Below are 125,546 nucleotides of genomic sequence, written 5' to 3'. Positions count from 1 at the left end.
ACAGAAAGCAGTACACACAGACATGTGTGCTCCACAGTACAGAAAGCAGTGCATACAGACATGTGTCCCCGGTACAGAAAGCAGTGCACACAGACGTGTGTCCACGGTACAGAAAGCAGTGCATACAGACATGTGTGCTCCACAGTACAGAAAGCAGTGCACACAGACATGTGTCCACGGTACAGAAAGCAGTGCACACAGACATGTGTCCACGGTACAGAAAGCAGTGCACACAGACGTGTGTCCACGGTACAGAAAGCAGTGCACAGAGACGTGTGTCCACGGTACAGAAAGCAGTGCACACAGACGTGTGTCCACGGTACAGAAAGCAGTGCACACAGACGTGTGTGCTCCACAGTACAGAAAGCAGTGCACACAGACGTGTGTCCACGGTACAGAAAGCAGTGCACACAGTATAATCAGTCTGGAACACCACACTGTTAACCATGTATTTATTCTAAGTTAACCTTTACCCCAGATGCAATACACCCAGCAACTCAGGCAACTCATGAGGAACAGTAGATTGAAGGTCCTTCCCACTGGTAGACCTGGTGCACGTGACCCCTCTGCTACACAGAGAAGCAATGAGGGAGAAAATGGAATCTAAGAGTTAAGGCTGATCAGAGCGGTTGAGACAGACCTTTGGAATGATTGACAGACTGCCTTCATGAACAGCCCCTGTGCCATCTGCTTGCTGTAGAGAGAAACATCAAATGCCAGTCTTTTCTGTTAGACACTGTAAAACTCTTGTTTCTGTAGAGGAGTCAAGTCTTTATCTCCCCCTTATAAAACCTTTATGCAGATGTTGGGATGGCTCCACTTTTGTTTACACCAAGCTCCCCCCCCTTCACAGAACTTGTTGGCCTGAGGCTGCCGCCTTCCTGGTTCATCTTCTTCCTGCCAACCAAGCACCTAAGACTTTAGGCAGAGCCCAGTCCTGGGCAAGGAACAGTCACCATGACAGAATAAAAACCAAGTATGTTGGTGGAGGCCGCTTGCTCGTTCCTGGATGCCCAGACCCAAAATAATCACACAAAACTGTATTAATTAAACCACTGCTTGGCCAACAGCTTATACATATTTCTAGCTAACTCATATCCTAAAGTAACCCAACTCCATTAATCTGTGTATCGCCATGTGACTGTGGATTACCGGGCAAAGTTCTGTCCCCGCATCTGCTCCAGCAGGGCTACATGGCGTCTTGAGACGCCGCCGTCTTTCCCCCCACACTCAGTTTAGTTTTCCCCACCCACCAGCTCTACTCTGCCCTATCACAGGCCAAGGAAGCTGCTTTATTCATTAGCCAATAAAAGCAACACATAGACAGAAGGCCTTCCCACACCACAGGTACACTTCCTGGCCCGGTGTGCTTCTGCCCCTCTTTATGAGCAGCTTTCCCTCTTGATCTCTTGTAAAGTTTAGCCATGTTCAGCTTCTTTAATTGGAGCGGGGTCTTTTTCATTGTAATTCTGAACTTATTTCTAATATATTGGAGGCACATGCCTAGAAAAATTCCTAAGTCCTTTCTAGAAATCAGTAAGTACATCATGTAAAATAATGTCTCAAAATTGAAATAACACAAAAGATAAAAATAAAATAAAATAAATGGAAATAAAAAGAGTCTGCTGTTCTCTCCTTGGTCTGATATAGAAAGGGGTGTGGTGACGTTGACAGAGTAGTCTCAGTGTCCCACCAAGGAACACATACAAAGCAGAATCAGCTCAGCAAGGCAATTCTTTTTGTATAAAGGGTGGGCTAGAACTCAACTCAGGCTCGCAAGTGCTGGTGGCCAACATGGCTCCCCTCTGTATTCCTGGCATAACTGATGGCTGGTTCCCAGCCCATTGGTGGGAACACAATGTCACCATCTGATGAGACTGGCTAATTAGAACAAAGGATGAGAGCATCAGGAAATGAGTCCTCGCTGGGCTAACTTCCTTTTATTTATTATCTATAGTTTCTCGCAATTACTGCTTCTTTATTATATCTCTTTTTTCAAAATTTGCCAGCATATTTGAAGTCTCTAGAAAGAGTAAATTATTGTTATAAGTGGAACACTGGTTTAAGGTAAGCTGCCTTCCCAGAGATGGTCCCTTGACCGATTAGCCGACCTGGCCCAAGTGGTCAGAAGTTCTATTTTCTTGAACAGAGTTTTGTCTCGACGGTCCCTTGCTGATACTTTGCTGTAATCTGCTATGAAGGGTGTTTGGTCACTGGCAGGGATGAGACTGCCAAGGGCCCAAGGACATATTTTTACTTTTAGCCAAGAAGGAAACTGATTGCTTTTCTTTGGGCTTTCTATAACCTAAACTGCCTAGCCAGTTTCTACCTTCTGCTCATATTATCCTCCTCCCTCTGAAGAGGTAACCCTAACTAGCATTGTGGAATTGGGGCTATGAGCCATCGGGGTCTAGGGTGTTGGATGTGGCAGTTTTGGGTGCCCCATCCAGAGATGCTGTCAACAAGACCCCATCTGTTAGATGTAGGGAAGAAAGGAAGGCATTGACTCTATCTGGAAAGAGATGTGAGGGAGAAGGGAAGGCAAGAGTGTTGTTTCTCAAGTGCTGGGCAGGAGAAGTCAGTATACAGGGTATGTCCAAATCTCCTGGCTAAGGTTTTTAATACGAACCATCCTTTATCATGGATAGCTCCTGAAGTGAGACGAAGTCTGAAATCCTACATCTGAGCATTATTCTCTTTTCAATAAGATCAGTCAGGCTTGGTGGCACACGTCTCTAATCCCAAGCACTGGGAAGGCAGAGGCAGGCAGTTATTTGTGAGGTGCAGGTCAGTCTGGTCTACTAAGCAAGTTCCAGGTCAGCCAGGGCTATGCAGTGAAACCCTGCCACAAACTAGAAATCATTAATGAGAAATAGCTGTCTAAATAACATCCCATGTGGATTTACATCTATTATTATTACATTATTATTATTACCTATTATTATAATAATATTATATTAATAATATAATAATAATATTATCTATTATTATTACATCTGTAGAGTATGATCTCTTGAATGGTTAAAAAAAATCAATCATTGGGGCTGGAGAGATGGCTCAGAGGTTAAGAGTACTGGCTGCTCTTCCAGAGGTCCTGAGTTCAGTTCCCAGCAACCACATGGTGGCTCACATTTATCTGTAATGAGATCTGGCCGCCCTCTTCTGGCCTGCAGGTAGAGCTCCATATACATAATAAATAATTTTTTTAAAAAAAATCAATCATTTTAGGCTTGGTTATAATTTCTTGTTGGATGTTTAAGACTATGTAAGTGGCCATAATTAGTCATTTGTTTTTGCTGTAAGGGCAGTTGGAGAGCTGTCCTCAAGAATCCCTTGGGTTTGAGAGAAGCATCTCCTCTGACCTTTCTGTTTTCTTTCTTTTTATTTCAGGGGTGGAAGTTTTAACCACCACCTGGCCACGTATATCATTTTAAAGTCTCATCTTTTACACACCCAAACAAACCCAGACCCTCAAAACTTGCGTAAGTGTTCTAGTTTTCTTTGCCATTCTGGAAACATCTAGCTGCCTTAATCTTCACATGCAGATCCTTGTTTACTAAACTATTTCCATTTTTACATCCTTTTAGTGTTTGGCTTTATTCACTGGGCTTCTTTCTTAATACCATGAGGCATAATACCAACAGCAAATACATTCACTGTCTGTTGTGAGGAATTTCTCCTCTTGGGGGATAAGTGATGTCTACCTTTCCTCAGGAGATATCCATGATGGGGCTGGAGAGAAGGCTCGGCGGTTACTGGCTGTTCTTCCAGAGGTCCTGAGTTCAGTTCTCAGCCTCCACATGGTGGCTTTTAACCATCTATAGTGGGGTCTGCTGCCCTCTTCTGGTGAGCAGGCATGCATGCATATAAAGCACTCAGACATAAAATAAATAGTCTTTTTAAAAAATTCCCATGAGGAACTGGAGAGATGGTTCAGAGGTTAAGAGCACTGACTGTTCTTCCAGAGGTCCTGAGTTCAATTCCCAGCAACCACATGGTGGCTCACAGCCATCTGTAATGAGATCTGGTGCCCTCTTCTGGCCAGCAAACATACATACAGACAGAACACTGTATACATAATAAATTAGTCTTAAAAAAAATTCTCATGACAATCCGTCAAAGTCCACCCTGAGCCACTCCCATAGCTGAGCCCTTGGTTTTTTTGTTGTTGTTGTTTTTGGTTTTTCGAGACAGGGTTTCTCTGTGGCTTTGGAGCCTGTCCTGGAACTAGCTCTTGTAGACCAGGCTGGTCTCGAACTCACAGAGATCCACCTGCCTCTGCCTCCCGAGTGCTGGGATTAAAGGCATGCGCCCCCACCGCCCGGCAGCCCTTGGTTTTGGATGAGTGTGTGTGGTCCGTATATGGTAAATGGAGCCGCTCCCATAGCTGAGCCCTTGGCTTTGGATGAGTGTGTGGCAAATACAGAGAAGGAACAGATACAGAAAAGCATCATCAAGTAGATGTTTACCACATCTGGCAAAACTCAGCTAAGGAATCCAGCTGTGATGCTGGAGTTGCTACTGAGAGAGAGGTCTTTAGACAGAGTCCTCTCTAACCGCTCCATGACGAGCGTCCCATTAGCTGCTTTTCCCACAGACATCTTTATCTCGGGAGATAGACATTAGTACATACAAACAATATTGCTCCTTTCTAAAGCCTAACTATCAGCTTACACTGAACAGGAGGCCTTGCTGTTGAGTCAGTGACAACTGGTTGGACCCAAAGCCACTGTCCTGTAACTGGAATCGATCTGTTCAAATGAGACTCATCATCTGTTGGGTTTTGCATTGGGAACAGGGATTGACAAGAGACAGAAACACATATAAACACACACACAAGTGCTATACAAGACGGAACACTTAATTACGAGGATTGCCATCTGATATCTTTAAATGTCATAAGGTCACAAGTGAGTGGCAGTCAGAATCCATGACTTCTCAGCATCAAGCAGACAGAAGTATTACCTTTACCAATGTCTAACCTAAGACTCTCCGTGGCTAGACTTGGGAAGACCAACTCCTCGGAAGCCTGTACCCACAGGGTTTGGGTCTGCTGCAAATAGAGGCAATTGACCTGAAAAACTTAATAAATATTAATAGTTTCCTGCTAACGCTATTTCCCAGCTGCCCCAACCTGGCCAGGCAAGACAGCTCTGGAAGGGAGGAACTATGGGAGGTAATCTAATAGACATGCGGTCGCCATTTCCGCCCCCAGAAAGCTCGCAGTCACCTTCCTGTGGGCATTTTCTCATCAGCCCACAGGATGTGTGGCATCCACTCACCCATCCACAGGATGTGCCTTCTCGCCATGAATAGACATGGTCCTGCCTATCTGAGGTCAGACTAGCAGTTCTTTCTGCCTTCTGTCTCTTTAAGCCACCCACAGAAATCTAACAAGCACTCTATTCCCTACAAAGAGGACAAGTTGTAGGATAGAAGAGACAGGGAAACCTCAGGACCAAAACTACGATATTCCTTTAATCGCTCCTGTTAGTCTTTTTTTCTCAAATATGTAATCTGTAAATTCATATCATATCTTTCAGTCTAGACAGGAGGCAAGCACTCTAGTGCTCAGGACGGACGTCTCTTTTTCACAAGGGGCTATCAGCCAGGATTAAACCTGACCGGATTAGAAAAGCCACATTATAATTTCTCACATGCAGCCAGGAGTGGTGGCACACATCTGTAGTCCCAGCATTTGGAACTCAGAGGCAGGTGGATCTCTGAGTTCGAGGCCAGCCTGGTCTACTAAGTGAGTTCCAGGAAATCCAGGCCTACACAGAGAGACAGACAAACAAACAAAACATTTGCCACATGCAGTTTTAGGATTAAGCATCTGAGATTTAAAAACACAGAGCACAGACAGCAATAAAACCTGAAAACTTGGAAAGGGATGACATGAGCCTGTTCTCCTTACCTTGTCTACATTGTAACTAGAAAGTAAAAACAAAAGCAGACATCCAGTGCTTGGTGCAACAGAATGAAAAGGCAACCAGTATGGAGCAAAGGAGTCTGGAGAAGAGAGAGAATACCCTATGTCAGTCAGAGGAAAAGAGGCTCGGAGCCTCTGCGCAGAAAGAGTGGGTAGCAGGACTCAGCATCGCCTACATCTTCTGCCCCCTGCAGGCTGGCTGGAGGTAGCAGCTATGGTAGCTGCCCACTGGCAGCAGCTTGTCTAGCACTGGGTCCTGGTCCTGTCTGTGCCTTCCTGAGTTCGCTCTGAGCTGCATGGTCACAGGAGCTTTCCAAGTCTGGACACTTCACAGTGTGGCTGTGGTAGCCAGCCAGCAGGGGCACATAAACGGGTAAGCTCTAGAGTCCTCTCTACCAGTAAATAGATCCTGAAACGCAATGTGTCAAAATTAAAACAACACAGGCTGGAGAGAGCCCTGGAGCACTGGCTGCTCTTTCAGAGGTTCTGAGTTCAATTCCCAGCAACCACATGGTGGCTCACAACCATCTGCGATGAGATCTGGTGCCCTCTTCTGGTATGGTGAGCATGCAAGCAGAATAAATAAATAAATCTTTAAAAAAATATTAAAACATAAGGAAAAAACTTAAAAAAAAAAGCAAAACAAACAAACAAAAACCTTCACCATGCAGGACTGGCAGTACCTCCTTTTCTGATATTAAAATGGGTGTGGTGAGCTGGGTGGTGGTGGTGCACGCCTTTAATCCCAGCAGCGGGAAACAGAGGCAGGTAGATCTCTGTGAGTTCGAGGCCAGTGTGGTCAACAGAACAAGGTCCAGGAAACACTCCAAAGCTACACAAAGAAATCCTATTTCAAAAACAAAACAAAACAAAACAAACAAACAAAAAACCAAAACTCGAAAGGGGGAGTGGTGATGAGCTGAGGAGAGACTGGACCCCCCCATGCCCCCATGACTGCAACGGTTTCCTCAGTCCCAAGCCCTTTGCGTTGCTCATAGAAAGGGTCACAAGCAGGTTTTTACCCTGACAAGCCCCTGCATTCCCACAGGAGAGAGACTCCCCCTTGCTGTGGGTGTTACAGTCTCATGTGCTGTAGGTCAAACTCTGGTTTTTTTCTGCCGTCAGTCCCTTTTGGTTTGCTGCCTCAGAAATGTAACAGATGCTAAGCAATGCCATCTGGATCTTGTTTTGACCTGCCCTCAGCTCCTAATCACGAATTGTTACTGGGCGAAGCTACCCACAGTAGCATTTTAACCACTTGAGCGTGGCACAGAGGGGAGATCAGAGGGATTTGGGACCCGTATTGGTTGGGATTTAAGACCCTTAAAAACCAATTTGCTAAAATAATTAATTCTACTTTTAAAACCTCAGTAGAGCCAGGCAGTAGTGGTGCACGCCTTTAATACCAGCACTCGGGAGGCAGAGGCAGGCGGACCTCTGTGAGTTTGAGGCCAGCCTGGTCTACAAGTGCTAGGTCCAGGACAGGCTCCAAAGCTACAGAGAAACCCTGTCTCGAAAAAAAAAAAAAATCAAATAAATAAATAAATAAATAAAACCTCAGAAGATGTGTGTGGCACTTGTACCTAGTTAGAAAAGCAGCTGCCTGGAGCCATGGAGTAGTGTCACAAGGCAACGTCAGCCCTAACCACATCGAGGTCTGCCTGCCTCTGCATCCCAAGGGCTGGTATTAAAGGCATGTACCACTGCACCTGGCCCAGACACCGACTTTTGACAGGGTTCACACTACAGGCACAAATTCCCCGTGCAGAGCAGATTTAAGACATTTATAGAGCCCCTGGTTAGCCCATGACATACATGAGGTGAAATGTCTCATACCGCTATTGCATGCTAGGCACAGCAGCCTGACAGGAGTGAATGGAAAAAACAATAGTTTTCATCATTGTTTGTTTGCCTTGGAGATGGGGTTTCTCTGTGCGGCCCTGGCCATCCGGGAACTCACTGTAGCCCAGGCTGCCTCAGACTCAGAGATCTGCCTGCCTCTGTCTCCTGAGTGCTGGGATTAAAGGCGTGAACCACCATGAATGGTTCAACTCAGCTCTTATCTTTTTTTATATATTTATTTATTATGCATACAATATTCTGTCTGGGGGCTGGAGAGATGGCTCAGAGGTTAAGAGCATTGCCTGCTCTTCCAAAGGTCCTGAGTTCAATTCCCAGCAACCATATGATGGCTCACAACCATCTGTAATGGGGTCTGGTGCCCTCTTCTGGCCTGCGGGCATACAGACAGACAGAATATTGTATACATAATAAATATTTTTAAAAAAAAGAAACAAAAACCAATATTCTGTCTGTGTGTATGTCTGCAGGTCAGAAGAGGGCACCAGACCTCATTACAGATGGTTGTGAGCCACCATGTGGTTGCCGGGAATTGAACTCAGGACCTTTGAAAGAGCACGCAATGCTCTTAACCACTGAGCCATCTCTCCAGCCCCTCAGCTCTTATCTTAAATGGAATAAGATATGGTTTATTCTGGAGCCATTTTGAGTGACCATGGTCCAGGAAACACAGATTTAGGTTATTCAAAACTTCATGTTCCAACGAGGAAGTAGTTTTATAGTTTTACAGAATTGAGACAAGTTTAAAATAAATGTCTGGGTGCATCAGAGAAGTAGGATCAGCACGATGGGGAAAGCTTTTCTGCAGGCCCAAGCTGCTACCTGATGGCAGTCTTAGATTGGATTGGTAGAGCCAGTGACCTGCTATGTTAATAGATTCCAATAGGTGTTTAATCTATTGATCATATGGTGTTAGTTCTTACGTCGTGTACCAGGATTTTTCTTTTGGGTTGCCAACCAGCTCCCAAATCATCACGCAGTCTTATTATTAGTTTTGAATGCTCAGCCTTAGCTTAGCTCTTTTCTTGCTAGCTCTAATAAATTAACCTGTTTCTCTTCACTTACGTTTTGCCATGGGGCTTTTTATCTTTCTTGCTGGTTCTGTGTCTGGCTGGTGGTGGCTGCCTGGCTTCTGGCCCAGGGTGTCTCTCTTGTTCTCTCCTCTCCTCCTTCCTTCATTCCTCTTCTCTAGAACCTAGATTTTTCCTCCTATTTATTCTCTCTGCCTGCCAGCCTCACCTACCCTTCTTCTGCCTGGCTATTGGCCATTCAGCTCTTTATTAGACCAATCAGGTGCCTAGGACAGGCAAGGTGAAACAGATACAACACATCCTTACATAATTAAACAAATGCAATACACTTTTATTCAGTTAAAGTAGCATACAGTTATTGGCTGAAACAGCAGTAGATTTGTGTGCGGTCACCGTGCTGGAGATAAAACAACATTTGTGTGCCATAACTGTGGTGGTTACTTGTGCTTTGCCATCTATACCACTTTCTCTGGTTCAATTCTCATTGTTTCTGATGGTTCCACTAAAGTAGAAGGGTTCGCTTTTTCTGGTTTCTATTTTGAGACCTGGTTTTTCCTTTGGGGTTCAGGTGGCCTTAAACTCATGAGTGTCTTGTTAGCCCCTCAGTGCCAGCGTATCATACATTACAGATGTGAGTCTCCATACTCCAGAGTACCATAATTGCTTTTCAGTTTTTATTGTTGTTGCAGTTTTGGGGATTTTGTTGGTTGGTTGGATTTTGATATGGGGTCTCAAATAGTTCAGTTTGGTCTTGAACCCAATATGTAGTCAAGGATGACTGTGATGGTTTGAATAATAATGACCTTGTAGCCTCAATATTTGAAGGTTGGTCCCCAGTTAGTGGATTGTTTGGGAGGGATTAGGAGGTGTGGCCTTGCAGGAGGAGGTGTGTCAAGGGCAGGGCGGTGCTTTGAGGAAGGAAAAGTCCATGCCAGGCCAAGTCTTGCTTTCTCTCTATCTCCATCTTGTGGATCAAATATAAACCCCCAGCTATTGCTCCAGTGCCATGTCTCCCTGCCTCGCGCTCTGTGATATGATGGCCAGGGACTCACTCTCTGAAATTGTAAGCAAGCCTGCAGATTAATAGCTTCATTTTATATATTGCCTTGGTTATGGTGTCTCTTTACAGCAACAAAACAGTGACTGAGACAATAACTTTAAACTCCTGAGCGTCTTCCTTCGGCCTTCTGAATCCTAGGATGATAGGTGTGCCCCTCCATAACTGGCTTTGCCACCTACCTATTTTTGTGTTCCACTTTGCAGAATTTGGAAAACTAAACTGTGTAACCACACCATTGATACCTATTCAGGCTTTGAGTTCAGAAAAGGCTGATTCAGTAGCACAGACAATGCTCCAGTATATGTTTCTAAGAAAATGAAACAGTTTTTTGCTTATTATAATACAAAGTATATTGCAAGTATACCATACAGTCCTACAGAGCAGGCAGTTATAGAAATATCAAATCAAACTCTAAAGGATATGTTAAATAAACAGGAAGTGATAAATATCCCTGAAAATAGATTGCATAATGCTTTATTAACTTTGAATTTTCTTTCTAAATGCTAATGAGAAAGGAACAATTGCTGTGGAAAGACATTGGATAATAAAAAAAGCTATGGAATTAAATCAGTCAGTATACTTTAAAGATGTACTAACATCAGAATGGAAACCAGGACCTCAGTTATGTTGGAAAAGAGGTTTGTTTTGCTTTTGTTTCCACAAGAGAAGAAAAGCTATGGATACCATCAAAATTGTTAAAGATTTGATTTGAACAAGAGAGAATTCTTCATTAGAAGAGATAATAGTTCATCAAACAGCACGGCTGTTTAAACTAAACTAACCTGTAAAACTAACAAATGCTTTTCAGATATAACTTGCCAAAAGAGGATCTCCCCAAAATTAAGGTTGGGGAAAGGTTCTGTTTTTGTCTTTTCAGGAGAATAAAGGTATTGAACTAACGAACCTGAAAACCACTGGACAAATGAACATCTGAAGAAAAGGACAAATCATCCAGAAAAAAATGTTCCTAGAAGAAGAGTAAATTGAGCTGGGCAGTGATGGCGCACACCTTTAATCTCAGCACTTGGAAGGAAGAGGCAGATGGATCTCTGTAAATTCAAGGCTAGCCTGGTCTACAAGAGCTAGTTCCAGGACAGCTAGGACTGTTACACAGAGAAACCCTGTCTCAAAAAACAAAACAAACAAAGAAAGAAACAAAAAGGAAATTGGCTTATTAGTATATCACATTTCCAACAGTATAAAATTTCATAAATTGTCCCAAATGTTTGTTTCTGCCATTCTCTACAGACATATAATGTGAATGGTTTTTTTGAAGTCCCAGTCCAGTTAAAGATTAAAGCTGGCTTTGGAGTGGAGTGTGGCTCTCTCCTTCTCTAAAGCCAGGCATGCTCATTAAGGTAAAATCCAAAATCTCTGTCTCATGTCAGAAGAGCCACCTCATATTAGACAGAAAAAAAAATTAATGGTCATATAGAGTACTAACTAATTCTAGAAAAAGGTTTCATCTACTTTCCTGTACATGATTTTGGGTTTGAGTCTCTATCAGTTTTCTGCAGTGAACCATGAGCCTGCCTAACAGTGACTGCTGAAGCCAAAAGGAGGATGGGGCCCCACAACAACAATTTCTCCAAGGCTATGATTAGACCACTAAGCTGAAAAACACCACCTGAAGACTGGCTTTGGACTACAAACTGCTCAGAAAAATTTCGAAATGGCTGAGATAGTCCAGCCTCACGACTACTCTACCCAGGACTGGAGACAAGCCCTGCCCTTTCCCATCACACAGAGACTGGACAACAAATGATACAGCTACTTCTCCCAGGACTTGACAATTAACCCATTTTTTTTCTTTCCAGGATCTCCTAATGATGCTGTCACCCCCCCAGACAGCAGTAAGTAAATTTAAGAATGAATCCCACATGCCCAAGAGGTAGGGTGAGTGGTTTTTGGTTGTTCAATGGGTTATGGATATTTATCATTGTTTGGGGGGTTGGTTACAAGTTCTTATTGGTTATGGTCAGGAGGAAAGTTGGACAAAGAAGACTGAATTCATAGTTTTTGTTTTGAAAAGGAAAAGGGGGATACAGAAATGATAAGATAGAAGGGTAGATTATTGGATTTAGTTTCAAAAAACAACTACAGCTGGGCAGTGCTTAAAGCCCAGCACTCAGGAGGCAGAGGCAGGCGGATCTCTGTGAGATTGAGACCAGCCTGGTCTACAAGACCTAGTTCCAGGGCAGGCTCCAAAGCTACAGAGAAACCCTGTCTCAAAAAAACCAAAAAACTAAAAAAAAAAACTACAAATTTTAACTATTTTATATTGGATTGGACTTTTTTATATTGTATATATATTTTGTATATTGATACAAATCTGAGTTTAATTTTGTTAAAACATACTGTACGTATATTTCTAATCTTGTTCAAGATATTGTACTTATACAGTTCATTTAACAACGTAATGCAAATTTCTAGTTCTTGAAAGTTATTATCACCAACTGTTTGGGATAATAAGAGAATTCAGGTTAGTAATTAGTCACCTATTACAATCAAACTTGTAGTCACATTAGGTATGTTTTCAAGGTCAAACAGAGATATATTTTAAATAGAAAGGTCATCTTCAAATACTTCAGAGATCTACAGAATATGGCATTTAAAATGTTTTAATAACATATGTTCTTGCTGGGCAGTGGTGGCTCACACCTTTAGTCGCAGCATTGAGGAGGCAGAAGCAAGCAGATCTCTGTGAGTTCAAGCCCAGCCTGGTCTACAAGAACTAGTTCCAGGCCAGGATCCAAAGCTACAGAGAAACCCTGTCTTGAAAAAAAAAGAAAAAAAGAAAAAAGAATAACATGTTCTTTCCTTTCTTTCTTTCTTTCTTTTTTTTTTTTTTTGGTTTTTCGAGACAGGGTTTTGCTATACATTTAGAGCCTGTCCTGGAACTAGCTCTTGTAGACCAGGTTGGCCTCGAACTCACAGAGATCCACCTGCCTCTGCCTCCCGAGTGCTGGAATTAAAGGCATGTGCCACCACCACATTTTTTTTTAATGACAGTGAGACATGTCTGCTGCTGACAGCACCAGTCTACTTCAGAGAAGATAATGGACATCAGACAAACTCCACATGGAGTGTACTTTCTTTGTGGCAAAAGTAAGCCACTGGGCAAGAAAATGCCCTTGCCTCAACTTCCGACAGTATGCTGTTCTAATTGGACAAGCAGGACACACAAGAAAGTGACTGCCAAATATTGTCAAGATAAGGCAGGACAGCCCTCCAGAATATCCTGCTTCACAGAAAAGTCTGTCAAATATTCCAGGCCTGTAGGCCGAAGATGGATGCCCCAGTGTTGCAGAGGAAATCTGGGTGATCATCCAGGCGGTCAGCTGTTTCTGTCATTTTTCATGTTTTTTGGAAGTTGCTTACTTGTACTTCCTGCTTACTAAGTTAATATTATTTCCTTCTCTGATCTCTGAGGTAGTTAAAGACTAGATGGTTATAGTTTTCCTTGTTTACCAGGCTCATAAAAGAAATTCACTAAAGAGGCCTAAAGTATAAAAGTTTGAGAGACATTAAAAGATAATTTTATAATGCAAATTAAAATAGAAAGTGAATTAGGTACAGCCTTTCAGACTCATCAAGACAGCATAGCTATGGGGTATTTTCTTTGAATTTGTCAAATACAAATGGACTAGACATTGATGTTCTTACTGCCTGTATATCTTGTATAGTTAATTAAGCATAATTAATAAAATCCCAGAGATAGGTATTGGGGTTCAACCTGAAGGTCAGAAAAGCAAAGTAGCCAGCCGCTTGCTCTTACCTCTACCTCAGACTGCAATGGCAATCCTGCCTCCAGAAATCTTTAAAATGAGACTGACTGAGAGTTGTCTCTTACTGTCTTATATTCCTCTCTGGGGCCAGGTTTAAAGGCGTGCACCACTACCACCTGGTCTCTATGGCAAACTAGTATGGCTACTGGGATTAAAGGTGTGTGTCACTACTGCCTGGTCTGTAAGGCTGACCAGGGTGGCTGTTTTACTCTCTGATCTTCAGACAAGCTTTATTTATTAAAATATAAATGAAATATCACTACATTCCCCCTTTTTGTCTAAAGTAAAAAAAAATAAGTACAGTGACTATATACAATATATAAAGGTATAAACGGAGGCTGCTTTTTCGTTTCCTGGCTGCCCATACCTCAATAATCACACAGAAACAATATTAAATACACTATTTGGCCAATGACTCAGGCATATTTCTAGCTAGCTCTTTAATCTTAAATTAACCCATTTCTATTAATCTATGTATTTCCACGAGGCTGTGGCCTACCGGTAAAATTCCAGAGATGTCTTCCTCCTTCGGCAGCTATGTGTTGTCTCTTTGACTCTGCCTACTTTCTCTCTATATAACTCTGTTCAGATTTCCCACCTGCCTTGTTTTGCTAAACCATTGGCCAAAACAGCTTCTTTACTAACCAATGGTAATAAAACACATTCACAGCATACAGAGGGAAATCCCAGGTCATACAGGTAATAAATACATCAACAGTTATTGTACTTAGTATATATAGTTTTTCTTCTGCTAGTTATAGCCTTCTTTTTTATTTTAGACAAAAGGGGGAAATACGGTGGTACATTATTTTTGTTTTAATAAATAAAGTTTGCCTGAAGATCAGAGTGCAAAGCAGCCACACCGGCCAGGCAGTGGTGGCTCACACCTTTAGTCCCAGCAGCTACACTAGTTAGCCATAAAGGCCGGGCAGTGATGGTGCACGCCTTTAATCCCAGCACTAGGGAGGAATGTAAGAGGGAAGGAGACAGCTGTCAGTCTCCCTCTCAGCCTGTGGATTCGTGAAGTCAGGATCACTCATGTCGGTCTGAGGGAGAGGTAAGAGCCAGTGGCTGCCTGCTTCACTTCTTTGATCTTTCAGCTTGAACCCCAATATCTCTCTCTGGGTTTTTATTATTCGTGCTACACGAGTGCTGGGAATAAAGGAACTCCATGCCACCAGTTATGTATACCGACTTCATCACATTGGCTGTAATGAAGACTATTTGCTCTGGGATTATCTTCTTCTGAATGTTGGGCCAGGTGCCTTCTTTTTTTTTTTTTTTTGGATTTTTCGAGACAGGGTTTCTCTGTAGCTTTGGAGCCTGTCCTGGAACTAGCTCTTGTAGACCAGGCTGGCCTCAAACTCACAGAGATCCGCCTGCCTCTGCCTCCCGAGTGCTGGGATTAAAGGCGTGGGCCACCACCGCCCGGCCTCAGGTGCCTTCTTATACGTGGAAAGCCTGTACAATCCTGAATAGGTTGGTGTGTGTGTGTGTGTGTGTGTGTGTGTGTGCAGTGCATCAGCAGAGCTGAGCACTTGTAACAAAGCAGTTGGAAAACTTGGAATTTGTAGTACCTTACCCTTTGAGAACTCATTGTTGCTTCCTGCCCCCATTTAATCCTATTCACTGTTGCTGACACCTCTGGTCATGTACTTTCTTGATTCTGAAACTCAATGTGCTTTCTCTTGGTCGCCACTTCAGAGTGTCCTCTTGCCGCCCCATTTGAGCACAGAGTAGATCATGTGTAGTACTGTACTTTTTCCTTGACCAGAACCATCTTCCCACTGTCCTGGTACTGCAACTGTCACAAGCAAGGGCTCAGAGCTTGGGTGCTTGGGTGTGTGTGCTCAGTGTGTGGGCAGAAGGGGTCATGGAATGGTAGCAAAGGAAAGTAGCCACTGTTTCTGGACTCAAGTGTATTTGTGTGTGTTGGGTGTCCCTTCTCAGGCAGGTGAGCGGTAACTACCAGCCTGTCCCCAGTGAAGACCTGGACAAGGTGCAGGGGGCTGTGTGAATATTCAGCAACATCAGCATCACAGCAGAGGCCGGGGCTTACTCAGGTCACACGCTCCATCTCAGGTGTGCCAAGAAGGCACTGGTATGGGGGAGAATGCATGAAGAGTGAGGCATGTCCGAGGCACAGGTGGCCCTGGCAGCTCTGGAGGATTGTGAAGAAGTGAGCATGGGAACCATGGGCACAGAGATTGAAGAGGAGGAGCACTGAGTGTGGAGGTGCAAGTGGAGGGTCGCCTCCAGTTCCCTTAGCCCCTGGCATGGCTGCTGTTGCATTGTTTACAATTACAGTTTCTATAGAAACCTATATTGCTTGTGCTGCCTACCTTTGCTCATGAACGAACAGAATGTCTAGGCTCTAATCCCCTCTATTAGCATAGGCAGCAAGGACAGCATTGATATACATGTTCTGATTCCTAGACCCCACATGGTGGTAGGAGAGAATCAACTCCCAGAAATTGTCCGTTAACTTTGGCTTCCTCATATTCATACTGCATGGCCCACAGGTACACACAAACACACACACACTACATAAATGTGTCTTTTTAATATTTATTTATTTATTTATTTTTTATGTATACAATATTCTGTCTGTGTGTATGCCTGCAGTCAAGAAGAGAGCACCAGACCTGATTACAGATGGTTGTGAGCTACCATGTGGTTGCTGGGAATTGAACTCAGGACCTTTGGTAGAGCAGGCAATGCTCTTAACCTCTGAGCCACCTCTCCAGCCCCCATAAATGTGTCTTTTTAAAAATTTTTTTAGTTAAAAAAGTCAGGGGTTTCCCCACCCCACACCATCACCAAACCTGCTATTTGGAAAGCTTCTTCACTGAAGGGGCATGCTAGAAAAGCTTAGAAATGGAAGGCTTAGTTGGGCATGGTGGTGCATGCCTTCAGTCCAAGTACTCAGTAGGCAGAGGCCAGGAACTTCTGAGTTCTAGGTCCTGTGTCAAAAAAAGAAAGGAAGGAAGGAAGGAAGGAAGGAAGGAAGGAAGGAAGGAAGGAAGGAAGGAAGGAAACTGGAGAGATGGCTCAACAATAAAGAATGAACATATCAACTCACAGTCTCAGGGGATCTGATGCTCTCTCTGCCCTTCTTTGTCCCTAGGTGGTGTCCACATGGTGCACAGACAGACAGGCAGGTAAAACACTCATGCACCACCTGTCTTGCCCACCGCTCCATCCCTCTAGCTTCTGGTGGCCCAGGCTGTTCCACAGGTCCCAGCCAGGCAGCTCCAGCATGGAGGGTGGGGCGGGGGTAGGGTCGGGAGGAATCTTTTCATAGTTGATTGTTTGACTTGTACTGAGTGCCTTGTGTACACGGGACAGTGTCTTAGGCACGGGGATGGTACGGTGGAAAGCAGCACCCAGAGCCGTGCCTGGCAAATACTGGATGACAGGAATTCACGATTACATGTAATTATCTATTTTGTGTAAGTTCCCTACTTGAAGCACTCTTTAAGGGCTCTAACAATGGCTTTTTAAATTTCTTAAGGCTTTTTAAACTTTTAATTAGCTTATAAATTGTGAGGATCTTGTAAATGGCTTTTGTTGTTGTTGATTCGCCTTCCTACTCTTCTCAACCCCCCTTGTACCTTTCCACTCCTCTTCCATGTCACGTGTGTCCTCTTGTTCCTCCATCCTCTTCCCTTGTCATCATCATTCTACTTTCAGAGCTCACACCTACTTTCTCTTCCTTTACTACACACGCCTATGTGGGCCTTGGGGTCCTTTGGATGACACTTATCCGGCCCTGTTTCTTTGGAGAAAACTCTCTGTTGGTAGTTTGGGTGCTTAATTGTAGTTCTTTTTGCACTGTAGATATTACCGTCATCCTTCGCCCTTAAGTACATCTGGGAAAGATTTTCTCCCATTCTTTAGGCTGACTGTTCTCTCTACTCCGTATCTTCTGTATAAACTTTTTAATTTCATGTAGTCCCATTTTTAATTCTCTGGGCTGTTTTTTTTTTTCCCCTCCTCCGGGCTGTTTCTGCGCCAGTGAAGTCAGGTGTAGAAAATTCTTGCCTATATCTACTTTTCTTGAAATGTATTCCTTTGCTTTCCTCTGTATTTCAGACCTCATGCTGAGCCTCTTTGATTCCCGCCAAAGCAAGGGGGCGTGGTTCCCGGCGCAGCTTGATGACGACATTTCGGCGCCGAGTGGCCGAATGGCGGCTTCAATATTTTGAGAAGCTCGAGATTTGTGCGTTCAGCACCGCAGGTGAGTGGCGGAAGCCGCGCGTGAGGCAGCCCCGCACCGTGCGGTTTCCTCGAGTCCCCGCCGAGGCCGGCTCAGTTCCTCCCCGAGCCGTGGGACTTCGGGGCTCCCGGCAGCTCCTCCTAATCGGGGCCGGCAGGGAGCGGAGGGCCCAGCTGCACCCTCACGCCACCTCCAGGGCCATGCCTTTCTGCCGCCTTCCTGCGTGGTCCTCACAGCCAGTCCCGGTAGGGGCTTGATGGACGCGTGATGCGGGAGTTGAGGGAGGGAGGACTTGGAGTGAAAACTGAACCTTGGGCTTAGCTAGTGGTGTTGGTCGTAGAACTCGGTGTGGGTCTAGGTTCTCTACCTTCTGACTTTTCCGAGCCTCGGTTTCCTCCTCTTTAATAGGGTAGTCTCGAAACTTCGCGATCAACAAATGGGGGCAAGCCGCAGCTTCTCATAGAGTAGCCAAAGGAGGGCCTGGCTGTGGCGCGATAATCTTGGCCTGAGAGCGTTAATTCTCAATCGTTAGAAACCTCAAAGACAGAGTTGAAAGCAGCGCCTGAAGAAAGTGGGTATTGAGGGGTCAAGTGAAGCGAACGCCTTTGGCACTGCCTGCGCAGTGGCACGGGGCGTGGCTGACAGGGTCTAAAATCAAGTGGGTAAGAGTCGTTGAAAAAGCTGTGGAAAGACCCATGTTTGACATCTCTGGCCCTCCCTTTCAGCTGCCTGCTTTCTGTGAGGAGAGCGTTACTTGTCTCCTCTAGAGCCTTGTCTTTATCAAATACTCCACAGTTTTGTGCTGCCCTGATCATTTTGGAGTAGTTTGTAATTTTGGTCAGGACTGAGACATTTTAAGTTTTCCTTAATACTAAAACCGATAGTTTAAGAATTGGAAAAACCTGGGAAATGATTGTCTTGCCAAATGGCATAGATTGGTGTGGTCTCCTCAAAACTGCAGCTTCCTTCAGCTCCTGCTGCTCAACTTCTCTCCTCACAGACTGCCAGTTGCCACCTTGGCATCTTTACTCCTATAGTGGGCAGAGCTGTGGGGAAAGACCTCACTGGACCATCAGTGGAATGCAGGCTTCTTCTCTGTCCTTGTTGACTATGATTACTTAGTGTTTCTGACTGCGGTGGCCAGAGAGATAGGAAGCTGCAGAGCTAGTCCTAATTTTTGGTGGCCATTTCAAAGGCTTCCTTCCTAGAACTTGCTCTTCATTCGTTACAAAGACCACGTTATATGCTTTGCCCTTCTCTTTCAAATAAGAGGTTTGTAAGGAGTTTACCTGAGTCTTGGCTCTGCTGCTTACTGCTTGGGTGTCAAGAGAGTTTTTGTAGTGTTCTACCTGCTTTCTTATTTGTGTCCGCCTCATGAGGTTATGTGGAGATGGACTTTCTGCCCTTCCGAACTTAGCACCTTTTGCATTTGCTTTCTTTTAGTTACAAAATCACAAGGCCGAGCCAACGTAAGTGAGGTATCTGCTTAGAATATTAGAGGAGCCAAACCGAGATCTGCTCAGATCTGCAGGCTTGGGGGAGGAATCTGCTTCCAAGCTCTCTCAAGTGGCTCTCAGAATCCAGTTCCTTCAAGATCTTGACTTCTAACTGAACTCTGCTTTGTGTCCACTGACACTGTACTTCAGTTGGTTCTTTAAACTCTCTTTACATCAGTGATTAGAGGGGTGTTTGAATAGCCTTGCAAGAACAGTCTTGGGAGATGTTCTGCCTATCACTGTAATTAGATAAGGAAACAAATGGAAGACTCTTAAAGCTGGTCCAGGCATCTAGCAAGTGCTATATAAGCCTAACCAAGCAGTGGCCACCTCCGAAGCTGTGGTCTGTATGAGCGTTGCATTTTAGAAATCAAAGGAAGGGGCTGGAGAGATGGCTCAGAGGTTAAGAGCATTGCCTGCTCTTCCAAAGGTCCTGAGTTCAATTCCCAGCAACCACATGGTGGCTCACAACCATCTGTAATGGGGTCTGGTGCCCTCTTCTGGCCTGCAGGCATACACACAGACAGAATATTGTATACATAATAAATAAATAAATATTAAAAAAAAAAAGAAAAAAAAAGAAATCAAAGGAATATATGGTGTGATTTGTGACAAGCTCGGCACCTGCTCTTCTGGGCACTGTGAAATTGTCTAGTCTGTTGTGTAGAAGATGCAGAGGTTTTGTCTTTGCTTTTCCACAGTGGTTCCCTAGCACGGCCGTTGCTGATTTTCCACAGGCTGTTATGGCATTCCCTCACCTGCAACAGCCCAGCTTTCTCCTGGTAAGTGTCAACTACCTTTGGGAGAGTTGCTGGGGGTGATTCTGTAGCAGAGGGACTTAGGACTTCTTTCTTCTGATTTGAAGGACTCATTTTTAGGGGACAAAGAACCTTGCTATAGAGCTGTGCTGCCCTCTGTTTGTTTTTTGAGACGGGGTCTTTTTATGTAACGCTGACTATTATGGAAATTTCTATGTAGACCAGATTGACTTTGAACTCACAGAGATTCGACTGCCTCTGCCTCGTGAGTGCTGGGATTAAAGGCGTGCACTACCATACCTGGCTGTGCAGGCCTCTTGAAGTCTAGTCCATCTTGCCGTAGTTCACCAAGTGCTGGGATTATTGTGGGCTTGTCCCACCATACTCAGCTGATTTGAAAATCTCTCTACTAGATTTTTTTTTAAAATAGGAAACAATACCAAAATCAGTGTTAGAATACTTACTGTGCCTTAACTTAGTACAGGATATTACATGCATTCAATCTCTGGACTCTCCATGGAGTCAGTGTATTCTCCCCATATCCCATGACCTCAGTAGATCTCCATGGAGTCAGTATGTTGTCCCCATGTCCCGTGACCTCAGTAGATGTCCATGGAGTCAGTATGTTGTCCCCATGTCCCGTGACCTCAGTAGATGTCCATGGAGTCAGTATGTTGTCCCCATGTCCCGTGACCTCAGTAGATCTCCTTGGTTTCTGTCCTGAGTGTTTCGCTGGTTTATTTGTCTAAATGAATATTGAATTGGCAGAGGCCGTCATCTGTAGTTCCAAATTACTTAATTTTTTTTTGAGTTTTTAATATAATTACATCATTGCCTTCTTTTTTTAAGGTGGTGACTCCAGTAAGTTGCTATCCACTGGTTAAGAGAAAACAGGTGACTGGGTGGTGGAGCACGCCTTTAATCCTAGCACTCTGGCGGCAGAGGCAGGCAGATCTTTGTGAGTTCAAGGACATCCTGGCCTATAGCCTGAGTTCCAGGACAGCCAGGGCTCCCTCCATGAGAAACCTTGCCTTAAAAAAACCAAAAGGAGAGAGGGGGGGGGAGGGGGAGGAGGAGGAAGAGAAGGAGAGAGAAAGATAGAAGTGTTCTGTTCTCTGCACTTATTGGCCATTCTGACTGATGGTCACAGATGAAATCATGGGTGGTTGAGGAGGTGGAAAGTTTGCATCTCCTGTGTATCACCCATACAATAGGAGTCCTGTCCTTACTGTGGGACTGATCCTAACGCTGACCCCCTACTTGTGCACCAGTGGGAGTCAGTTTCCTTCTGATAATGCCTGTTACTCTCTGAAGTAACAGGCTTCTGAGGGAGCCCCTGAGAATTTCTGGTCTAAAGGTGGTAGAATTATAGCATCTTTCTTCTAGAAGCTCGCTGTGGCTCTTTGATACATGCACACCTTGGTGCATCAAGTGCTGGAACCAATGCTTGTGTTTCCCTTTTGATTAGACACAAACTGTAGCGAGTCTGTTTACGATTCCCTCACATTGTCTTCTAGGCAAGCCTGAAAGCCGATTCTGTGAATAAGCCCTTTGCACAGCGTTGCCAAGACTTGGTGAAAGTCATTGAGGATTTTCCAGCCAAGGTACAGCTTTGCCTGCAGGTCCCTTTGGGTATCTCCTTAATGTGTCTGTAGTGGGTAGAAGCCAGAAATGCTAGAAACACCCTACAGTACACAGGACAGCTCCCTGCAACAGCAGAGTATCCAGCCTAAAGCCTGGTGTAGTAATGCACACTGTAGCCCCGTCACTTGGAATGCAGGAGGGTCAGGAGTTCAAGGACAGGCTACACAGCAAGTTCAAGGCCGACCTTGGTTGCCTGAGACCCTGTCTCAAAAACAACAACAAAGTATCTAGTCCCAAATGTCCATGGTACTAAGATTGAGAACCTTTGATATAAATACTTTGAGAATGTTTATTTAATACACGCTTGAAATTGTTGAGCCCAAGAAGTTGGCCTGGGCAACAAATTAATACTGTTGTTATGTTTCAGTGATTTGATTTTTGTTTTTTTAAAAAGTATTTCTTTCCTTTTTAGTAGATGTCTGTTAAGATCAGAAGGGTTTTAGGGAATAGTGTTTATGTATGTGGAGGTATACATGTTTGTGTATGTGTGCAGGTTCTTATGGGTATGTGTGCAACCTCAGGTATTGTTCGTCAGCCGCTCTCCACCTTGTTTGGGACCTGGGCCTTGCTGTTTAGGCTCAGTGGGTGGGTGGCCAGCAAGCCCCAGGGACTCTCCCATCTGGCTCCTCAGCACTGGGGTTATTAGCATATGGTACTACACTTCTATTCTTGTGTGAATGCTGGGGATCAAACTCTGGTCTTCAGCTTGTACAACACACCTTTTACTGACTAAGCGTTCTCTGTCCCCGTTAGAGTTTGTTTGTTGTTGTGGCTAGTGTTCTGTGATACTAGGGACTGGGTGTAGGGCCCCACACATGGAAGCAAGTGCTCTCCTGTTGTATCACACCTCCAGTGCCTAGAAATTGCTGTACTTGGCTGAGTATGGTGGTGTACACTGACAGTCTTAGCGTTTGCGAGGCTAAGGTAGGAGGATTTCTGTGAGTTGAAGACCATCCTACTACATAGTGAGACTCCGTCTCAAAACAAAACAAAAACATTGGTGAAGGGGGTGAAGAGAGGCCAGAAAGATGGCTCAGTGCTTAAAAGCACTTGCTGCTCTTTCAGAGAAGCCCAGCTTCAGGCTCCAGCAACCATGCAGGCAGCTGTAACCATCTGTAACTCTGCCTCCGGGATATCTTGACACCTGCGTCTGGACTCCGCAGACACCTGCACTCTTACACGCACACCCATGCACATATACACATAATTTTTAGAATAATAAAAATAAATCGTAAAGAATATTTCAGTCAAAGACTGACTCAGTTGACCCAAATCTAAGGTTGGGGTGTCACATGACACCAGTGGAAGACTTGGCAGCTACTCCTCCCTGCTGCAGCAGAGCGTCTGTGGGTCTGTAAGAGAGCGACCTTAGCACGTAGTGATGCTGCAAACTGTAACAGAGACAGGATTGGCACTGGTCCTCAGTGAGCATGCCAGCTGCCTCACTGTGCACTATTTCAGGAACTGCATGCCATCTTCCCGTGGCTGGTGGAGAGCATCTTTGGCAGCCTGGATGGTGTCCTTGTTGGTTGGAATCTCCGATGCCTCCAGGGGCGTGTGAACCCTGTGGAGTACAGCATAGCAATGGAATTTCTAGACCCAAGGTAGGTAGGTCTCCTGCTTGAGAAGGGCTGAATACTTCCTCATGTTAATAGGCCCCTTTCCTTTTTAAATTTTATGTTCAGTGGCCCCATGATGAAGTTGGTTTATAAGCTTCAAGCTGAAGACTATAACTTTGACTTTCCTGTCTCCTGCCTTCCTGTGAGTAAGCTGTGGTGGTGAGCAGCACTGGGGAGTGGAGTGCTCAGACGGGTGGCTGTGCTGTGAGTGGGCAGGGAGTGCCTCTCAGGGCCCGAGAGGTGTCACAGCTTAGAAGTTCCGATGGTAGCATTTTTAAAAACTCATCACACATTGCTGGTGGAGACTGCATTGTGCTATGGCCTGAGCAGCAGACAGGCCCATGTGACAGCATTGCTCTGTTTTCTGAGTCTCCAGACCCGCAGGGAGGATTGCGGTGTGATGCTAAGGAGGTAGGACTCAAAAGACACCCAGTTCTTACCCTGGTGTGTGTGAAGCTTTATGAGGACAAGAGGAAAAATTCTAAAGCCAGCCCTGCTGAGAGGTCTGACCCCGTACCTGTAAAGCAGGGTCTCTGCCTCAGCAGCTCCCCAAGGGCTGTAACAGCTGAGGGTACTGTGCTGGTGACTGCCCGCCAACCTGCCTCTCTTTGCAGGGCCCTGTGAAGGCATCCATCCAGGAGAACGTCCTCCCTGACAGTCCTCTCTACCACAACAAGGTCCAGTTTCCCCCCACCGGAGGCATTGGCTTGAACCTGGCCCTCAGTATCCTTTGGTGGCCCAAGGTGTGGGAGGTTGAAGGTGGCCCATTACCTCTACATTTGTCCCTTGACACTGTCGTCAGATCCATTTGAATACTATATGTTCTTCTTTGCTCTGAGCCTCATCTCTCAAAAGGTACAGAAGGGTTACCTCTGCATGTGGCTTGTGCAGACTCCACAGTGAAGGACAGGGCTTGGCCATGGATGTCCTTGCAATGGCCAGTGCTCACAGCACTAATAACAATTTTGGTTTTCTAGCCTATGCCTATGTCCCTCCATGTTCGTACTTCAGACTGTGCCTATTTCATCCTGGTGGACAGGTACCTGTCGTGGTTCCTGCCCACTGAAGGCAGTGTGCCTCCACCACTCTCCTCCAGCCCAGGGGGGTCCAGCCCCTCACCAGCTCCCAGGTAAGGCTGCCTTACTATTAAGATCTGGTCCTTCTACTGGGAGTGGGGCCTCATTAATAGCATTGCCCAAGCATTGCCTTGTTAAGTATTGATATCTCTGTCCAAGGCTCCCCAATCTTTCTGGGGTCCCATTCTCAACTTCTCTTGTCCTGACAAAGACAGAAGGGGGTAAGACTTGTCTCTGACCTCATTGACAAGGCCTTGCCATAGAGTAGCCCTCACTGCAGATGGGGTCTGAGTTCTACCAAAGCAAGGAGTAGAGTGGAGGGCAAAAGATTGTCTTGTCTGGAGAAGAGATGATCATATAAGTCAGTGGGTCAGTGGGAGAGCCTGCGCTGAGAAGCTTTTGTGCCAGACCACATGCTAAGCCTGCTGCTGTACTGCGCAGTTGCAAGTGTGCTATGGCTACAGTTTGAGATTGGGTTGGGACCTCTCCAGCCGCTTTTTCTAAGGTTTTAATGGGCCCTTAGCCCTGAGCCTCTTGTTCCTTCTCATTAGAAACCTTTCTGCCCCAGCAGGAGCTGTCTGAGCTTCTCTGCTCCCTCCCCTCACCGACCCACTGGCTGCTCTAGGAGTCTGTGGGCAGGCACTGATGCAGCTCTGGTGTCTGCTCTAGGAGTCTGTGGGCAGGCACTGATGCAGCTCAGGTCCAGCCCATCTCTGCTGGTATGTGTATACCAGGCGTACCTTCAGCTCAGACTCACCATGTGAGGTGAGGCTGTGGAGGTGCCGATGGCTGGTGACCTGACCCTGATCCCTGGTGGTTCCATAGCTGGGGGGGAGAGTGTGGAGGTCTGGTAAATTCGTACCCTCTCCAAGGTGGAATTCGGGGGCTAAATGATTGCCTGGGCCTAGTTTGTTGCTTGCTTTAACTTTTCATTTTGAAGTATATCGCACTTAAAGAAAAGTTGCCAGAAAGAACTTTCACAAGCTTTTTAACCCAGATTTCCAAATTGTGCTGACACAGTTATGGCTCTGTTTGTAAAGAATATATGGTTGTTTGTTTTCTTTTGTACAGCCACTCTCAGTGTGTAGCCTAGACTCTCATGATCCTCTTGTTTCCACCTCCTGAAGATTGGGTTACAAATGTGTCCTGCTTTCCTAGAGGCCATCACATCATTCTTCTTGATTGAGCACAGTGCCATCTGTTCACCTTGGGTGCTAGTTTACTACCAAACTCCCTCATCAAATCTTTTTTTTTTTTTTTTTTTTCGAGACGGGGTTTCTCTGTGGCTTTGGAGCCTGTCCTGGAACTAGCTCTGTAGACCAGGCTGGTCTCGAACTCACAGAGATCCGCCTGCCTCTGCCTCCCGAGTGCTGGGATTAAAGGCATGCGCCACCATCACCCGGCTCCCTCATCAAATCTTGAGGGCCTATTTAGCGTTCTACCAGCTACCCCAGCCAACTCTGCTGGCTAGAGTCTGGTACTTGCCAGCGGCTCATTGTGCAGTTAGTGTCTTGGGTTCTGTTGCTGTGATACAGACCTGAGCAGAGCAATGTAGGGAGGAAAGGGTCTATTTCGTCTCCATCACTGAGGGAAGTCAGGCAGGAACTAAAGTGGAAGCCATTGAAGAACACTTTATACTAACTTGCTCCTTGCCCAGCCTGCTTTCTAAAGCAACTCAGGCCATTTGTGCAGGGGTGGCACTGCCCCCACCCGCTTTGGGCTGGGCCTCCTGTATCAGCTATTGAACAAGCAGATGTGTGACAGACTTGCTCCAGACAGTTTGGTGCCTCTTTTTCGATTAAGTTTCCTCTTCCCAGATGACTGTAGCTTGTGTCAAGTTGACAAAATACTAACTGGGACAGAAGCCGTCTCGGTAGCCCTTTGCCCCTCACTCCTCCTGTGCTTCCTGACTGTGGCAGAGGTTCCTAGGTGTGTTTGGCAGACTGGGTGTAGGTATTCTCTTCCTTGGGTATCTGCACATGCCTAGGCCCAACTTGGGCTGAGCGAGCAGGAATACCAAGTTCTTCCCAGTGTCCTATCAGATCTTTGCTGACGCTGTGCTCTGTTAGTGGTGATAGGTTCTTAGTCATTGTACTTAAGGTTGTTAATCAGGTTTTTCTACTGTAAATTCAAATCTATACTTTGTACCTAGATCAAGGACTTTGTGGATAAGAATGTCAAATTCTCATTTATTTTATCATCTCCTATTCTCAGTTACACAGTTATTAATAAAGCGTATCATAAGTTGTGAATTTCTGATGTCATCCCTTTTTTTAGCATCCCATTTGCCAAGTAGACAGTTTATAGTAAGGGTGTTAAGTGTATCAGTATTGGCCTTGTGGCACTATGATTCAGTATGTTGTAGGTAACTATTGGTGTCATTGATTTTGGTGTCAGCAGGGGTCTCTAACTTACTATTGTCTCTGTATCTCCTGTTAGGACCCCAGCCATGCCCTTTGCCTCCTATGGATTCCACACCAGCCTCTTAAAGCGACACATCTCTCATCAGACATCTGTGAATGCAGACCCTGCGTCCCATGAGATCTGGCGGTCAGAAACTCTGCTCCAGGTAAAGACAAAGGCAGCTAGTCCCTGCTTCTCTTTCAGAACAAACGACTAGCTAACACCTTCCACCATGTGGGGCAGAATCCCAAAGATACCTAGTCAGCTGGAGGCTGAGTCTAAATGGCAGTTTGAAAGCAGTGAAGAGAAACTGATGTACTCTTGTAAGCTAAATGTCATAGACAGTACTTTCTGTCCCAGATTCCCTTATCCACAGTACTGTTTTCCTCACGAGGACATACTCATTCATCTGCCATCTAGTTTCCAATGGATCCATCTATGTACATGTTCCATGTGCCCTACCTTGTTCCCTGTGACACTGTCTGTGCTGTAGTGTTGGTTTCCTGTGATCAACATATGCTGAGTATTAGGTCCTGCTGCAGACATTCCTGGATGATGTTCTATGACGAGGGCCCTCACAACCTCCACCTTGGTCAACAGTAAGCTCCCAGCCATTGAGCAGGAGATGCAAGTGGAAGGACAGAGTCCCTCAGGGGCTTGGTGAGTGGCCCTGCCCTCTTCCATGTCCCAGTGTCTGGAGAAAATCAGCTCGTTCCAGGGCTGGATTCTGGGGCTCATGTGGTTAACAGAGCAGCACTGGGAAGACTGGAATTCAGTCCCCAACTATGCACCACTAGAATATGGGTGCTGTGCTTTTAGAAATCTGCTTATTTTCAGAGGGGCCCCGGAAGGTCATTGTCATCAGTGTTCCCAGAGGGTTTGTGTTGGTGCGGATGGCTCACAGAAAGTGGGCTCTGTGTCCTCTGCCATGAGACAGATGACAAAGACAAAGCTTACAAAAGAAGTGGATTCTGTTTCCCGAACCAGAGCAACAATTCTTTTTATTTTTTTGATTAAAAAAATTAATTGTAGGGAAGTATATATAACATGAATTTTAACATCTTTTTTTCCGTTTAGTTTTTTGAGACACTTTCTATGTAATCCAGGCTGGCTTAGAACTTTATGTCCATGTACCTCAGCCTCTTAAGTACATCTTAACTATTTTTAAGTAGTATTAAGTACATTTGATTGTTGTGCATGTGATACACTTTTTAAAAATGTATGTGTACACGCATTTATGTATGCATGCGTTTGTGCATGTAGCATACACCTGTGGAGTTTATGTGCACCATGTGCACGCAGACCTGGAGAGGGCGTCAGATGCTCCAGAAAGGAGTTACAGGTGCTTGTAAGCACCGTGTGAGTGCTGGGAACTGAACCATTGCAAGAATAGCAAGTACTCTTAACTGCTGAGCCCTTCCAAACTGCATAAATCTCTAATTTTGACTAATTTTTTTAAGAAGTCGGTATATGCATATAATATATTTGGATCACACTAATCCCCACTACTCCTCCCAGATCCAACCCCCCATTACCTTACTTCTCCCAACTTCCCATGCTTGCTTTTCCGTCCTTCCCCTCCCTTCCTTTCTTGCTTTTGTAACTCACTGAGTCCAGTCTGTGCTGCCCATGTACTCATGAGTATAGGGCTTCCCCTGGAGTTCAGTCGACCTACAGGGAGCTACACCATCAAAGAACACCCCCCAACTCCCCCCTCCGCACCCCCCCCACACACACCCCCTACCCGCGTGCGCGCGCGCGTGCACACACACCCACCCACCCACACACACCCCCTCCCTGCGCACGCGCGCGCGCGCACACACACCCTCCCCGCGCACGCACGCACACACACACACACTCTCCCAGAAGTCATCAGTTGTTTTAGCTCCTCAGCTAGGGCAGGAGCATGTGAGTTTCTTCTTCCGTGCTAACCTTGTGTGGGCGACCCCAGCAGCGGTGAGTTTTTGAGTACAATGATCTTGTGTCCAGAAGACACTCGACTCCAGCTCTTCCTGACAGAGCTCTAGTCTTATAATCCTTTAGTCCATATTCCACAATACTCCCTAATGCATCCTTTGAGGGATGGGGTAAAACCACATTTTGTCTTGAAAAAGGAACTAAGCCTTCATGGCTGTTCTCCATCTCCCTTTCCTCCTAGCTCCAGGAAATACTATTTTGCTTCTGTCTCTACTGTCTGACCACTCTAGCACCTCATTTCTAGAGGATTTATCTAGATTATGTGGAATATTTTTGTGACTGATTTGCTTTATTTAGCGTAGTGTTCTCAGGGTTCATTCTTGTAGCATGATCAGAATTTCCTACCTTTTACTGGATGTAGTGTCTCATCCTGATAATCCCCTACTTAGGTAGCTCAGACAGAAGGATCTTAAGTTCAAGGCCAGCCTATAACATTTTGTCTCTAAAGCTAATAAACAACATCTCTCATTTGTAATGGTCAAGTAGTACTCTGTTAGATGGCTGTATCCATTTATCTGTCTGTAGACACTTGAGTACTCTGTTAGATGGCTGTATCCATTTATCTGTCTGTAGACATTTGGGTTTTGTCTCCTTTTTAGCTAGCTATTGAGAATATTAGCTTGCTGTGAATGTTGATGTTCAGTTATCTACCTTTAGGTTTATTTAGCTTTACTTTTATTTATGTGTATATGTATGGGTATGGATCATTTAAGTACAGAGGTCAGAAGAGAGTTTTAGATCGGAACTGCTATGTGGGTGCTGGGAACTGAACTGAACATGGCTCCTCTGGAAGAGCAGTAAGTGCTCATGACCACAGAGCCACCTCTCCAGTCCCCTTCTTTTAGGTCTTGGAATATAATGTATCTACAAATAGCATCATGAGGCCACATGGTAGTTCTGCTTTCTGTTTTCTGTTGTTTGTTTATTTGTTTTGTTTTGTTTTTCAAGACAGGGTTTCACTTTGTAGCTCTGGCTGTCCTGGAACTTGCTTTGTCCACCAGGCTGGCCTTGAACTCACAGAGATCTGCCTGCCTCTGCCTCCTGAGTGCTGGGAGGGATTAAAGGCATGCGCCACCACCTGTGTGCCTGTTTTCTGTTTTATAGCCACCGCCCCCTTCCCTCCAAGTAGAGTACATGGGTTCCATTTTTTTTTTCACATGGGAAATCAGTATTGTCTCTTATTTTGTGTTTTTTCTTTCTTTTTAATGTGTATGGATATTTTGCCTTCATGTATGTGTACATCATGTTCCAGTTAGAAGAGGGCAGCAATTCCTCTAGAACAGTAGTTACAGGTGCTTGTAAACCACCGTGTGTGCTGGGAACTGAGTGGCTACTGTAACTCAGTGGGTATGAAGTGATGTCATTTTGATTTACCTAATAATTAGCAATAGGTTCGCTATCTTTTAAGGTTTTATTGGCTTTTTTCTCTCCTATTTGGAGCATTGTCCTTTTGATATAGGGTTAAGTTTTTAAATTTATATATTCTACATAGAAATTCCTTGTCAGATAAGGTTTGGGAAGTCGTGAGTATGTTCTCCTATTTTGTCGCTTGCTTTCACTCTGTAAAAGGGTCTTGTTTTTGATGACGTTCCTGTTGTCTTTTTTTTTTTTTTTTTTTTTTTTTTTTTTGGTGTCACTTCAAAGAGTTATAGCCAAAGCTTCTCCCTGTGTTTTCCTCTGAGTCTTGTGGTTTGGGCTCTTGTATATAGGCCAGCATTTCATTTTGCATTAATTCTTGTGTGTGGGATCAGGTGCCTCACAGCTTGCTTCTTTGGCGTGTGGGCTGCCTGTTTCCAGCACCATTTGTTGGAAAGACTTCCTCACCATTAAATGGTATAATGCCCTGTTGACAGTGTGATCAGTTAATGTCCTTTTGCAGGTTTTTGTTGAAATGTGGCTTCATCATTATTCCTTGGAAATGTACCAGAAAATGCAGTCCCCTCATGCCAAGGTATGTGTCTGTGGTTATTAATCCATCTCCTGTCTCATGCCCTTGCTAGCCTGCTGTATCTTGTCAGCATGAGTCACTTGTGCCAGCTTTGATGGAGGGAAGCAGAAGCCCATTGCTCACCCTTCACTTGGATATCATACATAGCGATGACCTTTGAGCCTGAGGTCCTCGCCGTGCGACTCTACAGTCCCTTCCCACCACTGGGACAGGCTCAGGTCTGATGTTCCTGGTCTTCTGGGACAGAGAACGCTGTAGGTCCAGTTGATACTTTGAGGTGGCCCTGAGCAGCTCCTGCATGCTGTGGTGATCTTACACCTCCTGGGCCCGCTTACTGCTCTGGTTTGCAGAGCATCAGCAAGCAGCCATCTGTGATGTGTGGGCTCTGGGACCCTCCTGCATGTGGCCTTGCCTGCTCTTCCTCCCTCCTCTTCCTTGGCCTTTCCCTTGCCTTCCTCCCTGAGTAGCACACTCATTTGCAGAGATGTGGAGGTGGCAGTGTCCCTGGAACCTCCTGATGTTGGTACCCCTTGGGCAGGTACTCTAGTGGGCTGGTCAGAATAAAGCAGTTCTGTTCAGTTAGTGAGTGGCCCGATGGGTCTTGAGAGTCACAGAGTCACAGGCGGTGTCAACACACACTGCTGCTTGATCTCCTTACCCTGTAGACGGATCTTGTCATGGCCAGATGAACTCTTGAGCACTTCCCTTAAAATGAAGAGTGCATGGGTGATGGTGTTCCCATTAAGTGTGTCCTGTAACTGACTCCGTAGTGAGCCCTGGATACTGCTACCACAGCATCGCTGTAGCCAGTTCTGACTCCAGCATTCTGCCGTGTTGAAGATGGAGACTCTCTCCCACGACTCACAAAGTGCAGAGCCCCCCCCCCCCCATGTCTATTCATAGCATCACATAGGGAAAGGGGGACAGGGAAAGGCTGAAGATTCCTCCTAGACCTTGGGCACCACTGAGAGCCCACGACACCCTTCCTGATTCCAGCCAGACTTGCTCATGCTCTAGGCTGGCACACGGAAGGCTGGTACTGGGCTTCTCCAGGTTCCCAGGCCCCCAGCTGACTCAGCCTTGTCCATCTGGCTTGGCCTTGCTGAGGTAGGCTTGCTTTGCTGCAGTGATTCCTGTCGCTCCTGCTGTCTTTCCAGTGAGTAGAAGCCACACCTGCTCTTAAGAGCCAACCAGAAAGGCCCTTCTGGGTTGTTCCCTCTGACGAGTTTATCTTCTGTGGTCAGAGGGAAGGGTCAGTGGGTTGTCTCTGTGTGGAAGAGGGCTTCCCTCTTTTCCCCACTGCTGCTTCCTCTTGGCCAGACCTTGGGTGGATGAGGCGTGCTGGGAAGGTTGGTGTTCCCTGGATGACTGTCCTTTTCTGTCTTCTACTGAGACCGAACGTAGAACCCAGCCAGGGGTTTCCAGTGGCTGGACACCAGGGAAGGCCGCTGCAGAAGTTGCTCTCCTCTATAGCTCCATCCTGTTACTGGGGCCTGTACTGTACCTTCCAGAAAGCCTTTCCAGTCCCCAACAAGCCTCCACTGCCACATGCAGAAAAATTGGCACCTGAGATTCCACTCAGGTCAGACTTGTCCAGAGTACATGCTCACTCCCCGTGACTGGGGTCAGTGCTGGCTGTGGTCTGCAGGGCACCTGCCCTGTGTTCCTGCACGAAGGGGAGCCTGATTCCTCTTGGAGCACTGCACTTGAGCCTGGGGTCTGGCACAAAGGAAGCCTGTGAGGAAGGCCTTTGCTCTCTTTCCTGGAGGCTCCATGGCAAGTCCATTCTTTCCTCTCCTGGTAGGGCATGGCCTTTGTGGGGCATGACTGTGCTGGCTTTGGAAGTGCTTTAGCAGGCAGTGGTGCTGCAGGGAGGTGGGGTTGAGGGTGTTGGGTGGGGCCAGGAGGCTTGCTGGCTTGGCTGTTACCTCTGCTGTCCCTAGGCTGCCCCAGCCTCTAGGGGGATGAGACTCTGTTGGATTCTTGGGGGTTCCTTTCCTTGGAAGTCCTGTGTGCTGAGAGACAAAAGTAGAAAAGTCTGTCTCCCCAGTTGGAACTAGTAAGCACCCCCACCTTTAGCAGTTTCCAGTGTAGGGACAGAGAACAACCTGGTGGGCTGGGCCCGGGTCCATCTACTCAGATTGGAGAGAACCATCTCATGGAAGGATGTTTATGGTTTTAGATGTGTGAGAATTGGTTCTATTATATACTCATCTGCTGATTTGGTTAATAGATTCACTCTCCCCCTTTTCTGGTACTGGGGGTTGAACCTAGGGCCTCACACATGTATGCTATTCCCAGTGAATTGGGTAAACTTCTCAAGTCGAGCCATGGAAGTCCCTCGGTACTTCCTCACTCATTCTCCAAGGGATGCCTCGGAGCCTGCTCCTCAGTGTTCCTGGGTCTTTGCATCATTAATTCTCTTGTGTACAATGCTCTTGTACATAACTGACCTGTCCTGCTTTAAGGTTTACCCTACACGTGCCTGTAATCTGGCACTCCAGAGGCCGAGGCAGAATTGCAAGTTCCACGCCCACATAGGCTGCAGTATGAGACCCGGTCTCAAAACAAAAACCTGAAGATTACTTAATACTTCATGTGTGTGTTCAGGACAGAGGCTTTATAAATTGGTCAGTTCCATGTGGATCCCATATATGCAGAAGGCCAGTTGTACATCTCTACCCCGAAGTCCTTCTGTGCTTGGCTCACAGGTTTCTTTTCTGAGCTTCGACGTGGTAGCAATAGCATGTCCCAGTGACAGTGAGCTTTGGTGGGCTGTTATGTGTACACGTTGGTACACATTGTCATTTTAGGGTTAGTGGGACAGTGTTACACTTCTGGAAAAACAGAATTGGGCATACCTCAGGGCTTCTGAGGCCTTCAGCCCCAGCAGCCCAAGACTTCCTGGTGATCTTATGAAGGCTGACCAGCTGTGTAGGAACCTTGTGAGGACTGACCACGCATAGGGACCTTGTGAGGGCATGCCATGTGTAGGGATCTTGTGAGGGCTGACCACGCATAGGGACCTTGTGAGGGCACGCCATGTGTAGGGATCTTGAGGGTTCATCTCTCTGAGCTGGGGATTGCCTGTGGGAGTCCAGGGCTGCCGGGCAGTTTTTGGGTATTGCCACTGATGAACTGTTGTTCTTGTTTTTTGTTTTTTTCTCCTTTGTTCTTTCTCTTGGGCTCCTCGTGTTTTCTCTCTGCCCTCTTCTCTTCCCCTACCCTATCCTACCCTCCCCCCTACCCTGTATGTCCTCCAATCTGCCTCTTCTTGGCCTTTCTCTGTTGTCTCTCAGTTGGAAGTTCTACACTACCGACTCAATGTCTCCAGCGCCCTCCACAGCCCTGCCCAACCCAGCCTCCAGGCCCTCCACGCCTATCAAGTACTGGCCTTTCCTTCCCTTCCCCTGCCCCAAGGTGGGCGCAAGAGGGTGTGTTGGTCCAGTGTACAGTAAAGGGTCTCCCAGAAGTCTGGTGTGGTCCTGAAGAGGGAGTCCTGAACAAAAGACACCCATATATTTAGGGGCAGGCCCAATCCAGCCTTCAGCTTGACTTGCCCTCAGGTTTGCCGGCTAGCCTGGTTTCGGTATATGGCCATGTGGCTGTGTGAGGCACACAGCCTGGAAGATTATGGAATCTTCCTCCTAAGCCCCTAGCCTGCAGGGCTGTCTCAACCTCTCAGGATTTGTTGGGGAGCCTTGCAGTGGTCTGACTTCCTCACTATACAGAGGACTTATGTGTGATGTGGCTCCTGCCCTGTTCAGAGGCATGTAGCTGAAGGATATAATTGTATCACAAGAGAGTAGGAAAACATGGGGGTCCTTCTGTTGAGCCCCAGGCACTTACAGACTCATTCAGAGGCGAATGAGGGCAAGTGGTGACCTCGTGGAGATTGGTGCCTACTTAGGGAGAAATGACCAATGTATAATGGATTTGAGGTCAGTGGAGTGAAGTTCAGACCTCAGGTATTTGGGGGAATGGAGGTGGCTGATTTGTGAGAAACCGTGGGAATGCAGAGATGTGCTCCCAAACAGGGCTGTGTCTGTTTACCCTGGGGAAGAACATTATAACAGCTGACACTGAATTGAACAAAGATGAAAAAAAACAGGCTTGCCCACTGAGTGTTGCTGGCTTCTCACAGTAGGTTGCTGCTTAGAAGCAGCAGGTAGTGAGGAGCTCCCATGGGCGGACTGGGCAGTGAAGCAGCTTCCAGGGAAGACCCCATAGCAGGAACTGTGAAGATGAGCCCAGGGCTGGGCATAGTGGGAAATGCTATGTATGGGCTGTGGGAGCACACCCTCCTGTCATTAGAAAGTACAGATGGCACTGGGGACACCTATAGTACCCCTCTAGCATGTGAGCCCTCCCCACCCCATAGGAGAGGGGAGGAGATGGCTGGGAAGGGTGCCCAGGGCTGGTCACCTACAACCTCATGAAAAGCCGGGTAAGATGGGGCGGTGTTTGCTGCTGGGGGAGATGGGGTGCGGCTCCTATGATGGTGCTGTTTGCTCTCTAAGCTGAGGAACCGAGTTGATGTCACTGCTCAGGGTGTCCGGCCAGCTGCCAGGAGAGGAGCTGTATGTAGAGGGGATATGAGTGGGAGCTATAGCCTGGCCTGATGGTTGTTAGTGTTGATTAGTCCTTGTGACTATTGTATGTTCGAGGCCAGCCTGGTCTATAAAGTGAATTCAGTACAGCCAGGACTGTTACACAGAGAAATCCTGTCTCAAAAAACGAAAAACAAACAAACAAAAAATAGAAAATGGACTAGAACTCTGGTGGGTTGGTATGGTTATGCCAGTTGTCCAGTTGCATTTAACTTGTGTTAAACTTTTTTTTTCTCTTTTTGGTTTTTTGAGACAGGGTTTCTCTGTAACAGTCCTGGCTGTCCTGGAACTTCCTCTGTGGAACAGGCTGGCCTCCAGCTCACTGAGATCTGCCTACTCTGCTTTCCAAATGCTGGGGTTAAAGGCATGAGCCACCACTGCCCAGCCCTTCTCTATTACTAACAGTGTCACAGCTAGTCAGTTATAAAGCCCAAAAGGATTTTGGTTTTGTTTTTACGTAGTGCTGGTCCAGAGTGGAAAAGGGATACCTCTGATGATGACTTTAGTGCTGGCTGACATCATGGCAAGAAACAAGAAGTGTTGTCGACCAAACTAGGTCAGCACCTGTGAGGAGGAGGCAGGCAGGTGGCCACTCTGAGGCCAATCTGAGTCACTTGGTGTGACTATCTCAAAAAGCCCAGGGCTGGCGGTACAGCTCAGTGGCTCAGATCTTGCAGAACCTTCTCAAGGCCTGGGTTCCGCCCCCAAGAAGCCAGACTGTCTTTATGGCACCCGCTCTGGAGATGACCCACTAACCCGCTGGTCACATGATAGGATTGACCCTTCCTGAGCTCAGAGCCCTGATCAGATGCTGATCTTCAGGGTCACCAGGCCCATCTTTTAATACCTGAATAGTGGGAATTAGGTCAGATTTCCTATTTTTAGAGGGTGTAGTCTGTTTTTCCTCGGAAGCAGGAAGTCCTTTGGGAAGACTTTGAAGTTCTTGATAAGCAGAAGAGAACAGCCTTCCTTATAGCTAGTGTGGTATGACCTGGGAGTGGGACCTTTCTCTCCCCTTTCTTTTTGAAACAGTTTTATTATGTAGCCTTGGCTTGCCTGCCGTGTAGGCTATGATAGCTTAGCACTTACCACAGTCCCCTGTCTCTGCCTCCAAATGCTGGGATTGTAGCCATTTATCACCATGCCCAGCCATAGTGAAGGCACTTTAATGACGCAGAGGCCTGAGTATAGTCTTCTGTGTGCCAGAGGGTCAGGCCCTTTGCCAGCCTTAGCCCCATCAGGGCCCAAAAGATGTGGGTAGAGGAGCGCCTGACTGGATTCACTCCTGCCTCCAGATGGCATCTTTATTCCTTGCCCAAAAACCACCACCTATACTCAGATACTCAACAGCCAGAGAGGCGGAGAGCCAATAAAAGGCTCCTTTTAGTCCAAAGATTGTGTTTGCATTGTGTCTAAAGTTCATTTCACAAGCCTGAGAATTCTCTAGTCCTGGGGACTTTAGCTGACTGGCAGTGGGGGAAGTAGCTCCTTGGCTTCCTCCAGGCTTGGGTCTTCATCTGACTGTGCCTAGTACAGGCAGCTGGGCGGGTCTGGGCTTGTGGCTGGAGAAGGAACTGGGAAGAAAAGACATACTCTCATTTGAGCAAGGTGAGCCTTTTGCACTTTAGGAGGCAGCCAGACAACGTTGGATCCAGAGCCTAGGTGGGCTAGTGACCCACCCTGTGTTCACCGTCTGGCTCAGCAGGAGGCAGGGCCCTGAGGCCCAGTACAGGCTGCAGTTGTCTGAGGGTGCATGGCCAGATATTGCCAAGGTGGGGTGTGAGGCGCTCTTTGACGAGTGCTTCACCAGCCTGCCCAGGGCCACGTGCCTCAGTGCTCTGGGCTGCTGTCAGTTCCGCTCCAGCAGCATGGCCTGATGCTCGTCTCCTGTGGGGCTGCAGTAGGTGCTGTAGCTCTCGCCCAGCCTGACACCGCACCCCTCCCTAGGAGTCCTTCACGCCTACGGAGGAGCACGTGCTGGTGGTGCGCCTGCTGCTGAAGCACCTCCACGCCTTTGCCAACAGCCTGAAGCCAGACCAGGCTTCCCCGTCGACACACTCCCATGCCACCAGCCCCCTGGAGGAGTTCAAACGGTGGGTGTAGGGTGTGGTAGGGCTCCTAGGCCTCCGTTCCCCTTCTGTCTACTGCGACAGATCCCTGCTGGCCTGTTTGAGGCCAGAGGGTTGGCGGCTGCTGCTCTTAAAGCCTTCCCTCAGGACCCTTCCTAATGCTGCGACCCTTTAATACAGTCCCATTTGCTGTGCTGGCCTCCAACCATAAAATTATTTGTTGCTACTTCATAACTGTAATTTTGCTACTGTTATGAATCATAATGTAAATATCTGATAGGCAACCCTAAAGGGGTCACGACCCACAGGTTGAGAACTGCTGCTCTAGCTGCTCCCTGTGTAGTGGGAAGAGCTGACTGGCCAGAGATCACAGCCTTGCTGTAATGTCTTACCTCAGTCAGGAGACAGGCTGGTGCCAGAGTCTGACTTCAAAGGCAACTTATATACTGTGTTCTTGACCTCTGGTTTCTTCTGGAGAACAGGATAGAAACAGATTGAACCTCAGGGGAATGCTCAGTGTTCCCTACAGGCAGAACAGATTCACTCACAGGCCATGGCTGGCGCCTGTGAGCAGCCACACACCCCTGGGCAAGTGACAGCTCATGACTCTCCCGTCTCCACAGGGCTGCAGTGCCGCGGTTTGTCCAGCAGAAGTTATATGTCTTCTTACAGCACTGTTTTGGCCACTGGCCTCTGGATGCATCCTTCAGAGCCGTAAGCACTTATCCCCTGCCCTCGTCCTCACTGTCGTCTCCTGGGCCATGAAGTTGGCAGCCTGTGGGGTGGGTTGACAGAATGGGGGTGGGGGGCTGTCACCACAGGCCTTAGAGATAAAGGCTTGCCGTTCTGTTGGCTTTTGAGTACGGAAGAGCCATACTCTGTTCCCACAACCCTCAGAGGGACTTGCACGAGGTACTTGAGTTCCTGCGGTGTGTTCTTGGGAGACTGTAGGAGGAGCTAATCACTTACTGACGTCTACGTTGCAGTTGGAGAAAAGTGCAGAGCCCAGCAGGGCATTAGCCCTGCAACTAGAGCATAGATCTTTTTATGGACTCTTCAGAGCCGGGTCTAGACCATCAAAGGATGTTTCTGAAAGTCAAGTGCTCTAGCCTACAACCACAGGCCTTCAGGGCACATGTGTCCCTCCTTAGGTCCTGGAGATGTGGCTGAGCTACCTGCAGCCATGGAGGTATGCCCCTGAGAAGCAGGCTCAGAGCAGTGATGCTCAGCCACGGTCTGTGTCGGAGAAATGGTGAGCATCCCACCCAGCCCACGGACCCAGTGATAGCACTGCCCTCTCGAGCAGACGCTGCCTGGTGGACCATGCTCCAGTCTCACAGAAGCGGGGCAGAGCATGACCCTGGTGGACTGTGCTCCAGTCTCACAGAAGCGGGGCAGAGCATGACCCTGGTGGACCGTGCTCCAGTCTCACAGAAGGGGGGCAGAGCATGACCCTGGATCCCCATCTCCTTGCTTTGGCCTAGCCTGGCTCTATGACCGTCCCAAAGTCCCCCATTTCACCCTTACCAGCACAGAGCAATTGCCATGTCCCCTTTATCTTATACTCCTTGGGGGTACTGGGGTCACTATGGCCTTTCCTCTCCTGGGTCCCAGTCTTGCTCTTCACATCCTGTTCCAGGAGACCTTGTTGTGATGCCCATGGCCCTCTTGCAAAGGGTCATATGTTTGATGCTTAGTCACACCAGAGGACTGAGGTGTTGCACCCCTCTTCCTGCCTAATGCCTGTGACTTCTTTATATGGTGGCAGCAGCTGGGGGTGTCAGGAAGGGTGAGCTGTAGGAAGTAAGGACCAGTATGGCTCCTGCCTCCAATAAGAGGTCTACACCATAGTCTTACTCTGCCTGGTCCCCATCCTGCCATTTGTCTCCAGGGCACCCTTCATCCAGGAAAACCTGCTGATGTACACCAAACTGTTTGTGAGCTTCCTGAATCGTGCACTCCGCACAGACCTGGTCAGCCCCAAGAATGCACTCATGGTATTCCGAGTGGCTAAGGTCTTTGCCCAGCCCAACCTGATTGAGATGATCCAGAAAGGTGAGTCTTCAGCCCTGGGCCAGCCCCACTGAGCTCGACCTCAGCTGCTGAGAGGCAGCACAGAGGAACAAAAGGATGCAGCATGACTCAAGGACTTTCACCATGGCTTGGGGACTTGGGGGACATCAAAAGTTAGTAAATGCTCTGGGCTTAGTTGAATGTCCCATTCCCAGTGCTGGCAGCCAGGTAATGGCTGTATTGAGCTCAGAGAGATGGGCAGCAGAGCTCTAAACTGCAGCTCTCTCGAAACTGCTGTTGGTCCCTGTTGACGAGTGAACGGTGACAGGCAGCAGCTGCTGTCGCTAACCTAGCACTTGTCCACTGTTGGTGCTGCTGGGGCTCCCAAGCTTCGGACCCTTTGACAACCCAAGTACAACCCCTGCTCAACATTGCTGCAGCTCTTCAGGAGCCTGAGAAAATGATCTGGAATTCTACCAGGAGCTCCTGGGATGCAGGTGCCAGACTCCTCTTGCTTTCTAGGAGAGCAGCTGTTCCTGGAGCCAGAGCTCATCATTCCCCACCGCCAACATCGTCATTTCACCATCACCAGCAGCTTCCTGTCACCATGGCCCCCAGTTGTGACAGATGCCTCATTCAAGGTGAAGAGCCATGTCTACAGTTTGGAGGGCCAGGACTGTAAATATACCCCAATGTTTGGTCCTGAAGTCCGAACCCTGGTGAGTTACCAAAGGGCCACACTAATGTGAACTCCTGAAGTATTGAAGACTAGCAGAAGCAGGGAAGGGCTTTTCAGTTCAGGAAAAAAAGGAGGAAGGCTGGATACAGAGTAGATGCTCCAAGTTCTTTCCTCTTCTCCCTCCTTCCCTCCCCTCCCCTCCCCTCCCCTCCCCAGTAACGGGTAGTATTTTCTCATAATCAAGAGTATCTACACCATAAATGCCATTTTCCCCTGTGGGTGGGCATTCTTCCTAGAGCTGGTTACCCAGGGCCACCCTGCCTTAATGCAGTGACACCACCTTTGGTGGCCCCTTGAGCCATTTGCCATGCCTGTGCCTCCCTCGCAGGTCTTGCGCCTTGCTCAGCTCATCACTCAGGCCAAGCAGACTGCCAAGTCCATCTCTGATCAGTGTGTGGAAAGCCCAGCTAGCCGTTCCTTCCTGTCATGGCTGGGTTTTGGCACCACAGACCCAAATAGCTGCTACCCATGCAATGATCTGGATGAGATGGGTCAGGACAGCGTCCGCAAGACAGATGAGTACCTGGAGAAGGCCCTGGAGTACCTGCGCCAGATATTCCGAGTATGTGCTACTCTAGTGGGGGTGAAGAGCTCTCCCCTTCCTTCCCTTTGAAATTCCCCCTGAAAGCAGAGACCTTCTCTCTGCTAGCTCAGTGAAGCCCAGCTGGCCCAACTCACGCTTGCCTTGGGAAATGCACGGGACGAGAATGGGAAGCAGCAGCTACCAGATTGCATTGTGGGGGAAGAAGGACTCATCCTTACACCCCTGGGCCGCTACCAGGTAGGTCGCCAACAGACTGCTACCACTTCTTTCACAAGGGGTGCATAATGGTCACATGATCTGTCCTTGGCTTCCCCTATCCTCTTGCCCGTGTTGTTTGCAAAGATGTATTTTCGGAACTTTTCTCACTGCCTGGGTTTCTAGATCATTAACGGTCTGCGAAGGTTTGAAATTGAGTACCAGGGGGACTTGGAGCTGCAGCCCATCCGGAGCTACGAAATCACCAGTCTGGTCCGAGCACTCTTCCGACTGTCCTCTGCCATCAACCGTAGAGTAAGTGAGCAGCTGGGGCAACTGGGCTTCCAGAGAGCGCTCCTGCCCCAGGTTCCCCTTCACAGCCTGCTTGATCCAAGTCTGGGTAGAGAGTGAGGAAGCCTGGAATAGAGGGTGCTCTGCTGTCCCCAACGCTGCTGAGACCATGCTTGTTACTCAGTTTGCAGGCCAGATGGCAGCTCTGTGCTCCCGGAATGACTTCCTTGGCAGCTTCTGTCGTTATCACCTCACTGAGCCAGCCCTGAGCAACAGACATCTGCTGAGCCCTGTGGGGCGGAGGCAGGTGACCAGTCCTGCCCGGGGCCCCAGGCTCAGCCTGCGTTTCCTGGGCAGTTACCGGACGCTGCTCCTGCTCCTGATGGCTTTTTTTGTGGCCTCTCTGTTCTGTATTGGACCCCTGTCCTGCTCCTTGCTCCTGGTGCTAGGCTACCTCCTCTATGCCATAGCTATGACACTGCTCACTGAGCGAGGGAAGCTGCACCAGCTCTGACCTGCTGGCCATCTCTCCTGAGCAGACTTGTGGGAGTTGACACATGACCTATTCCTGGGCCTGAGAGACCCTGGAAGGTTGCTTCAAAGCCAGGAATAGAGGGGTAGGTCATCTTCAGAGTTCTTGGGAGTGGTGTTCCTGCAAAGATGGAATTACTCAGAGGAACCTAAAGTAGGAAGGAATGTTCCAGCTAGGAATGTAAGGGATGATGTCAGAAGGATCAGGGGCCATTCTGTAGGGCAATCAGTGCTGGCCATGGGTCCTCACCTTCAGCCTAAGGTCCCACAAGTGACTAAGCTAGTAATCAAGGCCTTGGTAACTGTTTTACTGTTTTGCTGTGCAGAGCTCAGGAGCTAGTGTGCCTGCAGCAGGCTCTAAGCCTGGGCTCTGTGGGAGCTGGTCCTGCCCAGGCCTCTCTGTGAGGTAGGCAGAATGGGTTCCAGGCCCCACAGTGCCATGTGGCAGGCAAGTGTTGAAGATGGTCACTGGTCCTCAGCCACTTGGGGATGGAGTTGGGTCCTTCCAGCTTCTGTGGACACAATGCAACAGTGTTGGATTCACCTGTAAAACTAAGGACTTCTAGGGAATGTCACCTTTGTAACACAACGGCTCTGTGAAAGAAGGACACCTTGACAGTCAAAGTCCAGACAGCTGAGGCCTCATGGCCGTCCCTCAGGCGACACAAGCAGCAGCAGCATCTCCATGGTGTTTTTAAAGCAGCCCTTTGTTCTGGGTGTGCACAGCTGTTGTTAAAAACAAAAGAAAACAAACTTTTTTTTTCAAGTTTTAACACTGGGCTTTGTATTTCAATGTAATTTCAGAATACATCATGGGACCCATGATCAAAAGTCGACCCAAAACATAACTGACGAAACCAAGGATCCGAATAAACCATTCTTCGGAGACTTTCACTGTCTGGGCTGAATCTTTAGCACATTCACCTGCATGGGGTCCCTGGGCACTCAGGAACCATGGAACAAGCTACTGGACACAGTGGCATCTCTATCTCATCACACACCCAGTCCTTTCTGCCTGGGAGTCCTGTTGCTTCCCTAGTGTGTGTTAGAGTTACTTTAACTCTGGGCGCCTTGAGAGTCCCTCCAGAACAAGCATCACCTCTGGCTTCCAGAAGCTTTTTAAATTTTTAAAGAATGTTAATGTTATTTTATGGAGTAAGTGTTGCTTGTGTCTGTGCATCACATGCATTGCTGAAGGAGGCCAGAGAGGTGTCGCTGTGTGCTGAGGAACAAACCCCAGTCTTCTGCAGTGTCCGTATCCAATCGCTGAGCCATCTCTCTGGCCCCCAGAAGAGTCATGAGTGCTGGATCTATGCTAGCCAGCTCCAGGCCAGCATCTTCCCAGGAGTACAGCCCCCTTATGGGGGGGGGTGGGAGTTGCCATTTGAGTGTCCAGTGTCTCCAATTCCCCTGGTCAAAGCTTCTGAATGACTAACCCTTATCAATAACCCTGTCTATCAGTATTTTTCTTTTGGGGGGGCGGTGGGGTAGGAAAAGGGGGTTTGAGACAGTTTCTCCATGTAGCCTTGGTTGTCCCAGAACTCACTCTGTAGGCCAGGCTGACTTCAGAACTCAGAGGTCTGCCTGCCTCTGCCTCCCAAGAGCTGGGATTAAAGGTGTGCCACTGTGCCCAGCATGACTATCAATATTTATGAGATGAGTCTTTTTAATGTTTTTTTTAATTTACTCTGACAGTTATATATGTGTGTGTGTGTACACACACACACACAATGTATTGGTCATATCCACCCTGACTACCCCTCCATGTCCCCTGGAGTATGTGCATGTGCCATGGTGTGTGTATGGAGGGCACAGGAGAAGCTGAAGGAATCGGCTCTCTTCTGTCTCGTGGGTTTGATGGGTTGAATTCAGGCTTCCCAGTAAGTTTCTCATCTGACATAGTAGCTTCAGTTATCTACTTGATGCAGCTGGGAAGGGGAACTTAAGCTCAGGAGTTACATGTGGCACCTTTTCTTGATTGTTTAGCCTAGCCCGCTTTGGGTGGTGCCATCCCTACACAGGTGGGCCTAGACAGCCTGGGAGCAAGCCCATTAGCAGTGTTCCTTCCTTTACTGGTTTCTGCTTCAGGCTCCTGCCTTGAGTTCTTGTGTTGGCTTCTGCATGACAGACTATGACCTGTAAGCTAAAATAAACCTTTCCCATTTTGTTTTTGGTCATGGTGTTTTTTTTTTTTTGTTTGTTTGTTTTTTTTTTTTTTTTAGATTTATTTATTTATTATATACACAGTGTTCAGCCTCCATGTATGCCTGCAGGCCAGAAGAGGGCACCAGATCTCATTACAGATGGTTGTGAGCCACCATGTGGTTGCTGGGATTTGAACTCAGAACCTCTGGAAGAGCAGTCAGTGCTCTTAACCTCTGAGCCATCTCTCCAGCCCCTCATGGTGTTTCTATAACAACAGAAAATAACTAGGTCACTCAACTAAATCATCTCCCTGGGTTTTGTTTTTTTCACTGTAGCCTACGCCGAAACTCAGTATGTATCCTAGGCTAGAATTATAGCTGTTAGCTTCCACTATCAGTTTGAAATGGGCTTTTTAAAATTTGTTTCTGTGTTTGTTTTGAAGATAGGATTTCACTGTGTAGCTCTGGCTGGCCTGGAACTCACTATGTAGACCAGGATAGGCTCAGAATTACAGATCTGCCTGCCTCTGCAGTGCTGAGATTGAAGCACAAAAGTGGCCTACGGCCATCTATTACGAGATCTGGTACCCTCTTCTAGTGTGCAGGCAGAACACTATATATAATAAATAAGTCTTAGAAAAGAAATTTAGTTTTGGAACCAGGCATGGTGGTGCTTGCCTTTAATCCCAGGATTCAGGAAGCAGAGATGGATCTCTGAGTTCAAAGCCAACTTGGCCTACATAGCTAGACTAAGTCTCAAATGAAGGAATGAATGGTTTCCAGGAAGCACAGGCTAAACTATGTCTCGAATAAATTAATAAATAAATGAATGACCAAATGAATAAATGGTCTGGTCTCCAGGAAGCAAAGACAGAACTCTGAGGTCAAGGCCAGCTTGTCCTACATAACTAGACTGTGGTTCAAACAAACAAACAGACGGTTTGGTTTCTAAGTGGCTAAGAGTGCCTGCTGTGAGGCTGGAGAGATGATCCAGCAGTTAAGAGAGCTTCCTGCCCTTGCAGAGAGCCTGTAGCTCCAGCTCTGGGGGTCACTCCTCTATGGGCATGGCACACCAATAGTATGCACTCCTACAGACTTGCGTAAAACGAAGTTGGGCTTTCTTATTTCAGGTCCTGCTAACTGGGTTCTCTGGACAGAAAAGCAAATGCTTCCTTCAAACAGCTCTCTTTTTGTTTTTTGTTAAAGATTGTTAGTTGTTTTGTTTTTTTCGAGACAGGATCTCACTAGGTAACCCTGGCTGTCCTGGAACTCACTGTGTAAACCAGGCTGACCTTGAACTCACAAAGATCCTCCTGCCTTTGCTTCCCAGTGCTGGAATAAAAGGCTCTTTTGTTCTTTTTTTTTTTTGTTTGTTTGTTTGTTTTGTTTTTCGAGACAGGGTTTCTCTGTAGCTTTGGTGCCTGTCCTGGAACTAGCTCTTGTAGACCAGGCTGGCCTCGAACTCACAGAGATCCGCCTGCCTCTGCCTCCAGAGTGCTGGGATTAAAGGCGTGCCGGCTCTCTTGTTCTTTAGACGCCTCTCAAGTACGGGTTTAGGCAGCTCCCTCCCTCCCTCCCTCCCTCCCTCCCTCCCTCCCTCCCTCCCTCCCTCCCTCCCTCCCTTTTTTCTTCTTACACCCACAAAGATTTCATGAGTGTTAGAAGATTTTTAAAAACTATCGTTGTTTAAAAGTAAGCTATTAAAGCGGAAGACTAAGACCAACTTTAAAAATCAGTGCGGTGGCTCAGCAGGTATAGTGATTGCCGCCCCAGTATGAGTTCCTAAATTTGTTCCCTAGCACCCACATGAGAAGTGGGGAGGGAAGGCGCACACCCAGAATCTTAGCACTGGGCGGCGGGGAGATGGGAGGATCCTGGGGCTCCCCGACCTGACCAGCTAGCAAGGAGGACAGAGTTTAGCTAAAATGCTAAAGCACGCACCCGCACACACAAAACAGTTCGGGAGACAGGCGCGTTCCTCTGGACAGAACGCGGCCGCAGGCCCCGCCCCATGGCGCGCCCCGCCCTCTCCGGCGCGCCCGTTCCCACGGCGACCGGGCGCCAGGCTCCCGCAGCGGGTACTGAGTGGCGAAGGCGCCTTCATGAGCGGGGCAGGGGTGGCGGCCGGGGCACGGCCCCTCAGTTCCGCGGCCCCAGGCTCCCGGAGTGCGACCCGCCCACGCCCGCGCCCTCCTGTCGGCCTGCAGCACGCGGGGACGCAGCAGGCTCCGCTCGGGCTCAGCGAGGCACAGAAGCGGGTCCTGGACCTGGAGAAGAGCCTGCAGTTCCTACAGCAGCAGCACTCGGAGACGCTAGTCAAACTCCACGAGGAGATCGAGCACCTGAAGCGGGAGAACAAGGGTGAGCCTCTGGATGCTAGCCCGGCATTTACAGTCCGAATGCCGCGGCCATCAACTCTGAATAGTCTCCGGGTGCGGGGAAGGACGTCGGTGGCTTTTCTTTAGTAGGGCTTGCCTACAGGGCTTAGTTAGTCCTCGTGTGGTTCGTTTGTGCCCACCAGCCCAGGCAAATGCTGGTCCTTCTGTGCACTCTGCCCAGCGCAGAGTACGGCCCAGCTCAATGTTTAAAACCGTTGCGGAAGTTAAAACAGCAGAGCAAATGCGAGTAAATGGTCACCAGCTAAACACATACAGATCTTTGCCAGGGATTGCTTGGATACTGCCTTGCATCCCTTCCAACCGGGGCGAGGCACCCTACATGCTTCCCATCCCCGAGGCTTGGCCTACCCAGAACTTCAGGCCTCAGTGTGACATGACTGCTATTGGCTCTGCCTCACACCTTAGCTAGCGCTGCTCAACTCCTCCCACTCAGGACCTGTGGCCTCAGTTTTCTCCCTCTTTCTGGTACTGTTTCTACCTGGAATGCCAAAGATGATTTCACTGGGCATCCTACTACATTAGAACTCCCTCTCTATGCTTTGACGGACCAGCCCCATGTCATACCCCACTAACCATTGCCAGGGGACCCTGGAAGGCCAGCCATCCAGTCTTACTTCAGCAGCCCTGTTCCAGGCTGGCCTGAGGATGACAGGGATCAGCCAGAGGCATTTCTGGTGGGACCCATGTAAAGAGGAGCCACACTTCTGCTCTGAGTGGCTGTAGATTGTAGGTGTGATAAGGAGTCTTTGCTTGCTTTCAGATCTTCACTACAAACTAATCATGAACGAGAAGCCTCAGAAAAAAGGTAGGACTCAGCTGTTTGCTGGGAAGCACCACTCATGCCCACGTGGCAGCACCGAGCCCTGCGTGCTAACTTAAGGGGACCAGTATGGGCCACTTTCCCCAGCCACAGCTGGTTTGCTGGCTCTCAGCACCACAGGCATGAGGAGTAGGAACTGCGCAGTAGGGACAGTAGGGAGGTTGCAGGCGCTCCGGCTGCTGAGCCGAACTCCTGCAACTGGAGCAGCCCCATGGCAGCCCCTGACCCTCATTACCCTGGTAGGTCAATGGCTGCTGTGATACTTGCCCCTGGATCCCTAGCCCCAAGCCACTGCTTCCTTACACTTGAGTGAGGTGTCTCTCAGCACACTCCCTTTGGGGACTCCTTCCTGCCATCTCCACAGCAACCTTAGGGGCCTGAGAACTAGCCAGTATCCAGAGCACTTTCTCCTGCCCACTGTGGCTTGCTCTTCTTGTTGGTCCTCCAATATAGCACAGCCCAAGGGCACATCAGCTGAGTTCCTAGGTTCCCTCCCCTAATAAACTTTCAGGTCATTTGGTAATCTGATTGTTAAAGATGTCTGCTTGGAAATAAATATCCCAGTCCTGGCATGCCCAGGCTTCCTCTTTGTGAAGGCATGCAGAGAATAGGAGGGCTCTTCAACAGGGCAGGATGACCTGTTATGAACCCAGTGCAGCCCAAGCTGGTGGCCCGGCCCCGGCAGGACATAGAGGTGGAAGCAGAGGCCATGCTTGATCCAAGACCTGCCTTAGGGCCTACTGCTTCTTTGATCACAGGACTTCTGCTTGGCAGCTGGCCCCTGCAGAAGCCTGGGGTGACTGCTCCTGTGGGGGCTCACCTAGGTGTGTAGCTACCATAAGGAAGTGTGGGACACAGCCCTGCCAGAAGCGGGTTCTCCGGCTGAGCCCTGCGTCTTCTCCACAGGCAGTCTCTCTACATCCAGTCTTCAGTCCAACAAGTCTGCCTCCAACTCCACAGCATCCGGTGAGCCAGGACCCCAGGCTGGACAGTCAGTGGGTCGTGCTGCCTAGAGAGTTGAAAATCCTTGTCTTTAGCAAAGGGGGCAGCCCCAGTATCCTATGTACAGAAACACCCTGTAAAAGGGTCTGTGGGACAGGAGTCCTTGAGGTGAGGCTCCCTAGGAGGACGAAGCCTGGCTGTCAGTGTGGCATAGCCAGATGCTGTAGCAGGCCCACCCTTTGGGGTAGTGAGTAGCTGTGTCATTAACAGAGGAATTCACATACCCAGTCTGTTTCCTTCTGGGAGGGTGGTATGTGCTCCACCCATAGCCCCCAGCCTCTGCCCAGACAAAATACAGAGCCTCTTCTTACATCACCTTCTATAGGAGGCTAGCCAGCTTCATAGCAGCAGCCCCGGGTGAATGAACGCACGCAGGCCAGACCCCAGGCATCTAGTTTCTTCTACCCCAAAACGGAAGCCAGCGTCCTCCACGTGACTAACCTGGCACGTTCAGCAGGCGCTACCTCAGGCTTCACCCTCCCAACTTTATTCCTTCCCTCTCTTCAGGACAGCGGAGGAAACTGATGCAGGGTCAGGGCTACTTGGGTCCATTGGTTGATCCTAGAGAATGGGTCGGTGGCTTCTAAGGCCTTTTGTGATGGCCCTGTTGGTGTGCCCTGCAGCCAGCTCTCAAGGCAAGACCAAGCCCCAGCCCAGCTCCTTCAAGAAGCAAGAGCTGAAGTCTGACGCCCTCCAAAAGACAGAGCTGGAAGAGCAGTCACTCAGCAGTGCTGCCCTGTTCCACAGCAGCAAGCTGGACAAGGCCTCTGGGGTGCAGGGACAGGCCAAGTAAGGCCTGCTTGCACCCGAGGACCAGGCCTGCACCCCAAGGGCCCCAAGCTTACCCTTAATAGGTTTCCACCCTGGGACCAGCATCTCCATAGACCTGATTCCATTTCCATGAAAATGGGCTCCAGGGAGCAGGCAGCCGCCAGGTTGCTAGCAGTTCTACTGGCCTCTACTTTCTTCTCTCCCCTGGGGGTCCTGCAGAGACCCCTGGTTGACCTCACCTACAGGGGACCAGTGGAAACCCCTAAATTGCTATTTTCTCAGAGAAGAGACAGAAAGTGATTTGGCCTAATTAGTTTGCCAGGAGGGAGGGTGGGGTCCCCAGGGACAAGGGTCTTGATATGCAGATCTGGCTGGCTTGGAACTTACCCTGTAGGCCTTTCCCGGGATCTGCCTCATGTGTATGAGGATTACAGGTGTGAGCCACCACACCTGGCTATCAGTCTGTTTTTACCAAGAACACTGAGTAGGATTCCTGTGCCTGACAAGATTGGAGCTGGCGTCTGTCTGATCAGTTTGCCTTTGGGAGACATGGGTTAGCAGAGCAGAGCAAGAGCCAACTCTGGGACTCCAGTTTTCCCAGTAGTCAGGATCTGCCTCCTCTGAAGCCCCAATTCCTGGAACTACTATGGTCAAGAAACATGTGGGATGAGGTTACCTGGCAGCTAGCTAGTTGCTCCCTCAACAAGGCAAAAGAGACAGACCTGGGTCACAGCTGGCTCCGGAGCACCCTGGCTAGTGGGCAATGGAGCCCGGCCTCTTCCACGCTGGCAGGCAGGGAGGCTGTGGGTGGGTGGCTAGACCATTCCCACAGGTCGCCTCTGTGCTGCTGTAATGTTTCAGAGACGAGGATGCAGAGGCTTCCAATTCAGGGGCCACGTTGGTGGGGGGCAGCCATGGCAGGCAAGGAACAGGGATGGCCTCCGTACTGGGCCTGCCCCCGTGCCTGCGCAAGCCCACCACAGTGCAGCAGTGTGAGGTGGTCATCCGTCAGCTGTGGAACGCCAACCTCCTGCAGGCTCAGGAGGTGAGGCCCTGGGCAGGCATATGACCCTGCACGCCAGTGGTATGGGACACTGTACCCACCATGCCTCTCCCTGCTTTTCAGTTACAGCACCTCAAGTCACTCCTGGAAGGGAACCAAAGGCCCAAAGCTGCAGCTGAGGAGGTTGGGCTGGGCTCTCCAAAGTGAGTGCCTTGTGCCCGGTGCCCTGCCCCAGCACAGATGAGGTGTGGGCATCATGGCTAACTTTCTTTCCCAGGGACCAGGAGTCCATGCAGTTCCCCAAGGTCACCGCCAAGGGCCTCTCTAAGAAGTGGTAAGTCCCAGGCAGAGGGAGTGGGTGCCCCCAGGGACAGGAGGGTAGAGTGTCCAGAGTTAAAGCCAGGCAGGCCCTGCTCCTAGCCCAGCGACTGGTTCAGGGTACCGTGAGGCAGCTGGCAGATGCCTGCCCTGACCATGCTTTCCTCCACCCAGCCTAATTCTGAGCCCAATGCCTGCAACAGAGCGTGCCATCCTGCCTGCACTGAAGCAAAGCCTGAAAACCAACTTTGCTGAGCGGCAGAAAAGGCTGCAAGTAGTGCAGAGCCGGCGGCTGCATCGCTCCGTGCTGCTGGGCCGGCGCCCTGGGGGCCGGCCATCCTCTCTTGATAGTGGTTCACATCAGCCCTACTTTTCAGCCACACGAAATTCCAAGACAGACAGAACCCATGACAGATAAAGTACTTGTTCTCGGAATTGGGGAAACTGTCTATTTTCTCTATTATTTTACTATTCCTGCATCTATGCAAAAGCACATTATAAAATGTTATTCCACTACCCACTGACTGAAAATAAAACTGTTTCTCCAAGTCCTAAGCTTCTTTCCTCACAGATGTCAGGTGTCCCTGCTGCTCTGGAAGTGCCTGCCCCATCTAGGCAGCCAGAACTGGCACAGCCTGGGGTGCTGTGCACCAGAACTGTCTCACAGCATCTTGGGGCCAGCTGGCTTCCTTCCTTGACTGGCCTGCGGGCTGCCTTCTAGGTACATGGGCATGACCGAGAACACTGTCCTGGCTGCCTGGACACCAATCATGCTGGGCTCATCTGCTGGAGGGAAAACTGTCTTCTCCAGCTCACACTCTACCTCAGGCCAGCAGCTGCCACCCGGAAGTGGCCAGCCTGCGCCTACTCCTACCCAGCATCAGAGCCTCACCCCTCCACTACCCACCCTTACATTAATCTCAGTAAACTAGACCAGGGCCTGAATCAGGAGGCGATGTCAGGAAGTAGATGAGGTCCAAGGATCCTAAGATGGATAGTACCCCTGCCAGTGGGCCCAGACTCACAAAAGGTAGACACAGTAAACTCCTGACAAACACAGGAATAATAAATTTATTATAAGAATCATATAACAGAGTAGTGCACATATAAAAAGGGGGAATTTCTTTTCACCAGAGCGCTACCCATTACAGCCCAGCGTGGCAAGTGCCTTAGGGCAGCGTTCTGAAGGAAGCCCATGCTCCTGGTGGCGGTACAGATAATAATACGGTGTTCTGAGGCTGTGGGTCCCAATGACAGTATCTGACCAGCCGCTCATGTCTCACAGCACTGACAAAGGCCCTTCACCCAAGAGTGGCATAGGAATGTCAGGGGCAGCCCCCGCCCCAGCTGGTCCTTCTCACAGCACTGAGGAGATCCATAAAGCTGAGGTCCTGCTAGCAGCAGAGAACCTGCTGCTGCCGCTGCCTTACTGGCCTTTCCTTCAAACTGAAACCTGGGCCCTAGATTCAGAAGTATTAATAGTGAGGTGTCCATGTACCTTATGAGGCACAACCTGAACCCCACACTGTGACTGGAGAACTGTGTGTATAGTGAGAGTTTCCTATGTCCTCAACATTCTCCAGACACAAGTACAATGTACTGTGACAGACGCTTAGATGGGACCTGAGTTCTCATGCTGCTCAGTGGACACGGAGTCCAGGAAGGCTGTAGGAAGCATGGCTGTAGGAAGTGTTGGGCCTGACTTCTGGAAGAAATCAATGGAAAGCCTTCCTGGGAACATCCCAGGCCCTCATGCAGCCAGCTCCACAGCTCCCTGGTCAATACTGCACAAGCATGGGGAAACATCTGACAGTCCCAAGACAGAAGGAAAAGCAGGAAAGCTAGCCTAAGCCAGGCCCTCTAGGAAGCCAACCCCCAGTAACATATGGTAGTGATGTGAACTCCGCAGCAGGGGCTGCCGCTGGTCCTCAAGTTCAGCTTGCTAGGCAGCTGAGAGGCAGGCCTGGTGGATGCTCTGGGCCCAGGTGTTGAGCAGGGCTGTGACAGAGTGCTTGTCGGGAAGCTGCAGCAGCCTGGAGGTCATGCACCGGTGCACTGACTGCAGAAAGGGGTTGGCATCTGCAACACAGCAGCAACCATGAGTGCCGGGCCTGGCAAGGCAGCAGCCCCTGAGCCAGCTCTTGCGTCACTTCCGGGAAGGGATGCCACCTCTTAGTCTCCTGTGCTAAGAACTGGAATTTGTATGGAGCCCCAGACAGTCCCTGCTGTGTGCCAGCAGAGCCTTAGGGATTATTCCACCCAAGGGGCTCTCTCTGGAGCCTGATCACACAGACAGAGATACATGAACTGCTGCTGGTGGCCCTGGGTCACCTTGTAGAGCTCCAGAGGAATACCATGAACTTGACTGCCCTCCCCCACTTGACAGGTGCCCTGAAACTGATGGCAAGGGGCAAAGGACACAGTGGCCCTTCTTTCTCCAGGCAACTGTGGTCCAGCCTACCCTGCCTACTGGGGAGATGGGAGGTATCTTTCCGCTGTATAGGGACCCTGGATGTGCAGAGATGATCCTGCCTGCCTTGGGTCTCCAATGGTTTTTCTAGGTTCACCCACCATACTGCCACTGACGGTCGATCCACATCGGGCTCTGAGCAGGGTAGTCAGCAGGCACACTGAGCTCCAGTGGTGGCACACTAGGGAGGTCCTTGTCATCTGGAACACAAGAACTGCACATGTGAACCAGCTGACAGCCTGGCGAGCCGACACAACCCTGCTCACCTCATCCCTGCTTTGGTGGAGAAGGATTGAACGCATGGACTCAGGTGCTGGGGGGAGCTGGGGAGTTGGGACAGGGAATGAGAGGTGAGGCTAGAGCTGCAGTGTGGCAGGCCGTGTGAGCATGTGTGTAGCTTGAAGGCCCTGGAGATGGCAAACCACCACACCCACACCCCTGGACACTCACCCAGCTTGCAGATCAGGTGGACAGCGCCATTGTTGCTACAGTGAGAAGGGTCCAAGTTTACCAGGAACTTGGGGTCCAACCTGGCCACTTCACCTTGCAGCACATTGGGGATGCTCTGCCGCTCATCCTCCTCAAATCTGCGCTTCCGGGAACACACCACTGGGGACCTGGAGGGGGGACTGAAGTATTATGCAGATGCTACACAGCTTCTGGCTGCTGTTTATCGCGAGGCCCAACCCGGGTGTACATACACAATAGGTGGGCCATGGATGGCCATCATGGCGGGCACGAATGTGCGGTACAGGGAGTGGTTGAAGACAGGTGAACGGATGTTGGCCAGGACTGCATCTAGGAGTGGCTGGCACAGGTCCTGCTGTTTGGTTGGAAGAACTGGGGGTGGTGGGGGTGTGGGCTAGAGACAAGACAGAAAGGATCAGTGGCCTGGGCTCAAAGCCTCATCATTTTGAAGAGTCTTCCAGACTCCAGGGTCCTCCCCATAGCCTCTACCAGACAGAGTGCAGACAATGGTGGCTGATTCTGAATGCATTCTAGCCTGCAGCCTCATTCCCACCCCAGTGCCCACATCCTTAGGGCAGGGCCTGAACAGAACTAGCAAACACAGGGGGTAGAAGGAAGGATTGGGCTCTGAGAGTGACTTCTGCCCTCCTTGCTCCCTGGGTAGAATTTCCAGATGAAGTAGGGTTCCTTGAGAGCACTAACTTCTGACCCTCGGGCTCCACTCACCACTGCCATGTCATTCTTGAGTTTCTCCAGGGCAATCTCACACTTCTGCAAGGTCTTCAGGGGACACCTAAGGAGAGGACACATGATCTGATACTCTGCTGGAGGGCTAGGGCAGGCAACTCTTGGAGGCTGGTCCTGACCACCATTCAGGTAGTCTCTGGGGCCTCGGCCACTGGAAGCCATCACAGGACTCCCAGCCCACTAGCGTCTTCCAGAACAGACCCGGCAGGACTCAGTCTCATCTGGGCCAGCTCTTGTGCAATCTTGGCCCTGTGGCTTGAAGGGCTCTAACCTAAGAGGGCCTGGAGGACTGCGTAGCTCCAGCAGGCCTTACCCAGCAGTGACTGCCAGACAACTGGAAGAGTCCTCCTGAAGTCAGGCAGGGCTGTGACACCTCAGTTGGTGTGCAGACATACCCACGGACACCGTAGTCCTCAACACTGCCATTAACTGTACCCTATGGCTGGTGGGCATAGGCGGTGGAAGCCTGGCAGCCCAATGTCATCCACGAGCTTCTAATAGGCCTCATTTGGGCTCGTCTTTACAATCAGTGCACACAGCTGCAGCTGGGCCCACAGCACATGGGGTGAGACGCAGCAGTCTGCCAAAGGCTACTGGCAAGTTAGGAAGAGTCCAAAGGCAGACTCAGCCGTCATGGGTAGCTGCAGGTGGGCCACTACAAACCAGGACCTAGGATAGTGTCCCATGAACCAGGCAGGCTATGACAGCCATAGGAGGAAGTGTGAGGCCCACGAAGCCTTGGGCAGGGTTGAAAGGTGGGTGCTGGGACAGCAGGCAGGATTGAAGCTTCAGCACACACCTACTTGTGAAGTCATCCTTGCTTCAGGCATGGTCCACAGAGCTGCTGGACCCTTTGTTAAGCCCACACTGTCACCAAGTCTTGGGGACTCTGTGAGTTGTGGTACAACACAGTCCCTCCCAAAGTTCTAGAGCAGTGCTCACCGCTTAGAGGGGTCAGTGAGAATGTCCAGCAGGCTCTTCATCTTACTGAGGTCCTTTTTTCTGTCTAGGAAAGGAAGGGGACACTAAGAAACAGGCCCTGCATGTCCCGGCCCCGTCCTGGCCTGGGCCAGCCTACCTTCATTCTTGTCGATCTTGTTGATCATGCGTCGCAGGGGCTCAATGTACTTGGACAACTGCTTCAGCTTGTCCAGATACTGTTGTTCTTCAGCCTGGCTGGAGCCAGCTGGGCTCATGACAGAGCTGGGGTTCACTGCAAAGGACAGGATGGGGAAGATGGATGGCTACAACCTGTGGGGCAGGTGTCACAACAGGTCTGGGGGTCCCATGAGACCTTTACACAACTTGAGACCTTGGGAGGGGAAGGGGTATTAGGCGCTTTGTAGAGCTGTCCACCCATCCCAAGCCCAACTTACCAGGGGTGTTTAAAGGTCCAGGGGAGGGGACGCTGAAGTTCTGTGGGGTGCGTGCTGTCACTGGGCTCTGAGAAGGCTGTGGTGAGGGGCTAGGCAGGAAGCTGCTGGGGGATGGGGCAGGGCCGGAGCTGCAGCCAAGTGAATAAAAGCAGGTCTGAGCCCAGAACACCATGCCAGCCAGGTCAAAAGGGGTGAAGGGAGGATGAAGCATGTGTGCACCCCCACCAGCCTACCTGACATTGGAGTTGGGCTGTGAGCCAGGTTGTGGGGAGGGCTGTGGAGGAGGGGGCATCGACTGTGGGGTCTGCACCTGCTGGCCCGGTGATGGTGAGGACAGCATGGTGAGGCTGCTTTGGCTGACCTGGAAGTGGAGAGACTTAGCCAGCTCCATGCTATACATGCACCCTTCCCAAAGCACCCACTGGTCCGACCTCTCATCTTATACACCCTTTTTATTTTCTTCAAGATGCTATACACTCAGGCACAAGCCTCACCTCTGGGTGCATACAACACATGGTATCCAAGAAGGTGGAAGAAGGCCAGGTGGGCAGCCTGGCTCCTTGGAGGAGGCCCATGAGGATTTCAGGTTTTTGGGCTGGCATAGCTGTGGTAACGACTTGTTTCTCAAGCATTTGTGTGTAAGGAGGGAGCCTAGAAAGGCCTTTTGCTCTGCCTAACCTAGGAAACACTTCTCTGAGGATCAGTAAAGACGGTTCTTTGCTAGCCTATGGAGACAGTCTTCCTGTGTGCCTCCCTGAGTCTTCCTTTCTGACTCTAGCTCCAAGGACAAGGTCTTGAACGAAGTGGCTGTGACTTGTGCAGATGCTGCCGCCTCACCCCATCTTAACTGGGGTGAGATGGGTGGCCAAGGAGTCATGTGCATATCTGTAAGCAGCACTACACTGACTCCACAGCACCTCTGGCTAGCCTGGCAGAGCCCACTTGAAGGGATGAGTATCAGAGATCCCTGGGCTCAGAGGCCTGGCTCTGCCCACAAAGTGGCTGCCCTCTGCTGTCAGCGCACATTCGGACAACAGACACAGGGCTGACTGCACCACCACTAGCTGCTTGGCATCTCAGAGCCGCTGACTAAGCTCTCAGACCCAAGTTTAGTTTCTAGAGACCTCCTGGAGTAGCTCACAACCATCTATAATTCCAGCTCAAGGACCCAATGCTGCCTTCTGGTTCTGTGGGCATTGCCCTCACATGCACTAACCCCCACAGAGAAGCACACACAAAAACATAGTTAAAATCTCAATGAAAAAAAGGGTGGCCCAGACAATGATGTCACTCTGTGACCAAGAAACCCCTGCACAGTGGGGAGCAGGAGAGCAAAGTCAGGCATCTGGCTGCTGGGCAGTCACATCAGTCTTCCTCTGAGCAGAGATTCACCCTGACTTAAGGAGGTCAGAGTTGAGTTCGGCAGACAACATGCAGGTCTCGCTAGAGCATCCAGCACAGCTATGGTGCTGGATGCATTAGGAATCCATGGATACCAGGGCAGGCACATGTCACCCAGACCATAAAACCTGCTTGGAATCAACCCATGTCCTATCAAAGTCCCAGAACCACACAGTTCCAGGAAGACTACAAAGGGTACAAAAAAAGGTTGTAGTTCGAGCCCTGCCCTATTGGCCTGGGCTTCCATACATGTTCCCAAGAGACCCTGAAATCCCTTCCCTTTCTCTGTGCCAACTGCCTACCCACACTTGATACTGCTGCAGCGGCTATTCCTGGTAGCTGTTCCTTGGCTCAGGCATACTACATGGGACAGTTAGGCACCCTGAGGGTCACAGGACTGAACAGGGCTACAAAGTAGGAAATCTCACAGTTCATGTCCTACCTTAACACTCACACTTGAGCACAGGACACACACTTTGACACCCTCTGCCCCAAGACAAGAGGCAGTGGTCTAAGACATGAAGGAACAATAATCAGAGGAGCACAGGGGACAGGTAAAACCTGCAGAGCCCAGCCAAAGGGTCATGCCTTTGGGAACAAGAGGGTCTCTTCCCTGTTGGGAAGCCTGGACATCAGTGTCATGATTCTCTTCCCCTAACACAGTCCAGGCTGCACCCAGCCTATGCTCACGAGACTCTTCCAGACCCACATAAGCAGCATGTGCCCCAGCAAACCTCACCAGGGTTTTACCAGCTCTGGGACTTCCAGGAGACCAAGTATGGGGTCAACCTGGATTCTTTGGCTGCCCCAGGCCAGGGTAGCTGGCAGGCCCCAGAGGATGGGAGGCAGGGAAAGATTTCTAATAGGAAGGGAAACAAACCAAGGATGCCCTTTCACCTCCATGATCTGGAAACTCCAGCCCCTAGAACCTTCTAGGAGTCAGTGCCAAGTTGTTCAAGTCTTAGTCATCACAGATATCCCTGGTACAAAGGAGCAGCCCAAAAAGCATCTATAGCCAGAAGTGACCTAGCAAGGAGCAAGGATGTGGGGAAGAACCAGAGGGGAGCTGCTGTTCTTGGGGCTTCTGCTATCAGGGAAGGGGCGGGCAATGGGACATGAACACATTCTTAGCCCAGGCATGGACATGTCACAGGTGCTAACAAAAGTCCGGGTGGCACCTGAGGAAGAGCTTCTGACAGACCCTTGTACACCATCTGTCACTTGCATGTTATAGGCAGGAACACGGCAACCAGTCAGGTGACTTGCTCAGGGAAAGGCCAGGCACCGTAAACATGGGGCTTCAGCAATGGTGACAGTCTGCTAGGTAGATCATGTGGGAACTATATAGCATGATTGGGTCAGAAGGAAGAATCTGGGTAGACTGACAAAAAAACAAAACAAACCCAGGAGGCCAGAGGAACCACAGCTGGGGATGGGGGTCAATTCAAAGGGCCACAGAGAACCTTGAGACAGGCAGGCACCGTGATTCTGCTCCTTTCTGGATCCTATACCTGCCTAGCACTTAAAACTGCCCTTGCTCCTGACCCAGTACTGAACATGAACATGGAGTCCCACTCCAGAGAAGCAAGGAGCTCTTGTCATGGTCTGCTTGCTTACATTCACCATGTTTCACAGACAGGCAATGAGGATGCTGCTGGCTTGGCCCTGGTGATGACGGGAAGGAAGGGCTGAAATCAGACAGCTATGCTGTTGTATGGCAGAAGGCAGCCTGCAGCCTTTTCTCCACTGATTCTCTCCCGTAAGTACTCTCAGAGCTTTTATCCTCTGAGGAGGCAAGCAAAAATGAATGTGCTAAAAAAAAAAAAAAAAAAAAAAAAAAAAAAATCAAGCCAGCTGGGCCATGGTGGCACATGCCTTTAATCCCAACACTTGGGAGACAGAGTCAGGAAGATCTCTGAGTTCAAGGTCAGCTACAGAGTGAGTTCCAGTACACAGAGAAACCCTGTCTCAAAAAACCAGTAAAATAAAATAAACAAAACAAAAAAATCAAAGCAAAGCAAAGCAAAGCACAACCTTGTCTTAGATGCTCTGGCCACACTGTACTGCTCCAGACTCCTACAGCTGATGCATTTGTCTCCGGCACACTAGCAAAGAGCTGCATGGACATGTCCCCACCTGCTAGGACCTCACAGGACAATCAATAAGTCTGGGTAGACTTAAGCTGGTATCTAACAGTGATGGCTCAGTCAATCAAGCCATAGTGTTCTATGAAAGTGGCCCAAACTTTTTCAAGTACCTTTTATCTATTTTTATCTATTTTTCTCTCTTTCCTTTCCTCCAATGAACTTCCTTGCCTTCTGGGTTTAGGAAGCACTATAGATCCTAAGAACCACTCAGTTCACAGTAGGAGACAGAGGCAGGATAAGGCCCAGGCCAGAACCCAGTCCAAGAGATGCACAGACAGGAGAGAGAGAGAGAACAAGGCTGTCAGAGCAGCAACAAAAGCAGGGCTAAGGGTTCCTAGGAGAGTCTACTGACAGGACTTGAGTCCTGATCCTCAGCACGCTACCTTCTGCTCCTTCCCACTTGTCCACGGTGAAAGCTAACATGATTTTACACACGAAGAACCTTGCTCAAGATCTGGCATACATTACACCCTCAAAATGTTGGGGACCTTTAGTTTCCACAGAGTCCTCTGTTAAGTCATCTATCTCCACAACTCCACCTGGCTCTGTGAACTCAACGCACACTGAGCAAGAGGCCTCTGCACCTCTGAAGGAAACTACACAACTGTCCCATGACTATGTGCAGTTCCTGCGTGTGGGACCTCAGGCAAGGCAGGAATTCCATCTGCTAGAATTATAGATACATTTTCCTTTGTAGGAAAAGGAATTAATTGTAAAGTTCTTTCAGTTATCAGGTTCCCTACAATAAACTCACTCACATGGAAAGCCCTGTGATGAAGGCACACTCAGGCACTCTGCTCTCATCATCTTCACACAATGCCGTACACAAAGGAATACACAGGTGGGGGACATGTGCACAGCCTATGTCCATGAAATCATCAGGTGCAGAGTGGAGTCCACTAGGTTTCTATATGGCAATGACTCCTCCCAGCTAACTCTATAATATTCTGGACCAGCAAAACGTTTGCCCATGGTGGCTGTCCGCAGTGATCTGGACCATACAACTCAATGTCAGTGAGTGCTTAAAATGTGACCGACACTACTGAGGATCTGGATGCTCGGTGGAAACCTAACACATAGTGCACAGCATTGCACAGCAGAGCCCTAGGAAGCCACACTGTCTTCTTTTGAGATCACGTCTCATATAGCTCAGATTGGCTTCAAACTCATGTCAAGAGTTCCAGAAATGCTGCCAGACAGACTCAGTTGTATACATGTAGCTTGGCAATCAAACACAGGGCCTTGTGCATGCTAGGCAAGTCCTCTGCCAACTTGACTGCATCCCCAGCCCATGTCTTCTGTTTTACTTTACCATGAAAACAAAAGCAATATGCCCATTGTAAAGTAAAGAAAACACCCCTCAGGAAAATCAGTATGAGCTGAGCACGCTGAGACATGCCTGTAGTCCCAGCACTTGAAAGGCATAGGCAAAGGCAGGCAGCTCTCTGAATTCAAGGTCAGAGTGAGTTCCAGGACAGCCAGGACAACACAGAGGCATCGAGTAGTTAACTACACAGGCCGCCCTGTCAGAGGCATCTAGCAGGTAACTACACACCGCCCTGCTGGAGGCATCTAGCAGGTAACTACACAGGCCGCCCTGTCTTGAAGGAAAGAAAGACAGACCAGTAGAGCTTGGCCTCAAACAAAGTTTACCACTTGTTTCACTGCTCTGAAAGCCACCATGAAGGAAGTCACGGACAATGAAAGAAGATGTGCTTCATGAAGGGGCGCAGAGGAAACCCAAGCTTCCGGGCTGAGCCCTATACAAAGCCCAATCCGTAAATACCTGTGCTGTGGGCTGTCCGCCCAAAGAGATGGAGCTTGACGGGCCAGCAGACATGGTGGAGGTGGGCGGGAACCGAGCTCTTACGTGCATCCCGCCTTGGGCCAAGGCTTCAGCAATCATCTTTGAGGACAGAGGGACAACAGACAAGATAATTGCAACAAGAACTGCAGTGCATGGTAGGTGTGGGTGTGTGCAGCCTCAGGGAGTGGGCCAGAGGTGAGGCCCCTTCAAAGAACCCAGATGTGTGGTGGTGCTCAAGGACACGGTCAAGCACACATCTCTAAGCTCAGGGAAGCACCAGAAGTGTAGCGGTACCGAGAATGTAAGCAAATTTCTATTCTACTAGCCAGTATGTGATGGTTGTCCTGGACACACCTTTGAACTGTAGGCAGCACAGACCCTGGGGAGTTAGAGCCAGACTGCTCAGGTGGCAGTCTAGGGAGACCAAGTTTTTGGGACAAACTTGGAAGGAGGACATGTCAGTCAGGCTTGTAAAGAGCAAAGTCAAAGTCACTGAAGAAGCATCTTGCTCAGCACAGCATTCTCTTAGAAGTGCACCTGCAGCCCAAGGCACACCCATCTCTCTGGCCTCCTGGGGATGCCGATTCTGGAAGTGTGGAGGAATAAGGGAGGGGTGGCAGGAGAGCCTGGGGTTCTCCCAAGGAGCTTCTTCACTAATTAATGATGAAGGGCTCTCCACAGGGACACAAAAACATCTGCAGAGCCAAGTCAGGAGCTTCAAGACCAACAGAGAACTTTCCTTGGGTCAACTTCTGTTTCTTGATTCACACAACCAGCCAAAGGGAGGCAATCAATGTCATGGCTTTGGAGCTGGCTGTCTTTACTCTGTGTTCTGAGGGACGGGCAGAGTCCAACCTAACTCCTGGAAAGCAAGGCCTACATGTACTCAACATGTCACAAACTAGAACAAAATAACACAATCTGGCACAGAAAGTAGGACCTCGCCACCAAAACAAAACAAAGCAAACCCAATAGCAGATGTGAGAGCATCACTTCAGCATAGGAGTTAAGAGATAGCAGGGGCAATGTGGTGAGACCCCACTTCAAAAAACCAAAACATTTAATCCCAGGAAGCTCTGAGCTGAGCTACCAGAGCAGGATGGTATTGTAGATGATGCAGTCTGTGCAGCAACGGAGTTAGAGACAAGGCTCCAGGCCAGGCCTATGGGCCTGCAGCATCACACACACAGAAGATCCCAAAGAGAACATCTCAATAGCCAAGAAAGGTAGAACCCTCACCATTCCTGCGGTCAGCCAAACAAACCTTCTGGTCCTGATGGTGGCTGTCAAACCAGGGGTGCTGTCCCAAACAGCCCATTCCCCAATAGGTCACTGGCAGACACAAAGAGGGCTAGATGTTCAAGGGCCCTCTGCCTACACTGGGGGAGGAGGAGATGAAGGGAATTTATTTCAGGGTTCTTAATAAGATGGGGAGATCACTTAGAGAGGTCCGTTCACAACCAGTGGCTGCAGTGCCATCTACAGCACTCCTTCCAAATGACAGAACATTCACCGTGATGTGAGAGATGCCAGCTTCTCTCCAGAAACAGGAAAAGTCACAGGAAGGAAGCATGATGGACCCTCTGGCTGGTTTTCTTTTCTTATCTATCTATCTATCTATCTATCTATCTATCTATCTATCTATCTATCTATCTATCTATCTTTAATACTTTAAAGATTTATTGTATGAGTTTTGTCGACATACATATATGTGCACCATGTACATGCCTGGTACCTGCAGAGGTATGTCATTCCCTGAAACTGGAGTTACAGATAGTTGTGAGCCACCATGTGGTGCTGGGAACTGAACCCATATCCTCAGGAGGAGCAACAAGTGTTCTTAACTTCCAAGCTGTCTCTCCAGCTCTATCTAGTTTATTTTTTAAGGTTTTTTTTTTTTTTTTTTTTTTTTTAAAATAACCTGTGTATGAGTACCTAGACTGCACATATGTCTGTGCAACCATGAGCATGCAGTATTCTTGGAGGCTGGAAGAGTTAGTTATACATGGCTGTGAGCTACCACATGGATGCTGGGAACAGAACCCAGGTCCTTAACAACAGTCAGTGCTTTTAAGCAACATACAGTCTCTCCAGGCCCTGACCAGTTTTCTTTTCTTTTTTTTTTTCTTTCTTTCTTTTTGGTTTTTCGAGATAAGGTTTCTCTGTGTAATAGTCCAGCTGTCCTGGAACTCCCTCTGTAGACCAGGCTGGCCTTGAACTCACAGAGATCTGCCTGGCCCACCTCTGCCTCCTGAGTGCTGGGATTAAAAGCATGTGCCACCACTGCCCAGCCTGACTGGTTTTCTTTATGAAAAACTTCTGACAAGAAAAGCTCATTTTCTTCTAGGCAGAAATCCCAGAGGAAAGCACCATAAATGTTTATAGGATCAGACGAGCAGCTACCAAGTGCAACTTACTGTCAACAAGCCTTTCTCTACTTCTCAATGCACTGCTACCTCCAAAGGAGTTCTAACGGAGAGAAGAGCACCCGCCTGGTTCCTGCCTGTGGCCACTGTACAGGAGACTGAGGAGCACAGAGGCGAAGATCAATTCTAAGTCGTCGTGTGTGCACACATGACAGATGCCCGTCTTGGTTATTGCTCGGTTTTATATTACTAATCATAGTGTATGTTATCGCTCAGTTTTACATTACTAGAAGAACAGAGAGTGAAAGACGCATGCACAGGAAAATAAAGACATACTCTGCTCTATTTTACTGCTGGAGCCCAGCAAATTCCACTGAAGACGACTTCATCTCTCCCAGCAACATGAGCATCTTCAGGAAGAGAGCTGGATAAAACAAACAGCATAGGACTACTGATCCTTCCAGAACATTACTTACCCTAGGCAAAGAGCCCTGCCCCCATTACCACACAAATCACAATACCTGTCACCCTGGCCGTAGTGTAGGCTCTACCAAGATGTCTCTGCTATTGAGGGCCCCCGCCAACAACTCTCACAGGGCTGGCTGGTGGCCTGTTCTGTGGCGTGTGTGTGGTAGTTTGCATGCACAAAGGTACAATGTGTGGTTTCTTCATCCCAACAGAATATGTGGGCACCAGGTAGGAAATTCTAATCTGTCTTTGAGCTCCTGATTAATTAGATAACTGGCCATGGTGTGCAGGAGCCTTCAAAGGCACTCTGTGGTTCAGTCCTGAAAAACTACAAAAAAAAAAAAAACTGTCTTAAACTCAGCCATACACTGGCAAAATCACTTCAAGATCAAAAACAAGGTGATACTCAGAACAGCAGCAGGTACTGCAGTCACTCCTATAAGGCTGCTTCCAATAAGGAGTTTCTGCCTGCAGAGGGTGCTCTCTGATCTCAATCACAAGCCTTAGAGGTTTGGTTGTGGGCTGCGAGCCAGTGGCAGAGCACTTGCTAACCATGCTTAAGGTTTTCTTTTTTGTGCTGTTTTCTGAGACAGGGTTTTCCTGTGTAGCTGTGGCTGTCTTAGAACTGGTTCTGTAGACTAGTCTGGCCTCAAACTCACAGAGATCTGCCCATCTCTGCCTCCTGAGTGTTGGGATTAAAGGCACAAATTACTACACTTGGCTATTTTTTAAAACTGTTTTAAAATTTACTTATTTTTAAATTATGAGCATTAGTGTTTGCCTGCATATAAGTCTTTGTAAGAGTGTTGGATCTCCTGAAACTGGAGTTACACACAGTTGTGAGTTGTCATATGGGTGTTGGGAATTGAACCTGGGCCCTCTGGAAGAGCAGTTGGTACTCTTAACTGCTGAGCCATCTCTTCAGCCCCTAAACAAATGTTTTAAAGCTCATTTCTCAGGTTGGTACTACTGGAAGGTGGTCAAAATTTTAATAAGGGCTAAGTCCCCTACTATGGGCCAGTGTGTATAGAAGTGATAGTATTAATTGTCAACTTGATTGTCTTTGGAATCACCAAAGAGACAAGTTTCCAGTATCCCTGTGAGGGAGTATCTTAATTAGGTTAACAGAGGTGACTCCACTCCCTGGGCTGGGGTCCTCAACTACATAGACAAGAGAATGTAATCTGAGCACAAGCATCTATTGCTGTCTGCTTCTTGTTTTGTTTGCAACAAGGTCTCTCTAAGTAGCCAGAACAGGTCTGGAACTTGCTAAATAGACCAGACTGGCCTTGAACTCACAGAAATCTGCCTGCCTCTTCTTCTGGAGGACTGGGATTGAAGTGTGCACCACCACACCTGGCCGTTCTCTGCTTCTTGACTGTAAGATTGCAATGTGGCTGGCTGCCTCATGCTTCTGCAACCTTGACTCTCACCTTGAACTGGACTGAACTTGGACTGGACCTTGAACTGTGAGCCAGAAAAACTCCTCAAATTTCTTTTGTCAGAGTATTCATTACAGTAACAGGAAAAGTAACTACTATAAGACATGACCACAGAAACTGAACACGAGTCCCTTCCTCTCTTTTATGTCCCAGGTGCCTCAGGTGGTAGCTTTGATCTACCACACGCTCCCTGTCATGACATGCTGCCCCAATACAGGCCTCAAAGCAAGAGTCAAGCAGCTGTCAACTGAACCTCCACAAACATGGAAAACATCATTCATAAATTGTACAGGGGCTGAGAATGCAGATGATGGATGGAGTGCTTACCTAGCATGCAGAAAGCCCTGGTTCTACCAATACTGCATACACTGAGTGTGGTGGTGCATGCCTGTAATCCAAACACTCACAGGTAGAAGAAGGATGAGAAGTTCAAGGTCAGCCTCAGCTACGTAGGAAGTTAAAGGCCAGTCAGATCTTTCTGAGACCAAGTCCAAATAAATCTGCATAGACAATACAACTTCAGTGATGTGAGAAAACCAGAAACAATACCCACTGCTTCCTGCTCTACGTGCTTCTCTTACACCTCTCTAGTCTCTAGTCTCTGCAGTTCTCACACTCTGAAAAAGCTCATAGATCAGAGTGCTACAGTCATTTTCCTGGCACTAAGGCAACCTGGATTTCAAAGAAGCCTCGATTCCAGGACCTTTCCCTTCACGAGGGTCTATCATGCCCAAGCAACCCAGTCATGCTCCTCTCCCCAATACTGCCAGAACACAATGAGACCAGTCAACCAGCCCCTCAAAACTGGGATGCAGTAGGTAAAAACAGAAGGTGGGAAATGGGAAAAGGAGGGGTCTTTAGCAAGGAGGAGGGAGGTACATACAGAAGGAGATAGGTAGGTAAAAATAACAATAAAGATGTCTGAGAAGACACAAAGAATCATACTACTAACTATCTATCCAAATAAATAACATATAAGCTAATTCTCTGTATGGATATACAAATACAAAATAACATGCACACACATCACGCGCGCATGCATGCACGCGCGCGCACACATGCACGCGCACACACACATACACACAGGTGTGAGCACGTGTATGCACGTGCACATACACCCAGAGTTTTAATAATCTTTCCCTTCTCATCAGGGCTGGCGGTGCTCCCTTTAACACCCAAAGACCACATTAATAAAACCCCAATAGTAGACATGAGAAGCCCTCTTTTGAGTTGTTGACCAGGGCTATCCAAGAGACTACCAATACATACAGCCTTATGCTGTTGCCCTAGGCTGCCTCCCCCTAGAGGTGGAAAATAAGCCCCTATTGCTGAAGACACCATGCAGTTCAGAAACAAAGCCCATAGCCCCCTCAACTGGAAATGACCCGAATGCCCCCTCCCTGAGGACTAGCTTTCATGATACCAGAAAGCACCAAGCACGTCCTTCCAAAGAGGAAGGCAACCAACAGTCCTACCCAGCTAAGATGCCTGTGAACCAGATCAAAGACCAGCAACCAGCATGGCAGGATAACCCTAAGAGTGCAGTCGTGGCACCCAGACCTGACAGTAACCAACAGCTCTCTAACTGGACCTGGACGTAAGACAGACTTAACAAGCAGGAACTCAAGTGCAGTCTTCACTCCTCATCAAGAAAACTTCTCTTTGCACCAGGCAGAGACCACTACAGAAAACCATAGCCAACCAACTGCAGAGCTGTGAAGCTCAGTCCCACTCAATACATCTACAAAATTCTCCCTCACCTAAGGCTAAGAGAACATTTCACAAGAAGGGACAGAGGCTTATAACAGCCAGAGGACCAGGGAGTTTTCTGTGAGACTGTGTCTCCATGTTGGGAGCAGTGAACCCCCCAGATTCTGAATTTCTTGTAAACAACTTGTTTTCTTCTGCTCTGAGACAGCTTGCAGCTGCTCTGAGCAGGAGACCCTCAGGAGTTCCTGATGGCAGGGGAGTGGTTTCTGATGAGTTTGGCTGGGGCGTGGCTATCAGTTAAGGATCTCTATATAAGCAGCTCTGGTACACAATAAAGGGGGCATTCTTGCATCAAGGATGACCTGTGTCTCTGTCTGTGAGTCTTTGTGTGTTTCAATCTCCAGCCCCTTGCCTGGTTCACGAACTGTATGGTAGCGCATGGAGTGCAGATGACTGTGGTGCGCTGCATCTCCTAGTAACACCAGATGCTACATCCGTAAAGTCTCACCAACACTACTGCTGGGCAGTGGTGGTGCACGCCTTTAATCCCAGCACTCGGGAGGCAGTGGCAGGTGGATCTCTGTGAGTCTGAGGCCAACCTGGTCTATAAGAGCTAGTTCCAGGACAGGCTCCAAAGCTACAGAAAAACCCTGTCTCGAAAAACAAAAAACAAAACAAAACAAAACAATAACAACAAAAAACCCCACCAAATGTAAGCTGACCAAGATGACACCAATGTACATGCCGAAGTGGACAGGGAAAAGCCTATGAGGCCTCAACCCTACATATAGGCAGCTGAAGAAAGCTGGAAGCAGAAGCGGTGATCTTCCCCAGGGAAGAGCACACCAACTGGCTGTCAAGTGCTAAAAACATACATACAAGTAACATTATATGGGCTGAATAGGTTATATTTAGAGATGTATATATTTATATACATACATTTATATGTATATATACACACACACAAATATGCATATAATAAGAATTAGTTTTTAAAAGGTTGTAGTTCTATTAATCTGAAAAAGAAAGAAAGAAAATCACAGTGACAGGGCCTGCCTCCTGAGATATCATATTTGGACCGAAAAGTACAGTGCACTAGAAACACAAGGCCCAAAGAAGGTATTGAAGATGGGTGGACTGATAGCATAGTCCTAAAAAACCAACTCCATGAGGAATAAACCAAAATGGCCATTACCCTCTTAACTACCAGACAAGACAAATGTCTCATTGTCCCAGCTGATCAGGAAGGATCTACGCACACCTTAAACTGCACCTGCCACTGATCTCATGCTGGGGTAGAAGAAACACTAACAACCAAGCTGTATCACTCCCCACCCCCATTAGCAAGACACGGGCAAGGAACCGAAGGGAGCCGTGCACTCGGCACGGAGGCTAACTGTGGAGCACCAAGCACACACGGCCACATCTGTTTCTGGTGGCTGACAAGATAGCACCAAAGCAAGCAAAAGGAATACATATATCCTCCAGTAACTAAGAAGCCAGCAAACAATCTGAACAGGCCCTCACCAGTGGCCTCTACTGTCCTTCCATGGCTATTTGCTATCCAATGCTGAGAGATGGATGAAACGGGACAACTTCCATTTCTTACTCAGCCAAGCCAGCACTGCAGGGGCTCATAGCTTCTGAGTCCCAGGTCAATGGAGAGAAGGTCAGAAGGCAACCAGAGAAATGGTTTCCAGGAGCAGGGCAGGTGCTGTGTCGCGACTGTGCTGACTCTCAGCCGGACCTCCTCTGCATAGGACATCCAAAGGAAGGAGACACCAGAAGCCTCAGACACAGTAGGGATGGCAAATGAATTGTATCCCCACAGGAGTTCAGATTCCCCAAGCCACACAAAAGAAGTCCATGGAGTTTTCACACAAGGTCACGTGAATCTGAGTGTAGACAGCACAAGAACCCTGGACCCGCTCACTTGGTGCAGCGGTGAGAGAGGTTAACTACACACCTCTTCTCGGTACCCCAGCTGGAACCTTGAGGATCAGGAAGGGCTGTCAGGAAGCACTCCTCCACACTGTAAAATGATGTCGGACACATTTGAAAGCTGTCATCTATCTGGACGCCGAGATCACCTGGCTCATAAACCTCAGCACAGGCCTTGGGAGGGGACACAGTGTAGTCATGGCACTTCCGATGGACAGGACCCAGCAAGAGCCTTGCCAGAGCTCCTCGCTAAATCCCAAGTCAGGACTCTCCATGCGCCCACTTGATGGAAGAATTGTGGTCAGCACAAAGACGAAGCAGATCTTCGAGACAAATCACAGGGACCCTAGATGTCCAATTCCTCAGACACCAAGAAAAGCTAGCCCAGGCCTCCTACATGCTGTCACCCCACTGGCATGTGATGTGTGGAAAATGTGTACGAACCGTCGGTGATAGGGACACTGTAAACACTTTCCTCACACAGCACAAACCCCTGAGGGCAGCAAGCCCAGGATCTCTCTCCCTGCTCCTGCTGACCACTTTTCTGTCAGTTTCTAAAGAGCTGCCCTCCCTCCCAGACAGCCGTGCTCAGAGGCTCCAGTGGAAGCTCAAAGAGGATGAAACCCTAAAGCTTTCCTTTCTAAGGCATCTCCTTCAAGTACTACAAAGAAAAGAAGATGAAGGTATCCAAGGGAACATAGAAACAGCACACACCAGGCAATGAGCAGGTTCTAGCAAGTACCAAGCATGGACAGCCATTCTGAGGGCCTCAGGGTATCTGTGTGTGTGTGTGTCCAAGAGATAGAAGATTGCTAGACTTTACCATCTGAGCCTCCAATCCAACCAGAACTCTCATCACAGATCTTTATGCAAACGCAGACATGCACCACCACCTGCTAGCGACTAAAGAAACCCTGAGCTCCCATGGCCCTCACCTGGACGCCGGGAGCTACCATCTGGGCAGCCTGTGCTGTCTGCACTGCCGCCTGCTGTTGCACTTGGGGCTGCACCTGCTGCACCTGGGGCTGCGGCTGCTGGACCACCATCGGAGCACGGACCTTGAAGGAGGAAGGAAAAGGCAACTTGGAACCTGCACAGAGAGCAGAGCACCCACCACCTGTGTGGGAGGCTTGAAGAATGGAACTTTCAGAGCTGCCGAGATGGCTGCCTGTTGCCAAGCCTGACAACCTCAGTTTGAGCCCCAGGACCCGCATGGTAGGAGAGAACTGACTCCTGAGAAGTCGTCCTCTGACAACTTCAAGTGTCTACATTTGAACTGTGGCACCACAGGACACCCTGTTCCCCCCCACCACCAAATTTTAAAACAAGAAGCCTCTCTTGGGATGAGGAATGGGACTGCAATGACACCGTAAGCTATGAGGCCACCTTACGATCTGTTGCTTGATTACACAGGGTCGAAAGAAATATCCCACACCAGAGTGCCTATGAGTTGGTCCAGGCCAAGTATCACCTCCCCAGTTTTGGCAAGAAACAAGACAGCCCTCCCATGCACACCAACAACAAGCACAAGCTAAGCAACGACTTCCAAAGCTGAGCACACAGCCTAGCCTACTCAGGCCGTAAAAGTGACATTGAGAGCCCAGACTCCATGAAGGAAAGTAGGCTGGCCAGTTGCAGATGGCTTAGCTAGAAAGATGACCTTGGGTGATGGAAGACAGGAAATGCTACCATGTGGAGAGATACAACTACACATACAGGATAGGTCCTGCATGGACAGATGCACAGTGGGGGCTTCCTCTTAGATCTCCAAGCTACCCGGCCCAATTCTAGTAGGCATCCTGTCAAGGGGTACAAAGTCCTGGTCCCAAAAGCCTGGTTCCAGGTAATATGTGAGTGACTGAACCTGCAACTCCTAACCCTCCTAGCCGACTCTTCTTTACCCTGACATTCAAGCTCAGGTGAGATATCTGTCTCGATGTCACTTGATGAATCACAGGTAGAAAAGGTCACAAAACCCAAGGGAGCAGAAAAGATGCTCGAATTGTTTCTTTTCATGGCAACTAGTTTTGGTAGCAATAGTCTGTTTTCGGTAAATGCTGTTAGCTTTACTTTCTATCAATATGCACAGTGAAGCAGGAAATAATTAAGTTTTACATGAATACTTGTCTCAGAAGTATGGCAATGATGAGGCTAAAAGGGCTAGGGCTGGAGCTTGCAGTAGACCATGTTTAGTTTACACAAAGATCCCAGGTTCAACCTCTGGCACCAACAGAAAAACAAATCCACAGCTGATGGACAAGGCATATCCTCCCACATGGTGAGATTACCTCCTAATCTAATCACGTGTACCAGACATGCCACAGACACTGCTGAAATCAGCCATGTAGTTTAGAAGATGTGACAGCCTGAAGTATATAAAAACAGCTCTAGGACACACCCCCCTCACCTCCATGTGCTACGGAGCTGGATAAGAAGACTTGAATAGGAAAGGCTGCCTGAAGCCAGTGCATAAAGGACACACTACCTACATCCACAGGGTCTAACTGCTGATCACACACAACACCATAAGAGATGCAAATGCTATGCCACAGGCCTTGCTCAAAGAGGTACTCACAAATTTCAGCTGCTGTTGAGCAGCATACAGCATTTGTCCAGGGAGGGCTTGTGCTTGTGACACCAAAGGCTGGCTCTGTGACTGTGGTGGGAGTTGTGGTGGTTGGTTCTGAGCAACTGGGGACTGCTGGGCCTGAGGAGGTGCTTGGTGATGCTGTGGATGATGCATCTGTTGCAGCTGCTGGGGTAGGGCCTGAGAAGAGGGAGGTTGTGGCTGCTGCATTGGTGGCTGCTGCATTGGTGGTTGGGCCTGCAAAGCTTGCTGCTGTTGTTGCTGCTGCTGCAGCTGCAATTGTGCCATCCTCTGCAGTTGCTGCTGTTGGATCTGAACAAAATAATAACACTCGGTTACCACAACAGCCCCTGGAGTGCTAGCCTTGACCCCACGAAGCCTGGGATAAGTGAAATGGGCCCAGCCTCCAGGAAGACCTGCCTGCATGGCCTCTCATAACGGGAAGGGGAGCATGCCAAATTCAGGACTCAGAGCCCTTTAGGCCAACAGTAGTTGTTTTAGACACTAAGAACAAACCAAATTTGTTCTTGTGCCCTGGCCACTAAAGGATGGTTCACAACTAGCATGATTCAAGTGAGACAGCTTCAAGGAAGGTCCAGGAAAAAGTAATGAAGAGTAGATACAGCCCTATAGCAGGCAGGCTGGAAGTTCAGGCAACTGCAGATGCTTGTACCTCTCCAGACAGGCTCTGTCTCCTGGAGTGGTCAGCAGTGGTCAGCAGTCTGACCTTTATGAGGATGGCTATAAGGAACATAGGCAAGGCTAAAAAGATAAAGTCAACATTGGGAAGAGAGATTCCAAAGCCAGAGCATGTTAGAAAAATGAGGAAACCTCTTTGGGCTTTCCTCCCTCGACCAACACTTGCTAGGAAATGGATGTGAACACATCTAGGCTCTGACTGCAAACCACTTCTGATCAGCAGCACTTCTAGGGTGACATACCGCTGCCCTGCAGGACACTAGCTAACAATTTTGACTCTGCACCCAAACACTAAGAAACAAAACAGATGTTGTATGTGTCCACAGGGCACAGCAGAGCCAGCCCTGAGGGTGTGAAGAGTAGAACACACATACAGACACACAGTCCTTCATCTCCCCGGGGCAGAGTTGGCCCCGGTGGTTGTGAGTGTGGGTGAGTCAGATATGAGGACCTGGGAGCAGGAGAACTGGCCCCCCTCCTTGCTGTAAGCTGCTCTGGGTGAGCTAGCTGAAGCAGTGCTGGAGAGCTCGCCCGGGTAGTGACCATGAGGGAAAGCTGGCACGCTGACCAACCCAGCTACCACCCGGGACTAGAATCAAGGCTGTGAGTTGGTCCAACATCCACTTCATCTATGAGCTGCTGGAGCATGTGAAGGGGATGAACCTGCATATCCAGAACAGCAGGCTCTCCATGACACTGGACAACAACAGGACATCCAAGAGGAGCCCCAGTGAGAGCCCAGCATCAGTGGTGCAGCAGAAGCCAGAGGCCTGAGCCAGACCAATGACTCCAAAGACTCCTAGCAATGAACACTTGCAAGTAAAGATGAATGGACCAAAGGGTACACTGTGTGATTCAATGGGCCACACTATAGTTTTCACAAGAGTCTTCTTTTTTGTTATTATTTGTTATGTTTGGTCTTTGTTTTTTTCTTATAAACATTGTTTTGGGGGGTAGGTTGCAAGGGCAGAGTGAGGACGCAAATGGATGGGAAAATAAGTGGGATCAGAATGCATGATTTGAAATCCACCCAATAAAAGTTAAAAGAATTTTTTAAAAAAGAAAAAAGAAAAGAAAAAGAAATGTGCCAACAGCATCCTGAGTTTGGAGTGTCTGCCTCCCTTCTTTCTTCTGGTAGCTCATATGCACTGCTATAGACCCTGGTACAAACAGCAGGTCCATGGTACAGAATCAAGACCCATCGGAGAGGCCTTTCTCCTGAGCTAGGATCTACTTTTCCCACCTGTGGGAAGGCCCAAGGAGGAGGACTAGTGTAGCCGTGCACCAAACACCTTGGATGACACTGGTTCCCAGGCTCAAGGACTACAGAACTAAGGCCCAGGAGAGCGACAAGGGAAATTGGTACCTGTTGTTGCTGGCTTTGGTGATGCAACTTAATCAGGTGTTGCTGCTGCTGCTGGAGATGCTGCTGCTGCTGCTGCACTACTGCTTGGAACTGTTGCTGCATGGCATTCTGTTGTACCTGGAATTGCTGTTGTTGTTGCTGCTGCTGTTGCTGCTGTTGCAGTGCCGCTGCCTGTTGTTGCTGGAACTGCTGCTGTTGCTGCTGCTGCTGCTGCTGTTGTTGCTGCAATGCCACTTGCTGGAGCTGCAGCTGAGCTGGAGAGGGCATCTAGACTTAGGCTGTGCCGCCCTGAAGGTGTCCCAGAGCAACATGACAAAGAAGGCAGCAATAGCCACTGCCTACTGATAAAGCTGCCTCTGGCATCAGATCCCCTGGAACTGGAGCTACAGAAGGTTACTAACCACCATGTGGGTGCTGGGAACTGAATCTAAGTCTTCTACAAGAGCACCCAGTGCTCCTAATCACTGAGCTATCTTTCCCATTCCCGTCTGATTAAACTTAAAGAACTATCTCACATTCTCATCTGAAACCCATGAAGGACTGTTTCTCAATCACTAGCACCATTGTCACGATTCCTTTTAGCCACTGCTGGTAGGTGCGAGAACTTGTGTTACAGACTTCTAAGTTTGATACCCAGAAAACATGTGTACAACCACAATACTCTGAAAATAATGAGGCTTACTTCATGGTTATTTTCATAAACATTTTTTCCATCCTGTGTTTACATTAAGTTATTCATTATGTTGTTGTCATTCAAATCTTTTCTAATACATGGCTCAGTGGTTAAAAACATGTGTTCCTTGTGTTAAGGATACAGTTCACTTCCCAGCATCCACATGGCAGCTCACAACCACCAATAATTCCACTTGAAGGATATTTAATGCCCTCTTCTGGTTTTCACGCAAATATACATGCAGACAAAATACTCAAACAGATAAATAAAATAAAATAAAAATGTATTTTTAGTGAACCTGTTTTTGTCTATTTAACTAGCCATTACTAATGGGACTAACACATCCTTACCATTTATTTTCATACTTTTCTGGGTCTTACACGACGGGTGTCTCTTAAAATGTAATAGAAATCACATTCCATCTTTTATAGGAAAACTTGGGGATGGAGAGATGGTTTAGCAGCTAAGAAAACTCAGCTGCTCTTTCAGAGGACTCAGGTTCAATTCCTACCACCTGTGGTGGGCAGCTCACAACTGCCTATAACTTCACTTCCAGGGGGATCCAATGCCTTTTTCTGGCCTCTGTGGACACACACACACACACACACACACACACACACACACACACACACACACACACTCCCCTTCCCCTCAAGAGCAAAGTCATTTCATTATGACTAACATATTCCCACCTCATTTGGTCTCTTTTCTCCTCTGCCTTTCTCTGCAAGCTGAAAGTACAGGACATGCACACTGGACAGGAGGCAGCTGAGCTACACTGAGGTACATACAGGTAACACTGAGCTACATCCCAAGCCCTTGTCTCTCATTTTTCTAAGCATTTGTTTTTGTTGTTGTTGTTTAAAGATTTAAGTTGTGTGTGCGGGGAGGTGTACATAAATGCAAGTATTTGCAGAAGGCAGAGGCACTGGATCCCTTGGGCCTGGAGTTATAGATAGTTTTAAGTCAGTCCATATGGGTGTTGGGAACTGAACCTGGGTCTCTACAAGAACAGTACATGTCTTTTAAAAGCCGAACCATCCTTCCAGTCTCTACTTTTGCGAACTGCAAGAGTCTTTTTGGATGACTGTACTGGACTTTGTACATTGTTTGGGTTGTTTATTGCTTTGTTTTTTACTCCACTTTTCCTATTGCTTTGAAATTTATAACTTATTTCCACTGTCTTATGAATAATTTTCAACTTATTACATATAATTAAAAGTATAAAGCTTGCTAATATACTTCCTAAATATTTTACACTGATTTAATAGGGGCACACACATACCATGATACACATGTGAAGGTCAGAGGACACGCGGTAGAAGAAAGTTCTCTCCAAAATGTGGATTCTGGGAATCAACCTCAGGTCACCTGTTCTTACCAGCATTTTAACTTCTTTCCCAAATCCCCACCAGCAGCAGCGGCGCTAGGGACTGAGCCAGGGCCTGAGGACTTCAGGGAGGTTTTCTACTGCTAAGAGTATCTGTAGTTTCTATTTTGGTACAACTTCTGACCCAGGCTGTGCCCTCTTACGGACACTGGTTGAAGACCTGAACCGGGCTAAATGACATAGGAGTGCCTGCAGAGGGCATGAGGAAGACAGAACAGAAGGCCACGGCATCTACTTCAGGTGAACCCAGGAGGCAAGGGCAGGGCAGAGAGCACAGCAGGATGTATAAGCGGAGAACCACTTCAGCCTTCAACTAGAGCCTCTGGAAGCTGAAAACAGGGTGTGGGCCAACAGCAGACAGGAGAGACGGTATGCACAGGATACCACAGCCTCTCCACTGAATGTCTGAAAAATAATTTATCTAAGACCAATTCTTAGGCGTGGACTACAAGACAAACTACAAATCACAAAAGCATTCCAATCCCAGCATTCTAAAGCAATCTCTTACTGTAAAAGAGCAAGTAATAGCCAGGAATGAGGATGCAAGCTTAAAAGCTCAGCAGCACTCAGGAGGCAGAAGCAGCGGGTACTGGTACTGAGCAAATTCCAGGTCAGCCAAGACTACAGAGTGACATTGCAACATTAGTCCCAGCCAGGGTAACTGCAGGTAGGACAACCTACAGAAAGGTGTGAGGAGGGCAAACACCTCCTTTAAGAGCGGGGATCCCAATGGAAGAATGAATGACTGCAAAGCACAGCCAAAACTGACCACGGGATAAAAGTAGGGGTAGATACCATACCCACAACCTTAAGGCACACCTGGGGGCACACGGTGCAAAGAGTATCACGTATTTGTGTCCACAAATCTCAACAGACAGTTCTTATATTTCACTAATAAAACACAAGCTTTAGCCAGGCGGTGATGGCGCACACCTTTAATCCCAGCACTCGGGAGGCAGAGGCAGGCGGATCTCTCTGAGTTTGAAGCCAGCCTGGTCTGCAGAGCAAGTTCTAGAACAAGTTCCAAACTTACAGAGAAATCCTATTTCAGAAAACAAAAACAAAACAAAACAAAACAAAACAAACAAACAAACAAAAAAACCCCACAAGCCTTGCCAGGCAGTGGTGGCACACACACCTTTAATCCCACCACTTGAGAGACAGAGACAGGTGGATCTCTGAATTCAAGGCCAGTCTAGTCTACAGACAGCGTCCCAAGACAGCCAGGGCTATACAGAGGGGCCCCGTCTTGAAAAACCAAACCAGCCAGGCGGTGGTGGCGCACACCTTTAATCTCAGCACTCAGGAGGCAGAGGCAGGTGAATCTCTGTGAGTTTGAGGCCAACCTGGTCTACAGAGTTCTAGGACAGGCTCCAAAGCTAAAAGAAAAGAAAAGAGAAAAACCAAACCAAAACAAAAACCCAACCCATCAACCAAACATACCACAAACCTCCAAATCAGCAAGTCTCTCCCCCTTCTCACAGCCCCGGCTAGGAGGGCCAGCATTACTCACTCTTCTAGGCTCAGAGAAGGGTTGGTGTTTTCCTGTGTACCCCAATATCCAGGACAGAGCTATCTGGTACTCCTTGACACTTTTCCTAATAACACCTTAACCACAGAACAGCCTGCAGTGCCACCTGCCAAGGAGTACAGTACTCACTCTGTGGAGTTGCTGTAGATACCACAGCCATGCCATGAGGGGCCATCCCAGAGGTTCCAGGGGGTGGCTGCCCAGAGAGGGACATTGGCTGTCCCATGGCGCCAAGGCCACCCATCCCGCCTAGGGACTGTCCTGGGCCCCGAGGAGGCATGCCAATCCCAGTTGCTCCTGTAGTGGGTCCGCCAGTAAGGCTCTGCAGTGCATTCATGGGGTCTGTGGGGACACAAGAACACAGTCTGAGGAAAGCAACACAAATCGGGCAGTCTCACAGGTAAATGGCTTCTGGGCATGGGTCCCCTTCCTCCTGTGTGTTTGACCAAACAAGTAGGAGCCTGAAATTCCCAGGGGACATACTCCATGTATCACCCCAGCCTGTGTCAGTGTCCTAATGCTGGGTTACAATGGAGCTTGTGATGTGCACAGCTTCACGTCAGGCCAACTAGCGACCAGACCCTTCTTCGCTGTCCAGCCCTTCTATGGGGAAAGCCCACAGCAGACTTCGAGAGACACCAAAGTATGAAGCTCTTCTTCCCAGCAGGCAGGGAGCATGGAGGCTAGGTTAAAGAAGCAAAGGGCACTGGCAGGCACTCCCTAGGGTGAGCACAAGTAGGCTGGCATACCAATGCCCTGGTTTTTGCAGCCAAATCTCTATAAAACACCACTCCAACACAGACCTGAGGCCAGGAGCAGTAAATCAGAACAAGTAAAGGAATATGAGAGAGCTCCACAGAGTGCTGAGGGGCAATGCCATGCCCACTGAGCCTCAGGACACTAGGTGTAGTAGGTCAGTGAACAATGCCACAATCAAGGACAAGCAGCCAGATGTCATCATCACAGCAGTGTAAACTCACAGGAGACAACTGCCTTTAGACAGGCATCACCTGGCTGGTCATCTGGCCACAGAACTGGATAGTGCCCACTGAGCCTACACTACAGCGATTCAACACTACAGAGACCAGGCATTCTCCAAGCCATATGTACTTGGCCAGCCCTGGGCTGTGGGCAGGAGAACTGCTCAAGCAGACACTTCCAGCTGCAGGCCTAGGGTAAGCCTCACAGGCAGGCTGTAGTGCTAGTGTACACTTTTTTGGTAATAGTGGTGGTGGTGGTTCTGCAGACAGAGCTTAACACCTTCCACACGCTACACAAGCACTCTTCCACAGAACCTCATTCCCTTTTCTGACAGGCTGAAGATCAGCTGGCCAGAGTGGATCTGAAAATCCCATGATGACAGCTCAGAAGACAAAGTCCAGGGTTCAATTCAATGGACACAATTTCCCTTAGATGATAAACTTTGAAATTAAAATAAAAAGATTTCTGAACTCACAAGTAAGTTTGTAACTTAAAGTGAATATGCTGGGCATTGGTGGTATACGCCTTCAATCCCAGCACTCGGGAGGCAGAGGCTGACGAAACTGAGTTCGAGGTCAGCCTGGTCTACAGAACAAGTACCAGGACAGCCAGGGCTACACAGGGAAACCCTGTCTTAAAAAATAAAAAACGGGGGCTCAGCAGTTAAGAGCTCTGGATGCTCTTCCAGAGGTCCTGAGTTCAATTCCCAGTAACCACACGGTGGTTCACAACCAATTATAATAGGATCTGATGCTTTCTTCTGGCATGCACATGTATATGCAGAACACTCATACATAAAATGTAAATAAATTAAAACTAGACAAAACAACAACAAAAAAGTGAATACAGTTGGGGGTGTGGTGGTGTGTATCTTTTGCCCCAACACCCCAGGAGGCAGAGGCTGGCAGATCTCTATGAATTTGGGGCCAGCCTGGACCACATATAGTTCCAGGACAGCCATGGCTACAAAGAGAGAACCTGTCTCAAAAACATGCCCCCACACCCGAAAGAGAAAGAAACAGAGGAAGTGAATTTCCACAGCTATTATATAACTGTGACATATTACTATGGGTTATTACACGAATATACCACAATACAATGGTTCTTCTAGGTAATGTATCAAAGCCTTCTAAGTTTTTATGATCTTTCTGCTAAACAAAACAAGATGGAAAAGCATTGGGGTAACTTCAGTGTACAAGAAAGCAAAGGGTGGAGAAGAGGCTGGGACACAGCTCTAGTCAGTGGCCACTCCACCCGAGATCTTTTCAATGTTCCAGTCCAGTAAGCAGTTGACCCACACACAAGACATGCACCCTCTTATTCCTGCCACCCAAAACTGGAGGTTGGGAAAACTGAACTTTGAAAGGAGAACTTACCACTGACAGAAGCTTGTGATTTCTTGTTATCTACAGAGAAACACAAACACAAAACCCCAATGTAAACAGTTTTGCATAAACGCACATTTCCCAGGATAGGTCAGTTCTGCAGGTGTCTGACCAGGGTCATTTGCTAAAACTGAACTGACCATGCATAGAAACAAGGCCAATAAATTCCAAGGAGCTGCTGGTATTCTAGTAACTAGGGAGGAGATGCCTACCCCCAGCAATGCTGCACACAAAGAGAGTCTGGGCATCGAGGGGGCAAAGAAACTTGGGGGTCTATCTCAATGAACTACCCCCAAGGCTAGCACACCATAAGCTGAGAGACTCTGGGCCTTTACTTTTTTCCATGTCCAAAGTCTTGGCTCAGATGTTGAATCACAATAGGAGTGACAGGAACCCATGTTGGGGCTAAAAGAACAGTGCTGAGAATTCAAGCATCATTTTCTCGGTGAAGAAACCAAGTGTACCTGACGTTGCTCACGGCTGGGAATCTTGTCTGCCATACCCAGCCCCTACGAAAGAAGTGGCCTAACCATTGGTGGTCCAGAACTTCCTGCTTAGTCCCTCCATGTGAGCATGTGGGCTGTGTACATCCCAGGCCATCATCCTAAAGCGCTGGGCATGGAAATCCACGCCAGGATACACAGCTGCCTGCTCTCCAGTCTTTCTCTTTTCCCATAGTTCCACCCAATACCCCAAAGAAAGTAAGATCGGGAAAGTCTACCTTGCTGGTCATTGTGGTAAAAAACTTAGTGTGGAATTGGGCTGGAGAGATGGTTCAACGGTTGTGCTGGCTAGTTTCATGCCGTTCTAGCACAGGCAAATATATACCGGTTTTTAGACAGGGTTTCTCTGTATAGCCCTGGCTGTCCTGGAACTCACTCTGTAGACCAGGCTGGCCTTGAACTCACAGAGAACTGCCTGCCTTTGCCTCCCAAGTACAGGGATTAAAGGCCAAGAATGCACTACTCTGGCAGAGGACCGGAGTTTGGTTCCTAATACCCACATCTAGCAGCTCACAACTGCCTGTAACTCGAGCTCCAGGGGACCTAATGCCTCTGGGCTCCATGGGTACCTGCACTCACATGTGCATAGCCACACACACACACACACACACACACACACACACACATACACTCATACATACAAAAACACAAAATTTAATAATCTTTTTTTAAAAGTTAGTGTGGAGTAATAGGGCATGGAAGTACACACTTTTAACCCCAGCACTCAGAAGGCAGACACATCTCTAAGTTCAAGGCCAGCCTGGTCTATAGAGTAAGTTTCAGGACAGCCAGGGTTACACAGAGAAACCCTGTCTTGGGGGGGGAAAAAAGTCAGTATGAAGTTATTATCACTGAGCATTGGAATTCACAATGTCCTCCCTTGCTCTCAGTGACCTGACGCTAAAAGCTGCGACGGGGTTGGGAGGGGCCCGTCAAGACAAGCTTGTCTAGAGCTTACACAACTGTCAGCTGGGACTCAGTGTTTACTAGCCTGGTGCCCGTCACAGGCTGCGGCCATCCACCAGGCTAACACCACAACAATCCCCTCTAAATCTGAAGGGACAAGAGTTGAGGTAAGGGGACCCTCAGCACAGCAAGGAGAGGGAACAAGGACTTTGGGAACTGACTTTAAAAACTTCAGTTTCAGAAACACACAGTTTGGTCCTCCCTAGGGTTAGCAAAATCAACTTTTCTGGGATAAAATCCCCTTACAAAGTAAACTGCTCACTTAAGAACTACCCAGAGACAAATGCAGAAGTCATAAAAAGGAGTGAGAACAGCAGCCCACTTTACATCACTTTGAGATCAACATTTCCAAGTCAAAATCCACATGTTTGAGGCTGAGACCTAGGAGGGTGGAGAGTCCAGAAGCAATGAGGAGTTTCCCAGAAAAATGCAATGTTCTAATTCAAGTACTAAGGCCTACCTGAGAGTTCCTACTACACAGCCACAAAACAGGCCCCTCAAAGAACCACAATTACCCCAAAATATGAACTCTTACTTACGAATATCTCTGAAATGGATAATGAGCCGGGCCACAAGGGAAAGGTATTCATCCTAAAAGTAAAAACAAGAAGTACTTTAATCCCCATGGAGAAACAAAGGCATGGGATTCACCCTTGCCACCCCTTGGTGGCCCAGCCACCCAGCTGAGCTTCTTCCTACAAGTCTTGACCTCCTGGACTGCCTGAGATGGCCACAGCCACTCATCCCACTTGGCTTCCTCTGGAATCCATCTCTCGTAGGGAGGCCGTCAACGACTTCCCCTCAGAGTACAAAGTAAGAAGGGCGTAGAGAGCTCCCACCCAATGAAGAGAACACTCAGCTAGGAAGCCCTCGGAAAGTCCCTTCTTATCACAGGGCAATCAATGTGAGTCTGTGTGGTGTCCCAGGACTTGGCCCAAGGTCACAAGGTTTGCACTTTCTCGGTAAATTAGTACTTTTGCTTTTTGTAACAACACTGTGGTGACCTTTCCCCTGCTGGTGAGACAGGTATTTATACATAAATCTGCATGAGTATTTCAAAAGAAAGATATGGTCCTTCCTTCTTCTCCAAAACCCTTCCAGGATGACTGAGGATGCTCTTCTGATAGTTGAACAGATGAGAGAAAGAGCAAAGCCCCTCTCAAATATGACGGCTGAAGGCTACTGCCTGCACAGGTCTTTCTTCTATGCTGTCCTGTTTCTGAAACACCCAGTGGGGCTTGCCTTCCACTGACTGTCTTGTGTGTATCTAAGGCACTCCTGGGTTAAAATCCCATACCACCCATCTCTTCCTCCACTAAAATGCCCATTCTGCTAGCATGGCAATTCACAAGAGCAATGATGTGGGATTCCCTCTGTGTGCTACGAATATGTCTTACTAGCAGTGGTTAGTAAAGAAGCTGATTTGGCCTATGGCAGAGAAGAATATATCCAGGCTGGAAGAGATATATATATATATAGAGAGAGAGAGAGCAGGTGGAGTCAGGGAGATGCCATGTAGCTGCCAGAGGAGGAGACGCAGGACCCTTATCAGTGGTGATATACAGATTAATAGAATGGGTTGATTTAAGATATAAGAGCTAGCTAGAAAGGTTCCTAAGCTGCTGGCCAAGCAGTGTTGTAATTAATATAATTTCTGTGTGATTATTCGGGTCTCAGTAGCTGGGAAACAAACACGTAGCCTCCATCTACAGAGCAAAGGCCTTAGTATCTGCTGTTTGCATGAGTTGTTTTCCAAAGTTATCCTGGAACTGACAAGGTAACAAAAGACAGAAGATAAACATAGGCTGAACAGCTGTTGTCTCTCATGAATTTCCAGGCTCCATTTAGTACTGTTTCCCCACTAAAGGAATCAGTATAGAGTAAGATGAAGGGGAAGCTGGGGAAAACCTGTCATCACAGGGTGGGGTCAGACAGAGGAAAGAATGCACAGCTGGAAGAGGGAAATTAAAGGTTCTGTCAACACAGCTTTTTCCAATGCCCTGTCAATTTCTGACTGAAAGACAATCTGACTGAAAGTCCCACAGTTAACCGTCTGTTATCTAAAATATAGTCATGTGGTGAGTGGGGACCAGGGATGTAAGAAGTCAAAGAACCAGGAATGGAAATGAGACGGCCAAGGTCCAGTGGAAGAGAACCGTATGCGACTTTCTTTTAAAAACCTGAACTGTTTTCTCTTATGATCTTTAAAATAGTTTGGCAAGTTTTTTTTTCTACTACCATGAAAGACATGACTGGAAGAAGCAGATTCCAGAAGGAATGGCCTATGTTTACTGAGACCTAAGACACAGCAGACCAAGCACAGGAGTATTGTCCCCAAAGTCTTTCCACACACAGGCTGGGACAAAAGATCCAGTGCCTGGGGCCAGGTGTTCAGATTTGTGTTGAGATGACCAGCACCACTCCTGGTTTACAGTATTAACAGTCATCAAGGTCCAATTCAGCTCTATAGACCAGGACAGTGGGATGGGGACAGAGAATATTCTATGTATCTCCCAAAGGCCGGTTATCTAGGAACATGTTGGGGTATGGGGAACTGCCAAGGAGACTTTCCACAGGAGACTTCAGCTACTGTCATTGCACCCTTGACCCCAAGGCTTGGTTGCCTTTTGTTCCTTAGCTGTTCATCTTCAGTGGTGGGCACTGGTGGCTGAACTGACCTTCCCACAGGTGTGCGTATTCCCAGTCTTTCGTCCCCAAAGTCCTCTAAAACATCCAGGATGACTGAGAAAAGAGGCTGAGGGCCAGATAACTGTTCTCTCTCTCCCTCTGCCCTGCTCATCATCACAATTTCATGTGTCCAGGTTGCATCCAAGGCAGTTTATGAGACTGTAAACAACAACCCCATAACTAGTACCAGGCCCAGGTATAAAGACTTTACATGTATTAATGCCCTTGATATTCTTTCCCACCGACTGATACAAAGATGACTATCACTGGCTACTTTACAGAGAAATGATGAGAAGGCTCAGGAGCAGCTGGGGACATAGCTTGGCAGCAGAGCATGTGTGAGGCCTGAGCTCATGCATGACACACACACATGACAGGAAAGTGTGGGTGTCAGCCTCACAGGCTTTCAAATACTCATTAGTCCTGCCAAAAGAAGAAACAGCAGCAGCCTAGAATGGGCTCCCACAAGAAATGAGAAGGGAAATGCCAATATTACCCACTACTCTGCACCGCATGCTACCTTTTGTAAAAGACCCAAGGAGTCTGAATACAGTCACTTAAATCTGCAGAAGAAATGCCAAAGGTTAGACTAATCACAGAAAGTATCAAATATCAGGAACCAGGCAGGAAACAGCCCTGTACAAACATCCCGTGCTACTGGTATGCACTCAGAAAGTGTGTTAAGCTTTCACAACCGAGAAAATGAAAGAAATCAAAAGAAAAACTCAAAACTCAACAAAAACAAATGAGTATCAAGTTGTTGGCAGAATACTATAGGAAAAAAGGATCTTTAAAGTGGTCATTTTCTGATAGAGAAGGAAAAAAAAAAGAAACAAAACCTCAAAACTACATCAGTTCTCATGGAAGAATATGGACACAAGGAAAGCTGCAAAAGAATCTTAAATTTAACAATGACCATACTTGGTCACTATGGAGACTATCTGCCAACGATATGAGAAGTCAAGGTATTCATACATAACATGCATGGTTCCAGATGAAGTCTGCTTTCAAACAACTCTGTAAAGTTAATCTCAGTTCACCTCAACTGAAAACATCAGAAGGAAATAGTGGAGCTTTATTCATTATCTCAAAAGCATGCTGTTTCATAGTTCTGTTCACAATAGACACAAAGCATGAGGCAGGGCAGGATAGTGAGTTCCAGACAGTGAGACCCTGTCCAAAAAGGCGGGGGGCGGGGGGAGAGAAAGGCAGGCAGAAACAAAACTAGCCAACTACAAACACGTGTTACCCTTCAAGAGAAAGGAAAGCCCCAAGAGAGAGGCATGGGACTCAGAGACCAAAGTCTCTACATCTGCAATCATTTATTACACCAGCCACAGGACACCAGTAATTCATCATCAGTTTTCCAATTATGAATACCTTAGCAAAATGCATACAAAATGCAGTTCTTTATGACTGTTCAACTTCGTATACAGAATGTCTGCCATATTATTAAGACTCACTTTGTAGTCGCATAAACAGTTCATACTTTATATGGCCAAACAGTACTGCTACATATGGACACATTCTGTTTATCTACCCACCAGTTAACAGGCATCTGAACTGTCTCTACTTTGGGCTTTGAGAGAAGTTATGACTTTAGTCTGTGTACGGGAGTTTTGCCTCGTGTGTGTCTGTGCATCATGTGCATGCAGTGACCAAAGGGGCCAGAAATGGGCACTGGAAGCTCTAGAGCTGGAGTTACCACTGTTGTAGGCCAACACATGGCTGCTGGGAATTGAACCTGGATCCTCTGGAAGAGCAGTCAGTGCTCATGACCACTGAGCCATCTGTCCACCCCCTCCACTTCTGGCTTTTATGAATGATAATATGGACATACTGGCACAAGTTCTTATCTGGATGTTTTCATTTATGTTAAATAATACCTATGAAAATATACATGGAGTGTGCCATGCCTTTGTTCTTCAAGCAGTCACTATAGTGCTCTTTACAGCAGGGCACCATTTACATTCCCCCCAGCAAAGCAAGGGCTCTGATTTCTCTACATTTTGTAAACATCGCTTGTCTTGTCTGCTTTATGTTTAGATGGGAGTCGTCTATGCTATGCTCAAGTGATCCTCATGCTCCAGGTCCCAAGTAACAGGAACAGGTACAACGTCACTACCAGTTAGGATGTTTTTTAAATCACGGTCATCATAACATGTATGAACTGGTATCTCACTGCAGTTTGGATTTGTTCTGTTGTTTTTGAGGCAGGATCTCACTATCTCACTACGCCTGACTGGCTTGAACTTGTGACCATCAATCTTCCTGTCTCAGTCTCCCGAGTGCTAGGGTTACAACAGTATGTTCACATCTCACTGTGTTTATTTTTTAATTTATTTCACCTATTATTTATGCATGTGTGTGTGATATGTATGTGGGCACTTAGTGTCACACTTAGTGTGAAGGCCAGAGGGCAACTTTCATGAGTTGATTCTTTCTTGCGTTTACCACTGAGTCACCTCACCAGTCTTAATCATTAGCAGCGTTGAATCTTCTCATGTGTATATTGGCCATTGTATACTTTCTTTTGCAGAATACCTATTCAAATTCTTTGCCTATTCTTATATAGACTAAGAGTTAATCTTCATCAAATATTATTTATATTTTCTGGCAATATATGTAATGCCAAGGGTGGTTTTTCACTCTCTTGGTAAGTCCTATAGTGCACAATAAGTTTGTATTTTAATTAACTATATATGCATGTGGTAGACATGCTATGAACATGCAAGTAGAGGAACGGAAACATGCAGAAGCTGGTTCTCTTCTATGTGGGTGGCAGACAAAGAACAGAGGATCATCAGGCTTGGCAGCAAGTGCCTTTGCTGCTGAGTCATCCCAGCCGTCTCAAAGGTGTGTTTTGATGAGCAGAACTGCCTGCTTTCCCCTGATGCTTTGCGTTTGGAGTTGCAGCTATAAAGCTGCTGCCTGTGGCTAGGGATGTGGCCCACTTGATAGGACAGTGCGGGCCTCTACACACGCACTGCACAGACGGAGTGCAGTGACACAAGCCTGTGACCCCAGCGCTCAGAAGGTAAGGCTAGGACACTGGGCCTGGCCAGGTAGCTGGGGATGGGGTTGACAGAAGTGACTCTCCACGAGGACGTGAAGTCATTTCTTAAGGAAATATTCTCTTTAGAGTTAGTCACAGCAGCCAAGGAATATTGGGCAGAAGGAACAACTGGACTATAGTATATACTATATACTTCTTAGACGGCTCAATAAACGCCCCTGACACAGAACAAGGAAAATGCACAGGCTTTTCATATTTGATGAGTATGACATGGAATCTGGAACTGTTTGCTGTCAGCTCTACAACACTATGAACCCTAACTGCAGACGTAACTAACAAATGAGATCCGTATGTGACTGCACTAATCCCTAAGAAACTACAGGAGCATGTAAGACATTGTCACCATTACTGCTGTCCTAATTAAAAACAGACATTTTGGACTTAGCTCCTTGGCAGCAGGAAGAACAAAGACCCCACCCCAATTAAAATAGGTAAATAAATAAGTCTCTTCTCAGGCTTCTACAAACATTAACCTAAGTGCCTCCCTCTTGTGCTTTATTCCCACCTCACTTCTTCTTTCGAAGGCTAGGATGCTGAAATTGTCTTCTCTGTGTAACTTGTGGGCTGGGGGTTAGATGAAAATGGATTGGTTGTGTCTATGAAATTATGTGTCAAATATGAATAGTCTCAAGCAGAAAAGAGCAGATAACTAAAAAAAATAATTGATTTCCCATAAAAGACCTTTCTCATAGATAAAATGACCAAACTAGAATGATACTGGGGTTGGGGGTGGGGGTGAACTAGCCCTTTAAGGAATGAGGGCTTAGAAAGCTTAGCTGGTATCTTAAAAAAAAAAAAAAAAAGTTGGCTAGGCAATGTAGGCAGTGGCAATGCACACTTTTAGTCACAGCACTCAGAAAGCAAAGGCAGGAGGATCTCTGAGTTTGAGGGCACCTGGTCTACAGAGGGAGATCCTGGACAGCCAGAGAGCTACACAGAGAGAAACACTGTCTCAAAAACCAAACCAAAACAAAACCAAAAAACGTTTTATGTAGCACTGGAGTGGGGCTTGCCTGGAAAGCACTTAGTACGCCAGGCTGGCTTCAACTCAAAGAAATGGTCTACTTCTACTCCAAGTTCTGGGATTAGAGGTCTGCACCACCATGCCCACTTTTATTCTCTTCAACTTAAGCTACCAGTACATACTATAAAGAACCTAATGAATAAACTTCAAAATTATTAATTCTAAAATTACCCTCCCTTTTAAAATTACCTTCACCTAGTTTCTCTTCTGGTCCCAGCCACTTTGGGAGCCACAGGCCATTCCAGGAACCACACACATCACACACAATCAATCCCCAAAACGGCACAAAAATGGCATCAAGAAACCCTGGTCACAAAGATAGGAATCTCTTAAGAGGGTGGGCCCCCAGTTCCTGAGGGGCATGAACTTTGTCTAGAAGCACAGAAGAAAGCCCTGAAGATGACGCAGGCACACAGTGCAGACGAGTCAAGTGCAGAGGCCGTCAGGGCCCTGGTGAAGCTCAAGATGCCACAGGGCCAGCCACAAACTCAGCTGTCCTGCTGTCACTGCTCACCCAAGTCTGGGAAGCAGAGTAGAAGCTACATGGCTAAGGGTCATAGGCTTTGTGAACCACAGCCCAAGGTTCAAACCAAGGCAGAGGCCTCAGCACCAGCTCAGGCTCCCACAGGTGAAGGCCCCTGTGAAGTCCCATAGAAAAGGTTTCTTTCTGTCTGCCAACATGAAGACAGATGAACTGGTGTGACACACCTATGCACTATTTGCAGATGGTCAGAACCACATGCTGTTTTTACAAATAAACTTGAGGCAAGATCTGTTAAAAAAAAAAATGACCTCCACCTTTGCCTCCTATTCAAGTCCCCAAAGAAGCTATCCCATCTCTGATTTGATTTTTAAATATATGTATGTGAAGGGTGGTGCACATGAGCACAGAGCCTACAGAAACCCGCAGAGGGTGCTGTCTCCTGTACCAGGATTTCAAGGAAAGATCATTCCCTTCCTCCATGATCCATGACTCTTGACTTTCCAATTCCTCCCCCTACCCATTCTCTTCAATGCTCCGGGAGTACAAGGGAACCTGGGCTGCCAAGGTGCCTTGGGTAGGAAGGTTCTCACTCCAATAATAGACACAGACCTTCCTCCATGGGGAACAATAGGTAAAAAGAGGTCAAGTCATTAAAAAATACAGACATCTCTGTGTGTGGTGGTGCACACCTTTAATCCCAACATGTGGGAGACACAGGCGAGCTGGTCTCTGAGTTCCAGGACAGTCAGAAGCTTCATGGTGAGACCCTGTCTCAAAAATAAAAAAAAGTCCACAGAATCCTGAGAGATCAGTCAGCGCTGCTCTCACGGCAGTTCTCCAGTTAGCCAGGTCTACTGCTGGAGTCAGGGATCAGAGACAGCTTCAAGAGACTACTAAGGCACCTCTCGTGAAAATCAACAGGCAGTAACTCAAAGACTAATGAGGAGCTGATGAACCTCTGGGCACCTCCTCTGGGATCGAGGGTTTATTCATCAGTGACTAGAAAGCTCTCTTAGGATGGCTAGACTCTGGGGTGGAAATGCAACAGCCACTGGTCTCCCTGCCACTGATCACACCAAAAGGCAGAGGCAACTTCCCCATCCTGAACCTGCCGCGCTGGCCTTAAACTTCCTATATACAAAGGATGTTCTAGTACGTGAGAACTAGAAGTTCCAGCTCTTCCCTCCACGAACAAAAACACAGTGACATAACAAAGTCTCAGCTATGCCACTAGTGACACCATGTGAAGGTCACATAGTAAAAGCAACACACAATCATGAGTGAAGCTGTTAATGGATCTTCCAGCCCAGCCCAGCCACCCCCTAAAAAGCAGCCCCAAGAAAAGGCAGAAGATAGACTGGCTAGACAATTCCAACCACCTCCAACTCCAGAACCACAGACCAAGGAGAACTAAAGGGTTATTATATCCTTTAAGCCACTAAGTTTTAGACTGGCTTGTCATGAACTAAGATAATAAACAAAGCTGCAAAGTTGAACAAAAAAATTTACATTTTAGAAATAGAAATAGTTGATTCAATTAAATCTTTTGTTTTTGTTTTTTGAGTTTTTGGGGTTTGTTTGTTTTTGAGATAGAGTATGGCTACTGTGTAGCTCTGGCTGTCCTGGAACTCACTCTGTAGAGCAGTCTGGCCTTGAACTCACAGAGATCCACCTGCTTCTGCCTCCTTCTAAATATTGGGATTAAAGATGTGTGTCACCATGCCTGGCTTCGATTAAGTCTTTACCGAAATTCTTTTTTTTGGAGGGGGCGGGTTCCAAGACAGGGTTTTTCTGTAGCTTTGGAGTCTGTCCTGGTACTAGCTCTTGTAAACCAGGCTGGCCTCGAACTCACAGAGATCCACCTGCCTCTGCCTGGGATTAAAGGTGTGCACCACCACCGCCCGGCTACCAAAATTCTTTTGCCTGTAATGGATGAGTTCAAAACCAGCCTGGTCTATATAGCAAGTTCCAGGACAGCAAGGAATACATAGAAAGACCATGTCTCAATATAGCTCAGTGATGGGGGAGCTTTGCCTGAATCTCTAACAATAGCAGTACATGGCAGAACAGAACAAAACAATACAGAAAATAGATCTAAACAATAAAATATCTCATCTCCCAGAGAGTTGTAAATTAGATGATCTATGTATCCAAATATATAAAGCGGTATTTAAAAACATCAAAAGATAAAAACAGACATCTTACCACAGAATGTTTACACGTGGCTCAAAAGCACTAACCAGATGTGTAATGTCATTACTGACTAGACAAACACCAATCAGAATCACAGTACTGGTCACCAACGGCCGTAGTAACAGAGACAACAACTGTGGGGAGTGACAGAGCCTTAAGCTGTTGCGGGACTTCACACGGTGGTGCCACACGGTGCAGCTACTGTGGAAAAGCTGAACAGTGCCTATGAGTCAGAAACTCAAACCCCAAGTGTGTAGGGAGTTTTCATTTCCCCAAGAGAGATGAAATAAATCTACATAAAAACTAGTATGTGAGTATGTAAAATAATGCTATTATTCAGGATAGCCCCCAAAAAATGAGAACCCAAATGAAGACTAACTGATACAATAATATACAGAAAATGATGGAATATAATTAATTCAACAGAGAAAGAAATCGGGGACAGTCATGCTGGCACATGCCTTTAATTCCAGCACTCAGAAGACAGAAGCAGGACATCTCTCTTGAGACCAGCCTAGTCTACACCATGGAATTTTGTCTTGAACTTGCAAAAATCATTGTGATCATGTTTCTAAAGTAAGCTCAAATGGAAAACCCACAGTAATATGTAGGTGAGTGACTGTTATGCCGAGGGGAAGTGGGACATGACTGCTAATGGGTACCAAGCTTCTGTAAAATATTCTAACATTACATTGCAATAACTTCACATGACTCAGGCTGAATTATATACCTCAAATGGGTGAATTTCACAGTTCCTCGGTGCAATCTCAATAACGTTTTTAAAAGAAAAACAAAATGTCTATCATGCACCCACAGAGCAATCCATAAGCTTGAAACCTGTTCTTCCTTCCACACACACGTGAACAAGAACACACTTCCATCTCTGCTTCAATTTCACTTCATTTCCATCAATTTGCATGATTTTGTTTTTAAAAAAATGGATTAGTGCCGGGCAGTGGTGGCGCACGCCTTTAATCCCAGCACTCGGGAGGCAGAGGCAGGCGGATCTCTGTGAGTTCGAGGCCAGCCTGGTCTACAAGAGCTAGTTCCAGGGCAGGCTCCAAAACCACAGAGAAACCCTGTCTCGAAAAACCAAAAAAAAAAAAAAAAAAAAAAAAATGGATTAGTTACTTTATTTATTTGAAGACAGTCTCACTTGTAGCCCTGGCTAGCCTAACTTGATATGTAGACCAGGCTGGCCTCAAATCCACCTGCCTCTGCCTCCTAAGTGCTAAGATTAAAGCCATGCACCACCATACCATGCTTTAAATTAAAACTGTGTGGGGGTGGGGTGGGAATGGGAGTGCAGGTGCCTGTGGAGGACTTCTAGGTGCTGTAAACCATCCAACATGGGTACTAGAAACTGAACTTGAGTCCTCTTCAAGAACAGGATGGTCTCATAATGGCTGAGCCATCATTCTTGTTTCACTTCTAATCTCCACTCCTGGGAACTAACACACTAGGAAAAGGTCACCTTAAGACCACAGTGCTGCACCAGCCTGGAAATTCTTCCAGTTCCACCTGGGAAGTTTTAATCTCAACTTTGCCAAACATGTCCACCCCTCTGAACAGAGGAACCAAAGAGAAATGGACGAAATGGATCCTTGCGCATCAGGGATGTGTAGGCTCTGGGAACACAAAGCCAGCCTCTCCTTCCATAGGAGCAGTGGGATCCAAGGAACTCTCTGTAGGCACCACAGAGCCCACTACATACATATGACAGGATCAGTAATGAGTCCAGGGTCAGAGGCAGGGCCTGTAGCCTCAGTGCCCATCCAGGAGTCTTGCCTATTCCATGAACATGGAAGGTTCTGGAGCGTCAGATGTATCCGAGATCAGCAAGCAAGCACTGCCCTCTACAGGATCTGCACAGAGGGGTCTCAGTGTCAGCAACACTCCCCTCCTGGAACTGCTCTGCTGGGGACTTTGGCCAGCAGGGTCTTACCCGGGTCTTGGCCTTCAGGAACACATGACTCTCCATATCCTTGCTAGATTTACTGTGGGCCACACCAGCTTTCCTCATGGCATCCTCACTGAAATACAAAAGAAGAGATGTTTACATACACTAGCAGGTCTCCCTGCTAGACAGCTGCTGTCCCGGGGAAGCCAACCTGGCTGAATCCTGAGAGGAATGAAGGGAGAGGCACTTGGCAGAGCAGTGGCCAGAGTTAACAAGAGTAAGGGCAGGGCCAGGAGAAGAGGGAGCAGGAAGGTGATACCTAAAGAAGAGAAGTCCCTGAGCATGAAGGACAAAGGGACTGTTCCAGAGACTGCTCACAATCAGCACTGAGACCACTGTTAATTCGGTTACCGGGTGGCCAATCAGCCCCTATTTCTAGGCCTGAGTGACATTTGAGTAGAGTGGGACTGCAGTTCCAGATTCCTCCCCTGCAAAATGAAGAGTCCACAGTCACTGTCCATTCCCCCAAAGGCAAGAGTCTGTGTGCAGCAATCCATGTTTGCCTGCTAGAGCCAAAGAGAACAGCTCCAACTGCTAACGACTAAGAACAACAGAAGACAGTTCACACCAATATAAAACAGCAACAAAACATCTAGAATAATTTCATACACAGATATAAAAGGACTATCCTACTTCACACTGTGGACCAAACAGAGCTCTGAGAGTGCACACGGCCACCCTCTACCTGAACACACATAGAAAGAACAAGTAGGGGCTGGAGAGGTGGCTCAGTGGTTAAGAGCACTGGCTGCTCTTTCAGAGGCCCTGAGTGTGATTCTCAGCACCCACATGTGCCTCACAATCACCTGTAACTCCAGTTCCCAGAAATATACCTTCTCTGACCTCTGAGGGCACTGCGTGCATATGCATACACTCATCCAAGCAAAACATTCACACACATAAAAGAAAATACATTATCTTTTAAAAAGAAAGAGCAGGTATGTATCTGTTAGAAAGAAGCCTATTAACTTGTGGCCCTGAGGCCTGGAGCCTGGTTACTCTGCTCTTCTCGCAGCCTGTCTTTTCTTTGCAGCACTGGACTTGTGGGTAAACAAATCAGTAAATTGGGGGCTCTGAGCTTTAACTCAGCCCAGTTGGTACTCAAAAGCATTCTGACCTCCAAAACACAAACCAACTGAGTCTACTTACTGAAGAACAAGTGTGTGAACTACAGCATCGTACCTTTGAAATCATGGAGAGAACACAGGCAGGAGTATCAATGATGAGACATACCAAACATATCACGGGACGAGTGAGATGCTCAGCAGGTAAAGCAATTGCTGCACAAACCTGATAGCCTGAGTTTGATCCCCAGAACCTATAAAAGGTGGAAAGAAAGAACTGGCACCATAAACTTGTCCTCTGACCCCTCACATGCATGTCATAGCACACGCATACCCTCTCTATCCCCAATAATTAATAAATTCAATTAAATGTAAAACATTACATTGCTACATCCTTCATTAGCAGGAGTATCTGAAGTTCTGGCCTCCCCTATCTACTTCTGAAGGTCTGACTCTGACAAGATGGCAGCAGCAGGTGCCTGCTTGCAAGGCATCCGGGTGTAGAACAGCTGTGTGAAGAGAAAGGTCCCTGGAGCCACAAGAGGCATGGGAGTAACGAAGTAGAATGGTACCAAGAACCAGTCCACAGGACGTGTAGGGACAGACACATGCAGGAATAGCGCCACTCTGAGGCTGCAAGGCTTCCACATTGGAAAGGAAAACATCACCTGATAGGTGATAAAATCACTGAGATGAAGCAGACCTGTGTTCAGAAGCATGCATAGAACCTAAATAACCTATAGGCTCACCCTGCCCAAGAACAGGTTAACCTCCTGGGATTCTCGGAGTTGTAGTTCTTGAAAAATAATAACAGAGCTTCATGGGAAGGTATGGCGGCCTATAGGTTTCAGCCACAGAAGCCCCAACAACACAAGTCTTGGGGCCACTGAGCTGGAAGTTCCAGGAAGTATTCCTGAACAATTTTCACCTGGGTTGGTACTTAATACTTTAATAAAAGCTTGCTTTTGACCCTAATGGTGGAACTAGTTTTTCTCTGGAGAATCTCATGCCTCACCCGTGTCCCTAGAGTCCTATCTATTCCCCTTTCTGCCTTCTGGCAAGGATAGAAAAAGGACTGAGAGGTAAAGAGCCACAGAAACTTAGTAAAAATTTAGAGGTGCAGAACACTCTCCCAACACCAGGTCCTAAGCGAGGGCAGCAAGTCACAAACTTGTGGATGAGCAGACAGGATGAGGGGAGCAGGCATAGGAATCTGAGGGGGCAAGTCAAACATGGGCTCTGTGTCAGAAGCAGCTGTCACCTTAGGCCAAGCCAAACTCCTAAGAGAGCTCTCCCAAGCAGCTACCAGTTACTTTCACAGAACTAGTCGACAAGCACAGCCTTAGCTTCCTGCAGAGGACAGACAGATCCAGGCATGGCCGACTGTGACAGCTTTGACAAAGAGATGTGCTTGGTGAGTGGCAGGCACAGCGTACCAGTGACATGGGATGAACATGCCTTCCAAGTGAGAAACTACTGAGGACTCGAAGGCTAGGAGAGGAAAAAGAAAAGGTTCTTTAGTAATGGCACATGACTGGTTGTGGCTACCGCACAAAAGCGAACAGAAAACTTTACCTGCTGCTTATATAGGCCTTGGCTTACACATTCCACATATGCTGTCATCCTTAAATCTCCCTCAGGTCCCAGGTTACACTTTGAACAATTTAAACAGAGAGGAAACTATAAGTCTGGCCACTTGGGCAGATGGGGGAGTTTCACTGCAAAAGACACTGCCAGCATTCTTTCTTAAGTACATCAGTGTTTTTCTTTTCATAGTGTTTACCAAGGGTCGGAATTCCATCAGGAAACCTGGAAAAAGTATGCCTCTCCTGAAAAGAGTACAGGGAACTTAAAGGCAGATCAGGACTTAAAAGTGGTTGAGACCCTCTGCTCCCCCTTGGGCTGCCCTTTAAAGGCCCGTTCCTTTGATGTAGGGATGGGCTAAAGGCCTGTTGTAAATCAGGGTTGTCTCCTTTTGTTTTGGAATAGAACCTAATCAGATCAATCTTGGTGAACAAACACTACCAGAAACTTTCCAGCAGCCCTAACTTCAGTTAAGGCAGCGTTTTTTTCTTTCCTACAGTTCCTAACAAGCCTGGTCAGATCAGGGTACTTAGCTTCCAGGAATATTGGAGGCGGTGCTCCACATCATCAGTTTCTTCTGCATCACCAGAGGCCAGGGGGACACTGCTGAGGGTGAGCTCTCGTCTCCCAGCAGAGTAATGTCACACATGCAGACGGGTGTGGAATCAACTGTTAGAGACCCCGAGTTCAAGGAGCATCAACCCACTAGAGATAATGAAAGATAATTCTATTCTGACTAATTTGAATATACTTTGGGGGGGGGGTGCATGACACACACCACAGCAACACACACGACAACACACACAACGACACCACATAGACAGGATACAACCTCAACTGGAAGAAGTCAGATCTGCTGTAAGCTGTGCAGAACAATACCATGCTCTGCCAATCTCACATCCCATTCACGGTGCCTGCAGTCGCTTCATATTTAGTAAAGCCAGACGCAACCATATTTTGAAATGTTTTTGCTTATTTTTAGTCAAGTAGAGTGGAAAGCAGCCAAGCACTCAGCCTTCCTCTGTGCTGCACTTTGTCCCTGACACACCTTACTCCTTTAAGTCTTGGGTGTGGCCTGATTCAGACTCTTCCTAAGGAAAAGTTCAGGTCCTCCCTTACAGTAAGACCACAGACATTGTCAGAGGATGTGATCAGGTCTAGGCCACCCTGGAATAAATCTGGCTGCTATCCAGCTCCTTCTGATCACCCTGAATGAGGCTTTGCCATCTCCCCACCCCACCCACAGAATGCGTTCCAAGCACTTTGACACATAGAGCATCCTGTCTCCTTTGGAGCCAGGCACTAGTGCCCTTCTCGTTGCCATTCTAGCCATAGTTGCCTGGGTGTCCGGTTTAGAATGGAGCATCCTGGGGACTGATTAATCATTACAGGCCTAGATCTCCCCCTTCACAAGAGAGACTGGAAGGTACCCTGACTTCCACACTGCCCTTGAAGCATGGTATATCTGAAAGGTACTGCCTGGCACTGCCTAAGCAGCAATGAGTGAAACATTAAGAAACCCTGCTGGGACTAGGCATCATAGCACAAGCCTTTAATCCAGTGGTTCTCAACCTGTGGGTCATGATCCCTTCAGGGGTCGAATGACCCTTTTCACATGGGTCATCTAAGACCATCCTGTATGTCATAGATTTACATTATGATTCCTAACAATAACAGAACCAGTTATGAAGTAGCAACGAAAATACTTTTGTGGTTGGGAGTCACCACAACATGAGGAACTGTGTTAAAGGGTTGCAGCATTAGAAAGGTTGAGAACCACTGCTTTAAACCCAGCACTTGGGAGGCAGTGACAGATGGATCTGAAGCCAATCAGGTCTATATAGTTCCCCGACAGCCAGAGTTACACAGTGAGACTCTGTCCAAAAAAAAGAAAAAGAAAAAGAAAGGGCAGAGACCCTAACTGTGCAGAGATGGCTCCGTCTAGTAAAGACAGTCCAACACACAGTAACATCACCGTCTTCCCAGGTGAGGTGTCAGTGAGCCCCCACAGTTCCTTCGGACAAAGCCGCCTTATTTGGATGACTTACCTTGGGTATCTTTAACAGAGGAGCTCTACCAGCCAGTACAAAAGCCCTCCCATAGTTGTCTAACAAGCACAGACCAGTCACTCCTACTTTTCTTCCCTGACTCCTCCCGACCCTTTTCCAAGCCCTGTTCTTCGGGCCCAGGCTATCTATCTATCACCTAAGGACCCGCTCAGCTCTGTTAGTACTCTTTGACCCACTCTCTTCATTACTGACCTCCACCCTAGGCAATGCCGGCTCCTTCTTTGGTTCACACTGAAGGGAAAGGGTACCCACTTTTCTGGTCTCCTGCAGATGTCTAGCATAGAAAGATTTCTTTCCCCTTTGGGTGTCAGAACTCACCATCTTGAGCTCAAAAGACAGGAGCCCCTCCCTTTAAGGTTCATTTTTTATATGTGTTTTTGTTGGTGGTGGTTTTCTGAGACAGGGTCTCGGTCTCTCTGTCTCTGTCTCTCTCTCTCTGACTATCATGAAGCTGGTCTTGAACTCAGAGATCCTCCTTCCTCTCCCCTTGAGTGCTGGGATTACCTGGTCTTGGGTTTTATTGTTTGCTTTGTTTTTGTTTTTGTTTTATTTTGTTATTGTTTTTGGTTATTTTCATTTTGAGACAGGTAGGGTTCATGTAGCCCAGGTTGGCTTGGAACTCACTACATAGCTGAAGATGACCTTGAAGTTCTGATCTTCCTGTCTGCCTTGCCAAGTGCTAGGAATTTCTGTCCACACTGTTTTATCTAAGTGGACTCCTGGAAAATTACTGCCTGTGTATACAGTCTGTTCAGCCACCTGGAATAGAAGCACACAGTTTGCATGTGAGACCCTTTACCCTGAATGTTTAATAGAGTACCAGAGACAATTGAGGAAGGGTTATATAGTATCAGGATGACAAAGGTTTTAGTAGGCTTGTCACCAGAGATAAACATTAAAGAAGATATCTGCCACCCTTTTACCATCATCTGTCATGGAGAAAAGGAAAGGTGTCCTTTGTTCCATGATTTCAGGAGGCCCTGCCCACTGCTCCCACCTCCCTCTTCACAATGAAAGACCACTAGGGACTTATTCTTTGGAAAAGTCCCTAACGCCACACCTGCAGGCTATAGAAGGTAGGTCCCAAGAAAAAGCTGACAGAACCCAGCAGCAAGTAGCTTAAGGTTAACTGTGCTGAGACACAAGTAAGAAGACTTGGGAAGAATTACCAACAAGTATAGAAAAGCACCACCCCCACCTGCCCAAAGGCAAAAACAACTATTAACAGCAGTATGCCTCTATGCACAGTACATTATCTGTGTAGGCATAAAATGTGAACATTCCTTACTGAATCCTCAGTTAAAGGCTGGGAGCAGAAGCAGAGGTAATACAGTGTAGGGTTACAAAGCACATCTGCAGATCATTGGTGTAACTGACTCCTAAGGAAGCAGCATGTACAAGACAGTATGAACAGAGGCACATGCCAGAGGACAAGAGTCAAAGTTTGTTGCTACCTTTGAGAACAGTGTATGAACAGAGGGCCAATGACGTTTGCAATTCATATGCATTCTAAGTTTAAGGGGCTGGGGAGATGTCTCAGTAGGCAAAGCGCTTGCTGCACAAGCATGAAGATCTGAGTGCAGAGCCCAGCCCCACACAGAAGCCAGGTACAACAGCACTCATTTATAACCACAGTGCTCCGAATACACAGAGAGGCAGATCCTGGAGCTTTGCTGGTCTCCAGGCTGTGAGAGACCCTGACAGAGGAACATGCCTGGTGTTGACCTGCAGGCTCTACACCTACATCCATGCGAGTATACAAACACACACACACACACACACACACACTAAAGAATAATAGAGACAATGTCTCACTATATAGCGTTAGCTAGGCTGGAACTGTATCTACTATGTTGACTAGACTGGGCTCAAACTCCTCTAGAGATCTTCCTGCCCCCACCTCCCAAGCACTGGGATTAAAGGTGTACACCCCATGCCCAGCCTAATACATTTATTTACTTACTTTTCTTTTTGAGAGAGAGAGAGAGAGAGAGAGAGAGAGAGAGAGACTCACTTTGTAGCCTTGGATGTTCTGCAATTCACTATGTAAACCAGGCTAGTCTCAAATTTATAGACATCTGCCTGCTTCTGCATCCTGAGTGGTGGCGGCGCATGCCTTTAATCCCAGAACTCAGGAGGCAGAGACAGGCAGATCTCTGTGAGTTCGAGGCCAACCTGGTCTACAGAGCAAGTTCCAAAAAGAAAACAATTAAATTGCCTGCTGTGGTGGTTTGAATAAGAATGGCCCTATAGATGGGTGGTGGGAGCACCAACTTTAATCCCAGCACTTGAGAGGTGGAGACAGGTTGGATCTCTGAGTTCAGGGCCAACCTGGTCTACAGAGCAAGTTCCGGCACAGCCAGGGTTATACAGAAAAATCCTGTCCTGGAAAACAAAACAAACACAAGACAAATAGAAAGTTATTTGTGGGTGAAAATCAGATAATGAAAGCTGGATGTGGTGGCTCATCCCTTTTTCTGATCTCAGTCTTCTGAGTAGAGGCTGAGGCCGGCAGAGTTCTCCTGGACTAGAAACTGAGATACTGTCGTTAAACAATAATCGTGAATTAGTGAGCTATGATGGCTCACACCTGTCACATAAGGCACTTGGACAGCTAAGGCAGGAAAATTAAAGCAAGCCTGAAACCTGGGTTGCAGAATGAGACCTTGTCTCCAAGAGCAGGGACAGGGGAACTAGGCTAGGTTGGGTGTGGTAGTTACACACTGTAAATACAGCATTCAGGAAGTAAAAGGCTGACAGGTCTGAGTTCCAGGTCTGTCAATGCTACGATAGTGAGAATTTGTCTCAGAAGGGTGTAGGGGGTAGAGAAGGACTAGAGAGATGGTTCTGTTGTAAGAGCACTTGCTGCTCTTATAGAAGACCCATGTTCTTTTCCCAGCACCCACCCAGAGATTCACAACCATAAGTAACTCCAGTTTCGGGGATCTGATGCCCTCTTTTGACCTCCATAAGCACCACAAGTGTATACGGTGCAATTCATACACACAGGCAAAACACTCATATACATAAAATATACACGTGTGTGTGTGTATATATGATATGCAATCATACAATAAATAATGATATTTAAAAAGAGAAAATGCTCATAATGTATCACAGACACAGAAAATGTTTGGGGCTAGGGAGATAGTTCAGAGGTTAAGACTCTGCTCTGCTCTTCCAGAAGACCAGAGTTCAATTCCTAGCACATGGAAGCTATGTTGAGTGACTTACAAACACCTGCAACTATAGCTCCTACAGATAGGACACTCTCTTCTGGCCTCCTCAGGTACTGCATGCACAACCTCCTGAAACATAATTTAAAATAAATCAAATCTTTTTGGGGTTTTTTTTTTGGTTGGTTGGTTGGTTTTGGTTTTTGAGACTGGGTTTCTCTGTGTAGCTTTGGTGCCGCTCCTGGAACTCGCTCTGTAGACCAGGCGGGCCTTGAACTCGTCTCTGCCTCCTGAGGGCTGGCATTAAAGGCGCACACCACCACCACCCGGCTAACATCTTAAAAGAAAAGACTTCTTAAGGTTAAAACTAGTTCAATAATTTGGAAATTTGCTTGCCCAGAGTATAAATTAAAATTCCTTTCTGTTCTTAAGAAAAGAGAAGTACACAGTGAACATCAGTCACTGTAGAGGAAAATCTGATCATTTTCTTTCTGTGGTGTTCAGGATGGAGTCCGGATTATGCGTGCTGGGCAATTCCCAGCTTATTCATGTTTCTAACCCTACTGTTTCAGCTACAAGACATGAAGCTTCTTTTAGCAACAAACCATGCATTCTTCAGGTCAGAGAATAGAAGCTGGTAGGGACTTTGAGATAGGCAAGGCCAACGTGCCCACAACCTGAGCGGCGCCTCCTCGCTGCAGCTCCAGTGCTTCGCTACCCAGAAAAGGCCCTGTCCTCCCTACACAGGCCTGGCTCTCATCGGGTTTTCTGCTTCCCTGGGATCTTTCTGGTGGTATCAGCCCCATCACTGCTCACCCTCTAAAGCACTGCAGCAATTCACTGCCCCCATATCCAGGTGATCTCGCCTTCGAGGGAGGAAATGCTGAGACATCAGTTGTATGGTCACCACAGCAAACACCTGGGCTCTTAGACCTCACAAGCAACTGAGGCACATCTACCAAACGATAGCACTTCTTCCTTTATCAGCAAACATTTGCAAGTTCCCTGACTTTAGATTCATTCATTCATTGGTGTGTGTAGGTGCACACAAGAGACCAGAAAGTGTTGAATTCATCAGAGCTCGAGTCACAGGTGTGTTTCTACAATACATGGGTGCTGGGATCGAAACTTCCATTCTCATAATTGAGCAGGAAGCACTTCCCACCATTCAGGCATCTCTCTAGCCCCAGGTTCACAAGACTAAACTAGTATATTTCAGAACTGAACTATTTGCCTTCACATAGAAATGGGTATTTTGGACTCGAAGAGAGCAGAGACTTGCACACTTTTTCTTCACACTTCTCTCAGTTGCTCAGCCAACCTCTCCTCCTCCTGCTCCCTTTCAGGAAGGCCAGCGAGAAAAATCAATGAGGGCTAGCCTGTAGAACAGCCAGACTGTTGCCCTTTAAAATCAATGAGGGCTAGCCTGCAGAACAGCCAGACTGTTGCCCTTTAAACTCTGAGCTGGTTCAAATGATATGAGCTTCTGGCATTTCCAACCTGTTGGTTTAACCTCAAAAGAACTAAGGTAGCAGGAGTGGTGGCGCACACCTTCAGTCCCAGCACTCAGGGAGTTCATGGTCCACACAGTGAATTTCAGAACATCCAGAGTGTCATAAGGAGACTCTGACTCAAACATACACACAAACAAGAACCAAGAGCTGGAAAGACCCTTTGACCTCTAACCTGATGCCAGCCTGGGGCCTAGAACTTCTCCACTGCCACTAAGCAATCACACAACATTCTGCCACTTGGCTCCTACTTTCTTTGTGGCACTGGAGCAAGGAGCCCTATCTTTAGAGATGAGAACTCACAGCTAAAATCCCATGGCATCCTGGGTGTGAGTTAAAATAAGCAGAAGGAATAGAAAGTGCAGGTGACAGAACACTGGTCAGGTGTGGCTGCCTCTCAAAGGAACAAGAAATTTTTTCCTACTATCTCTACTTCTGGAAATGTTCAAAAGTCCATGGAAGAACTTATCCCCAAAAGAGTGTTAAATCATGTTTATCTTAAGCAGGTGGAGAGCTATGCATAAAGTCTATGCCTCTTGTGAATGGAAGCTGTGGGCACATAAAGGCTAGCCAGAACCAGATTAGGCAGAAAGAACAGTCTCAGGCAGGAAAAAAATCTACAACTCAGAACTGGACTTAGGAAAGTCTGTGTGTGTGCCTACCAGCATAACAGACATTCAGTCATATGTGTGTGTGCCTACCAGCATAGCAAATATTCAGTCATATTAGAAGCATATAGGTCTAGGGGAAATGTATACCTATGTCAATAATGGCACAATAATGGCTGAGGAGAGAGAGGCAGGGCTGAGGAGAGAGAGGCAGGGCTGAGGAGAGAGAGGCAGGGCTGAGGAGAGGCACGGATAAGGCTGCCATGGAGCCACTTTTATGAGGCCAAGGACTTGAAGTCTGAACTCCCTCATCCCACAGTCCTCTCTGGAAAAATAAGCACAGACTAATTAAGGCAGAGGTGAGCCTCTGAGATACTTTATGGAGTAGTCTCTGAGAGGCGACTAAACCTTGGCTTTTACTTTCTTCCCTTCTGTTCTCTAGACTACGTATTATTATTATTATTATTATTATTATTATTATTATTATTATTATTATTATTTTGGCTTACCAAACAGAACCACCTTAAATGATCTCTCATGCTCTTTTGTCATAACAGTCTTTTTCTTTTTCAAAAACTAAAAATAACATTTTACTGTGTGACATGAAAGGGGAGTGGGGGAGAGACAGACAAATGCGGGTGAGGAGGTTAGAGAGTAACTTTGTAGATCTGATTCTTCCTCTCTCCTTTATGTGAGTTCTAAGGGTCATGACTCAGGTAGTGCCTGAATTTTTCATCCCATTTTAAACAAAGACAGTCTAGTTGTACACAGGCTCATCCCATGCGCCTTTCAGAAGACTGCTGTCAGGGGTACTCTCAGCACCACTGCTGCTGGAACATTTCACCCACAACTCAAATTATCTTGCACCCCTCTTCTCAGAATCAAGGCTTTCTCTGCAGGGTGAATACCCGACTTGTGCCTCCCGTCTTTCCTCTGCAAGCTCACATATGCAACCACACTCACACATGTACAAGTACACACACACCAAATCCAACCCTTCCTTCCTTCACAGGCTTTCTCCTAAAACCATCCCGTCTAGTCCTATTGCCTCTATACCTGAGAGGGGCTCAAATTTGAATATGGATTCAAATGCAAAAAGATTGCTTTTTAAAAGGTAGATGCTGTGAAAACCAGGTCCAACCAAGTATCAAGCAAGTAACACTTCCTGACACTGCTAAATATATGAACTACTCAGAGGCTGGGCATGGTAATACACGCACACATGCCTTTAATCCCAGGTGGGTCTCTGCGAGCTCGAGGCCAGCCTGGTCAACAGGTTGAGTTCCAGGACAGCCAAAGATACACACAGAAACCCTGTCTTGAAAAAAAGGAAAAAGAAAAAAGAAAAAAAAAAAAAAACTACTCAGAACAATGTGCTAAAGGCCATGTGCCAAGAGTGTGACTCCATTCTGACACCCACAGTCCTGAAAGTAAAGTGAGGACATCCACCTTAGGTTCCCAGTACCCACACAGAAGTTTACAATCACAGGAAGCCCAGTTTGGGTGACCTGATACACTCTTCAGGTTTCCACAGGCACTGAGTGCACATACAAACAAAGCACTCATACACATAAAATAAGAGTAAAAGTAAAATTTTTTAAAGCAGAACAGAAGTTCACGCATGGTGGTAGAAACCTTTAAGTCCAGCATTCAGTAGACTGAAGCTGGAGTATTTTAAATTCAAAACCAATCTAGGCTACACAGTTAAAACTCTGTCTCAAAAAGAAAGAGAGAGAGAGATTTAGGGATGCAGATTGATTTCTGGGTCGCACGCTTGCTAGCACACTCAAGGCCCTGGGTTCAATTCCCAGCATGTCACTCCTATACTCATGAGGTGAAGGCAGTAGGTTCAGAAGTTCTTGGTCATCCTGTCAAAGTGAGTGTTTTGAAAACAAATCATAAATAAATCATCCTTAAAGCAGAGAAACATGTTTCTACGAGAGATATCTGCAAAAGTCAACTGATTTAAAGGGAGAAAAGAGAAACTAGTTGATAGTTGAAGTGAGCCTCTCACTGGGAGACAGAAAGCTCAACCCCTCTGGCTCTCTAGCACCGGGACTCCAGTTGCTCATCTATGAACACCTAAAAAGGAGTTTACTCCCCTAGTCATCATCTTTTCTTAAAGGTGAGACCTAGCTGTGTAGCTCGGGCTAGCCTTGAAGTGCTGGAATTGCAAGCAGGAGCTGGAATCACAGACACACATTTCTCAAGAGGTGTGATGAAACCCACTCAACCATGGGAAGATCCTGATTGATAGACCTGAACTACTTGTCAGGATCCAGTTGTTTTTTGTTCGTTTGTTTTGTTTTTGTTTTTTTGTTTAAAAAAAAAAAAAAAGACTCAGGTGGTAGTGGCAGCAGTGGAATTCAAAGCCAGCCTGGTCTACAGAATTCCAGAACAAGCAGGGCTACACAGAGAAACTCTGTTTCAAAAAACCAAAACAACAGTACTGAAAACAAACAAACAAGAAACTCACAGGCTGGAGAAATGGCTCAGTTGTTTAGAGCTCCTGTACTTACCAAAGACCCGGGTTCAGTTTCTAGCACCCACATAGCGCTTAACAACTATCTGTAATTCTAATTCCAGGGGATCTAGTACCCTCCCTTCTGGCTTTTGAGGGCACCAGGTACATACTCAATGCACTTACATACATGCAAACAAACACTCAAACACATCAAATAATTTTTTAAATCAATGTGTTAATGAGAAAGGGGGGACTGGAGACATGACTCAGCAGTTATGAGCACTGGTTGCTTTTCCAAAGGACCTGGGTAGATTCCCAACAGTCACATGGTGGCTCACAACTATACGTAACTCCACTTCCAAGGAATCTGCCTCCTTCTACTGGTCTCCACAAGCATCAGGAGCACAAGTGATCAAAAGTTACGTGTAATCAGCCAGTAGTGGCGCACACCTTCAATCCCATCACTCAGGAGGCAGAGGCAGGAGGATCTCCGAGTTCAAGACCACCCTGGTCCACAGAGTGAGTTCCAGAACAGCCAGGGTTACACAAAGAAACCCTGTCTTGAAAACAAACAAACAAGACTACTTTAGAAACTGGAGAGATGACTTAGAGGTTAAGAGAACCTACTACTCTCCAAAGGCTCTAGATCTGATTCCTAGCACCTATATTCAGTAGCTCACAACCATCTCTAACTCCAGTTCCAGGGGGTTCTAGCCTCCAAGGGCACCTGTATTCACATGCATACACACTTTCTCTCTCTCTCTCTCTCTCTCTCTCTCTCTCTCTCTCTCTCTCACACACACACACACACACACACACACACACACACAATTAAAAACAAAAATAATCTTAAAAATAAAAAAGTGCTGGGCAGTAGTGGCACACACCTTTAATCAAGAGGCAGAGGCAGGTGGATCCCTGTGAGTTTGAGGCCAGCCTGGTCTACAAAGGGAGTTCCAGCACAGGCTCCAAAGCTACAGAGAAACCCTGTACCAAAAAACCTAAATGAATGAATGAATGAACGAACGAACAAACAAATAAAAGAAGCTCCATTCCATGATGCAGTAGTGAGCATCCTCATTCCCCCAGGGTATAAACACCCTGGAATTGTGTCTTGGTGAGTAAGTAAATGAACGATTTAAGATTACCAAAATAGAGTATTGCTAGTTGGTTCATCCTCTTTTCAGTATCCCAAGCTGATTTAGTTGGCTGACCAGCATCTTTATGTGTTACTTCTGTCTTTACTCAAGCTATCACCCAACAGTGAGCCCCAGCACCATATCTCAACAGGCCCACAAAGTGCTCACGAAATCTGTGTCAGACACACTCCAGAATCCTGTGCATTCTAATGCTATTTCCAAAAGCATTCCTGCTCTTCCTGCCCTACAGAGTTAAGACTCTGGAAAATGGAAACAAGTCTTCAAACTATCCCATACAAACTGCCTTGTCTTCACTGACTTTCAGGGACAAGGGATAGGACAGGAGGCCCACTATCTTGGAGGAAGAGCTGCCCAGATCAGCCACAGGAAGGATGGATGGGTCTTTCAGGCAGAACAAATGAGGCACACAGTCAAGGAAAGAGTTGGGTTCATCTGAGGATCCACAGGCAACCTGGTTGGACATAGTGTAGAATGAGGGAGGGTAAGGCAGGCAGGTGCAGGCCCAGGAGGAGGACGGACACTCAAGAGTTGAGTCTATAGGCAATGGGTAGCCACTAAACACATTCTGGGTATCAGAATAGCTGAGGAGAAAAGGTAGAGTTAAAAAAAAATAGGACATGGGGGGTCTTTGAACTGTGCTGCTTTGTTTTGCAATCTTAACTGTCCACTTGAAGTTTGGAAAGTTCACTGCAATTCCTTAAAAAATTTCCCTTGGGTATCTAACTGAAACTATTAGCCTGAGGGATGTTTTAAGGCCATGGCTTCACCCCAGCCAGTGACTGCAGCAGGCAGATAATAACATACTCAGTCCACAACCTCAGGATGGTCAGCATCATCTTCAAAAAACCACAGCCTTGGTCACCATCAGGCAACAGCTGAAAGACCTCTGATCAGAAAATTAATACGTCAGCCTTATTAGGTTAATGGTAGGGCTCAGTCTGTGGCAGTAGGTCAAAGATCATCAGGAAGTTAGGTGTGGAAACTATAATCCCAACACTAGCAAGGTAGAGAAGGGAAGCTGGAATTCAAGGCTATTCTGGGCTGTGTGAGACCCTCAACCTGCTTCCTTAAAGGAAAAAAAGGCATTAGGGGTTCATCCTCTACTCTCTAAGGGTCTATGGAGAATTCCTAACATTATAAATTGGAGACTCAGTAATGGCAAGCTCCTCTCTAAAGGCTTCCACTGCACTTGGCTGGGATTAATTTTTAGCATCCCCTTATCCAGTTTCATGAAATGGACACAACCTTACTCTCCCAGATATTAAAATGTGATTTGCCTTTAATATCACAGAATGGTCCAATCAACATCTGTCTGTAATATGAAGAGGAACAACTACAACAGCAGTGAGCTCTTCTCTAGGCCTGCCTTCACTTTACACCCTGGAGCAAGTGCACCCAGCTCTGAGCACGGTGGCTGGTCCAGGCCTACAATGTCGGCATCTCCAGACCAAGTCAAATTACCCAGCCTACCCAGTGATACCCTATCTCGAAACCAAACCACAAAAAAAGAAAAAAGAAGACAACATAAGGGGATCAAGGGGATCCATATTGGAAAGGAAGAAGTTAAGCTTTCATTATTTGCAGATGATATGATAGTATACATAAGCGACCCCAAAAATTCTACCAAAGAACTCCTACAGCTGATAAACACCTTTGGTAATGTGGCAGGATACAAAATCAACTCCAAAAAATCAGTTGCCTTCCTATACACCAAGGATAAGGAAGCAGAGAGGGAAATCAGAGAAGCATCACCTTTCACGATAGCCACAAATAGCATAAAATACCTTGGGGTAACTCTGACCAAGGAAGTGAAAGATCTATTTGGCAAGAACTTTAAGTCTTTGAAGAAAGAAATTGAAGAGGACACCAGAAAATGGAAGGATCTCCCTTGCTCTTGGATTGGGAGGATCAACATAGTAAAAATGGCAATTCTACCAAAAGCAATCTATAGATTCAATGCAATCCCGATCAAAATCCCATCAAAATTCTTCACAGATCTGGAAAAGACAATAATCAACTTTATATGGAAAAACAAAAAACCCAGGATAGCCAAAACAATCTTATACAATAAAGGATCGTCTGGAGGCATTACCATCCCTGACTTCAAACTCTATTACAGAGCTACAGTATTGAAAACAGCTTGGTACTGGCATAAAAACAGAGAAGTCGACCAATGGAATCGAATAGAAGACCCTGACTTTAGCCCACAAACCTATGAACACCTGATTTTCGATAAAGGAGCTAAAAGTATACAATGGAAAAAAGAGAGCATCTTCAACAAATTGTGCTGGCAAAACTGGATGTCAATCTGTAGAAGAATGAAAATAGATCCATATCTATCACCATGCACAAAACTCAAGTCCAATTGGATTAAAGACCTCAATATCAGTCCAAACACACTGAACCTGATAGAAGAGAAAGTGGGAAGTACTCTACAACACATGGGCACAGGAGAACACTTCCTACGTATAACCCCAGCAGCACAAACACTAAGGACATCATTGAATAAATGGGACCTCCTGAGACTGAGAAGCTTCTGTAAAGCAAAGGACACTGTCACTAAGACAGAAAGGCAACCCATTGACTGGGAGAAGATCTTCACCAACCCCGCAACTGACAAAGGTCTGATCTCCAAAATATATAAAGAACTCAAGAAATTAGACCGTAAAAGGTTAATCAATCCAATTATTAAATGGGGCACTGAGCTGAACAGAGACTTTTCAACAGAAGAAGTTCAAATGGCCAAAAGACACTTAAGATCGTGCTCAACTTCCTTAGCAATCAGGGAAATGCAAATCAAGACAACATTAAGATACCATCTTATACCTGTCAGAATGGCTAAAATCAAAAACACCAATGATAGCCTCTGCTGGAGAGGTTGTGGAGAAAGGGGCACACTCATCCATTGCTGGTGGGAATGCAAACTTGTGCAACCACTTTGGAAAGCAGTGTGGCGGTTTCTCAGGAAAGTCGGGTTCAACCTACCTCTCGACCCAGCAATACCACTATTGGGAATATACCCAAGAGATGCCCTAACATACAACAAAAGTATATGCTCAACTATGTTCATAGCAGCATTGTTTGTAATAGCCAGAACCTGGAAACAACCTAGATGCCCTTCAATGGAAGAATGGATGAAGAAAGTATGGAATATATACATATTAGAGTACTACTCAGCAGTAAAAAACAATGACTTCTTGAATTTTGCATACAAATGGACGGAAATTGAAAACACTATCCTGAGTGAGTTAAGCCAGACCCAAAAAGAGGAACATGGGATGTACTCACTCATATTTGGTTTCTAGCCATAAATAAAGGACATTGAGACTATAATTCGTGATTCTAGAGAAGCTAAATAAGGTGAACCCAAAGAAAAATATATAAGCATCCTCCTGAATATTAACCTTCATCAGGCGATGAAAGAAGACAGAGACAGAGACCAACATTGGAGCACTGGACTGAAGTCTCACGATCCAAAGGAGAAGCAGAAGGAGAGAGAGCACGAGCAAGGAACTCAGGACCGCGAGGGGTGCACCCACACACTGAGGCAATGGGGATGTTCTATCGGGAACTCACCAAGGCCAGCTGCCCGGGGTCTGAAAAAGCATGGGACAAAACCGGTATCGCTGAACATAACGGACAATGAGGACTACTGAGAACTGAAGAACAATGGCAATGGGTTCTTGATCCTATTGCATGTAATGGCTTTGTGGGAGCCTAGGTAGTTTGGATGCTCACCTTACTAGACCTGGATGGAGGTGGGTGGTCCTTGGACCTCCCACAGGGCAGGGAAACCTGCTTGCTCTTTGGGCTGAGGAGGGAGGAAGACTTGATTCGGGGAGGCGGGGGGAATGGGAGGTGGTGGTGGGGAAGAGGCAGAAATCTTTAATAATTAAATAAATTAATTAATTAAAAAAAAAAGAAAAAGAAAAAAGAAGTGCCTGAAAATGCGAGTCAACTCAACACAGATGGGTGTGGCACAATCAGTTCAAGGCCAACCTCTGGTACTTAAGGTGTTCAACAACAGCCTCAGCTGTTTTGTTTGGTTGGTTTTTCAAGACAGTTTCTTTGTGCAACCCTGGCTGTCCTAGAACTTACTCTGTTGACCAGACTGGCCTCAAACTCACAGAGATCTGCCTGCCTCTGTCTCCCTAGGGCTGGCAGTGCTGGAATTAAAGACATATGCCACCATAAACAATGACATTTTGGTGGAGAGGAGAAAGAGAGAACACCAAAGACATTTTACCAGGACACTAATACATGGCTTTCCCCAGCTAAGCTACTCCTTTCTGCATCTGTTTAGAAATGTACTAAAGAGTACCACAGATAAAAACGTCAAAAGTAAGATGACAGACCCAAAATTCAGTCAGCAGGGGAAATTTTCCCTTGACATAAAGTTAATGGTCATTTTGCATATATTCTATCAGTTTTTATGTTCTCAATAACAGTGCTCAGTTTATTAAAGTTCTTACCTTAGGAGGGAGGGACAGTATAACAGGGAAATTAAGAACAGGGAGCAGGGTAGGGAGATGGCTCAGTGAGTAAGGGCTTGGGGGAAGGCATGAGGGCCTGAGCTTGAGATAGAGCAACCTATGTACGAAGCTGGATGCACAAACCTGTGACTCCAGAGCCGGGAAGGGAGAAAGAGGAGGATCCTTGGGGCTTGCTGCTAACCTGTCTAGCTGAGTCAGTAAGTGAGAGACACTGAGGACAGTATCAATTTCTAGCTTACACATCCATATGGAAAACTGAGAAGTAACTGATGAAGCCCTTACATTCACTCACTGCTTATGCGTTTGCTGTGAACCTACCTGATGTTAGGTATGGACCTGTCAGGACAGATGCATACTTGTTCTCTAAGGGCCTGAAGACCAGGGACATGCAACATGAAACCCTCAAGGAAGCTCCACAAAACGCTGCTCAGGAGGATCTAAGAACAGTTTCTCCTGTGGTTCTGCAGGACGTATGGGTGCTTCATTAAGAGTCAGTAAGAACCAGCCAATCATTTCCTACCTATTTTCCTCCTTTGGATTTCTTTAGATGTCACTGCCTCAAACTTCCTGGGCTTAGGGACACCACCTTCATCAACCCAAGCCAGAGTATCTCTAATCACTGCGAGGTCACTACCAAGAGTTTTCTGCTCAGTCAGTCCCCACACCCTACAAAGTTTGCACAAAAGTCTCTTCAGTGTCCTTCCAAGCATCCTTGTGAGACAAACTAGACCAATATCATTTCACAGCTGAAAGACCTGATTTGAAAAGTCAAGCAGTGCCAAGGTCACAAAAGCAATAAGTAGAGGTGGGGCAGGTTCCAGTTTCACAATACAGAACACAATGGTCACTGTAACAGGAGAGGTTGACCAGGTGGTCCCCAGGAAAACACTGCCTCCTGTACTCTTGATGCTGCAGAGGTCTGGATTTCCCTAGAAATTAAAAGGGGCTGAGTTAGACCTACCAGAAGATGACCCACTGTAGATGAGGGGACAGGAACAGATCCTAAACATCTGACACCAAAGCAGACATGGCAAGGAAGAAAAGCAGCTCATGACAACAGTGGAGTCGATCTTTAGTCACATTTTCTCAACACCCTAAATACTTAGTAACAGTTGTTTTACAAAGAGACAGTGGCTAGAGGCGCAGAGTTGTAGCCCAGTATATGCTGAGCACAGTCAAGACCCTGGGCTCAATCTCCAGCAAGTAAAAACAAAGAAACAAACTTTGAATGTTAAAGTGGAAAAACCAAAGAAGCTGGACCACAGGGTGAGCTACAAAAACAAATAAACAAACAAACAAAAACACAAAAGCCAGAGTACGGGACAGTGGACTGCCTAATGACAGCATTGGGCCATCATTGCCCTCATTTGTGCAATCTAGGAAAGGCAGACCAGACTAGATCTCCAGTTACAACTGTCAAACTTGTGTTTTCCTCAGTGGAAGATATTTGTTCTCTACTAAAAGTTTCCAGAAAGTTTCCCAGTGTTTAGGTAGCTACACACTTCCCAAGGACTGACAACTGAACCAGGGCTCCCTGGGGAGTATGGAAACGACCTCCTACTGGGCTACTCCCTACAACTTTTGATGTGCTCACCCAAATGTGTAGGCAAATGTTGCCCCTCCACAAAGTACAGGCCCTAGGTTTTCATTATTCTTCATCTATTATAAATCACTAGAATTTGAAGCACTTCCCCAAATGGCCAAATTTAAATAACAGTATAAACACTGGAGGAAGTCAGAACAAAAGATGTGTAGATTAGCCCAATACAAATCCTCTCAAATTCCACGAACACAAGAAATTGAGTCACCACCAAAGTAAACCCTGGAGAGAAAAGAAGCAAACCCAGGAAGTGAGAGCACCCACGAGCTCACTTAGTTTTTTGTCAACTTGACACAGGCTAGGGTCATGTGGGAAGAGTGGAACATCAACTAAAAAATGTTCCCATCAAATTGGCCTGCAAGCCTGTGGGGGAATTTTGTTGATTAATGATTGATATGGGAGGGCCCAGCCCACTGTGGCAGTGCCCCCACTGGGTAGGTGCTCCTGGGTTGTAAAGAGAAGCAGACTAAACAAGCCACGGAGAAGAACGAGCAGCACTCCTCCAGTCTCTGCTTCATTTCAGTTCCTGCCTCCAGAGACCTGCTCTGAACATGCGTATGTTTTGTTTTGTTTTGAGACAAAGTCTCTACATAGCCCTGGCTGTCCAGGGACTCTGTAGTCCAGGCTGGCCTCAAACTCACAGAGCTCTGCCTGTCTCTGCCTCCCAAGTACTGGGATTAAAAGCGGATGCCACTATAGCTCTTCAATTTCTACTTACTTTTTACACGTCCAAAGGTTTTGCCTGCGTGTATGGAGATGCACCAGTTTATGCCTGGTGCCTGCTCAAGAAGAGGCTTTGGAGTCCTTGGAATTGGAGTTATGGATGGCTATGAGCCACCATGCAGGTGACTGAAATCTAACCCTGGGGCCTTTGCCAGAGTAACAAGTGGTCTTAATCACTGACTGAGTCATCTCTCTAGCCCCTCCTTCCCTGGATGAGTTCCTGCTTTGGCTTTTCTAGATGGTGGGGATAAAGTTTAACATGAAATAAACCCTTTCCTCCCCAAGTTGCTTTTTTGGTCATGGTGTTTTTCACAGCAATAGAAAGCAGACTAAGACACCTGCTCGTTCTTAAAAAGCAACTTTGATATGCTCATCCAAATGTGGTAGGCAAATGCTGACCAGTTCCTGTGACTATCCTTCATCATACCCCAAAAGGAACTTACAGATGTGATTAAGGATACAGACCATAACATCATGTAACATTATTCTAAACTGACCTGTGAAATGCAGAGAATGCTCTCCAAGTTGGACTTGGAGAGTCAGAAAAAACAGCCAATGTGTTAGAATAGGCCGCAAAGAAAGCACAAGGAACAGTCTCCAGGAACAAACACTGACCCCTGGCAAGTGGCCAGGAAGGAAAGAGGATACCTCGGTTTTACAAGTGTTAAGCAGTAGAATTTGGCCAGCAATTATTTTTTGTTTGTTTGGTTTTTGGTTTTTGGATTTTCGAGGCAGGGTTTCTCTGTAGCTTTGGAGCCTGTCCTGGAACTAGCTGTGTATAACTGGCTGGCCTCAAACTGTCACAGAGATCCGCCTGCCTCTGCTTCCCGAGTGCTGGTGCCACCAATGCCCAGCATGCCCAGCAATTTGAATGGGATTGGAAGTAGGTTCCTCCCCCAGTGGGTCCATCAAAAAGTGTATATTAGCTGGGCGGTGGCGCACACTTTTAATTCCACACTCAGGAGGCAGAGGCAGGCGGATCTTTGTGAGTTCAAGGCCTGGTGTACACAGAGCTAATTCCAGGACAGCCAGGGCTACACAGAGAAACCCTGTTGCAAAAATCTGAAAGAGTGTATATTGCCAACATCTTGATTTCAGCCTTTTAACTAACACTCACCAAACCTTAGCTGAGCCTCTCCTCTGACATAAAGAAATGATCAGATATAATTGGTTACTACAGCAAAATAAAATAATACATAAGCAGCAATATCTTACAAAGGTAGAGGGCACCTCGGTTCCCACAAGGAAGTTGAATTATGACATATCCAGTATGCTTCAGTCTTTCCCCAGACCTCAGACACTTCTACAGCCCGTCTGTGGTGACAACTCACTACTACAGAGCTACCTGGTTTTCCCCAAAGAATCTTTGCCCTGGGGCTCAGATCATTTCTAAGACTTCATTCCTAAGATTTCATGTAGATATAACTCAAGTGCACCAATAAAGCACTTGTGGGCTGGAGCCTTGGCTCGGGTTAGCACACTCGGTGGCTGCTCTTGCAGAAAATCCAGATTTAATTCCCAGCACTCATAAAGCAGCTCATAAGAACCCCTGTAACTCCAGGCCCAGGGGGACCCATACCCTGACCTTAGAGGGCACCAGTCATACACAGTACACTTATATACAGGCAAGCAAAACACTCATACATATAAAATAAAAAACCAAAACACTTGTTTGCTGAAGTGTCTGCAAACTGTCCAAGGGTTATTCTGTGGTGGTACCAAGCCTGATAGAGTACCCAATCCTTCCGATGTACTGATGTTTCCCTGCATTTAGCCCAGCCTCCTTCTTTCCACACTGCTTCAGCCCACCCCCTCCAACCAGTAAATTACCAACGTGTCCACACATTCCCCTTTCTCTGGAATGTGTCTTCCTCTTTCAATTTCCATCATCTAATGTGGGCCTTTATAATCCCTGCCAACTATGTCTTCTACAACAACTCATGAAACCATATGATGGACAGTGGCCTAGCAGTGAAAATGTGAGTAGAAACAGACAGAACCCCCACCAACCCCTCCAGAGCAAAAAAAAACCTCCCCAAACTGCCTACTTGGCCTCACTTGGGTCCTTAATTTATCTCCAGGGACTCAGGGACCTTCCCAAGAGTAGTGCTGGACCACCTCAAGGCAGACCACATGTCAAACAGATACAGGTTATTTGCCCAGCATCCCCATCACTAACCATGCCAGCATCTGCTCCATCTCCTTGACTGTTTTGCTCCCAAGAACTCTCCACCTACTACAGTCCTTCATGATGGCTTCTCAGTCATATGCTGGGAATGGTGGCCTGTCACCCTCCTACTTTTCTTTCTAGAGCTCAATCTGTCACTACTCTAGCAGGCTGCTCCAGTCCTGCTCATCTCACACTTTAGCGCCCACAACGTGATTGAGCACCGACACAACTGTACTATCTGTTCCTTTACCGGCAGTACCAACCCTCAGGGAAAAGGCCGTGCCACAAGCAATTTTCTAAACACTTCCGGAAGCTCAATAAAACGGCTAGGTGAAACAAGCACTCAGCAATGCTCCCTGAGCAGAGGGCACCCCAACCCTTCATTCCCTAATCCACAGCTGCTTCCTTCCAGCGTTCGGCCAACTTCACACACCTTGTGGAAGAGAAGGGAACACTATTCTCTGTCTCCACTGCCCGCGGTCCAAACACCTACTAACCTTCCAATAATCTTTCAATCTTGTCTTCCACCTACCCTCCTCCAACTCACTGATGTGGTTTTCTTTTTATTATTATTTTGTAATAAGCCGCTCGGCACCCCTGGTAAATCTGGAGCTGCCTCTTTCTTTTTCTGTATTCCGTGAGAATCTAAGCAGAGGAAAAATTGCACTCAAGCACACAAATGACGAGGCGGCTCACGACGATGACTCACTAGCCAGGGTTGCTGGGTTTGCAGAGCTTGACCCCAGAAAAACTAGCCAGCAGTCCCTGCCGCCCCACACAGGCCAGGGAGTCGGCAGAAGGATCTTGCACGTTCCCGGCGCCCAGTGGATTTCGCGGGTTCCCGCCAGGGTCTACCTGGGGGGGGGGGGGGTCCAGCCCGGCCTCACCCTCCCCGCGGCGAAGGTCCGACCACCCGGTCCTCGCCCCCGGCCACACTCACATTTGGCTGACCAGCTTCTGCCGAAAGGCGGCGCTACGCCAGTCGGTCTCCTGCCCCGAAACGTCCATACCCGTAGCCCGTGCCCCTCGCACCCACCACCGCCGCCGCCGCTGCCGCTAACACAGCGCCAGGCCCGAACGCGGAAGTCGAGCGATCCCGCTGCCGGACTACACCGGAAGTACAGAGAGGTTGTCGGAAATGGAGTCTGGTTCCTTATACGCATGCGCGAGCGCACGCACGCACGCACGCACGCACACACATACTCTCACGGTCTATAGGCTATCTACCTATATTTTGTTGTCAGTGTTGAGGGCGGCTTATTTTACTGTTGGAATAATTGCTAATGAATAATACACTTTTTTCCCAAACAATGTTATAGTATTGGCATTTTAATATCTAATTTAACGTATATGTACATTCTACAGCTATCAAGATAAAACTAGTATTGTCACCACCAAAAAACAATGTCAGATTTAAGATCTCTGCCCATTGAGTCAGTAAGCTTAATATTAAAAAAAAAAAGCAAAATCCAATGTCTATCAATGCTTTTTCTGGAGTTCATATTCCTTACTTCTTAGTGGTTCATACCTTAATACATTTTTTGAGTATTTGACCTGGTGTTTAAGGGTTGCTGTGCTTGTGTGTCTTGAGTTCACCTTTCAATGTTTACATGACTTAAGTTTAGAGTAGCGATAATAAGGTAACTAACCAATTTTGTGAATCTTCGTTTTCCCAAACATGTGAAGGTCATCATTTAAGAACTTTCTTTGTCCCAGCACCCAGGAGGCAGAGACAGGCAGATCTCTGCTGAGTTCAAGGCAGCCTGGTGTACATAGTGAATTCCAGGACAGTCAGGGCCCACATAGAGAGATCTTGTTTCAAAAAAGCATCTGTTTATTGTTACAGAAGAAAGCACTTGGGGGGGGGGTGGAGTTTTTTTGTTGTTGTTTTGTTTTGTTTTTGAGGTTTTTTGTTTGTTTGTTGTTTTGGGGTGTGTTTGTTTGTCTTTGGAAAAGCCTTAATACCTGTGGATTAAAAGTTGAGTGTGATGAACCTTAAAAAGAAAATTCAAAACTGCCAAACATTGTGGTACATGACTTTAATCCCAGCCTTTGGGATGCAAAAGCAAGCAACAGCGGTATTTTCAAGGTCAGTCTGCACAAGGCTAATATAGGTTCTTTATTCAAATTTTAATGACAAATATCAACTCTCATATCACACAACAGAGAGTTCCAAACCAGCCTGGGAGACTTAGAAAGATCCAGTCTCAAATAGATAGATAGATAGATAGATAGATAGATAGATAGATAGATAGATAGATAGATAGATAGGGAAAGAACGAGACAAAGGAAGCTCCTGACCCGTGACACCCATGCCATGCAAGTAGCACTGCAGCATTAGAGAGTGGAAATGTCCTGCACCCAAACAAGATCTCCAGGATAAGTGATGCCCATGTAAGGGTGAGAAACAGATGCTGGTCTTGGACAAAACCAAGTTCCTCGTACCGGATCACATCTACACAAGTAAACTCTTCAAGATAATTAGAAGGCAGTTACAGCTCAGCAGTAATCCTTGTGGTGAACTAGCACAGTGTACTGAGCGTGTGTGAGCCTATCTCCACCGAGTATGAGAGCAAGAAGGATAAAGACCATTCCTTATACGTAGTGTTCGCCTTCCGGGAGACATTTGGATCAGCACTGGCTGGATGAGACTATACCAATGCCTAAAGTTTGTTAAGCCTTGGCTGTTGTAATAAAAAAAAAAGTGGCACATGAGAGAAATACGCCATGTGACAGAGCTCAGGTGGAGAAGTTTTTTATTGGAGAAAAGTTGATGGGAAAGTGGGGGAGGGGAGAAGAGAGACCGGTCCCTCTGGGGCCAGGAGTGCAGAAGAGAAGAGGAGAGAAGAGGAGGGGAGGGGAGGGGAGAGAAGGAGAGAGGAGGGGAGGAGAAGTGGGGAAGAAGGAGGGAGAGGAGGAGGAGAGGGGAGAGAGGGGAGAGAGGAGAGAGAGAAGAGAGAGGAGAGAGAGAGAGAGAGAGAGGAGGGGGGGGAGGAAGAGAAGAGACGGGAGGTAAGCGAGGCCCACCCTCTAACAGAGAACGTCACAAAGGCACACAGAAGTTGCTCTTAGTGGCTGTAGCTGAAGATGTATCCTGCTAGGACCTCACGGGCAGGCCAGTACAGATACCTGATTACTAACACTGACCACTGAGAAAGAAAGAGATTCCACAGATCACCACTTGCAGATCAGAACATAGACATCCACCAAGGATGTTAGGAATTGCTTGTCGGCCAGAAACTGAGCTCCACAAAAACGCGTTCAGCCTGTAAACTCATCTAAACTAGGCTATCTTGTGTTAGAAGGCTAAAAACAAAATATTTCGCATCCTAAACAAAATTGCAATAAAACAAAAAAGAATAAGTTCACAAGATAGAGTGGTTTCAGTGACAGCAAATTGCCAGATAATTCTGCCTACCTTGGTAATCTGGTCAAGGCAAATGCAGGTTCTTTTATTCTAATCTTAATTGCCAAAAATAACTGATATCACACAGTACCCAATAAAATACATAAACATGTGTATCTGGTTACAGAATGAATACAAGTTCAGCAACAATATAGCTCAGGACATTTCAGAGGTAGGCTAGAGAAATGCAAGAGAGTGGTCTACTGATCAGGTAACAGAGCCAAAACACCCTGGGGAAGAAGCTGCTGTTGAGGCAGCAGGAGAGTCAGGGGCGAGGAGGGAAGAAGTCGTCAGCTGCAGAAACAGAACCAGATCTGGAGCTGTGAGAGACAGCCGGGCAGACCCCTGAACAGGAGGGCGAAGACTTGAGTATGCTACACCAACAGGGGGGTACCAAATGGAGCTGAAGCTCCAGGAACAAGCAGGAGAGCAGCATGGGTTATCAGTCGGTGCTGATACCCTTCACAGTACCACTGTGGCTGTGACTGTCACTTTACAGAGTTCAAGTGAGGGAGTTGTACCCTTTTGTTGTTTTGGCATGTTTCATGCATTCTTGCGCCTGGTTTCTACAATGTGATTTTAATTTTCCCATGTGTCCCTGCAGTCTCAATCCACCTGGATAAATTTATAGAATTCACCCGTCCGCCTGGCAGTGGTGGCGCACGCCTTTAATCCCAGCACTTGGGAGGCAGAGGCAGGCGGATCTCTGAGTTCAAGGCCAGCCTGGTCTACAAGAGCTAGTTCCGGGACAGGCACCAAAGCTACAGAGAAACCCTGCCTCGAAAAACCAAAAAAAAAAAAAAAAAAAAAAAAAGAATTCACCCGTCCTACTCCCAGCAATAAGTAATTTATCAGTCTGCACTTCATGATTGACATGACTTACTTACATATTACATGGATGGATATTATTTGCTTATATATTACATGGTAGACATTATTTACTTATATGTTACATGATAGACGTTATTTATTTATATGTTACATGAATGCGTTATTTACCTATATATTACATGGTAGGCGTTATTTACTTACACATTACATGATAAACATTAGTTAACATGGTAGATGTTATTTACTTATATGATAGACTTTATTTAGTTATATTACATGATAGGCATTTTTACTTATATATTTTATGATAGGTGTTTTACTTATATATTACATGATATATATTATATATTGTATGATAGAAGTTATTCATTTATATATTGCATGATAGAAGTTATTTATTTATATATTACATGACAGAAGTTTTTACTTATATGACATGATAGTTGTTATTTACTTATATATCACATGATAGAAATTATTTACTTATATATTACATGATAAGAGTTTTTTACTTATATATTACATGACATGACAAGTGTTATTTACTTACATATTACATGATAGAAGTTATTTAGTTACCCACCCAGGAACACAATCCTCCATCCTGAAAATTGACTAAAAATCTGTTAAAAAAAAAAAGAACTCTCAGAATAAGACACAGCCTGAAAACCACTATTTTACACAATAGGGAAGAAGAGACTAGGGCATGGGCTGAGTTCAACACACATGAAGTTGGGAGGAGAGAACCAACTCCACAAAGTTGTCCTCTGACCTCACATGTGTACCCACACATACACACACTGAAGAATAACAAATTGCTTAAGATTTTCAAAATGTGGGGCTGGAAAGGTGGCTCAGTGGTTAAGAGCACTGGCTGCTCTTCCAGAGGTCCTGAGTTCAATTCCCAGCACCCACATGGTGGCTACAACCATCTATAATAGGATATGGTGCCCTCTCTGGCATGCTGAACACACATACATAAAGATTAAATAAATTTAAAAAAAGATTTTCAAAATGTAACTAGTGAATGTACAAAATATGTTTAGGAATTTTGTGTATTTTTCTAGTCATCTATTAACTATATGTGCTGGTTTGTCAATTTAACATAACCTAGAGTCTCTTGGGAAGGGAGAATCTCAGCTGAGGAATTACCTCCATCAGATGAACCTGCAGGCATATCTGTTGAGTATTTTGTTGACTAATGACTGATGTAGGAGGGATCAATTCATTCTGGACATTCATGGACAGGTGATCCTGGGAAAGTAAGCAAGACAAGTCATATAGAACAGGCCAATATGCAGCTTTCCTGTGTTTGCTGTCTCTGTCTCTGCCCTGAATTCTCTCAATGATGGACTGTTGTAGTAAGGAGGCTGCTTGTTTGTTCCCGGGCAACTCATAGACAGAAGGGCATCCCACGCCAGGCTGTCATCAGGATGTGTAAGGCAAATAGAACTTTCTTCCCCCAGTTGTGTTGGGGCATGGTGTTGGTCACAGCACCAGGGAGCAATCAGCACACGAGATCATCAGCACTGCTGTGCTGCTTTTCTGTTGCTGAGGTAAAAATGCCACAACCAACAGCAATTTGTGGAAGAGAAGAAAGGCTTCATTTTTCCTTTATGGCTCTAGCAGGATAGTCTTCATGGCAGGGAAGGCATGGCATCTGGACAGAAGCTGACTGGTCACACTTCATCTGTGCACAAGAAGAAGACAGGGAGAAGAGGAAGTAGAGCAAGGCAACAAACTTGCAAAGTCCCCTCTCAGGAACTCCCTTCCTCCAGCAAGTCCGCTCCTCTTGAAAGTTCTAGACAGCACTACCAACTGAAGACCAAGTTTTCAAATACATGCACCTATGGGGGATATTGCTCATTGCAACTACCATAAGCAGAGAGTCATAAGAATGTTGGGAAAAAAAAAACAGTTTTCAACATAAAAATTACAGCTCTCACCTCAAAGGGAATATATAGTAAGGAGGACACTTGGTTCCTGGCCGCTTAGCCCTGAAATAATCACACAGAAACTGTATTATTTAGATCACTGCTTGGCCCATTAGCTCTATCTTCTTATTGGCTAACTCTTACATATTAATTTAACCCATTTCTATTCATCTTTGTATCATCACATGGCTGTGGCTTACCAGGTAAAGTTTCCAGCATCTGTCTCTGGCAGGGCTACATGGCTTCTCCTGACTCCATCTCCTTTTTTCCCAGCATTCAGCTTAGTTTTCCCAGCCTAGCTTTTTCCCCCTATAGCTCTGCTATAGGCCCAAAGCAGATTACCATTATTTATCAATGGTAATCACAGCATACAGAGGGAAATCCCACATCACCTCCCCTTTTCTGTTTAAATGAAAAAGGTTTTAACTTTAACATAGTAAAAATCACCCAGGAGACAAACTTCTGGGTACATCAGTGAGGGAATGATATTGACTGGGCTAGCTTCAGGGCATGCTGGTGGGGTCTGTTGAAGTGGGAAGACGGCCTCTACTGTGGCCCCACAATTCTGTGATCTATGGTCTAGGGCTGAAGAGAAGGGAGAGAGCAAGCTAACCCCCAACATTCACTGCTTTCTGTTTCCTGACTGCAGAAAAACACCACCGCCTCATGCTTGGTCACCATGGCCTTCTCTCCACTGCAGAGAGTATCACCATGGCTCTCTCTCCACAGCAGAGGGGATCACCTTTGAGTCAAAATAAATTCCTTTCCCCTTATATAGCTTTTGTTAAGCTATTTGTATCATAGTAACTGAAAAACTAAAACAAACCATATATATCATTTTGGTGACTGTGAAGTTATTTTTTTTTTTGAGACAAGGTTTCTCTATGTATCCCTGGCTGTTCTGGAGCTCACTCTGCAGACCAGGCTGACCTCAAACTCAGAGATCCACCTGCCTCTGCCTCTTCAGTGCTGGGATTAAAGGCGTGTGCCACTACCACCCAGCTCACAGCTCACTCTGCTATTTTCAGTCAGTAATACTTAGATTACTTGTGAAATCTTTTCTTTTTGAAACTTTTGTCTATATCTACTTCTTATACTAGTTAAACAAGTATTTCTTTATTGCATATGAGATTACTTATACATCAGAAAAGGAGCCTGCTGAGCTGGGTGTACTGATGTATAGCTGTAATCCCAGTATTCAGGATGAAGACAGGCCAGCCAGCCTCAGCTACGTAGCAAGTGGTGGCCAGCTTGTTCTACATGGTGGCACATGGTTTTGACCCCAGCTTCCAGGAGGCAGAGGCACATGGATCTCTACAATCTCTACGTAGCCTGTCCAGGACAACAAGTAAATGGCAAAATTTTGTCTCAAAATATTAAAAAACAAGAAAAAGGGGGGCTGGAGAGATGGCTCAGAGGTTAAGAGCATTGCCTGCTCTTCCAAAGGTCCTGAGTTCAATTCCCAGCAACCACATGATGGCTCACAACCATCTATAATGAGGTCTGGTGCCCTCTTCTGCCCAGCAGGCATATACACAGACAGAATATTCTATACATAATAAATAAATAAACATAAAACAAATTCTGTACCCTTCTTTTAAAAAAAGACCACACTTATATAAGAAAAAGAAAAAGGGGAGTCTATTTGAATTATTACCATGGTTCCCTAAATTTGTAAGATAGATAGATAGATAGGTATTTAAAAAAATTTTTTTTTGAGTGATTGGAGAGATGGCTCAGTAGTTAAGAGCACATCTTGCTCTAGCAGAGGATCCAGGTTTAGTTCCAAGCACCCACATGACTGACTCACAGCAGTCAGTAACCCAAGTCCCAGAGGATCTGACACCCTCTTCTGACCCTCATAGGCATCAGGCATCAGGCATGCACATGGTACACAGACATACCTACAAGCAAAACACACATACACTTAAAAAAAATTATTGAAAGTCGGAGTCTCTGTTAAAGTCCATGGCTCATGCTGCCACCAAAGACCTCAGGATGGGTCTGGGTCACCACCCATGGCCATGATGATATCCAGACCTGAGCTGCTGCCAAGGGCCATGTATGGCTCTGTGGTCCTGTAGCAGCCAGGGTCTTTGTTGATATTCATGGCTTCAGTTGCCACTGAAGTCCATGTGGATGCCCGGTGTCAGGTCAGCCATCTGAGTCCATGTTGGTATCTGAGGGCAATGCTACCCTGGAGCCATGCTGATCTGAGTGACCTGTGCTACCACCCAGGGCCATGGTGACATCTAGACCTGAGCTGCAGCTGAAGGCAATGTCTAGGTCCTTGGTCCTGGTGCAGCTGGATTCTGTGTTGATGTCTGTGGCCTAAGTTACCACAGCAGCCATAGGAACCATGCATGGTGAAATCCAAGGGCCGTGCCCAGCTGGCCCTGCCCTTCACTGGCCCTGCCCCTCACTGGGCACTGTAGCAAGAGAGCTGCTCCCCCTCAAGAGAGAGTAGGATCCCCTGCACTCGGAAGGGTTGGCCCCACTCCTTACCACGGACCTGGGATAGCGGGCTCCGCCATTCACCTGAGACCGGCTCAACTACAACCCAGGCACACACGCAGGGCCTTGGGTCTGCCTACCCTAGTATCTACCGATCTGTGACTTGCTGGAGCTTGTGAAGGGACGGGTCCTGCTGAATAATACACACAGTACATCCATGACTAGGGCAGCCACAGAATATCCAAGAGGAGTCTTGGCTAAGGTCCAGTGATGATGGTGTATCAGAAACCAAAGGCCTTGAACCAGACCGATGACTCACTGAAACAAACATTTGTAAGTAAAGCTGACAGGACAAGGGGTACACTGTGTGACACATCATGGCTCCCAATGTCACTAAACTAATAGAGAGGAGTTGGAGAAGCAGAAAAGACAAAGGGAAAAGTGTTTTGTTTGCTTGGTTTAATTTGGTCTGGTTTAGTTTTTTTTTTTTTTTAATTTTCTTTTCAGGGGAGCCACTGCAAGGGTGAAGGGCAGATATGGAGGAACTGGAAAATGAGTGGAATTGGAGTGCATTAAGGGAAATTCCCAAGGAATCAATAAAGAAGTTATGTTATAAAACATATATAAGTGTGAGGATAATAAGAAGGCAAGAGTGATCAAGGGGAGGAACAAAAGTGGGAGGGAATTTTGTCTGGCCCCTGTGTCTTTAGGCTACATTTCAAACCAGTTAGGTTGGACGGATGGTGGCACACACCTTTAATCCCAGCACTTGGGAGGCAGAGGCAGGTGGATCTCTGTGAGTTCGAGACCAGCCTGGTCTACAAGAGCTAGTTCCAGGACAGGCTCCAAAACCACAGAGAAACCGTGTCTCGAAAAACTTAAATAAAAAAAAAAAAACAATAAAGTATAAGCCTAACAGACAACTTACTTATTTGGGGCTCAGAAGTTAAGAGCACTGGCTGCACTTCCAGAGCTCCTGAGTTCAATTTCCAGCAACATGGAGGATCACAACCTCTATAATGAGATCTGGTGCCCTCTTCTGGCGTGCAGGCATATATGCAGGTAGAACATTGTATGCATAATAAATCTAAATCTTAAGAAAAAAAGAAAGAAAGAAAGAAAAGAAAAAAATCAAACCAGTTAGGATTTGTTGGTGCGGAAATGGCATTGTTCAAGAAGGGCACAAATTCCATTCTAGCAGCAAGCTGGATTTGTTCTTTTTCTTTTCTGGTTTTGATTTAGTTAATTTATTTTTATTTCATGTGCATTGGTGCTTGACCTGCATGTATATCTGTGTGAAGGTGTCAGATCTTAAAGTTACAGTTGTGAGCTGCCATGTGGGTTCTGGGGATAGAACCCAGGTCCTTTGAAAGAGCAGTCAGTGCTCTTAACCACTGAGCCATTTCTCCTGCCCCTGGATCCAGTCCTTTTGAACCTTGGAGTACTGCAACGGGCACATGTCCAGCTGAGTCCTGAAGGATGAGAAGCTGATGTGAGCTGTGACACAGAGAGGTTAATGACACAAAGGAGGCTTCAGTCCAGCTGTCCATTCTGAGTCCCAACATCAATGTCCAGAGTAAGAAGGAGAGGGATGAGTTGGATGCCTGTGGCTCATGAGCCCCCACTTTAGAGGTCACACCTTTTGGAGGTTTGGAGCCATCGATCACTGCTCAGTTACTGATCAGTAACTACTACAAGGCCGACAGAGAGGTGACAAAGAGAACCGCAGTTAGAGTGTCTTAGAAGAAGGTCCATCCGAGGGGCCATGAAAGAACTTAACAATTGTGCCCCTCGACCGAAGGATAAATTAGGAAAATGTGGTACATTTGCGCAATGGAGTGCTACACAAAAGAAAAAAATAAACAATGACATCTTGAAATTTGTGGGCAAATGGATGGATCTAGAAAGCATCATATTGAGTGAGGTAACCCAGATGCAGAAAGACAAATATCATATATACTCACTCGTGAAGCAAAGAAAAACCAGGCCATAACTCACAATCCCCAAGAACCTAGACAACAATGAGGACCCTAAGAGCTACATACATGGATCTAAACTACATGGGACAAAGAAAAAGACAAGATCTCTCTCTCTCTCTGGTTTTTTGAGACAGGGTTTCTCAGTACCTTTGGAGCCTAGCCTGGAATAGACCAGGCTGGCCTCGAGATTGCAGAGATCCACCTGTCTCTG

General features: G+C 47.1%; 3 protein-coding genes across 10 annotated transcripts; 2 read left to right on the top strand and 1 right to left on the bottom strand.

Moving 5' to 3' along the window:
- The first annotated feature begins 17,851 nt into the window (after positions 1-17,851).
- On the top strand, positions 17,852-43,253 carry Smpd4 (sphingomyelin phosphodiesterase 4). 4 transcript variants are annotated; one of them, XR_009056834.1, is made up of 21 exons: positions 18,060-18,135; positions 20,088-20,168; positions 21,662-21,748; positions 23,250-23,392; positions 23,474-23,549; positions 24,022-24,130; positions 24,210-24,262; positions 24,385-24,536; positions 26,923-27,052; positions 30,743-30,814; positions 34,111-34,197; positions 37,369-37,514; positions 38,114-38,204; positions 38,642-38,742; positions 39,382-39,545; positions 40,026-40,222; positions 40,571-40,804; positions 40,892-41,023; positions 41,168-41,296; positions 41,457-41,889; positions 42,608-43,253. XR_009056834.1 is itself a non-coding variant. In XM_057764528.1 (20 exons), exons 2-20 carry the CDS (start codon positions 20,130-20,132, stop codon positions 41,784-41,786), a joined length of 2,472 nt encoding a protein of 823 aa, XP_057620511.1. In that variant the 5' UTR covers positions 17,852-17,911; positions 20,088-20,129; the 3' UTR covers positions 41,787-43,253. The 4 variants fall into 4 exon arrangements, 3 of the variants coding, with proteins under 3 accessions (XP_057620511.1, XP_057620508.1, XP_057620510.1); XM_057764528.1 differs by lacking the exon at positions 18,060-18,135 and adding an exon at positions 17,852-17,911 and having other exon boundaries at positions 41,457-43,253; XM_057764525.1 differs by having other exon boundaries at positions 41,457-43,253.
- A 2,748-nt stretch (positions 43,254-46,001) lies between these two features.
- On the top strand, positions 46,002-50,786 carry LOC130871443 (coiled-coil domain-containing protein 74B-like). Its single transcript, XM_057764785.1, has 8 exons — positions 46,002-46,308; positions 47,107-47,151; positions 48,073-48,132; positions 48,792-48,957; positions 49,801-49,984; positions 50,066-50,145; positions 50,220-50,276; positions 50,435-50,786. The coding sequence occupies exons 1-8, from the start codon at positions 46,050-46,052 to the stop codon at positions 50,676-50,678; spliced, it is 1,095 nt and encodes a 364-aa protein (XP_057620768.1). The 5' UTR covers positions 46,002-46,049; the 3' UTR covers positions 50,679-50,786.
- A 527-nt stretch (positions 50,787-51,313) lies between these two features.
- Med15 (mediator complex subunit 15) lies at positions 51,314-115,833 on the bottom strand. 5 transcript variants are annotated; one of them, XM_057765029.1, is made up of 18 exons: positions 115,672-115,833; positions 92,095-92,182; positions 81,224-81,275; positions 79,207-79,236; positions 76,979-77,191; positions 73,256-73,509; positions 71,179-71,502; positions 69,539-69,661; positions 60,656-60,775; positions 55,555-55,682; positions 55,322-55,449; positions 55,024-55,158; positions 54,888-54,951; positions 53,925-53,991; positions 53,432-53,592; positions 53,181-53,347; positions 52,828-52,930; positions 51,314-52,339 (listed from the first exon to the last, which is right to left on the bottom strand). In XM_057765029.1, exons 1-18 carry the CDS (start codon positions 115,737-115,739, stop codon positions 52,195-52,197), a joined length of 2,370 nt encoding a protein of 789 aa, XP_057621012.1. In that variant the 5' UTR covers positions 115,740-115,833; the 3' UTR covers positions 51,314-52,194. The 5 variants fall into 5 exon arrangements, with proteins under 5 accessions (XP_057621012.1, XP_057621008.1, XP_057621009.1 ...); XM_057765025.1 differs by having other exon boundaries at positions 52,832-52,930; XM_057765026.1 differs by lacking the exon at positions 60,656-60,775 and having other exon boundaries at positions 52,832-52,930.
- Between the last annotated feature and the right edge of the window lie 9,713 nt (positions 115,834-125,546).

This window comes from Chionomys nivalis, chromosome 3 (assembly GCF_950005125.1).
Source record: "Chionomys nivalis chromosome 3, mChiNiv1.1, whole genome shotgun sequence".
NCBI classification, from domain to species: domain Eukaryota; kingdom Metazoa; phylum Chordata; class Mammalia; order Rodentia; family Cricetidae; genus Chionomys; species Chionomys nivalis.
This window is presented reverse-complemented; position numbering and strand designations above follow the sequence as displayed.

Excerpts from the sequence above, each read along its gene's own strand:
- Med15 (XM_057765029.1), bottom strand. The coding sequence starts at position 115,739 with ATGGACGTTTCGGGGCAGGAGACCGACTGGCGTAGCGCCGCCTTTCGG. Across the intron at positions 55,159-55,321 it reads TGGACCTTTAAACACCCCTG|TGAACCCCAGCTCTGTCATG; the intron begins GTAAGTTGGGCT and ends TGTCCTTTGCAG. Across the intron at positions 52,931-53,180 it reads CCACCTGATCTGCAAGCTGG|ATGACAAGGACCTCCCTAGT; the intron begins GTGAGTGTCCAG and ends CTTGTGTTCCAG.
- Smpd4 (XM_057764525.1), top strand. The coding sequence starts at position 18,091 with ATGCCTTTCTGCCGCCTTCCTGCGTGGTCCTCACAGCCAGTCCCG. Across the intron at positions 39,546-40,025 it reads GATTGAGATGATCCAGAAAG|GAGAGCAGCTGTTCCTGGAG; the intron begins GTGAGTCTTCAG and ends CTTGCTTTCTAG. Across the intron at positions 41,024-41,167 it reads CACCCCTGGGCCGCTACCAG|ATCATTAACGGTCTGCGAAG; the intron begins GTAGGTCGCCAA and ends CTGGGTTTCTAG.
- LOC130871443 (XM_057764785.1), top strand. The coding sequence starts at position 46,050 with ATGAGCGGGGCAGGGGTGGCGGCCGGGGCACGGCCCCTCAGTTCCGCG. Across the intron at positions 46,309-47,106 it reads CCTGAAGCGGGAGAACAAGG|ATCTTCACTACAAACTAATC; the intron begins GTGAGCCTCTGG and ends GCTTGCTTTCAG. Across the intron at positions 47,152-48,072 it reads CGAGAAGCCTCAGAAAAAAG|GCAGTCTCTCTACATCCAGT; the intron begins GTAGGACTCAGC and ends TCTTCTCCACAG.